The 121,896-nt window shown below is 41.2% G+C and overlaps 2 protein-coding genes across 2 annotated transcripts; one reads left to right on the forward strand and one right to left on the reverse strand.

Annotated features, from left to right (window-relative positions):
• Positions 1-38,091: 38,091 nt before the first annotated feature.
• On the reverse strand, positions 38,092-71,681 carry LOC139018928 (uncharacterized). Its single transcript, XM_070427972.1, has 8 exons — positions 71,506-71,681; positions 55,080-55,201; positions 51,843-51,981; positions 49,514-49,635; positions 47,680-47,790; positions 43,894-44,000; positions 40,375-40,465; positions 38,092-38,378 (listed from the first exon to the last, which is right to left on the reverse strand). Exons 1-8 carry the CDS (start codon positions 71,600-71,602, stop codon positions 38,262-38,264), a joined length of 906 nt encoding a protein of 301 aa, XP_070284073.1. The 5' UTR covers positions 71,603-71,681; the 3' UTR covers positions 38,092-38,261.
• Positions 71,682-71,782: 101 nt separating this feature from the next.
• SRP54 (signal recognition particle 54) lies at positions 71,783-121,691 on the forward strand. The gene is made up of 16 exons (XM_070427932.1): positions 71,783-72,268; positions 89,935-90,045; positions 94,985-95,076; positions 96,454-96,538; positions 101,540-101,644; positions 103,630-103,696; positions 103,778-103,835; positions 106,304-106,454; positions 107,507-107,655; positions 107,977-108,077; positions 108,588-108,674; positions 109,143-109,216; positions 109,432-109,540; positions 114,531-114,701; positions 120,212-120,307; positions 121,119-121,691. The coding sequence occupies exons 2-16, from the start codon at positions 89,968-89,970 to the stop codon at positions 121,208-121,210; spliced, it is 1,515 nt and encodes a 504-aa protein (XP_070284033.1). The 5' UTR covers positions 71,783-72,268; positions 89,935-89,967; the 3' UTR covers positions 121,211-121,691.
• Positions 121,692-121,896: the final 205 nt, after the last annotated feature.

The raw sequence follows: 121,896 nt of genomic DNA on the forward strand, positions 1-121,896 counted from the left end.
GATACTTTCTCCTTTTAGCTCTCTGTGCCTGCAGAAGCAAAATCAACAAATATAAAGTGAATATGGAGGATTCTTACAGGAAAATGATCAAGTTAAGAAATTCCCTACCTTCTAGTCATTTATAATTAAACTAGAAGCCCAATGCACGAAATTCGTGCACTTGGGGGGTGGGATCTCTCAGCCTGGCCTGCGCCCTCTCGCAGTCTGGGAGCCCTTGAGGGATGTCCGACTGACGGCTTAGGCCCGCTCCCCACTAAGCCATCAGTCAGACATCCTTAGCACTGCTGTGGAGGCGGGAGAGGCTCCTGCCTCTGCTGCTGCACTCACCAGCCATGAGCCTGGCTTAGGGCTTCTGGCTGAGCGGTGCTCCCACTGTGGGAGCGCACTGACCACCAGGGAGCAGCTCCTGCATTGAGCGTCTGTCCCCTGGTGGTCAGTGTGTGTCATAGCAACCAGTTGTTCCACCTTTCAGATGATTTGCATTAGCCTTTTATTATATAGGATTGAAGGAGGAAGGATGGGAGAATCATGTAGAAAAGTTATTTGGGCTCAGTATGATTTTTTGAAAAAGAAAAAAATAATAAAAATGAGGAGGGGTGGTTTATATCAAAGAAAGTTTTATATGCTTTACATCAATATATTTCACATGTTCCAGTTTTAAATATTATGTTCCATTTATTCTATAAATTATCTAAATGTTCTGATGATGCCAATATTTTTTTAACCTTCAAACTCTATCTTTTTGGTGATCTCTTTCTACTGGAAGTGATGCCAAAACCTACTCAGATCATATGTCCTGATTTATAGTTAGAAAATTTTGGTAACTATTAATCCTAGCTTTAGCTTTCCTACTAAATTGAGTGTGACCCTGGAAATCCTTTTATGTCATAATCTTGGCTTCCTAATCTGTAAAATAAACTGATCTGAAGTAGTTTGGGGGCCTAAAATGTAATGATTCTGTATTTTGGTGTAGGTTAAACCCTTTTGAACTTAGAGTTTTTTCATGGTGTCTATCCTTGATCCTTATAAATCTTTGACTTGAATTTTTTTTCTTTAAAATGTGTGTTTTTTAAAATTTAATTTTATTGTTTAAGGTATTACAAATAGTAGCACATATGTCCCCCCCCACCCCGCCCACTAACCTTCCCTCGGCATCTCCTATCCCCCAGCACTTGCCCTTGTCCCCTCACCCCCAGTGTCTAGGAAATTAATGTTAGTCTTAGAAAAATAAGCAAATACAAATGAGTGAAAAAGGCACAACTGCCATATTAACTAAATAATCTATATATTGTACTTCCCTTCCCACTTGGTCCCTGTCTCCATTCAGCCCAGTTAAGAGTCCTGGTCATTGTAGTGTGAGAGCTCCCAGGGGTTTATCGCCACACACTTGCCACCCTGGGGCCTGAACAGCGAGGGATCCTATTCTAAAGTCATATCCTGAAGGGCCTACTTTTAGGATCATTCCTCTGATTTCATTAATTTTCTCCAGTGTTTGTCTGTTTTCTAACTCATTGATTTCTGCCGATAGGGGAGTTGGGGCACCGCCCCCTGTCACACACAGAGCAGGGCGGATCAGGGGGTTGGGGCGCTGCACCCTGTCACACTCAGGGCAGGGCCGATGGGGAGGTTATGGCTCTACCCCGTCACACACAGAGCAGGGCCCGTGTGTGTGGGGGGGGTGTTGGGGCGCCACCCTCTATCACCCACAGAGCAGGGCCGATCAAGGGGTTGGGGCGCCACCACTGTCACACTCAGGGCAGGGCCGATGGGGAGGTTATGGCTCTACGCCCTCATACACAGAGCAGGGTCTGTGGGGGGGGGGGGGGGGGACGCCGCACCCTGTCAAACACAGAGCCGCAGGGCGATCAGGGGGTTGGGGAGCTCCCCCTTATCAGGCACAGAGCAGGGCTGATCAGGGGGTTGGGGCGCCTTTCCCTGTCACGAACAGAGCAGGGTGGATAGGGAGGTTGTGGCCCCGCCCCCTGTCACACACAGAGCTGCAGGGCGATAAGGGGGTTTGGGCGCTGCCCCCTGTCATGCTGCTCCAGGGGCCAGGAGGCCTCACGGCTGCACTGATCCCAGTGCTGGGAGGCATATTACCCTTTTACTATATAGGATAGAGGCCTGGTGCATGGGTGGGGGCCGGCTGGTTTGCCCTGAAGGGTGTCCGGATCAGGGTGGGTGTCCCGCTTGGGTGCCTGGCCAGCCTGGGTGAGGGGATGATGGCTGCAGCTGGTCACACCCCCTTCAGGGTGGGGGTCCCCACTGGGGTGCCTGGCCAGCCTGGGTGAGGGGCTGGGGCTGTTTTCAGGCTGGCGGGTGACTGAAGCTCCAAACCTCTCCTTTTTTTTTTAAATTCTGGGATTTATTTACCTTCTATGGCTGTCACTGGAGCTGAGAGCCGGCTCTAGTTCTGAGGCTCAGCTCCAGCTCTGAGACTTCTGCTGCTGAAAGCAGGTTTCTGGGCTTTGTTTACCTTCTGTATTTGAAACTTTTTTACGACTCCAGTTCTGAGATCCCGGCTGGCTGAAAGCAGGTTTCTGGGTTTTGTTTAGCTTCTATATATTTGCAACATAGTTGCTTAGAGAGCAGCTGAGAGGCCAGCAGCCGCAGGTGGGGAACCTTGGCTTCCTCCATCACTGGAGCAAGCAAGCCTCCTGTTCGCTTCAGCTGCCTGGCTGCCGGCCGCCATCTTGGTTGGCAGTTAATTTGCATATCTCACTGATTAGCCAATGGGAAGGGTAGCGAAGTTACGGTTAATTACCATGTTTCTCTATTATTAGATAGGATACACACACACACACACACACACACACACACACACACACACACACACACACACTAGAGGCCCAATGCATGAAATTCATGCAAGAGTAGGCCTTCCTTCCCCTGGCTGCTGGCACCAGCTTCTCTCTGGCCCCCTGGGACCCAGGCTTCCCTCGCAGCCCTGGCTTCATCTGGGAGGTCATCCAGAAGGACGTCTGGTCTAATTAGCATGTTATGCTTTTATTATTATAGATATACTAGAGGCCCGGTACACAAAATTTTCGTGCACAGGGGGGTGTCCCTCAGCCCAGCCTGCACCCTCTCTAATCTGGGACCCCCCGGGGGATGTCTGACTGCCGGCAGTCAGACAACCCTCTCACAATCCTGGACTGCTGGCTCCTAACTGCTCTCCTGCCTGCCTGCCTGATTGCCCCTAGCCACTTCTGCCTGCCAGCCTGATGGCTCCCTAACCGCTCCCCTGCTGGCCTGATCGATGCCTAACTGTTCCCCTGCTGGCCTGATTGCCCTCAACTGCCCTCTCTGCTGGCCTGATTGCCCACAACTGCCCTCCCCTGCCGCGACCTGCCTCCTCTGCTGGGACCCGCTTCCTCTGCGCAAGGCAGCAGAGATGCCAGGACCAGCCTCCTCTGTGCCGTGCAGAGACACGGGACCCCCAGGCCTCACTGCGCTGAGCGGCCGCCGGGCCCCACCTCCACTGTGCATGCGGCCATTTTGTGACGGCCATCTTGTGATGACGTGAGGGCGTGACACCACCTAGGCTATTATTAGTAAAGATTTGTGTATTTGTTTGTTAGTTCCACTAGAGTATGCACTTTATGAGGGCAGGAACTCTATAAGTCATCTTTTGCTGTGTAACACATTACTCCAAAACTCAGTCTTTAAACAACAGACACTTATTATCTCACATTTCCTGTGGGTCAGGGATTCAGAAGCCGTTTAGCTGAGAGATTTTAGCGTATGCTCTCTCAGGAGGTTATAGTCCAGATGTGTGACGGCTTGACTGGGGCTGAGATATCTGCTTCAAAGACCATTCAGATGCCTGTTAGCAGGAGGCCTCGCTTCCTCTCTGGCTGTTGGCGAGAGGCCATCATTTCTCACCATGTGGGCCTATCTTCATGACATGGCAGCTGGCTTCCTCCAGAGTGCATGATCCAAGAGAGAACAGGGCAGGAGCCTTATACATAAAATGTCTTTTATAACAAAGCATTGGAGGTGACATGCGTTCACACTGCTTTATTCTATTGGAGAAAGGGGCCAATCCTGACATGTGTGGAAGGGCCTACACCAGGGTGCAAATAGCTGGAGGCGACTTCCTTTGGGACCATCTTGGAAACTGTCTACCTCAGAGCTTTGTTTTTCTTTTTACTAGTGTTACTGTTGTCTCAGCATCAAGAATACCTTGTGTATGATAGGTGCTTGATAAATACTTGTTGAATGAATAGGTGGCTTTATTTAGACTACATATGAATTCAAATGTGTGTCTTTAGGAGAAAAAGGCTATTCATGGCGTCATGAGTTATTGGGGAGGGGCTTGGAAGATGAGTAGTAAAATACGAGTGTCAGATGTAAAAAGTGAGGGGACTCACTCTATTTTTTATTATAGCTTTCTCTCAGATGTGGAAATGCGAGGGCTTTTTTGCACTCTATAAAGGATTTTTGGTAAACTGGCTTTGACTTAGACCCTGGAACATCATTGTACCCTTTTAGAACATGAGAATGAAAGCAAATGCTTCCAGCTCCCATGAAATTCTAGGCTATGGGAAGGAAAACTTGATTCTTGAAGCCTTTAGGCAAGAGAGAAACTCAAGCATTCTAATGGTGACCATTGAGGATGGAATTAAGAAATGGCTTTCAGTCGGAGTCTAATACAAACTGAAAAGATGAGGAAAGACATGGCAAATGTTTATTCTTTATTTATTTTTATTGACTGATTGATTGATTTCAGAGAGAGAGAGAGGAAGCAGAAAAGAGAGAGACAGAGAGACAGAGAGAGAAGTGAGAGAGAGAGAGAAAGAGAGAGAGGAAGTGGGAGAGAGAGAGAGAAAGAGAGAGGGGGGAGGGAGGGAGAGAGAGGTGAGAGAGAGAGATTGATTTGTTGTTTCACTTAGTTATGCATTCTTTGGTTGATTCTTGTATGTGTCCTGACCAGGAACCAAACCTGAAACCTTGGCATATCAGGACAATGCGCTAACCAACTGAGCTACCCAGCCAGGGCCAAAGTTTCCTGTTAAAACACACACACACACACACACACACACACACACACACACACCACTAACAATACAGCCAGATCTGGAGGGGCTATGAAGTTTTTGGAAATCCTGCTGGGAGGTGCCCACAGAAAGTCCCTCTGAGGAGGTCCATATTTTCTACCCTCTAACTATAGGACCAAGACAACTGGGGAAATAAGACAGAAAACATTGATCTGGTGAAGGAATCCAGGGCCAAGTAGGGCTATTTCCTCAGGGGTGAATCTCCTTTCTTTAGCTGTGTTTCCATGCTTTCTACGCGCAGAGCCATGAATTGGATCCTGTGTGTGGTGTTGTATGTTTGATAAAATGCTAAAAGAGGCTTAAAATAGAACCCTGTGTCTAGACTCCTACTTGTCTTACAAGCAAAATGATCTGCCTACTTTCTTGCACTAGAAGAGTGCCTAAATGTGTCTCATGTCCTCGATGCTGGGGTATAAAAATAAGTTAAGACAATCTGTGTTTGCAAGCTCACATTATAGTAGGAGAAACAATGTACATGGGTCATTACAGTAGGTGCTAAGTACTGAGAGAAAGAGGAACAAAGTGCTGCAGAAGCAGAGAGGAGGGAACAGCCAATTACCTAGGGGATTGGCCAAAGACTTCATAGTGGAGGTGACATTTGTGCTAAAAAGCAGACGTTGCCATGTGGATGAGGCAGGAAAGGACATTCCAGACAGGGGAGTGGGGAAAAGTTCAGTGTGGCTAAGATGTAGGGCAGTGGTTTTCAAATACCACATAAGGCAGAATCACCTGGCAATCTTGTGAAAATGTAGGTGCTTGCATCCCATCATCTGAGAACCTAACCTTACTTGGGACCAAGGCATTTTGCATTTGTCACAGGCACTCGAACTGGTCCTTAGATTATATGTTTAGAAACACTGGTACAGAAATTCGAGCTAGAATGAGAGGAAATAAGAACAGTGCGGCCACAGGGTCAAATTGTGAAGGGTCTCTACATGCCCAAAGAAAGAGTTTGACTTTTATCCTGGAGGGATAGGACAGACAATGGAAGTTTAAAAAAGGGAAATAATATACCCAGATTTTGTTTTTTAGGAAGATAACCCTAGTATGGAGGGTAGCCTGAAGGAGAACAACCCTAAAAAGGTTAAGACACACTGAAATCTACTTCTCTTTATGTACATAGGGTCCAGATAAACTAAGAAAATTTGTCCTAAGTCACATAGCCAGATTGTGGCAGGTCTGAGACTAGCACACAGGTATTGGATTCCTTTGCTCATTCTACCACCCACAGTGTCTTCTTAACTGTCAGTCTAAAGTCCTACCTTTTGAAATTCAAATTTAATAGACTTTTTTTTAGAGAGATATTGTGTGGAAGGTACAGAGATTTACCATATACCCCCTATACCCACATGTGCTCAGCTCTCTCCCCTCCCCCATCAAAATTCTTCACCAAACTGATTCATTTGTTGCAATCAATGAATCTACATTGGCATCTCATTTTCACCCCAAGTCCATCATTTACATTAGGGTTCCCTCTTGGTGCTATGCATTCTATGGATCTTGGCAAATGTGTAATGACATGTATGTACCATTAAAATATCATACAGAATAGGTGCACTGTCCTGAAAACCCTCTGTGTTCCCCTATTCATTCTTCCCTCTCCCCTAATCACTGGAAGCCATTGATCCTTTTATTGTCTCTAAGGTTTTGCCTTTTCCAGAGTGTCATATAGTTGGAGTCACACATTATGAAGTCTTTTCAGATTGGCTTCTTTCCCTTAGTATATGTAGTTAAGGTTCCTCCATGGGTTTTCATGACTATAGCTCATTTTCTTTTTTTTTCTTTTGGATGTATCCCAGTATATTCATTCACATACTGAAGGGTGTCTTGGTTGCTTCCAAGTTTTGGCAATTATGAATAAAGCTGCTGTAAACACTCACGTGCAGGGGTTTTTTTTGTGAACACACACTCTCAGCTCATTTGGGTAAATACCAAGGAGAGCAATTGCTGGGTTGGTATGGTGAGAGTATGTTTAGGGCCTGGCCAGTGTTCTCAGTAGTTAAAGTGCCAGCCCATGCACCGAAGGGTGGAGGGTTCTCTGTCTTCCAGGTCAAGGGCAGGTACCTGGGTTGCAGCTTCCATCCCCGGCCCCAGTTTTGGCATGTGGGGGAGGTAACCAATTCATGTGTCTCTCTCACATCAATGTTTCTCTCTCTCCCCCTCCCTTCTTTCTACTCTCTCTAAAAATCAATGGAAAAAAAATATCCTTAGGTGAGGATTAACAAAACAAAACAAAATAGAGTATGTTTAATTTTATAAGAAACTTCCAAAATGTCTTTCAACGTGGCTGCACCATTTGGCACTCCCACCAACAATGAATGAGGGTTCTGTGCCTCCACATCCTGGCTACTTTTGGGTATTGTCAGTATTTTGGATTTTGGCCATTCTTTTTTTTTTTTTTTTTTTAATTGATCTTTTACAGAGAGGAAGGGAGAGAGATAGAGAGTTAGAAACATCGATGAGAGAGAAACATCGATCAGCTGCCTCCCGCACATCTCCTACTGGGGATGTGCCCGCAACCCTGGTACATGCCCTTGACCGGAATCGAACCTGGGACCTTTCAGTCCGCAGGCCGACGCTCTATCCACTGAGCCAAACCGGTTTTGGCGATTTTGGCCATTCTTATAGATGCACAGTGGTATCTCACTATTTATATTTACTTGAAGACTACTACACCAGTGAAATAATATTGACTGTAATTTTAAAATAAAATAAAATAAAATAAACACTAATGTACCAGTCAGATACCAGACTCATTCCCAAATAGATGAGCAAAGGGGAAACCATGTTCTTGCAATGGTATAGGGCCTATACCATAGGCTGAAAGATAGTTTCTTAAAGGGTTTATGTATATTGGAAAATGGCTTTCATTCACCAGGTTAAATGCTATTTCTCCAGCCCCAATTGCTCCGCACCTTCAGTGGGTGCGGGCCAGCCAGTGCCATCAGCGTGTGGGAGTGGCAGCGGCTAGCAGGTCTGCTGGCAGACAGGGGACCGGGGGCGCAGCAGGAGGGTCGTGGAGGATGGGCCAAGACCCGCCCCTGTGCCCACCGCAGCCTCGCAGCCCACAGTTCCTTTCAAGGTGCACGAATTCCTGCACTGGGCCCCTAGTGGATTAGTAAAGTATCCTCCTCACCTGTCCCTCCCATAACTGATTGATGGGTAGGATGTGTTGATTGGACACTAAGGGTTAACCCATTTCTATAGTGAAACAGGTAACAGTAAGAGCGCCTCAGGGCGTAAATAAGGCTCTGCCTCTTGCCACAGAACATTTGCTACAGCCAATGAGGTGAGACTCCAACCACAGCCCCGCAATGCAGGCTCCCGCCATGAGCCCATTCATGATCTGGAAATAGCAGGAGGGCTGCTGATGGCAAGGTACCTGCCAAAGGCATCAGCATAACTGTGAGGACAGAGGCAGCTGTGGAGGAAGTGACAAATGCCACCTGAAAACTGCACAGTCTTCTGTGTGGGCCAAGCTGGGCTGAAGAGCTGGGCTGTGACTGAAAAGGCCACACCAAGCAAGGTGTCAGCCATAGCCAGATTCAAGGTGAAGCGGAGACTGACGCCATCATTCAACAACAGCTCAGCCACGGCCACTAGTGCATTAGTAGCAATGACAAGGGAGGCCATCATTCCAAATGGGAGAGATGACTCCATGTCCGGAAGTGGCAGGATTTCCACTTACCAGGGCATGCAGGCTCTCCAGCTCAAATGCTCATGGGCTGGGGAGGAGCCATGGATTCAGAACTGCAGCGCAGTCTGGCCATCACTGGCAGTCCAGGCTGGCAGCTTGCCATCTTTGGGATCCTGCTGGTTATTAAGAATCACTCACCCTCCTCTTTTCAGTCCTCAGCCTCTTGCCTCTCCAGCTCTCTGAAGGCAGCAACCCCTGTGCAGACCTCCCCTGGGCCCTAAGCTAGTCCTTCCCCCTCCAACAATCAAGTTACTAGACACTTGCAAGTACCTGATGCACACTTCCTCGCCAGGCTCCCTCTCCTTGTCACTGATGCTTCACAGACGACAGTGGGACTGGAGCATTCAGCAGGTCTCCTGTCTGGCAGAAGATACAATGGACTCTAACCACATTTTTCCTTCCTCTATATCTTGATGTTAAATTTCCACTTCTTTTCTTCCTCACCCTCAAGCTTAACAACTAATCTCAGCTTAATTAAGCATTTGCTTAATAACTAATTCTCAGTTGCTTTTATGACTGATTTTAATCAAGCAAGATGGTCATAATCAGTTGAAGTGACGAGTGAGGGCAGGCAAGCTATTTCAGGCCCAGCATACTTCCAGGGATTTACCACACATTTAAGCTATTTCTTATCTTTTGCTTCCTAACACCTCAGATTCTAATTTTCTCAAATAGGGTGTGCTGTTCCCCTTTTTCTCATCCCTCAGATCTCAGGCCATTCCAGATTTAGAAGGGAGGGAAAAACCAAGCTGAGAACTGTCAGTAGCCTTCATTCGTTTAGAATAGAGCCCACTCCTATCTAAGGCTGTCTGTTGGGTGTACTCACTGAGAATTTTTCTGCACCATCAGGCCATTTTTCTGGTCATGAGTAGCGGCTCCCAGCCTCGCCTTCCTTTATCCTATAACCTTGGCTTTCTTGATCCTTGTCTTTCTTGATCCTACAGACCTGAGGTATCTCTGGGACAGAAGAAGAGGAGGTAGACTGCATGCTAGAAAGTGTCTGCCCTAATGTTTGGTTGTGGAATTTTCCATTTCCCGGGGGGTAAAGTTAGGCTAAAGGAGGCAGTGTTGTTGAGGCAGGTCAGATGGGCCCTGGAAGGTCACTCCTATTTTAGGTCGCATATCCATTTGCTCAGGTACCTTAGAACTAACCTTTTGCCTGCTACTCTCTTGGGCAGCAAGAAGAGGGGTGGGGAGAAGAGTGGTGAGAAGCTTATTTACACAGTTCAGGTGAGAGCACAGATGGGAAAGACTGTTTTAAGTGAGGGAGTGGAGCAAGGTGCAGAGTTGGAGGCAAATATATTCGTAGGTGTTGACCGGCTGAGCAGGCCTTTGGCAGATGTCTCTCCTACAAAGGATGGGAAAGGCTGTGGCAGGGGCCTCGTGCTCCAGTTGCCAGCCTGAGAGCTGTCCATTCGTTGTCAATCCTTATCCGAGGATTTGTTGTTGTTGTTGTTGTTGTTGGCCCTCCCCCGAGGACATTGTTCCATTGATTTTTAGAGAGAATGGAAGAGGGGGAGAGACCTGGAGAGAGAAACATCAATGTGACAGACACATGGATTGGTTGCCTCCCGCACCCACCTGACCGGGGCTGGGGATGGGACCTGCAACCCAGGTGCGTGTCCTTGACCAGGAATCAAACCTGCCACCGTCTAGTGCAGCGGTTCTCAACCTGTGGGTCGCGACCCCTTTGGCGGTCGAACGACCCTTTCACAGGGGTCGCCTAAGACCATCCTGCATATCAGATATTTACATTACGATTCGAAACAGTAGCAACATTACAGTTATGAAGTAGCAACGAAAATAATTTTATGGTCGGGTCACAACATGAGGAACTGTATTTAAAGGGCCAGAAGGTTGAGAACCACTGCTCTAATGACACGGTTCTTAACCTTAGCTGTGTGGGGGAATCACTCGGTGATTCCAAAACTACTGCCATTTGGGTCATACACCAAGAGATGCTACTGTCATTAGTCTGGGTTGTGACCTATGCATCCGGAGTTTTAAAAGTTTCTCAGGTGATTAAAATATCCGCCCAGAGCTGAGAACCACTGTCCAACGGCAAACGCACCGGCGCTGGAATCAGGACACCCGGGGGCGGCCTGATACTACCTCTGTGATTTTGCTCGGACCAATGACTTCACCTCTCTGCCTTGGTTTTGGCTTCCTCATATGTATCGTGGGGACAATAATAGCTACATCACAGGGTTGTGGGATGATAAAATGAGGCAGGTAGATGTGAAAGGGCTTAATAAACTGTAAAATGTCACACAGGTATTTCTCTAGCGTGTCTTTTCGTCTCTTGTTAATCAAAATGTTTATCAGATCAGTTATTGGCATGACATGATAGCTTGGTCGAAATACAGAATTTCAGGCCCTGCCCAAGACCTACTGAAGCAGAGTTTCCATTTAGACAAGATTTCCAGGTGATCTATATGCACATTAAAGTTGTCCTTTCCTCTTTCTCACTCTCTGGTGCCTGCTTGTATTCGTCTCTTTCCTGCTATAACAAACTTACCACAAACTTAGTAGCTTCAACAACACACATTTATTCAGGTTCTCAAGGTCAAAAGTCCAAAATGGGTCTTAAGGGGCTCAAATCAAGGTGTAGGCAGGGCTGCATTCCTTCGAGAGGCTCTAGGGGAGGGTAACTTTCTTGCCTTCTTCAGCTTTTAGATGCCGTCTCCACTCCTTGGCACATGAAATGTCACTTTGAGCTCTGCTTCTTTAGTCACATTTTCTCTGAGTCTGACCCTCCTGCCACCCTCTTTAAGGGCCCTTGTCATTACATTGAATCTTCCTGGATAATCCATGAAGACCCTTAATTTAATCACATCTGCAAAGCACCTTTTGCCATGTAAAGTAAATATTCACGGGTCCTGGCTATTAGGACTTGCACATCTTTTTAGGCGGGGGGAGGGCGCATTATTCTGCCTATCATCCCGGTATTGTCTGCTGCCCAGGTCTCCTCTTCCTCCATCCACAACAGATGCTCTTCTCAGTCTGCTCTTCCTTTGCCCATGCCCTAAACATTTATTTCTTTGCTTTTAGCCATAAACACTTTCCTGTTTCTGTCTTGTCCTCTCAGGACCCCCTAAGCTGATTCAAACTAATATGGGCAGGCTTGAAAAATAGTGAGCGCCCTGTCATTGGCAGTACGCAAGCAGAGGCTGAATGCTCACCTGTCTGGAGGGCCTTAAATGGAATCCCTACAGTGGTGCAAAGCATCAGTATTCCCATGGGGTTGTCTTCCAGTCCCTACACAATCTGTTTTTTCTTTCAGTTTTTTTTTTTCTTTTTTAAAATTATACTTCCTCTTTTTGTTATTGTCTTTTTTTTTTTTTTAACCCTTATGTTGAGGGTTGACTTACAATCTATTTTTTATTATCTCCTGGAGTCTTTTTCCTCCCACAGCCCCCTCCCTTCTTTCTTAGCTACCTCCACTTCTATATCCACCTCGGTCTTTTAAACCCCCTTTCTGACACCACCACATGATCTCAGCTGTGCATCCTAGGTGTGTGCCCATGCTATGAGGTCAAGGCTATAGAGCAGTGGTTCTCAACCTTCCTAATGCCGTGACCCTTTAATACAGTTCCTCATGTTGTGGTGACCCCCAACCATAAAATTATTTTCGTTGCTACTTCATAACTGTAATTTTGCTACTGTTATGAATTGTAATGTAAATATCTGATATGCAGGATGTATTTTCATTGTTACAAATTGAACATAATTAAAGCATAGTGATTAATCACAGGAACAATATGTAATTATATATGTGTTTTCCGATGGTCTTAGGCAACCCCTGTGAAAGGGTCGTTCGACCCCCAAAGGGGTCACAACCCACAGGTTGGCGACCCACAGGTTGAGAACTGCTGGTTTAGTGCACCTTGCCCAAAGACAAAGGCAGGAGTGACATTTAATATCTTTTCCTGAATGACTGGACTGTTATATCCATTACTATGAAATATTATGCAACTGTGTGAAAAAATGGGATAAGGTTTATATGTGCTGACACAGAGAGACCTTCAAGCTATATTGTTGACTGATAAATCAAGTCACACATCAATATGTAGAGTCTGGGCTCACTTATGAAAATAAAACCCCAAACCCCATCTATATGTGCATATAAATGCATGGAAAGGAGATTGTTAACAGACAGAGAATAACTTTGAGGAGGGACGGGAGGGTAAAGAGTCACTGTCACAATTCACTTTGAATACCTTCTGACTTATATATTTTCATGGTGAGAATGTAGTCAAGTAATTTTAAAAAAGGAAAAACCTCCTCAAAACTCCCCCTCCCTATTCCAGCTCAGCCATCTATTTGGAAAGGCCTTTTTCAGACCACACAAAAATGTGGTGTAATTTATATGTTTTTGTATATATACTTATACTAGAGGCCTGATGCATGAAATTCGTGCAAAGGGCTCAGCCCTCGCAGTCCTGGCTTTGTCCAGAAGGTCATCTGGATGGTCGTTCTGCTGTTTGGTCTAATTAGCATATTAGCTCTTTATTATATAGTATCTTTATATACATATGTGTATGTCTATATGTATATATTTATGTCTGTATATATAGTTACTTCTATATATGTGTGTGTGTATTTATATGTGTATATGTTTATATATAGCTATATATATAATATATATAGTTATATATTTGCTTTTACTCAAACTAGAGGCCTGATGCACAAAATTCATGCACAGGTAGGGTCCCTAGGCCTGGCTGGCAATTGGGGCTGATCAGGTTCCCCACCTCCCTGCCTCCCCGCTTCCTCCTTCCCTCGCTCCCTCAGTGCCCTGCCGCCACTGGTCGCCCACCATGTTCTGTGCCGCCCCCCAGTGGTCAGCACATGTCATAGCAAGCAATAGAACTCCTGGTCTTCCGGTTGAACTCCTGAGGGGACAATTTGCGTATTAGCCTTTTATTATTTAGGATTGTTTTTACCTGTGTGTGTGGACTGGGAGAAAGGGCAGGGCAAGATAAGGTGGGAGAATCCCATCTCCTTGAAGTGGGAGGAGACAGACCTAGCCTTCTTGGGCAGCTTGCAGCGATGATGATACCAGCTAACATTTATGGGGCTCTTAAGGGCTGAATACTGTGCCAAATGTATCACACGGATTCTTGTTTCATCCTCACATTTCTATAAGGAAGGCACTATTAACACCTCCATGTTACAGTTAAGGAAACCAAGGCACACAGAGTGGGTGACCTATTTGCCCAAGGTCTGACAACTTATTGGCACACAGGCCAGCAGCTTGTGTGGGACAGCCTGCAAGAGTTTGTCCTATCTCGTATCAACCACGGAGACCACATGTTGTCCCCTTTTCTTGCCAGTTATCTGCTTCTGTGCCTTTGTACATCCTATTACCTGTGACCTGTAAGTTGATATTTCTATGCGTCGGGGTTTTTTTTAAAGGTGTTTGAGCTGAGAATAAATAGAAGCCCCCCCCCCCCTTTTTTTATTATTGTTGTTGCTAAAGCCCAGTGATTGTGGAAAATTCATATCATTTTTACCCTAAGCTCAAGAAAATATGTAAATCTGGATTCATAGACACTTTCCCATTTATTTCCCTGCTCCTGCTTTCCATTCTTGCTATTGCTCCCTTACTTAGCACTTCTTTATCTTCCGTCTGCACTGCTCATGGTCTTCTAACTGCTCGTCCTGTCTCTCCTCAGGCTGACACCCCTCTTCCAGCGTGTTCACTGCGTGCTTACTCTGTGCTAGTTACTATGCTTGGAAAGAGCTTTTCATACATTCATACATTCAAGTAACACCTTGTGAGCTAGATGCTGTTCTCCCCAGTTTACAAATGAAGAATTTCAGGCTTGGAGAGGCAAAGGGACCTGCCTGAGATTACCCAGTTGGGAAGGAGTGGCGGAGCTGGTAATGAAATCTGGTTGTCCTCACTCCTGGACCAGTGGTCTTTTTGCTACTCACGTGGCAGAAGCCTGGGTGTGGCAGGGTGAATAATGGCCCCCAAGATGTCCATGCTCTAACCTCCGGAACCTGTGAATATGTTACCTTTCCTGGTAGAAAGGGCCGTTGCAGTTGTGAGTAATGCTCTTGAGATGGGGAGACTATCCTGGATTTTCTGGGTGGCCCAATGATGCAATCACAAGGGCCCTACGAGAGGAAGGCGGGAGACCGGACTGAGCAGTATTCGGGGATATGACACAGAAGCAAGGGTTTGGGTGATCAAGGAAGGGTTATAAGCCAAGGACTGCAGGTGGCTCTGGAAGCTGGAAAAGCCAAGGAACAGACCCTCCCCAGAGCCTCCCGTGGGAGCCAGGCCTGCTGCTACTCGGATGTTAGCCAGCTGAACCTGAGCACAGATTCCTGACCTTGAGGACTGTAAGCTAACAAATGTGTGTTATATTAAGTGTTAAGTTGGGTGGTAATTTGTTACAGCAGTAATCGGAAACTAATAAACCGAACTAAAGGGTTTATATAAGGAGACAGTTCAAAAACTGGGTCCTGTTTATACTGCTGCTTGGCAGTGCGTACTGCCTAAGAGACACTTGGTTGCAATACTAAAAAGATTCCTTAACCAGGAAAGAGCAGCTTGAAGGCCCAAGATGCCAAAATGCCAATGACCAGGAAGCCCAGCAGAGGGCAGGCGCTCTGCAGGGAGAATGCGACCCTTGGAAGGGCTTGGCTCCCGTCCAGCATGTGAACAGGCCTCTCAGGAACGCCTCCTGGACCTTCTGAGTCGCTGTGACTGTGCTGCCTCTTGGCCAAGCCTTCATGCAGCCAGAGGAGCCAGGTGAGTACGAAGACCTTTTCATTTGCCACTCAGGGCTCAGACCCTTTGTGCTCCTTTTACTTATTTATACTGCTGCACCAGTGCTGTGAAACCCTCCCTCCCCGGCAGAATAGGCGCTGGGTAATGAGGCACACACATTTCTGGTTCATTCCCATGGCTTATGGAAAGGGATGAGGTGAGCGTAGCAAATACATATTCAATTAATACTTCTTGCTTTTTGTATTGAAAGTCTTTATTGAAGGCTATTCTTTTAGAAAGTCTGCACAGAAGGGGTCATGCTAGCGCTAGCCTGAACTGTACATTGCTGCCCCCCCCCCCCCGCCTCTCTCTGACAGCCATTTCCAACTCCCCCCCCACCCCCCGAGAAGAGCTGGGGGTAAGATTTGGGGGTTGTAACAATGGCTGGGGTATCTGGAACCTGAGAGGTTGTTATTAACATTAGTAATGCCTGCCTCTTATCAGACAAACGTTACATGCATGATATCATTTCATTCTCACAACATCCCTGTGAAGTGATGGCAATGCATAAAGAAATTAGTTGAAACCAACCAAATTGACCAAGGTTTTACAGCTAGCAAATGGTGGAACTGGGATTTGAACTCAAGTCTTTCAAGCCACAGAGTCTAGATTCTTCTAACTTGTTACCTGTTCTCTCCAGAAGGCAAGTTGCTGAACAGAGAAACAGAATGAAAAGTATGTGGCATCTCCTACAGCTTTGAAAATCTGTGTTCAACCCCTTGAGGGATGCCAACCCCCAGCACACACAAGAACGCTGCCAGCCAACATGCGACATGTGACTCGAGCTAAGACAGGCCTCCTCTGTGCTTCATCTCTGAGGGCTTTGCTTGCCCCAGTGCCTGTCTCTCTGACCGCCCATCTGTCTTGTCTTCACAGTGGTATGTCTCAGGGACCTGGCTTCTCTGTTCCATGGCCCACCCACTCCTTTCCCTGACCTGCAGACCGTCTCCTATTCCCCGGGTCCATGTTTTACCTGGCACTCCTGGTAACTGGCTTCTTTACCTCGGCCTCAATGGCATCCTATGACCTGTCTCAGCAACAGAACACCCCAGAAAGTCTGACTCAGAGCAGGGAAAATGACTGAGTGGAGGGTAAAAGCTGACTGTGTGAAGAATTGTTTGGAGAATAGGGGCGGGGCACTAGTCATTGGTCTATCGAGTGTCTACTCTGTATTTATCTGCTTAGATGTCATTGTGATGACCATTTTGGAACACCTGCTCTAGGCAGGCCCCCGTCACCCTTCAAAAATTATTTTCCATTCCGCTCTGGATTGGCCTGGCTTTGCTCCTCATCACATCTGGTCTGTTTGCTCTACTCGGTTCAGTCAGCACGCGTGCTCCTTAGTCCTGCCTGCCAACGGGACTTCACATAATGAATTTAGAGTAAATGTGATCTGTGGTGACAGGTAGGCTCCACTGGACTAGCTAGAGCCATGTACTCCCTCAGCAGTTTCTTCTCTACTCTGTCCCTTTCTTCCTTGGAACTAGATTCTGCCTTTTAAGTCAGCTCATCAAAAACGTTGGCAGCTTCTGAAGTGTGTGCTACTGCTTTGGCCTGGGAGGTGGAGGAAGGGTGGAAAATGACCGCCAGGTGGTCTGAGGACATCTGTTGTATGTCTTCTGAAAGGCATGCTCCCCCCGGAAGCAACTTGACCTCCTCCTCCTCAAGAGTTGGGATTCTCTACCCAGCTCCTCGAGTTTCTACCTAAATGTCAGATCGCTGAGAGCAAGCAGCTGTGCCGAGCCGGGAGGGGAGCCCGTGGGGGTGCAGTTGTGCTTCCAGTCAATCAGTCTCTCACTTATATAACTCACGCAGGTTTTCCTGCAACGGCTTCCTGCTAGGCTTTGCAAACTGCTCTCAATTATCTGTGGAGAACGGTATTCTCAGATAATCCATAGCTGTTGTTTCTGAACCATGGAACCTTTTTAGAATCTGATGTAAGCCATGGACCTTCTAAAAAAAACTGCACCTGTTCATATACATTCACATCATGAATTTAGCTTAATATTCCTAGAAGAGATCCTCTGTTAACACAATGCATCACTTCTTATTCCTACAATTAAGGAACAGATCTTTAAACAAAACATTTAATCCGTTTTCTTTAACTAAAGGAAAGTGTGGCCCGCACCCACCCTTTTAGGCTTCTGTTTTGCTTCCATCAGATAGCATTACCACAGCATTCCTAGCCTTGTTGCAAATTTGGACCAATTAACAGTGTAGGCATTTTCAGCTTCTTGTAGTAAGTTTTCATTTGGATGACTTTTAATCATTGACTCAGAGAGATTAGTACACTGGTCCATCAGTGTGCTGATAATCTAACTTGCTACAGTGGTTTTTCTTCAGATACTGTAATCGAAGATGGTTCCACTTGACATTTTTCTTTGTCTAGGTTGTTCTTAATCATACCATACATGTCATTGACAGTATTAGTAGTATATGTAAGCAATTCTGAATGGAATAAGTGAAGTTGCCTAAGGGTATTTGTACATTTTCCTAGGAAAGCATACTGCTTGATTTAGATTCATCAGAAAACTTAGTGGTTGTAACTTGGGCAATATCATTTTCATTAATGGTTTCTGTTGAACAGCAAAAAAGTTTTCAATAGTTATTTTTCAATTTCAAAAAAAGTGTATAGAGAGACATCTTTAAACTGTAGGTCTACAAATGACTTAAGGTGTTAAGAACCCCTTGCATAATCTCTTGAGTGATTTGGTGGCTAGAGCCCCAGCTTTTCTGTCTTTCAACTTTGTGTTATAAGCTGGTAGTTAGTTGAGGTTGTTTGTTCTTAAGGAACCACATTTACTTCTGTCAGTAGTTTCTTTTTTGCTTACTAGTGTTTCTTTTTTAAAAGAACAACACTTTTTTTAAATCCTCACCCGAGGATATTTCTTCCATTGCTTTTCAGAGAGAGTGGGAAGAGGTGGCGGGGAGGGAGAGGAGAGAGAAACATTGATGCTAGAGAGACACATCAATTGGTTGTCTCCACGACATCGACCGAGGCCTGGTGTCTAACTTGCAACCCAGGTAGATGCCCTTGAGGGGGATTGAACCCACAACCTTTCACTTTGCGGGCCGGCACTCTAACCACTGAGCAACACTGGGCAGAGTACTAGTGTTTCTTTATTACCTGTTATTAACATGTGAGTCAAGATGAGTAATTTTTCAAACAGCTTTTCAATAATGTCCTGGCCAACTTTATTAATTTGTGCTTGGGAACTTTCAGTTCTAGAAGCAGCTCTTTTAAAATTATGGTATCTACTTTCATGAGTCTCCAGGAGTAACACATTTAAAAGTGAAACAGAATGTCCTACTACTTTTGCTTTGACTGAAATATTCAAAACAGTCTTAGCTATTATCAATAGTTTCCATTTTCCATTTTCTATGTGATTTGAATCTGTTTCCATTTATCATCATTCGTTTAAAAATACTTCCTTTAGGAGTGGCAAGAAATATTCGAAGTGATGAATACCAAGAACCTACAACCAAGACTACTTTATCCAGCAAAGCTATCATTCAGAAGCGAAGGTCAGATAAAGAGCTTCACAGATAAGAAAAAGCTAAAGGAGTTCATCACCACCAAACCAATATTATATGAAATGCTGAAAGGTATCCTTTAAGAAGAGGAAGAAGAAAAAGGTAAAGATACAAATTGTGAACAACAAACAAGCATCTATCAACAAGTGAATCTAAGAATCAAGTGAATAAATAATCTGATGTACAGAATGAACTGGTGATTATAATGAATCAGGGACATAGAAAGGGAGTGGACTGACTATTCTTGGGGGGGAAAGGGGTGTGGGAGATGCGGGAAGAGACTGGACAAAAATCGTGCAGCTATGGATGAGGACAGTGGGTGGGGAGTGAGGGCGGAGGGTGGGGTGGGAACTGGGAGGAGGGGAGTTATGGGGTGAAAAAAGAGGAACAAATGTAATAATCTGAACAATAAAGATTTAATAAATTTTTAAAAATCTCAAAAAAATAAAAATACTTCCTTTAGGAAGATTTCCTCTGCTGTGAAGAAACATTCTCCACAGAGAAACAGGCCTCTGGCTTTAAGAGAAAGACTGTACTAAAATTCCTCTGTGAACGTCTGCAGTCACATGTATGAGTCTTTCATGTTGGCCAACTTGTTCTTTGTAGCATGTAATCCTTGCAAAACTGCATTAACTATTTCACGTGCTGTCACAATTTGCTCAGAAAGTAAAGGATTAACATTTACCGTTGCTCTACTTTGCCTCACCTTTTGAAATGCATTCACAATTGTTTCCAGAATGTTACTTATTATACCGTGGCATACATGTTTAGTTCTGTAGTGGGGATTTTGTGCTCAGTAAGGGTTTTGGCTGGATCACAGTGGACACCACGCTGGAGATTATGTCGCAGCATATGCTCATTTTCTGAATGAGCAAAGCAAATGATAGGCTGTCAGTATCAATATATTCTGAGGTAACTTTAAATTCTGAATTTGTGAAAATGCAATTCATCTCAACACTACATAATTTTGTAATGATACTTCTAGAATTGTATGAGAAATGAGCTGAATGTTAGACTGCAATGCAGTGGTTGTTCTTAAATTCTCATTCATCCACTCTATGTTTTGCTCATCATATAGGGGAGAATGTGGTTGGTAGCCTGTGAGCTTACATAACATGTGAAAGAAGGTCCCTCCACTTCTATCTAACACTTGCTATCTGGGACATTTGGGAACTTCCTCTTGCATATGAAGACAATAAAAAGGCAATTATATAAGTACTAGAGGCCCGGCGCATAAAATTCATGCGGGGGGGGGGGGGGCGGTCCCTCAGCCCAGCCTGCACCCTGTCCAATCTGGGACCCCTTGGGGGATGTTCGACTGCCGGTTTAGGCCCAATCCCACAAGGATCGGGCCTAAACCGGCAGTCGAACATCCCTCTCACAATCCAGGACTGCTGGCTCCTAACTACTCAACTGCCTGCCTGCCTGATTGCCCCTAACCGCTTCTGCCTGCCAGCCTGATCACCCAGTAACTGCTCCCCTGCCAGCCTGATTGATGCCTAACTGCTCCCCTGCTGGCCCAATCGCCCCCAACTGCCCTCCCCTGCTGGCCTGATCGCCCCCAACTAACTGTCCTCCCCTGCTGGCCTGGTCGCCCCTAACTGCCCTCCCCTGCTGGCCTGATCGCCCCCAACTAACTGTCCTCCCCTGCTGGCCTGGTCGCCCCTAACTGCCCTCCCCTGCAGGCCTGGTCACCCCACAAAGCCTGCTGTTCAGTCATTTAGTTGTCCCTCATTAACCTCCCTGTTGGCCTGGTCATCCCACGCAGACTGCTGTTCAGTTGTTTGGTCGTCCCTCACTAACCCCCCTGCCGGCCTTGTCGCCCCAAGCAGCCTGCTGTTTGGTTGTTACTGTTATTGTGATGGCGTCCTGGACAATTTGTATATTCCTCTATTATTAGTATAGATTAGCAGTTTCATATGATATTTTAGATTTTAATTTATCTGAAGGGAGTAGAACATTGCTTTTATTGGTATTTTCACTTAATATTTCACACATACAAGCTGCTAATGAACTTGTCATAATGTCACTATTTAGTGTTGTGACAACAGAGTCTAATTTTTTTCAATGTCAGAAAAAAATCCTGTATCTATAAAGTTCTTGGGAGGGCCACTCTTCCTAAGATTTAGATATTTTTAAAATATTTTTTTATTGATTTTAGAGAGGAGGAGAGAGGGAGAGAGAGACAGAAACATTGATGGTGAGAGAGAACCATTGAATGGCTACCTCCTGCATGCCCCCACTGGCTACCGCCTGCACACCACCCACTGGGGATCGAGCCCACAACCCAGGCATGTGCCCTTGACTGGAATCAAACCCAGGAGCCTTAAGTCTGCAGTCTGATGCTCTATCCACTGAGCCAAACCAGCTAAGGCAAGATTTCGATTTTTCTTATTGCACTTCAGTTCTTTCTGGATAGCATCCAAAACAATTTTTACTATTTTAGTTGTGTAAGCACTAAGGTGAGATTTAAACAATTTCTTGTCAAGTGCAGGATTCAAATGGCCAGCATGGCTTTCTGGTTTAAAGCAATTTTGGACAAATAAATGAGTTCAGCTTCTTAAAAATTGTATAAATGGTCCTAACTGGTTTGGCTCAGTGAATAGAGCATCGGCCTACAGACTGAAAGGTTCCAGATTCGATTCCGGTTAAGGGCATCTACCTTGGTTGTAGGCACATCCCCAGTAGGAGGTGTGCAGGAGGCAGCTGATCGATGTTTCTCTCTCATCAATGTTTCTAACTCTATCCCTCTCTCTTCCTCTCTGTAAAAAATCAATAAAATATATATATTTTAAAATTGTATAAATAATCTTATCATTAATGTGACAGGTTCAGGTGTTGATTCACTTTCTCGAGGTTCTAACCAGGGATGTTTGGCAGGGTCTATGTCAAATGCAGATAAGAGTTTTATCTTCCTTTTACTCTCAAATCATATTTGTAATGGCTCTTTATTTGGTACTAGAGGCCTGATGCACGAAATCTGTGCAAGAGTAGGCCTTCCTTCCCCTGGCTGCTGGCACTGGCTTCCCTCCAACACTCGGGACCCGGGCTTCCCTCGTAGCCCCAGCTTCATCCGGAAGGTCATCCGGAAAGACGTCCAGTCTACTTAGCATATTAAGCTTTTATTATTATAAATGTCAGCATTATCTAGAGAAGTTCATTGTGCTAATGAAGAATGTTTGATAATGTCAGTAGAAGCTATGTGAAGTCTTCTTAATACAGCATCTACAATTTCTTGAGCTACTCTATGGATTTCTGATACAGAGAACATCTCGTCCATCCATTCTTGACATGACAGATCTTGTGGTTTTCCTGAGGTAAGCATGGAAGCTTCTTTACCATTTTTTATGATCTGTGACCAGAGGGCCCAAAAGATATGTCTTTGAGCATCTGTGCTAAAATACTTGTAATCATATTATCTGAGGCCTTTTGTATTTGATGCTTTTCCTTTTGGCTGCTTGTCCCTTAAGAGGTCTTAAAAGTTGGAAGGTCAGTCTTTAATCCCCAGTTCCGAAATGCTACTTCATCTCTGTAAGCAGGTTTTATAGGTAAGTTCATATTTATTTGGTACATAAAACCAGCATTTTCCCTTTGTTAACCAGTGATCAGGAACCTGTTTTGTAATTTTGTTTTTCCTTTTTTGATAGCTGAAAACAGGACATTGTCCACATTTTTGTCTATTTCTTCATTTTCATCTTCAGAATAAAGGACCATGCCAGGAACATTAATAGGTGGAAATAGGCATTCATGTCTAGGACCATTAGCTACTCGAGTGCCGGCGAGTCTCTCCTCTTCCTCAGGCCAGAACAACTGCTCAGTCTGGGTGTCTACTCTTCCGGACATCTGTTTTCACTGGTTTCTGATGTAGCTGAGCCAAGACGTCATCAAGTAGCTGAAGGATGATTGCTGTTTCTTCATTTGCAATAAGCCTGTCTTTATTAAGTCCAATTTGTTTTCAGCCTGGTATAGTGCTTATTGCTTCCTTTATGAAACCAACCAGAGAGGACTGGGGGAAAATATTTGGCACAAAATTTTGTATTTCTTCTTTGCCTATCAAATTTGCTACATTAGGTTCAGCACTGGGTTTCCTTTTGCTGGCTCTTTGAAGAGACATGTATGTTGGATCTTTCCTATGTTGCTGATAACCAAGTCCAGTTGTGATTTCAAGATGAACAAGTTCGTTTTGCTTAGAAGATACAGGAGCCACCAGCTTTTCTGAAATCAAGTGAACCATAATCTCTGCAATATCATTCATGTTCTCCAAAGTATTCAACAGTGAAGCTTCTGAAGTTTTATCTTTTGGGGAAAGGGAATGTTCTCCACTAGCTGTAAAGTTGATTTAAGGTGAACTGACACATTTTCTTGTGAAAATACTACAATACACTTTTTTTTCAACTGCAGACTGTGGTTTCTAAAGCACATTTTCCACAATTTCAGCAGCTGCTGAGGAGATATTGACATTGGAGAGCAAGTCTCCTTTGTCATTGGCAGTTTGGGCCACAAAAGAGGAAAGGGTGGGGATGGTATGGGTTATTTCAGACACCATTTCATGAAAAACGTTTTTTACAATCAACTCAGTTTCCTGTTTTAGGTGACATTTAATGTCAAGAAAAATATTCTTTAACTGCTGCATCTCCTTTATGGCTTTGGCCATTTCATTGGAAGACAGTGGGCATTCAAAGCCATCATCTTTAAATTTCTTTGTGTGTTTTAATTGGTGGGAAAGGGTCACTATTGGATTTATAGGTTTTAACTTTGGGGGATTCGGAAGTTTTATTATATTTAGGTTCAGAAGTTTTAGGTTTTTCTTTCCTATGATATGTTTCCCCACAAATGTTATTTTTTTTATGGGCAGAAGATGGTTTTTTTTTGTTTTGTTTTGCTTTTTTTTAAAAATATATATTTTATTGATTTTCACAGAGAGGAAGGGAGAGGGATAGAGAGTTAGAAACACCAATGAGAGAGAAACATCGATCAGCTGCCTCCTGCACACCCCCTACTGGGGATGTGCCCGCAACCCAGGTACATGCCCTTGACCGGAATCGAACCCGGGATCTTTCAGTCCGCAGGCCGACGCTCTATCCACTGAGCCAAACCGGTCTCGGCAGAAGATGGTTTTAAAGGTGCCATCGGTTGCTCTATTGACCTGTCAGCTCCCTTTGCACAGGGCTCTGCCTGACACATCTTACTTTTTTCAAATGTTTCACCACATGTGATACAGCAACTTGAACTCTCTGAAGAGAGGGAGGAGTCATCAGTCATTGGGTATGTAACATTTTTCAACTTTTCTTGATATCTTGTGATGGATGGGTATGCTGGTCACTTGTGAATACTGGTCACTGCTGCTACAACCCAGGTAACTGTGTTATGAATTTTATTGTTCAGTTCTTTAGAAGTAACCTGAAAAGGAAGCAAACAGGGATATAAGGGAAATCACATATAAATTTACTCTATTTTAGGGACAGGGACTAATCTTGATATACAAAACAATGCATAGCTAGAATACAATCGTGGTGTAAAGAGAGAACATAAGAAAGGATCTCTTTACAGTGGTTCTCAGCCTTCTGGCCCTTTAAATACAGTTCCTCATGTTGTGACCCAACCATAAAATTATTTTCGTTGCTACTTCATAACTGTAATGTTGCTACTGTTATGAATCGTAATGTCAATATCTGATATGCAGGATGGTCTTAGGCGACCCCTGTGAAAGGGTCATTCGACCGCCAAAGGGGTCGCGACCCACAGGTTGAGAACCGCTGCTTTAGAACATCAGATTAATAAATATCAAGTTAGTTTATTCTCTATGGTTGTGGTCTATTCTTTGACTATGATTTTTTTTATTTAAAAATCCTTGGAACTTTTATTTTCAGCATTTATTATTGATGATAAATAAATAATTTATCTGGTTTAAAAAGATAACCAAAAAATAAAATATAGCCCAAATATCTAGCTTCATAGAAAACAAATGCTCTGACAAGAAGTAGGACTATGTTTATGATACAGCATTATTTCTTAAAAATATAAAACATTACTTCCAACAAACTATTTCATGAAACAAATTTTCAGTCAAGACATTTGTATTTTGGCAAATAGCCTCCTTTTACTTGAGAGATGAGGGTAAAAAATAAAGCCCCAGAGTTGAGGGGTCAGCCTGTGGGATCTGTGGCCCAACTGTTGCTGCCTTCCTCTGTCAATTGAATGTGTTCATACATGCGGATAACTACAGCTACTTGTTCAAGTTTCATTGGTGGACAACAATTAGCACTGATGATCTAATTCAGTAGAAATTAATAGGTTTTGGGTCCAACAAAAGATTACCAGTGCAAACAGTCTTGGATAGGAATGCAGAGAACAGCTCATCAAGTAGAGAAACACATTAATTTAGGTAGGAAAAAAAAGGGCTGAGATAGGACTGGGACTTAAAAAGCCAGAAGGCTTTGCAGTAGAGAAAAATTAGGGTCTCCCTTCAGTATAAGCCAAAGTAGAACCCCATTTCTGCTGTGCTTAATTGCGCTGTCACAGCTCAGAATGGCCGAGGGGCAGATACAAAGTGCACCTGCCAAACCCTGTACCTGTGTGTGTGCTTCTATTTACCGCAGATACATTTTGAGAACATAAAAATCCTCTTGCCCATAATAAAACAGTATTTGTTTTAAAGTTGTTACCTTCAAGACAGCCAGACCAAGAGTGTTTGCCTTCCATAGGAACTCTACTTCTCAAAACTATAGATACAGTACAAGTCAGTGGCAGCAAAGGCCAGATGCCTGACATTCTAGCTAGGCATTGTTCAATATCCTGGCATTTTGACACTAGATTCCCTATAATGTGGTTGTTGACTCACAATTATCTCCAAAGATTGCTCCTAGATTATTCAGGTTTAGGCCAACATTCAAAGAAAAGTTAACACCTTGTCGTATGAGACATATTCTCTCCTGACTCATTAGAGAAGGTTTGAGGACCACTTCAGGGAAAAGCCATATTATTCCACTCCAGTTCCCAAATCTCTTAATGTATTTTTATTGTGGTAAAATACATATAATTTAAGATTTACCATTTTGCCATTTTTAAGTATACTGTAGAATGGCATTAAGTACATTCGCAATGTCATGCAAACATCAGAACTATCTAGTTTTCTTAATGCTTTTTTTTTTTTTTTTACCTTCTGCTCAGACCAAAATTGGCTATTGAGTTTGAAAAAAGTTGGAGGTGACAGCATATGATTGAAAAACATTTGTTTTACACAAACATGTTCTAAATCAAATACTTCTAAACCTAACATCTAAACATTAATGGGCAAGTTACTCACCTTCCTAGTCAAATTCCATTCCAATATATATGAGCTAAGAATTTCAATATATATTATTTTCTCATTACTAGAGATAACATATAGCAGATCTACATTACTCTTAGGGTAGCTGAGAAGAAGCATTTCCAACCTTGATATATAAAATATATAATTTAAGAAAAATAAATAAATAAATAAATAAATAAATAAATAAATAAGAATGGAGAAAAAAAACACACAAAAAAGATACAATATATCATTTAGGCATCCCTAAGTTTTTTAAAACCATTTTTTATTTTTCAGTTATAGTTGAAATATAATAGTATATTAGTTTCAGGTGTACTCCCCAATGATTAGACTTTACATAACTTACTAAGTGATTTTTACTGTATTTTTACAGACCCCTAGTTTTACACTTTCTTTTCTTTCTCTTCTTAACTGTATTTCCTATTGTCTTTTTTACTGACTTTAAAAAAATTTCTGATCTACCTGACTATCTATAATCTTACATTTTATTATCTTCTTTAATGACCTCTAAGATCTTTAAATATTTCACCTCCACAATTATATTTGAATTTCTTACTGGTTCCATCTTTTCCAAAATTCTCTCAAATTCGCCTTTACTTTTTCCTATTGACTCCTCCTTTTTAAAATTTCTTGACTGCCTGTCTTCCTTTCCTCCCTTTCTCTCACCCTCCTTCCCAGCTTCTTTTACCCCCACTCCTTTTTTTTCCCTGGCTCCTGATTTTAATCCTTGCTCTTTTTTCCTTTGACTTTTTTATAAAAAACTTTTTACTGATACTTCCTTTTAGTATTTCTTTTTTCTCATTCACTCTTTTTTATCTACCTTCCTTCATTTATTCCCTGTCCATTATTTCCTTTCTTTCACTATGTCTTTTTTTCTTTGCCTAACTAACATCCATCCTTATTCTTCTCTCTCCTTTCTTTCTTTCCTTTCTTCCTTTATCTCTCATTCACCCAACCTTCCTTCTACCCTCCTTTCTTCCTCTTTCCTTCTTTCTTCCCTCCCTTTTCTTTCTATCATCCATCCATCCATCACCTCTACATATCTCTATTTTCTATTTATCATCTAGCTAGCAAGCAACCATCTATCACCCTTATTTTACTGTATTTTGCTTTTTAAACATCTCTCTGTCCCAGCATTATATTCATAATTTTACTTGATTTGCTACTGTCTCTTTTTCAAACATTTTGCTCTGTTTCTACCTTTCTTTCTTGCCCTCTCCCTTCTTCCTTCCTTGATTCCTTTCTCCCTGCCTCTCCTTTCCTCTTCCTCTCCCTCCTTTTCTGCATGCCTCTTGATGACTTTTCTCTCTCTCTTTTTTCTCTCTTCTTTGCTTTCTGGCCTTCTCCTCCTCCCTCTTTCCCTCCTCCCTCTTCCTACTTCCCACCATTCCTCCCTCCTTCCCTCCACCCTCTTTTCCCCTCCTTTGCTTTGTCCTGGATTACTTTTTGCCTTTTCACCTTTCCCCTTCTGACTGCCCTCTTTAACTCCCTCCCAGCCTTCTTCCTTTCCTTCTCTCTTCCTTCTTCTACTCCCATCTTACTGACTCGTTTTTTAAACTCTTTTCTTTCCTTTTCTCTTTACTTTTTCCTTTTTAAATTTTTTTGAATTATCTTTTTTACTGGCCTCTTTTTACAGTCCTACCTATATCTATCTGAAAATCAAGTTATCAACATACCTATCTTCATTTTACCTCAACAACACAACAAAATTTTATTTCGTTTTCTTCCTGGCTCCATTTAAAAAAACTTGGTTCCTCTTTTTTTCTAACATTTTTACTGGCTTCTTCTTTGTAAAGTCCATTTCTATCTATCCATTATGTATGTTTTACTGTATTTCTTAAAAAGTATATTTTTATTGATTTCAGATAGGAAAGGAGAGGGAGAGATTGAAACATCAATGATAAGAGATAATCATTGACTGGCTGCGTCCTGCCCGCCCACACTGGGGATCAAGCCTCAGGCATGTGCCCTAATCAGGAATCGAACTGTGACCTCCTGGTTCACAGGTCAATGCTCAACCACTGAGCTACACCAGCCAAGCTGTTCTACTGTATTTTTAAACTGACTTACAAATCCTACTTGATTCCTTACTTGCTCCTGATTTTCAATTCTCTCTCTCTGCTTTTACTTTTTTCATACTCTCTCATCCCTTTTAAACATTTTTTCTTCTCCACTTCGTTTATTCCTTTTCTCCATGTTTTTAAAACTTTTTTCTTCTATTTATTTGTCATCTGTAATCTTTATTTTACAGTCTATTTTTTTCTTTTTCCTCAAATGTCTTTTTAAAACTGCCCCATCCCCTAAATTGTACCTGAATTTCTCATTGGTTTCTCCCTTTCAAACTTCTCTTACAACAATCAAATTCTCTCTTCTTTTTTATTTCACTTTTTCCAGCTGTCTTATTATCCTTTTAAAACACAACCGTAGATTCCACAGCTTATTATGCTAAAAATAAAGTAAGTAGATATAAGATAGCCCTTGCTGGTTTGGCTCAGTGGATGGAGCGTTGGCCTGCGGACTGAAGGTCCCAGGTTTGATCCTGGTCAAGGGCACATGCCCGGGATGCGGGCTCCAGTGCAGGAGGCAGCCAATCAATGATTCTCTCTCATCATTGATGTTTCTATCTCTCCCTCCCTCTCCCGTCCTCTCTGAAATCAATAAAGATATATATTTTTTAAAAAGATAAATGAAACTCTAACCCCTAACCCTGACCCAGAATACCATGCTGGTGTGTTTTAAAAGGGATGCAAGTTTATTGTGCCCATATCAATGTGCTTACAATCTTTTAATGGCTCACTCTGACTCTCAGAATAAAATGTGAACTTGTTTGGTTACCATGCCCGTCCTGACCTGGCATCCAACTACTTCACCAACCTCATGTAATCCTATCCTGGCCTCTAGTCATACAAAAGTACCCATTATGATACAGCATAGAAAATATAGTCAATAATATTGTAATAATTATGTTGCCAGGTGGGTACTGGAAATATGGAGGGGAATAGTTTGTAAAGTATAGGATTGTCTAACCACTATGCTGTATACCTGAAACCAATAAAAAAATATTGAATGTAAACTATAATTAGAAGTACTCGTTATGCTGTATACCTCTGCACAGGCTGTTCCCTCTACCAAGACCATCTTTCCTTAACTTATATCTAAACTAATGTGTCCCTTCTTGGGCCACATTTTTTTTTCTTTTTTTGAGGGCAGGGGCCACATATTTTAAACCCTCCTTACCTGTTCCCCAGTTTAAGGTGGAAAGGACTTGTCTTCAAGTTCAAGTCCAGAAACCTGTTGCTATGTACTGAATAAAATGACAATTCCCATTTGTAACAAAAATAATGAATGACTAATTAAATAAATCTTATATAATAAAACCCTAATATGCAAATCGACCAAACAGCAGAATGACAGGTCGCTATGACACACACTGACCACCAGGGGGCAGACGCTCAATGCAGGAGCTGCCCCCTGGTGGTCAGTGTGCTCCCACAGGGGGAGCACCACTCAGCCAGAAGCTGGGCTCACGGCTGGTGCTGTGGCGGGAGCAGCAAGCCCGGCTTCTGGCTGGCAAGCACAGTGCTCCCGCCTCCATGGCAGCACTAAGGACCCCTCAATGGGGGAGGACACAATATCCCCCGAGGCATCCCAGACTGCGAGAGGGCGCAGGCCGGGCTGAGGTACCGCTCCCCCCCGCTCCCCTCCCTACCCCCGTGCAGGAATGTCGTGCACCCAGGCCTCTAGTAAATAAATAAACTAATTAATGTGTGCTTCTCCTTACAGTTAAGATCCTTCAGGATGGAACCAAGTGTTCATTTTTGTGTCTGCAGTGTCAGAGTGCTAAATATACGGTGAGCTTAATACATGTTTGTGTGATTAGTTAGTGCAATTAATAGTTGCATGGCTGTAAATTCATCAATACAAAATACTTTACAATGTCTACTGATTATGAAGTTTTCATGAAATTCTGCAATGTCTAAGCTGTGGTATCCCTAAATAAGACCTCAAGGGCATCTGCATTAGTAGAGGGGTTTGGAGGTTAGATGAAAGAAAGAGGTGACAAAACTTGGTGAAGTTCAATAATTTTAAAGGAACATTGGCAGAAAAAAGTTCTAATGCCCTAATAAGCAACTTTATTTTTTGTTTTTTATCAAATTTGTCATATATTTTAAGAGGTAAAGGACATTTACTGTAACCTTAAAGTTTTTAGTTCTTTGAGCACAAGTAATGCTAAATGAAAAAATGTTTTTCTTTTTGTTTTGTGTATTTTTCATTTGGCTGCTGAAATATGAATATATCTTATGTACTACCCTTCTACCCCCTGAGCCTTCTGAGACACATGGCATGGACAGCAGGGGGTAGAGAGGGTCACTGAGACTAAGGAGCGACAAATAGCTAGAAGTGAAAAACTCCCAACACCAAAAAATCTCCTAAAATAAGAACCTATCTTTCAAAAACATATATATACTAGAGGCCCGGTGCACAAAAATTTGTGCACTCGGCGGGGGAGAGGGGGGGGGTCCCCCAGCCCGGCCTGTGCCCTCTCACAGTCTGGGACCCCTGGGAGATAATGACCTGCTGGCTTAGGCCTGCTCCCGGGTGGCAGAGGGCAGGCCCAATCCCTAAGTGCAGCCCCTGGTCAGGCTCAGAGCAGGGCCGATTGGGGAGTTGGGGCACCGCCCCGTCATGCACAGAGCAGGGCGGATCGGGAGGTTGCAATGCCACCCTCAGTCACTTTCAGAGTAGACTGATTGGGGGGTTGGGGCACTGCCCCCTGTTACACTCAAGGCAGGGTCGATGGGGAGGTTGCGGCGCCACCCCCTGTCACGCACAGAGCAGGGCCGATCAGGGGGTTGGGGCGCTGCCCCCTGTCACTCACAGAGCAGGGCCCATCAGGGGGTTGAGGAGCTCCCCCCTGTCACTCACAGAGTAGGGCCGATAGGGGAGCTGGGGCACCGCCTCCTGTCACACACAGAGCAGGGAAGATCAGGGGGTTGGGGCGCTGCACCCTGTCACACTCAGGGCAGGGCCAATGGGGAGGTTATGGCTCTACCCTGTCACACACAGAGCAGGGCCCGAGGGGGCAGGGGGTTGGGGCACCGCACTCTGTCACACACAGAGCAGGGCCCGTGGGGGCAGGGGGTTTGGGGCGCCGCACCCTGTCACACACAGAGCAGGGCCGATCAGGGGGTTGGTGCGCTGCACCCTGTCAAACACAGAGCCGCAGGGCGATCAGGGGTTTGGGGAGCTCCCCCCCTATCAGGCACAAAGCAGGGCTGATCAGGGGGTTTGGGCGCTGCCCCCTGTCACACTGATCCCGGTGCCGGGAGGCATATTACCCTTTTACTATATAGGATAGAGGCCTGGTGCACGGGTAGGGGCCGGCTGGTTTGCCCTGAAGGGTGTCCTGGATCAGGGTGGGGGTCCCCACTGGGGTGCCTGGCCAGGCTGGCTGAGGGGCTGAGGGCTGTTTTCCCGCTGGCAGTTGACTAAAAGCTCCCAACCGCTCCTTGTTTTCTTTTTTCTTTTTTTTTTATTCTGGGCCAGCTTTAGCTCTGAGGCCTCGCTGCTGAAAACATGGATACAATGTTGCGGTCCGGGGCTGACTGAAAGCCGGTTTTGTGTAGCTTCTTATTTGCAACATAGTAATAGTTGCTTAGAGTTGCAGTTGAGAGGCCGGCAAGTGAGGCGGGGAATGTTGGAGTCTGCAGTTCCTGGAGAAAGCAAGCCTCCCTGCTCGCTTCAGTGCATGGCTGCCGGCCGCCATCTTGGCTGACAGTTAATTTGCATATACTCACTGATTAGCCAATGTGTATAGATATATATACACTAATAAAAGAGAAACATGGTAATTGGCGTACGACCGCTACCCTTCCCATTGGCTAATCAGCATATCCTTATGCAAATTAACTGTCAGCCAAGATGGCGGCCGGCAGCCATGCACTGAAGCGAGCAGGGAGGCTTGCTTCCTCCAGGAACTGCAGACTCCAACGTTCCCCGCCTCACTTGCCGGACTCTCAACTGCAACTCTAAGCAACTATTACTATGTTGCAAATAAGAAGCTACACAAAACCGGCTTTCAGTCCGTCCCGGACCGCAACATTGTATCCATGTTTTCAGCAGCGAGGCCTCAGAGCTAAAGCTGGCCCAGAATAAAAAAAAAAAAAAGAAAGAAAACAAGGAGCGGTTGGGAGCTTTTAGTCAACTGCCAGCGGGAAAACAGCCCTCAGCCCCTCAGCCAGCCTGGCCAGGCACCCCAGTGGGGACCCCCACCCTGATCCAGGACACCCTTCAGGGCAAACCAGCCGGCCCCTACCCGTGCACCAGGCCTCTATCCTATATAGTAAAAGGGTAATATGCCTCCCAGCACCGGGATCAGCGGAGCAGCGAGGCTCCTGGCACCGGGATCAGCATGACAGGGGACAGTGCCCAAACCCCCTGATCAGCCCTGCTCTGTGCCTGATAGGGGGGAGCTCTCCAACCCCCTGATCGCCCTGCGGCTCTGTGTGTGACAGGGTGCAGCGCCCCAACCCCCTGATCCGCCCTGCTCTGTGTGTGACAGGGTGAGGCGCCCCAGCCCCCCGCCCCCACGGGCCCTGCTCTGTGTGTGACAGGGTAGAACCATAACCTCTCCATTGGCCCTGCCCTGAGTGTGACAGTGGCGGCGCCCCAGCCCCCTGATCGGCCCTGCTCTGTGGGTGATAGAGGGTGGCGCCCCAACCCTCCTCCACGGGCCTTGCTCTGTGTGTGACAGGGTAGAGCCATAACATCCCCTTTGGCTCTACCCTGAGTGTGACAGGGTGCAGCACTCCAACCCTTGATCCACCCTGCTCTGTGTGTAACAGGGGGTGGTGCCCCAGCTCCCCTATCGGCCCTACTCTGTGAGTGATAGGGGAGAGCTCCTCAACCCCCTGATGGACCCTAGTCTGTGAGTGACAGGGGGCAGTGCCCCAACCCCTTGATTGGCCCTGCTCTGTGAGTGACAGGGGGCAGTGCCCCAACCCCCTGATGGGCCCTGCTCTGTGTGTGACAGGGGGCAGTGCCCCAACACCCCTGATGGACCCTGCTCTGTGAGTGACAGGGGGCAGCGCCCCAACCCCCTGATCGGCCCTGTTCTGTGCGTGACAGGGGGTGGTGCCGAAATCTCCCCATTGACCCTGCCTTGAGTATAACAGGGGGAGGTGCCCCAACCCCCCAATCAGTCTACCCTGAAAGTGACTGAGGGTGGCATTGCAACCTCCCGATCCGCCCTGCTCTGTGCATGACGGGGCGGTGCCCCAACTCCCCAATCGGCCCTGCTCTGAGCCTGACCAGGGGCTGCACTTAGGGATTGGGCCTGCCCTCTGCCACCGGGGAGCAGGCCTAAGCCAGCAGGTCGTTATCTCCCAGGGGTCCCAGACTGTGAGAGGGCACAGGCCGGGCTGGGGGACCCCCCCCCCCCCCCCCCCCCCCGCCGAGTGCACAAATTTTTGTGCACCGGGCCTCTAGTATATATCTACACTAATAAAAGAGAAACATGGTAATTAGCATACGACCGCTACCCTTCCCATTGGCTAATCAGCATATCCTTATGCAAATTAACTGTCAGTGAAGATGGCGGCTGGCAGCCAGGCAGCTGGAAGCGAACATGAGGCTTGCTTGCTTCAGTGACGGAGGACTCCAACATTCCGCGCCTGCGCTGCCGGCCTCTGAGCTGGCAGTTTGAAACATTCTAACAAATATAGAAGGCCGGGATCTCAGAGCTGAAGTTATACATTGTTTAGATTACAGAACGGAAACAAACCAGATACCTGCTCTCAGAGCTAGAGCCAGAGCTAAAGCTGGCCCAGAATAAAATAAAAAAAAGGAGCAGTTGGGAGCTTCAATCAACAACCGCCAGCCTGAAAGCAGCCCTCAGCCCCTCACCCAGACTGGCCAGGCACCCCAGTGGGGACCCCCACCCTGAAGGGTGTGTGACCAGCTGCAAACAGCTATCATCCCCTCATCCAGGCTGGCCAGGCACCCCAGTGGGGACGCCCACCCTGACCCAGGACACCCTTCAGGGCAAACCAGCCAGCCCCCAGGCTTCTATCCTATATAGTAAAAGGGTAATATGCCTCCCAGCACCGGGATTAGCGGAGCACAAGGCCTCCTGGCACCAGATCAGCGTGACAGGGGGCAGCGCCCAAACCCCCTGATCGCCCTGCGGCTCTGTGTGTGACAGGGGAAGGCGCCCCAACCCCCCCCCCCCCCCCCCACCACCACCACAGGCCCTGCTCTGTGTGTGACAGGGTAGAGCCATAACCTCCCCATCGGCCCTGCCCTGAGTGTAACAGTGGCTGCGCCCCAACCCCCTGATCAGCCCTGCTCTGTGTGTGACAGGGGGGAGCTCCCCAACCCCCTGATGGGCCCTGTTCTGTTCGTGACAGGGGGGAGCTCCTCAACCCCCTGATCGGCCCTGCTCTGTGCATGACATGGGGGAGCTCCCCAACCCCCTGATGGGCCCTGCTCTGTGTGTGACAGGGTATGGAGCTCCTCAACCCCCTGATCGGCCCTGCTCTGTGAGTGACAGGGGGCAGCGCCCCAACCCCCTGATGGACCCTGCTCTGTGCATGACAGGGGGCAGCACCCCAACCCCCTGATTGTCCCTGCTCTGTGCATGATAGGGGGTGGCACCGCAACATCCCCATCGACCCTGCCTTGAGTGTGACAGGGGGCAGTGCCCCAACCCCCCAATCAGCCATACCCTGAGCGTGACTGAGGGTGACATCGCAACTTCCCGATCCGCCCTGCTCTGTGCATGACAGGGGGCGGCACCCCAACTCCCCAATGAGCCCTGCTCTGAGCCTGACCAGGAGCTGCACCTAGGGATTGGGCCTGCCCTCTGCCACCAGGGAGCAGGCCTAAGCCAGCAGGTCATTATCTCCCGAGGGGTCCCAGACTTCGAGAGGGCATAGCCCAGGCTGAGGCCCCCCCCCCCACCCCCCGAGTGCACAAATTTTTGTGCACTGGGCCTCTAGTATATATATATTTCAGAGAGAGGGAGAGTTAGAAACATCAATGGTGAGGGAGAATCATCGATTGGCTGCCTCCTGCACGCCCCCTACTGGGGACTGAGCCCAAAACCTGGGCATGTGTCTTGACCAGGAATTGAACCGTGACCTGGTTCATAGGTCGACACTCAATCACTGAGCCACACTGGCCTGGCAGAATCTAGCTTTTATAACTACAGTAATTGTCTCTACACAAATATATAGATATTGAAAAATAAAGTTAAATAACTTTAACTTGCAGAACATTAATATTGGTATAAGGATATCTCCTAAATATACTATTGTTCTAATACTTGCCTCAGGCATCTATTTAAAAACTAGAGGCCCGGTGCACAAAAATTTGTGCACTCAGGGGGGTCCCTCAGCCCAGCCTGTGCCCTCTTGTAGTCTGGGACCCCTCGGAGGATGTCCACCTGTTGGCTTGGGCCCACTCCCTGGGGGATTGGGCCCAAGCTGGCAGTCAGACATCCCTCTGGCAGCCCGGCAGCCCTCGGGGGATGTCCACTTGCCAGCAGGGAGCAGGCCTAAGCTGCAGTCGGACATCCTTAGCGCTGCTGAGGAGGCGGGAGAGGCTCCCACCACCAGCCTGGCTTGTGGCTGAGCAGAGCTGCCCCTGTGGGAGCGCACTGACCGCCAGGGAGCAGCTCCTGCATTGAGTGTCTGCCCCCTGGTGGTCAGTGTGTGTCATAGTGACCAGTCATTCCCATTCATTCTGCTGTTAGGGTCAATTTGCATATTACCCTTTTATTATATAGAATAGAGGCCTGGTGCATGGGTGGGCCGGCTGGTTTGCCCTGAAGGGTGTCCCGGATCAGGGTGGGGTCCCGCTGGGGTGCCTGGCCAGCCTGGGTGAGGGGCTGAGGGCCGTTTTCAGGCTGGCCAAGCCCCCCCGCAACGGAAGCTCCCAGCCTCTCCTTTTTTTTTTTTTTTAAATTCTGGGATTTATTTACCTTCTATAATTGAAATTTTGTAGCCTGGGTGGGCGAGAGGAAAGCTTGGCTTCCTCCATCGCCAGGGGCAACCTACTCCTGCTCGCTCCAGCTCCGTGGCCATGGCCAGCTGAAAGCAGGTATCTGGGGTTTATTTATCTTCTATAATTTGAACTTTGTTGCTTTGAGTGGAGCTCAGAGCCAGTTGGAAAGCTTGGCTTCCTCCATCATTGGGGCAACCAAGCCTCCTGCTTGCTCCAGCTCTGTGGCTGCCGGCCGTCATCTTGGTTGGGTTAATTTGCATATAGTCACTCTGATTGGCTGGTGGGTGTGGCTTAAAGTGTAACGAAGGTATGGTCAATTTGCATGTTTGTCTTTTATTAGTGTAGATATGTTAGTATATACATGTCACACAAAATACTTTCCAATATTTTAGACCTTTTTTCCACTCATCAACTAAAGATCCATGGCTCATTTTGACATGTCTAAAATCACAGCAGTGACAGTATTTAAACAATTGCCCATTATTTCTGTAATTTTAGTCACATATCTATGGTAACCACCTATAATCTGTATTTTTGACTATATTCCACTGATTGCTGAATTCTTATTTTTGTTTTACAGATGAGAGGCTGAATGATTTGAAACTAGGTTTACAAATAGATTTCTTCCCTCAGGGCCCTGAGTATTGCTAGTGTTCTCTACTCTTCTGGCCTGTCCAGGGCATTCTATCTAGAATGGGAGTTCTGGCATTCACCAAGAGCCATAGCAGCATACTTTGCTTTAGAGGTTCATGCTTCTGAGAAACATTTAAATATACACTAGGGCGATTGAGATTTAGAGTTTAGGACATACCTTATTAAGAATAAGTACAGTATAAAGTGAAGTTCAGTAACTGTTACATGCTTGTGATTATGTGCCATATTGCTAATAAACTCATTTTTTCATGGATGAATACTATGTGTATTTTATGTAATGCCCTAGAACTAGTTAAGCGTTCAAGTTTTTGTTGTTGTTAATGTTTTTATTGATTTCAGAGAAAGAGAAAGTGACAGAGAGATGGAAACATCAGTAATGAGAGAGAATCATCAATCAGCTGCCTCCTGCACACCCACTACTGCGGATCGAGCCCGAAACCTGGGCATTTGCCCTGACCAGGAATTGAGCCGTGACCTCCTGGTTCATGGTTGACACTCAACCACTGAGCAACACCAGTGGAGCTTAAGTGTTCAAGTTTTGATGTTCCATTGTATTCGTTAAAAAGTTTTGCTTTTCCTGACTTCAAAAGAAATATAGTCATTATAGAAAAAAATACAGAAAAGGAAAAAAAAATCACCAGTAATTGATCCACCTAGATATACTAGTAATCTCTACTTACTATATTTTGGAGGCTATCTTTCTAGTTTTGCTTTTCCCTAGCAACTGTAATTATTTTTTACTTTAGTCCTTGTGCTAGACTCTTCAGATAAAACTGTATATAAAAAATCTGACACAAAGAAAAAAAAAGGAATCTGACAGAACAGAGATCTAATAATTGGAATACAATGTAACTTAACCTTCTTCTCCACCCTTCTCTTAATAGAAGGTACTTCTAGTCTTTTTTTGTTGTTGTTGTTATATCTGGGCTTGGTATACAGAGTTAATGACTAAAGAAAGACATATTTATATTTGTAACAGAATAAAAGAAACTAGAGGAAAACAAAAAATTTTCAGGTAAGTATTTTAATTAAATTATCACACAAATCAAAGTTACAAATATACAAATGCAACTATTTATAAATATGTAAACATATGTACAAAGACTAGAAAGGAATACACACAAAAAATAGGTGTTTGGGTGTTGGGGTTATGTTTCTTTTTCATTATTTTGTAATACTCAAAAAACATTATATTGCAGTAGGACTATTTTAGTGCTAGAGAATCTTATATAAATGTATTTGTTCAAGAGCTTCCCTGTTAATATCCTTTTCTGGGTATACATCATAGTTCAGTGGTACCTCTTCAACCCAGGAAGATAACTGTATACTAACCTGGAAAAAAAACAACATTATAAACAAACAGGAAAATTACAGAATAATCCTATTTTCTGGAAGAAATCATGACTAAGTAAGTTACTAAACACAACAGATTTTTTAAAAATATATTTTTACTGATTTCAAAGAGGAAGAGAGAGATAGAAACATCAATGATGAGAATCATTGATCGGCTGCCACCTGCACACCCCCCACTGGGGATTGAGCCTGCAACCCAGGCATGTGCCCTGACCAGGAATCGAACCATGACCTCCTGGTTCATAGGTTGACGCTCAACCCCTGAGCCACACCGGCCAGACAATACAACAGATTTTTATTACAATGAGCAGGACTAAGTTCTACATGGTGCTACATGAACAATTCTTTTCTTTTTATTATTCACATGAACAATTCCTTGTTGTACTAAATGGTCTATGGATTCAGGAATTTAATTAATTTACTCTGAGATTTTGAAATTTTAAAGAATAAAGAAAATAAAGAATTGTTTTAATGTACATAATTTAATCATCATTAGGTTTAAACAAAATTCTAAAACAACAATGGCAACACACAGAAAACTGCTCATATATACACAGTGTTGGTGCTAAGGGGTTGTATAAGCAGGGCTAACTACCTCCATAACCTTCATCAGGCCCTTCCCTTCACATTGAAAACTTGAGTCTCCATGACAAAGAAATTCTGGAGCCAACAATGGATATATATCTGTTTAAAGAAGTTTCATTAAATATGAGAGCAATACAATTATTCAAGAATTTATAATAAGGACTCTTGTAAATATTAATTTCCAGTGGTTGTCAAGACAGATTTATGTATTTAGTGTGAAAGTTATTTTGGTAAAATAACTGAATTATTTCAATATATATAGAAATTATAAATTGGAGACCACATATTTTAAAAGGTTTGTTTTGACCTGGCCGGTATGGCTCAGTTGCTAGAGCATTGTCCCACACACCAAAAGTTACAGGTTGGATTCCTGGTCAAGGTACATACCTAGGTTGCGGGTTCAATCCCTGGTCAGGGTGTGTATGGGAGGCAGCCGATCGATGTTTCTCTCTTACTCCAATGTTTCTCTCTCCCTCCCTTCCTCTCTCTAAAACTCAATAAAAACATATCCCCTGTTGAGGATGAAAACATAATAAAATTAAAGGCATGTTTTTATGAGTATGGTAAGATCACACACTCAGGAGGCAGGGATCTCATGGGGAAGAATGAAGTGGGGGAAACTGGGAGACTAACATCTTCTCTTTATGTATCTATGGATTACTTCCCTTGTTATGGCAAACATGAATTCTGTAATTTAGATGATTGATGAAAAAATTTTTAAAGGTGTTATTGATGATTGTTTAGATTTTTTAAAGGAAAAAAACCCAGATACCTAAATTTGGCAGTGCTTACATATAAGGAAAGCATGACTAAAGAAAATAATAATACTGTATTAAGAAATACAACACTATTTTTCATCTGGATCTCAAAGAGCTTTACAAACACTAATTAACCTTTGTATAAGGATCAATATACTGGGTTGAATCATATTATTAAATATCAGCCTTATTTTATACGAAAAGTCTGAGCAAGAGAGGTTTGTGTAAGATTTCAAACTGACTTAGAGGCTAAACTGCACTGCCTCCAGTTTATTTGATTCTACAACCTTGAATAACTCTGTTTCTTTTGTTCTAAGGGAAAAGTTATGATGTGGGTGTTTAAAGCCTCTTAACAAACATTTAATAGCATTTGTTCTCCAGAACTGTAATCCCACAGCTGGAAAAATTGGGTGGAGAAGCAAAGGAGTTCATATGGAGATAAGAATGGCAACTTGAGAGCTCTTGAGGCTAGTTAATTAACCACAAACCAGTCCTTAAGCCATAAATTCTTGCTATTCTTTTTATCATCTGTCACTATATTCAGACAGAACATTTCTAGAATATTATAACAGCTATCAGAAAAAAGTAGAAGGAAAGTTTTGACAATAAAAATGCGAGGAAGGCTTACATACCTGAAGACCTGAGAGAGACTCTTCAAGACTTGGTACTGTCACCAATAACGATCCTTGTTTCCTTACGTGATGGCTGATACATTCCCAGGCTCTATAACACATTAGAAGCATCATGTCAGGTTTTACCAGACACTGGAAATTCTTTTAAAATGCCGATGACAAAAGAAAATGCAGCACAAGTGGTATCTCAAATGAGCAAAATTGTTTGCTTGCAGAAAACAGGACTGCAGTAACATACTAGAAATTGGTCAATTCTTCAGTTCCAGAAGAGGTGCTGGGAAAATTGTGAAGTTACAGTTGACAAGATTTAACGAGATCGTGATTTGAGTTACTACAAGGCATTGTGAGGCCAAAACTCAGTTTCAGGACCAACTCAGAAGTCAAAGCTGCATCAGTTAGCGGCTCTTAAATTTCTTACAAAGTATGTAAAAAATAATGGTTCTGCAGAAGGGAACTGGGCTGAGGGGTAGAGGTGGGGCAGAGTACTGGAGAAAGGCTATAGAAACCAGACACCAAGCAAAAACTAACAGTAAATCAAAAGTGAAATCATACTTTATTTGGCTGCCATAAATATTCAATGGAAAGACTTCTGGACGATATGGCACCCGAGTTTAGTGGGACCAGCCAGGTTTAAAGCGTGATGAAATGCCATGTGCATGTGTGTGTCAGAGGGCAGTGTCTGACCAGTTCTGATTAATCTTTAGTGCAGACATGAACTGGATTTCTACGCTGAGTCTTGAAAGTACACCCCACTGCCGGGGACCGATGGTCAGAAAAAGCAGAGATGTGCATCCCTTGCAGTGGGGCAGGTGAGCAGCTGTGTCATTTGCACTTATTTTAGTTATAGCAATGGATATTAAGTTTAGTACGTTCTGGAGTTAACTAGATAAAATGATACAAATGTTTTTTTCTCAGGCTAGATCTAAATTCATGTAGCAGTGTTTGATAATAAATATCACCATGGTTGGGCTAGAGCTGTTTGCATGTGTTTTTTCCAGTGGTTCCTTAAAAATGACATTTTATAAGTTTATTTAAAAAGAATGAAGAAGCTAAGTATACTGGGCATGACTCTCAAAATAGAACTTAATATTTCTGATAAGCTGTCATGGTAGTAGTTGTATCTGTTTCACCTACTAAGAAAATACATAGAGGCACCTTTTATTTTATTTTATTTTTAAAACAGTTTTATTGATTTTAGAAAGGGAGAGACAAAGAAACATTGATGTGAGAGAGAATCATCGACCAACTTCTCAGAAGTGCACACTCTCACCAGGATAGGACAACAATCAACCGAGCCGGCCAGGGCTAGAAGTACCTTTTAAACTAATGCTTACTTTACAATCTGGGTGTTATGCTATAATGAGATCTAACTTATTCTGAAGCCTGAGCCTTTCCTGAGTACACATTTCTATTATTATGACATATTTCTGTTTTCTTTTATGCACTAACTCTTATAGCAGCGGTACCATTCCACTTGTCCCCAGATTCTGATTAAGATTAAAAATCTCTGGAGGGTATATGCTGTGCCATCTATTCTCATTTACTTACTACAATATAGAATTAATGAGTAAATGACCAGTTTTGTCAGAACAATTCCAATATCAGAATGATTTACCATATCTTCTAACCTTTCTTCTGTGAACTGTCATTCAAGATGAAGATAAAATAATTAACTATGAGAGTCACATAACCTAGCTAGATTTAGAATTCATTTGCTAGACTAATTGAGGGAAAATGACTGAACTAACACAAGTGGCCAATATCTACTTAGTGAATCATGTAGAGCTTGTGAATAAATGCACCAAGAGAGTTTTGAAAATAATGCAAATATGCAGTATTTCCAGTATCAAGTTCGGCAGTAGCTTTCATCATTCCTCAGCATTCAAACTCTTTATATAATAAATCTCCAAAGAGTTTAGGGTGTTTTAAAACTTCTTATACAACATAAACCTGGTAATATTTCACTTTCCAACAATTATGTAATGTTTTGACTACCGATCATTAATTTAAAAAGATAAAAAGCTAATCATACTTTGTCCACTGGAAATTAAGTCTAAAAAGGGCATTATAATTAAAATAACTTTGCACATTGTAGGGAGTAGCTATAGGGTTAAGCCTCGGATTGACCTGTGGCAGAGCCACAAACAAGTCCCAGCTTAGAGGGCACAGCCCTCTTACCATAATTAAGCTTGACCTTATGACGCTCCCTAGATTGTTCCTAGGTAGCTAATGGGCTGTGGAGGGTGCAAAAAGTGCTGCCTAAACAAGTGAAACTCACAAGAACATTGTAACTATGGTGACCGCTACCTTGTGTATCTCTGACTATAAAATAAAGCCTCAGCTTGCTGGCTGGATCTCTTTCTGTGTCCTCATCCAGGCACGGGAGTTCCACCGAGCCCCAGCTATATTCTCTGTCTGTCTTTTCTTTAATCCTTCACCACCCCTCCTCAGGCTCACGGAACCCTTGGCTGTGCTGGCACGGTACAGCACATGTTGTGTTTCTGGTCTTTAGTCTGTGACCAAAAAATCACCCCTCATTCTGGCTGAAATTTGATTATATGATTAGCTTTCTGTTGAAGCAGTTTCTTTTTAAACTATTTAAACTATTAATTTTGTAGTGACCTTAACCTAATGGCTATGGGTGTATATGTGTGTATGGGAGAGAGAGAAAGTGGTGGTCAGGGGCAGAATACAGAAGGTGAACAGGTGGCAGAATAGAGGTTTAGTCATTCAGGATTCCACTCAGTATTGACTGTTTATGGTCTATATTACATGCACTTTTTCATTTCTCTGAGGTAATCCAAACATTCGTGTAATTCCCTTTCATGCCAATAGAAAGGAGCTTTCCTGTATCTAACGTCTGCATATGCCCTTATGGTAAGTAAGACGTCAGCAAGCCTAAGTAGCCATAAAATTGGTGTCTCAGACTACAGACTAGAGGAATTTTCTAATCAAAGGAACCTATAGGTCCTTATGGGTCACAAAGCATTAAAATGTGGCAGAGAAGTCAGAAAAATGATCACAGACTTGCTAATTTTTTCATTACTTCAATAGTGGAATAAACTTCTACTATTTATTATCCCTTAAAAACATTTTTCAAGTTTGATAATCACAATTTTGGTTAATACTCTTGTATCCTGTTTTATATTCAATTATAGGCATTAGTTAATTCCCATCATTGTATGATAGGATAGCATCATGACGTATTTTTTTTAAGGGAAAAAAAACCTTAGGCAGAAAAAAGTATAAAGACCCATTAGGAAGTGATATCTTATTTCATCCCTGATGGCTAAGCAAATGCTTGGGTCATAAAATATCATATCTGCCTAAAATGAGATGCAATACTTTACAAAGTCAGATAGTTTATTTTTATTTTATATAGAACATATTTCCTTTTGAATATAATCTCACAGTTGAGGTCATTTTTAAAAGTTTAATATGAAAACATTTCTACTCTACCAATCCCTTTTTTTACTTTGCTGGATAACAACAGACTTCTTGCCTGAATAAATAACATACCTGGCCTGTTCTGCCTCATCAAGAAAATATTCGAAGACGTTATTCATTATAATAACATCAGCATTTTGCAGAAGTGAATCCTGGGTACAGATGTCTGCATGAAGCACCTAAATAAGAATGAGTTCATTTAAGAGAACAAACATACCACATCATACGACCACAGAACTACATACTGGGTCAATAATGTTGTGAGGTAATATGTAAAGTTCACCCTAATACTTAAAATGGGAGAAAGTATTTAATAAAAATGATAAACTTGTGAAAATTTGTTTGTTTATATGTAATTATTTATAAATTCATAAGTATGCTCTTTTGACTCCCACAGTTCCATTTAAGGTGCACGAATTTGTGCACTGGGCCCCTAGAAAGTGTGTGTGTGTGTGTGTGTGTGTGTGTGTGTATATACACACACAAAGGATCATTACTGAAATGATAAGTATTACTTCATTAACCAAAAAACTTCCTATTATTTTTCTGTTATTTTTCCCTTTATATATAGCAGCGATTTTCAACCAGTGTGCCACAAGAATTTTTAAAACATGCAATAAATACCTGATTATTTAGTGAGGGACACTGACTTCTTTTCTCTTAGATTATCAAATTAAAAAATGACAACAGCCAACATGCCAACAGTTGTTGGTGTGAATGCCCTGTCTTGAACTATAAATATCTATATATATAAAAGCCTAAGCAACCGTAACAACAGGCCCGTAGCTATGACATGCACTGACCACCAGGGAGCAGATGCTCAATGCATTGCACTCCCACAGCCAACCTCCTGCGGTCCCTCCCCCCAACTGGCCAGCCCGAGGGACCCCACCCATGTACGATTTCGTGCACCGGGCCTCTAGTATAGGTCGTAAAATAGAGTTGCATCTTTTTAGTCACATCACATAATAAGGATATATCTGATTGGTTAATTCTTGGTACCAGAAATCCTTATATACAAGTATAGGCACCTGATTTTTTTTAAAAGTCACTTTGGAGCAAAAAATGTAGGTAATTGTTATTATTACTTTTTTTGTAGTTCAATAAAAATTATACCTTTTTTTTTTAGGTCAGATTGGCAAAAAGAAAATATATTTCTTAGTGTGCTACAGAATTTTAGTAATTAGTTTATGCATGCCATGAGATGAAAAAGGTTAAAAACTGCTAACATATAAGAAAGAGAGAAAACTTCCGTGGAAGCACAACCTAGGACATCATTTCCCTATAAATTGCTATTCTGTGGCAGCCACAATTCCTCCTGAAAGCTTACAAAACAGAAGATAAAGAGCTGTGAGCATGACTAACCTGTTTGCTTACTTTCTACATTCAGAAATTAATTAAATATACTTCTGACCAACATCTTGAGATTCAAAAATGCTGCTAGCATTATTAAAGCTGATATGAAGCAAACTAAGAAAAAAACCTACTTCCTAATAAAATCGGGGAGGAGAGAAATATGTGAGTGGGATATAATGATAATAATTAATCTTGAGGGAAAAACCAAGATGGCGGCATAGGTAAACACTGGAGTTTGCTGCCGTGAACAACCATTTCAAAAATACAACTAAAAGACGGAATGGACATCATCCAGAACCACAGGAAGGCTGGCTGAGTGGAAATTCTACAACTAGAAGGAAAGAGAAAAGCATACCAAGACCCAGAGGAGGCGCAGTATATAAGTAAAATACTAAGGTGCGGAGGTGCATGCGGAGTGGGCTGGCGGCTGAGGGCGCAGTTGTCGTTTTCAATCGGGAGGGAGTCTCAGGCTCTGAGCTCCAGTTCCGGGCGAGTCTCTAGGGACCCAGACTCATACGGGAGAAGCGGGGCTGTCTGGCATCGCTCAGAACCCTAGGGCACCTTTCTCTCCGAGGGACTTGCAGCGATTAACGGGACATTGAGAAGCAGAGCCTCTGAAGGCAGGACTGAGAGCAGCCATAACTGCTAGCCCCGCCCTGTTGATCCCGTGAGACCTGCCCTGCCCCAGCCCTGCAGGGAGGCTTTTGCTGGATAGCCTCAGGCAAAGGCTAGATTAACACCTCCTTAGAGATCCAGGAGCCAGGAAACCCAGAGGTCAGAGTGGGACCATCCAGTTTGCAGCTCCTTGATCCATAAAGGACACACTCAGGGGGCAGATTCAGTGACCACCAAAGCCCCATTGAAGCAAGTCTTGCCCCAGAGGGGTGTCTCCAGCACAGAAGTTCTCCCACTGCAGACACAGCTGATTCTCACAGCCAATTGGCCTGGAGGTCAATTCCTCCCAGTGATACCTACAACAATCAAGGCTTAACTACAACAAGACTGTGCACAAAGACCACAAGGGGGTGCACCAAGAGTGTCCTCCTAAGGTAATTGGGGAGGCTGAACCACTGGGCCCTAGAGAACACTTAGCACAGAAAACCACTTTATCAAAACAGGGAAGCATAAAAAATGCGGAGACAAATGACAGAAATGGAGGAAAGCAAACTACTGGATATAGAGTTCAAAACCACACTTTTAAGGTTTTTAAAGAATTTTCTAGAAACTGCCGATAAATTTCATGAGATCTACAAGAAATCTAGTGAGACCCTCGATGTTGTGATAAAGGACCAACTAGAAATTAAGCATACACTGACTGAAATAAAGAATATTATACAGACTCCCAACAGCAGACTAGAGGATTGCAAGAATCAAGTCAACGATTTGAAATACAAAGAAGCAAAAAACACCCAACCAGAAAAGCAAAATGAAAAAAGAATCCAAAAATACAAAGATAGTGTAAGGAGCCTCTGGGACAGCTTCAAGCGTACCAACATCCGAATTATGGGGGTGCCAGGAGAAGAGAGAGAGCAAGATGTTGAAAACCTATTTGAAGAAATAATGACAGAAAACTTCCCCTACCTGGTAAAAGAAATAGACTTACAAGTCCAGGAAGCGCAGAGAACCCCAAACAAAAGGAATCCAAAGAGGACCACACCAAGACACATCATAATTAAAATGCCAAGAGCAAAAGACAAAGAGAGAATCTTCAAAGCAGCAAGAGAAAGAAAGTCAGTTACTTACAAGGGAGTACCCATACGACTGTCAGCTGATTTCTCAACAGAAACGTTGCAGGCCAGAAGGGAGTGGCAAGAAATATTCAAAGTGATGAATAGCAAGGACCTACAACCAAGATTACTTTATCCAGCAAAGCTATCATTCAGAATTGAAGGTCAGATAAAGTGCTTCACAGATAAGAAAAAGCTAAAGGAGTTCATCACCACCAAACCAGTATTATATGAAATGCTGAAAGGTATCCTTTAAGAAGAGGAAGAAGAAGAAAAAGGTAAAGATACAAATTATGAACAACAAATACACATCTATCAACAAGTGAATCTGAAAATCAAGTGAATAATCTGATGAACAGAATGAACTGGTGATTATAATAGAATCAGGGGCATAGAAAGGGAGTGGACTGGCTATTCTTGGGGGGAAGGGGTGAGGGGGATGCGGGAAGAGACTGGACAAAAATCATGCACCTATGGATGAGGACAGTGGGTGGGGAGTGAGGGAGGAGGGTGGGGTGGGAACTGGGTGGAGGGGGGGTTATGGGGGGAAAAAAGAGGAACTAATGTAATAATCTGAACAATAAAGATTTAATTAATAATAAAAAAGTGAAAAAAAATTAATCTTTATTAATGTTTTAAAATATTAAGTCAACTCAAATCTGTTTCTACACAATAGCAAATAAGAATAGATTAAAAAAGATTTTCCAACTACAATGCAGAAGTTGCCTAAATTATGCTATACAATGAACAACAATATATATATTTGAAAGAGTACCTTTATTCTGTCAGTGAACTGGTACTTTTTTATGATCATTTCCTGCAACTGGCAAAAGTCTCCATTCAATTCTACTCCATACAGTTGCAATGCTGAACTGTAAAGATAACCCTAAAATATGAGAATATATTAGGATACAAATGAATTAACTTTTTATTGTGGTTTACTTTTACTTGAAATTTAAAAAGTCAAACTTTAAAAAATAGAATTCAATAAAGTAAGGATAAATAACATCTTGTAGTTTATGTAAAACTTACAACTTTAAGAACTTAAAGACTTACTGATCAAGAACTTGATTGTAGTTCTTTTCCATTATTTAATAATTTCCATTATATAAAAGTAATTATATTTTAAAAGGTTGATTTCTTACTTTTTCTGATAAAACTGTGCACTCAACAAAAATGAAAATGAGAAAAGTGATCATATATATATTCTCCATTTACCACCCTATTTCTGTAATTTCTTTGGAAGTTGCTTCAGGGAAAAGCAAGAAAGGAATAAACCTGTGGGGACCATAATTGGAAAATCATGCAGCCTGGCAACAGAGGGAGGTTGCTGGAGGTATGTTCTGTTTGGTTTATGGAAGTCAGCCTGGCAATCTGCCAAAATAATGACCAATTAGTTTTCAAGGATAATCAGGAATTGACTGTATATTGTTATGTATCTATTTTGGTTTCAATAGCAAAACAATATCTGGAAGAAATGGTCAAATCATATTCTGAATACCATTTTACATCAACTAACACCTAAGTGTAAACCAAATTTATATTTACAGCTCATCATGGATTTTAGAATATGTCCAACAGAGCATATGTAGGCATTCAAAAATCTTAGTTGACTGAATCAGTGACCTAATAAGAAGAACAATGACAATATGTTTAAATTATTTAATACTGCCACACACCTGCATAGCCAATTATTTCAGCTATATACTTTTTTTAACAAATAAAAAAACAAACAAATGGACAACAGTGGACAAAATGTGGTAAACAATCATAATCTCTAATGTTCTCCAAAGAAAACTACCTGACAATTGTGTACTTTTCCATTATGGCTATCTTTTCTAATCACAGAATAAAAGTTTTAGTACTGAACAATAAATGAAGCATCAAAGAGTTAACTGTTCCTGTTTAGGGCCGTCAACAATGCTGGGAACTGATACTGCCTGTTTCTGGCATGAGCCTCTCCTGCTGTTGGCCACATGTTTTAACAAGTCTGCTAATGACAACCAGAAACCACATTTCAGTTTTTTGATTAAACCATTTAAGAACATTAAGAGTACTCGTGATTTAAATTTTTTAAAAAGTCATATTGATGTGATATTTCAGAAACAAATGTCTACATTCAAACTTTGGATGACAGAAAATTGGAGCAAGGTGCGTCCTTGGATATCATTTTGTTTGCTCACTTAGAGGGGAGGAACTTGAAGCCCAGAGGTGTTAGGTAACTTGCTTATGGCCATGGGCAATTTCCTAGGTCAAGTAAACTTGTCAGTTCTATAAGAGCGCTTACCAATGCTAGTATACAATTTTAGCACAGTACAAGGAAAACAGGGTTAAAGGGCAGTGGTGACTATAAAGCAGCAAAGTGTTTGAGGGTTACCTGCTTCTGTTTTGTTGATATTTCTTCCTCTGAGTCACAGAGACAAACTAATAAAGGAAATCAGAGAGCTGGCTTTTGAAATTCCAAACTCAATATACTACTTTAATTTTATTATTGTTACTTTAATAAATAAAACCAAGCTGTCACCTTGGATGGTGGCAGGCAAAACTGCTGTTAGCAGGAGAAGAAAGTATTTTCCAAATGTTGAGTATGTCCATAAGCTGGACTTTACCCCGTAAAGGACTGTGCCAAGCCTGGAGCCGACGTCAACCAAGAGCTTTCCCGACAGATCAGGGAGTACGTGATGGTAAATGAACTTCAATTCCATGAGAGAGAAGGAATGAGAAATAAATCCTGCAGAATTAGAACAAAATGAACAAATTCTGCATGGGTACTAACAATTCAATTCTGTATTTCTAAATCTTCACCTATATTTATAAAGAACTAGAGGCCCAGTGCACGCCAGCCGGGGCCTACCTTCCCATAGTTGGCCAGCCGGCCCTGCCCCATGGTCGAACCCCTGGTCGAACTCCCGGTCAAGGGGATAATTTGCATATTGGGCTTTTATTATATAGGATATTTCATGATTTTATTTTCTTATTTAATGAAAGGCAGTCAGAGGTTATTTAGAAAAAATTAATATGATAATTTTTCACTCATTCACTTTGAGTTGTATTGGAAAAGAATAAACATAAAGTCTGACATTTTATTTTATTTTACTTATTTATTTTTTTAAAATATATTTTATTGATTTTTTACAGAGAGGAAGGGAGAGGGGTAGAGAGTTAGAAACATCGATGAGAGAGAAACATCGATCAGCTGCCTCCTGCACACCCCCTACTGGGGATGTGCCCTCAACCAAGGTACATGCCCTTGACCAGAATCAAACCTGGGACCCTTGAGTCCGCAGGCTGACGCTCTATCCACTGAGCCAAACTGGCCAGGGCAGTCTCTGACATTTTAAAAGGCCTCTAAGGGAACAGCTACTCAGCTGCCTGTCCCTATCCTATGCCCCTCATTTCCTTTCCCCCGCTATGACCTGCTGTTTGTTGGGACTGCTTCCTAACTCCCATTCCATCTGGCTTTCTCACCTTACCCCAGAGCCAATCACAGAACTGCCACACACTGCTGCACAGACTGTGGACGACCAAATGAATGGCCACTCAGGAGATGCGCAATGTGGCAGCCCTGGAGTGCAGAAGAGGGGCAATGTGGAAGGTTAAGATACTCCCAACACTGCTCTGACTTCCCTTCGTTTAATTGCTATAACTTCTAGCCTCCTACCCCATTTTCTCACTCCTTTATTTCTATAATGAAATATCTGAGAGAGCCTGAGTATGTTTTTCCTTCCTTCCTTCCTTCATATATATATATATATATAAAATTTAAATAAATAAATAAATAAGCCTTAAATCAGTAAATCAGGGACGTCTAACCCCAATTATAATACAGGTACAATATATTTTTATTAGCAACATATTACCAATTTGGTAACAGTAAACTTTTGAGAATGATATTATCTGGGGTCAGTAATATGAGAACAAGGAAACACACCTGGAGAATAGCACACTCTAAGCAATAAGCCTAAGGTAGTGGGGAGACTGAAATAGCATGTCTAAAGTAACAGCCTAAACAATCATATCCAGTTTGAACAAAGGTTATATTAACAGAAGAGTTACACTGTAGCAGCATGGAGTCAACCTAGTTTGCTATTTGGGACACAGGTACTGCATCTGAGGGGCAGAGATGCAGGAAAATTTCTGTCACTGGAGTTGGTTTCCTGTTATGGACTAGAGATGCTCTACCAGGTCAAATCATGGCCTGAATAAACTCTTTCTCAAGATTATCCATCATTGTCCTCTGAGTCCATGTTCATCCAACAATATTGTTCGTCCAACAATACTTCTCAAGTAGATGTTTTCATAGGGAGAACATTCGTTCCCCTTGACTATATTAAACTAATATAACTATATTTCTCTTGTAAATAAATCAGCATATGCTTTATATATGAATATGGAAAGGATGAGTCAGTTTCCTTGTACTTAGTCACTTCTGATTAGTTTCTGGACCTGCAAAGTCACTGGTGATTAAACAGTTTCTGTGAGCCCTAACTGGTTTGGCTCAGTGGATAGAGCATCGGCCTGCGGACTCAAGGGTCCCAGGTTCGATTCCGGTCAAGGGCATGTACCTTGGTTGTGGGCACATCCCCAGTGGGGAGTGTGCAGGAGGCAGCTGATCGATGTTTCTCTCTCGACGATGTTTCTAACTCTATCCCTCTCCCGTCCTCTCTGTAGAAAAATCAATAAAATATATTTTTTTAAAAACCAAAAACAACCAGTTACTGTGAAAAGTAGAGATATCCTTCTGGGAGACATTAAATGCCCTGACTTCCTAGACAATATTTCCATTTAGTCTCCCTAACTGCAATAATTGGTAATGGCTATGCTGTAGTTGGCCTTTGCTTTCAGAAAACATTGAAAGACCGTCAGTAATTTGCATACTCAAGACATCTAAGGAAAAGTACACACAAAGTCATCAGGTCTGCATACTTGAGTGCTGACCTAAAGGTGCTGTCTGGTATGAGCCACACACCACACAATAGTTTCTGCTCATTTTTCCTTCCTCACATAATGAGTCAATAGAATCTTCATCATAAAGGAATGCATCTACATGAACTGTGGGTTCTGGCCGCTGCTGGATCTGGTGGAGAGAAGAAACACATTAAAAGAAACAAAGTACAAAGAAGCCTCTTTTTTATTGCTAAACTAGAGGCCCAGTGCATGAAATTCATGCACGGGTAGGGTCCCTAGGCCTGGCCAGTGATCAGGGCTGATTGGGGCCTTCTTTCCCCGGCTGCCGGCCAGGGCCTTCCTTCGTTTCACGCTACCCCCTGGTGGTCAGCACATGTCATAGCCAGTGATCGAACTCCAAGTCTCCCAGTTGAACTCCCAAGGGGACACTTTGCATATTAGCCATTTATATATATAGACTAGGGGCCCAGTGCACGAATTTGTGCAACTTGAAAGGAACTGTGGGCTGTGAGGCTGCGGTGGGCACAGGGCTGGGTCTCGGTCCATCCTCCATGCCCCTGCCTGGCCCCTCCCACTGTGGCCCCCTGGTCCCCTGTCTGCCTGCAGCTCTGCTCCTGCCACCGCCACTCCCACGCGCTGACTCGCTGGCCCTGCTTGCACCCACTGAAGGAGCCATGCGACTGGAGGTGGTGCCAGCAGTGGGTGCAAGCAGGGCCAGCACCGTCAGCAGGTGCAAGTGGTAGCTGCTGCCCCCACTGCCCCTCAGGAGCAGGGGGAGGTGGAGAAGCCTGGAGGGGCAATCCGGGCTGGCAGCCGCCGCTCACACCCACTGATGGTGCCGAGCGATTGGGGCAGTGGGTGCGCGCAGCAGCTCTGGGACCAGTAGCAGGTGCGAGCAGGGCTGGTGCCAGCAGCCGGTGCGAGTGCCGGGTGGGACCCCAGTGCACAGGAGCAAAGAATTTTCAGTAATCACCAGAGACTTGCCCCCGATGACAGTGACTGGCGCCCCACCTTTGTCTGGCATCCCCGCTCAACTGCTCCACCATCCCACCATGGCCGGCACCTGCCATATTCTGCACGTGCCTCCTGGTGATCAGTGCACGTCATAGCGACTGGTTGTTCGGATGTTCCGCTGTTCGGTCTATTTGCATATTGGCCTTTTATTATATAGGATAAGGCAAACATCAGTGGTTCATATGCTAAAATTCTGCCAGCAACAAGGCACAGAAAGACTAGTTTCACTTACATCAGCAACTCTGCCCTTCTTTCATTTTATTTCTGAGACTTTTGGGGGGCGTGAGGGTACCAATTTACTTTATTTGAAGGAAGGATACAAATGGAAGAACAGAAGAAAAAGATAAAGGTAACACTAACATGCATGTATTGCTTTGGTGACCAGGGAAGTGACCCCTGTGGCTATGGGAAGCCAGTCTAAGGCTGAGCCCTCATCACTGTCTCCCAGAGTGTGCTTGTCAAAGAGACACTCTGCCATCCAGATTAGAAGTGCCCATCTCGCATGGTCACCCAATTCTTTAATGGATTTCACCTGCTCCTTCAGGTAATGCGTCTCAATGAAGTTACACAAATGGGAGTCACTTTGTTAGTGGACAACTTTTTATTTGGCCTGTAATTATGCAAAACACGGCAATGAGAAATATATACAATTTTAGTTGAAAGGAGTATTTTGAGACCATCTTGTCCATCCAAAGCAGTATATTTTACAAGTACAGAAACTGATACCCAGAGAGATTTCTCCAAAGAAATGACAGTAGCTAGTAAGAGGGGTCAAAATGGAAACTAATACCAGCTCTTCTGAGTCCTCCATGTCAGTGACTTACTCATCAAAATACTTAGCAAGAAATCTTTGCTTAGAGGAAAAGTTTTCAAATAATAATGTTAGTAAACCTTCATGCTTACAAATTATGGCCCTTTATTAATACTAGTGGTAACATCAAGTGGCTACAAAGAAAAAATTTTTGTCTGACTCCTTCTACCTCAATTATGGTAAAGTATCAACCTATCTGCTTGGGAACTTACAAAATTATATCTATATCTACACACACACACACACACACACACACACACACACACAATCTATATTACAAGTACGTAAAATGTATGAACAAACACAAGGACCAGAAGGAAAGAAAATAAAATAAAAAGTGTGTGGAAGTGTGTGGAATTTAGCATATGGAATTGTGGGTTGATCATTAACATGCAATGAATACGTTTTCCTCATTTTATGTATTGTGGTATACCATGATACCAATAAAATTGTTTTGTCAATAACATCCAAACTATATTAGGTATTTCTCTCAGTTTTAATACTACTCATTATTTTCCTCCTTTGAGAATCCACTTGAATGAGCAGATGTGTACTAAGATTTGCTAACTGTTCACAACGTGCACAATACTGTTAAAAATGTACAGGATTTAGTTCCTTTGCTTAGAAAAACCATATGGAGGATTGCTATTTTCAAATCAGTGGGAGAAGAGATTATTATTAGCTTTGCTTTAGGAAACAATATGTATAGCATTTGTAATCCCATAGGAGTTGGGATTTGAAGGGACTTGAATGAGGGGTTGTTTGGAGAAGATGAATGAGAACTAATTCTAGGAATAAACAAATAGAAGAATAAGCAAAAATTGTACAATGCAAATGTAGGAGAAGGAAACAAAGAGGTAAACTTCACCATTGATAAAAGTGAAGGAAATGAAACAGGGAAGAGAAAATCAGGACAGTGACATAGGCAGGACCAGATTACTGTTGGATTGTGATTTTGGAAGGAGGTTGAGTGCTTGGCAAACAGATATCCTCAAAAAAAATGTCTGTTGAGTGAATAATACTGGGGAGCCAGAGGGCTTAGAAACTCAAAAGAATCGGGAACGTGGTTGAAGCACTATATGAAAAATTATGTAAAGCAGAATTCAGGACTATCAGTCTGGAGAGACTACGGGGTTAGGGAAGAACTGGAGAATCCTCAAGTAGCAATAAGAGTAAATTAATAATAATGTACTCGCCGAAACCAGTTTGGCTCAGTGGATGGAGTGTCAGCCTGTGGATTCAAGGGTCCCGGGTTTGATTCCGGTCAAGGGCATGTACCTGGGTTGCGGGCACATCCCCAGTAGGAGATGTGCAGGAGGCGGCTGATCGATGTTTCTCTCTCATCGATGTTTCTAACTCTCTATCCCTTGCCCTTCCTCTCTGTAAAAAAAAAATCAACAAAATACATAAAATAAAATAAAAAATAATAATAATGTACTTACTTTTTGGAGGGCTAGATGTTCTGAGGAAAGCATGGTTTCTAGAGGTAAGCAATTCCGAAGATCTTCTGCTATGCTTTTCAACATACTGTCATTATTATCGTGAGTGAACTCATCAAAATCTCCTGGAACAAAAAAGGAAAAAAATAGCTTTAATGGTTGTAGTCAGGTAGCTGGAGAAATCAGTGAAAAGTTACAAAGCAGGCCAATAGCAGCACAAGGAAATAACCTAGGTTTTGTGCCTCTAAATCAGCAGTTCTCAACCTGTGGGTCGCGACCCCTTTGGGGGTCGAATGACCCTTTCACAGGGGTCGCCTAAATATATCCTGGATATCAGATATTTACATTATGATTCATAATAGTAACAAAATTACAGTTATGAAGTAGCAACGAAAATAATTTTATGGTTGTGGGTCACCACAACATGAGGAACTGTATTAAAAGGTGGCAGCATTAGGAAGGTTGAGAACCACTGCTCTAAATAAAGGTACTGCTCTTTTCCACTATACTACTCTGTGTCCCTATATACAAAGGTTTTTTCTCTGCATAATTTCCCTTTGAGCAACACTGGTATTTATAAAGATTTATTACTTAGTTCTCTGAAGTGATGTGGGAAGGAAAGTCTTTTAGCTCTTTTTTCTTTCCTCACATATATAGTATAATCTAAGCTGGTGCTTCAAAGTATTTCTAGGAGGAGGCTGAATATAAATTCTAGAAAAACAAAAATAGTATTGGCCTTACCGGTTTGGCTCAGCGGATAGAACGTCGCCCTGTGGACTGAAAGGTCCCAGGTTCGATTCCGGCCAAGGGCATGTACCTTGGTTGCGGGCACATCCCCAGTCGGGAGTATGCAAAAGGCAGCTGATCAATGTTTCACTCTCATCGATGTTTCTAACTCTCTATCCCTCTCCCTTCCTCTCTGTGAAAAATCAATAAAATATATATTTTTAAAAAAACAGTATTAAGATTCACTCTGACCACCCAGATTACAACTCCTCAGATCCATAAGGGACACACTCAGGGGGCAGATTCAGTGAGCACCAAAGACCCACTGAAGCAAGTCTTGCCCCATAAGGGTGTCTCCAGCACAGAAGTTCTCCCACTGTAGACATAGCTGATTCTCACAGCCAATTGGCCTGGAGGTCAATTCCTCCCAGTGATACCTATAACAATCAAGGCTTAACTACAACAAGACTGTGCACAAAGCCCTCAAAGAGGTGCACCAAGAGTGTCCACCTTGGGTAATTGGGGAGGCTGAGCCACTGGGCCCTATAGGATACCTAGCACAGAAAGCCACTCTATCAACACAGGGAAGCATAAAAAATGCAGAGACAAAGAAACAGGTCACAAATGACAGAAATGGAGGAAAGCAAACTTCAGGATATAGAGTTCAAAACCACGGTTATAAGGTTTTTCAAGAATTTTCTAGAAACCACCGATAAATTTAGTGAGACCCTCAAGAAATCTAGTGAGACCCTCGAGGATATGAAAAAGGAACAACTAGAAATTAAGCATACACTGACTGAAATAAAGAATATTACACAGAGTTCCAACAGCAGACTAGAGGATCCCAAGAATCAAGTCAAAGATTTGAAATATGAAGAAGCAAAAAATCACCCACCGGAAAAACAAAAAGAAAAAAGAATCCAAAAATATGAAGATAGTGTAAGGAGCCTCTGGGACAACTTCAAGTGTATCAACATCCGAATTATGGGGGTGCCAGAAGAAGAGAGAGAGCAAGATACTGAAAACCTATTTGAAGAAATAATGAAAGAAAACTTCCCCTACCTGGTGAAAGAAATAGACTTACAAGTCCAGGAAGTGCAGAGAACCCCAAACAAAAGGAATCCAAAGAGGACCACACCAAGACACATCATCATTAAAATGCCAAGAGCAAAAGACAAAGAGAGAATCTTCAAAGCAGCAAGAGAAAAAAAGTCAGTTACCTACAAGGGAGTACCCATACGACTGTCAGCTGATTTCTCAACAGAAACCTTGCAGGCCAGAAGGGAGTGGCAAGAAATATTCAAAGTGATGAATAGCAAGGACCTACAACCAAGATTACTTTATCCAGCAAAGCTATCATTCAGAATTGAAGGTCAGATAAAGAGCTTCACAGATAAGGAAAAGCTAAAGGAGTTCATCACCACCAAACCAGTATTATATGAAATGCTGAAAGGTATTCTTTAAGAAGAGGAAGAAGAAGAAAAAGGTAAAGATACAAATTATGAACAACCAATACACATCTATCAACAAGTGAATCTAAAAATCAAGTGAATAAATAATCTGATGAGCAGAATAAACTGGTGAATGTAATAGAATCAGGGGCATAGAAAGGGAGTGGACTGACTATTCTCAGGGTTAAAGGGGTGTGAGGGGTGTGGGTAGAGACTGGACAAAAATCGTACACCTATGGATGAGGACAGTGGGGGGGGGGTAAGGGCGGGGGGGGGGGGGAACCAGGTGGAGGGGAGCTATGGGGGGAAAAAAGATAAACAATTGTAATAATCTGAACAATAAGGATTTAATTATAAAAAAGAAAGAAAGAAAGAAATCTTTTAAAAAGAGAAAAGAAAAAGAAAAGAAAAAGAAACAAAGAGAAAGGACCCAAATAAATAAAATCAGAAACGAAAGTTGTGAAGTAACAACTAACACCACAGAAATACAAAGGTTTTTAAGAAAATACTATGAACAACTATATGCCAACAAGCAGGACAACCTGGACAAAATGGACAAAATCCTAGAAAAATACAATCTTCTAAAACTGAATCAGGAGGAATCAGAAAATCCAAATAGTCCAATAACAACAGATGAAGTTGAAGCAGTAATTTTAAAAAACTCCCAGGAAATCAACAAAAGGAAGACAAAGAACCCAATTATAAGAAGGGCAGAGGACCTAAATAGACACTTCTCCAAAGAGGACATGCAAATGGCCAAGAGACATATGAAAAAATGTTCAAAGTCACTAATTTTCAGAGAAATGCAAATTAAAATGACAATATGGTACCACCTCACACCTGCCAGAATGGATACCATTAATAAATCAACAAACAACAAGTGCTGGCGAGGATGTGGAGAAAAGGGAACCCTAGTTCATTGCTGATAGGAATGCAAGATGGTACAACCACTATGAAAAACAGTGTAGAGTTTCCTCCAAAAATTAAAAATGGAACTGCCATTTAACCCAGTAATCTCGATTCTAGGAATATACCCTAAGAAGCCAGAAATACCAATCAGAAGGAATATGCACCCGTATGTTCATAGCAGTGTTATTTACAATAGCTAAGATCTGGAAACAGCTCAAGTACCCATCAGTAGATGAAAGGATTAGAAAACTAGTGCACTTACACAATGGAATAATTATGCAGCTGTAAAAAAAAGAAGGATCTCTTACCCTTCAAGACAGCATGGAGGGACCTGGAGAGTATTATGCTAAGCAAAATAAAGTCAAAGAAAGACAAGTATCACATGATCTCACCCATATGTGGAATCTAATGAACAAAATAAAATGAACAAAAAAGATCAAGAGATATGGAAGCATGCAATAGACTGACATATTTCAGGGGGGTGGGGGGGGAGCAGAGGCCAGATTAGTCAATGAACATATCTGCATATATGCATAGCTCATAGACAATAGTGCAGGGAAGGCCAGGAAAGGGGACAGAAGTGAGGTGGAAGGTGTAAATGGGGGGAGAGGAGACATCTGTAATACTTTCAACAATAAAGGTAAATTAAAACCAAAACAACAACAACAAAAAACCTCCCAGGAAATAAAAGCTCTGGCCCAGATGGCTCCACAGTGAAGTTTTACCAAATATTGAAAGAAGAAGTAACACCTATCTTCCTCAAACTATTCCAAAAAAATCGAAGAGGAAGGAACACTTCTAAGCTCTTTTTATGAGGCCAGCATTATCCTAATTCCAAAACCAGATAAAGACACTACAAAGAAAGAGAATTACAGTCCAATACCTTGATGAACATAGATGCTAAAATCCTCAACAAAATATTAGCAAATTGGATCAAGCATTATATTAAAAAGATCAAATATCATGATTTCAGGATTGCAAGGCTGATATAATATTCACAAATCAATAAATGTGATACATCACGTAATCAAATTGAAAAATAAAAATCAAATGATCATATTAATAGATGCAAAAAGAGCATTTAGACTAAGTCCAACACCCATTTTTGAAGGAAAAAAACCTCTCAGCAAAGTGGATATAGAAGAATCATACACACCTCAACATAATAAATGCCTTACAGGACAAACCTACAGCCAACATCATACTCAATGGGTAAAAACTATAACCATTTCCCCTAAGAACAGGAACAAGACAGGGTTGTCCGCTTTCACCACTTTTATCAACACAGTAGGTCCTAGGGTTACGTCGGAGATCAGTTCCTATGGCGCGATGTAATGCAATTTTCGCCGTAAGTCAGAACCCACCTACATAAGCACCTACGTCCTCACATGGAGCACATACACAGCAGTAATGAAGTGAAACAGTAAAAAAAATTTAAAAGAAAGATAACAATTCCTGACCTTTACTTGTGGTAAATAAATAATAAAAAACATAAAGCACATATGTACATGCGTCAAAATGATGGAACTTTTTTTTTTATAACTAAATGGGAGATGGCGATGTGACCACGAAACAACGTACGACGAGTTGAACATAACCCAAGGACTGTCTGTATAGTACTGGGAGTCCTAGCCAGAGTGAACAGACAAGAAAAAATAAAAGATATCCAAATTAGAAAGGAAGATATATAACTGTCATTATTCTCAGATGACCTGATATTGTACATAGAAAACACTAAAAACTCCACCAAAAAACTATCAGATTTAATAAATGAATTCCAAGATGTGGCAGGATACAAAATTAACACCCAGAAATCAATGGCATTTATACATCTACTAGAAGCCCAGTGCATGAAATTTGTGCACAGGTAGGATCCCTAGGCAGGGCCTGCCTTCCCCAGCTGCTGGCTAGGGCCTTCCTTCGTTCCACACCGCCCTCTGGTGGTCAGTGCACCTCATACTGAGTGATCGAACTCCCAGTCTCCCGGTCAAACTTCCAAGGGGACAATTTGCATATTAGGCTTTTATAAATATATATATATATATATATATATATATATATATATAGAACTCTCAGGAAGAGAAATTTTTTTAAAAACCCATTTACCATTGTTACAAAAACTTTAAGAAACTTAAGCCTGGGTCACAGGTTTGGTACCCAGGAGGGGGCATGCAGGAGGCAGCCAATCAATGTTGATGTTTCTCTCTCTTCAGTGTTTCTATTTCTCTCTCCTTTCCTCTCTCTCTAAAATCAATAAAAACATACTTTTTAAACAAAAAAGAATATATGTGTTCATGCATTGGTCGAATTAACATCATTAAAATGTCCATACTATCCAAAGCAATCCATAGATTCCATGCAATCCCTACAAAAATACCAATGGCATATTTCACAGATCTACAACAAATACTGCAAAAATTTATATGGAACAGCCAAAACCGGTTTGGCTCAGTGGATAGAGCATCGGCCTGCGGACTGAAGGGTCCCAGGTTCGATTCCGGTCAAGGGCATGTACCTGGGTTGTGGACACATCCCCAGTAGGAGATGTGCAGGAGGCAGCTGATAGATGTTTCTCTCTCATCGATGTTTCTAACTCTCTATCTCTCTCCCTTCCTCTCTGTAAAAAATCAATAAAATATATTTTTTAAAAAAAATTTATATGGAACAAAACAAGACCCTAAATAGCCACAGAATTCTTGAGAAAGAAGAACAAAGTTGGAGGGATCACAATACCGGATATCAAGCTATATTACAAAGCCACTGTAATTACAACGACCTGGTACTGTCATAAGAACAGGCATTTGTAGATCAATGGAACAGAACAGAGACCCCAGAAATCAACCCAAGCCATTACGCTCAATAAATATTTGACAAAGGCAGCAAGAGCATACAATGGAGTAAAGACAGTCTCTTCAGTAAATGGTACTGAGAAAACTGAAAGGTACATGCCAAAAAAAAAAAAAAAATGAAAATAGACTATCAACTTACACCATACACAACAAATTCAAAATGGATAAAAGACTTAAATGTAAGTCATGAAACCATAAAAATCCTAGAGAGACCATAGGCAGCAAAATCTCAGACATCTTTAGTAGCAATATGTTTGCCAATACATCTCCTACGGCAAGGTAAACAAAGGAGAAAATAAACAAATGAGACTACATCAAAATAAATAGCTTCTGCACAGAAAAGAAACCGGCATCAAACTGAAAAGGTAGCCCACTGTATGGGAGAACATATTCACCAATGATACACCTGATAAGGGGTTAATTCCAAAATATATCAAGTACTCATACAGGTGAACCAAGGAAAGACAAACAACCCAATTAACAAATGGGCAGAGGACCTCAATAGATATGCAAAGAGGACATGCAAATGGCCAAGAGACATACGAAAAAATGCTCAAAATCACTAGTCATCAATTGAACGAGATGCAAAATATAACGACAGTGTGGTACCACCTCACACCTGCTAGAATGGCTACCATTAATAAATCAACAAACAACAAATGCTGGTGAGAATGTGAAGAAAAGGGAACCCTAGTATACTGCTGGTGAGAATGCAGACTGGTACAATCACTATGGAAAAGAGTGTGGAGTTTTCTCCAAAAATTAAAAATAGAACTGCCATGCCCAACCGGCATGGCTCAGTATTGAGCATAGACCTATGAACCAGGAGGTCGTGGTCCAATACCAGGTCAGGGCACATGCCCAGGTTGCAGGCTCGATCCCCAGGGTGGAGCATGCAGGAGGCAGCCGATCAATGATTCTCTCTCATCACTGATATTTTCTCTCTCTCTCTCCCTCTCCTTTCCTCTCTGAAATCAGTAAAAAACTGCCATTTGACCCAGTGATCCCACTTTTAGGAATATATCCTAAAAAGCCTGAAACAACAGTAAAAAAAGAAAATATACACCCCTATTTTCATAGCAAGGTTATTTATAATAGCTAAGATCTGGAAATAGCCCAAGTGACCATCAGTAGATGAGTGGGTTAAAAAGCCACAGTACCTTTACCCAATGGAATACTATGTAGCTGTAAAAAACAAGGATCTCTTACCATTTGAGACAACATGGAGGGACCTGGAGAGTATTATGCTAAGTGAAATAAGCCAGTCAGAGAAAGACAAATACTATATGATCTCACTTATATGTGGAATCTAATGAACAAAATAAAATGACAAACAAAATAGATTCAGAGGCATGGAAGCATGCAACAGAGTAACAATTCTCAGAGGGAATGGGAGGGGGAGGCAGGAAGAGAGTAACCAAAGAATTGATATGCATATATGCATAACGCATGGACGCAGACAATAGTGAGGTGAAAGCCTGGGGAGGGGGCAGGAGTAGGGAGGAGGCAATCAATGGGGGGGAAAAGGTGACATCTGTAATACATTCAACAATAAAGATAAATTTAAAAATAAAAAAAAGATGAAGCAGAAAATATCCAATCATAACAGCAAATATATATATTTTAAAGCATCATTGAAGAAGGCTCTGGGAGAACGTCAAGCATACCAACATTTGCATCACAGGGGTGCTAAGAGAAGAGATACAAGAAACTGAAAACATATTTGAAAAAAATAATGGGAAAAAAAATTTTCCTAACCCAGTGAAGGAAATAGATATACAAGTTAAGGAAGTGCAGACGGTCCCAAAGATAAATCCAAAGAGGCCCACACCAACACACATCATCATTAAAATGCAAAAGGTTAAAGACAAAGAGAAAACAAAAGTGGCAAGAGAAAAGCACTTAGCTACCTACAAGGGAGCTCCCATAAGACTGTCAGCTGATTTCTTAACAGAAACTTTGCAGGCCAGATGGGATTAACATGAAATATTCAAAGTGATGAAAAGCAAGAACCTACAACCAAAATTACTCTACCTTGCAAAGCTATCATTTAAAATCAAAGGAGAGACAAAGAGCTTCCCAGACAAGAAGTAGTTAAAGGAATTCATCACCATCAAACCAGTATTACAAGAAATGTTAAAGGAACTTCTTTAAGCCCTGGCTGGTTGGGCTTAGTGGACAGAGCGTTGACACTCCAACTGGAGGGTTGCAGGTTTGATTCTGGTCAAGGGCACATACCTTGGTTGCAGGCTCCATCTCTGGCCCTGGTCAGGCATGTGCAGGAGGCAACCAATCAATGTGTCTTTCTCACATTGATCTTTCTCTTTCACTGTTTCTCCCCTTCCCTTCCACTCTAAAAAAATCAATGGGAAAATATCCTCAGGTGAGGATTTTTTTTTTTAATCTTTATTGTTCAGATTATTACATTTGTTCCTCTTTTTTCCCCCCATAACTCCCCTCCTTCCAGCTCCTACCCCACCCTCCACCCTCACTCCCCACCCGCTGAGTTCATCCATAGGTGCATGATTTTTGTCCAGTCACTTCCCGCATCTCCCACACCCCTTTTCCCCTAAGAATAGTCAGTCCATTCCCTTTCTATGTCCCTGATTCATTATAATCACCAGTTCAGTCTGTACATCAGGTTATTTATTCACTTGATTCTTAGATTCATTTGTTGATAGATGCATATTTGTTGTTCCTAATTTGTATCTTTACCTTTTTCTTCTTCTTCCTCTTCTTAAAGGATACCTTTCAGCATTTCATATAATACTGGTTTGGCAGTGATGAACTCCTTTAGTTTTTCCTTATCTGTGAAGCTCTTTATCTGACCTTCAATTCTGAATGATAGCTTTGCTGGATAAAGTAATCTTGGTTGTAGGTTCTTGGTATTCAGCACTTTGAATATTTCTTGCCATTCCCTTCTGGCCTGCAAAGTTTCTGTTGAGAAATCAGCTGACAGTCGTATGGGTATTCCCTTGTAGGTAATTGAGCCTCTTTCTCTTGCTGCTTTTAAGATTTTCTCTTTGTCTTTTGCTCTTGGCATTTTAATGATGATGTGTCTTGGTGTGGTCCTCTTTGGATTCCTTTTGTTTGGGGTTCTCTGCGCTTCTTGGACCTGTAAGTCCATTTCTTTCTCCAGGTGGGGGAAGTTTTCTGCCATTATTTCTTGAAATAGGTTTTCAATATCTTGCTGTCTCTCATCTTCTGGCACTCCGATAATTCTGATATTAGACCGCTTAAAGCTGTCCCAGAGGCTCCTTACACTATCTTCACACTTTCGGATTCTTTTTTCATTTTGCTTTTCCAATTGGGTGTTTTTTGTCGAATCTTTGGTTTGAGTCTTGTGCTCCTCTGGTCTGCTATTGGGTATAATATTCTTTATTTCAGTCCGTGTATGCTTACTTTCTAATTTCTTTATCGTAGCATCGAGGGTCTCATTAGTTTTCGTGAGGCTCTGCACAAATTTATGGCAAGCCCTCAAAATTGCGATTCTTAGCTCCATATCTTCCATTTCTGTCATGTTTTTTTGTCTCCGCATCTTATATGCTTTCTTGGTGCCCCCTCTTGTGGTCTCTGTGCGCAGTCTTGTTCTAGCCAAGCCTTAATTGTTGTAGTTAACACTAGAGGGATTTGACCACCAGGCCGACTGGCTGTAGGGATCAGCTGTGGAAAACGTCTGTCTTCTGGGGAGGCGTTATTCCAGCCTTTGCCTGAGGCGGTCTGCAAATGGTTGTGCGCAGGGCCTGGGCGGGGCGGGCTCAACAGGGCGGGGGGAGGGAGCAGCTATGGCCGCTCTCAGTCCGTCCCCAGGGGCTCTGCCTCTCTGTCCCAACAACCGCTGCAAACCTCGGAGGGGCCGTGGCCAGACAGTCCTGCTTCTCCCGTTTGAGTCTGGGTCCCTAGAGACTCGCCCGGGTCTGTAGCCCAGAGTCTGAGACTCCCTCCTGAGTGAAAACGACAACCGCACCCTCAGCCGCCAGCCCGCTTTGCGCGCGCACCCTCACCACCGCACCGCCGTACCTTTAAATTTTCCACACTGCGCCTCCGCTGAGCGTGGGAATGCTGTTGTTTTTGCTTCTAGTTGAAGAGACTCTCCTCAGCCAGCCTTCCCGTGGTTCTGGTTGATGTCCGCTCCGACTTTTAGTTGTATTTTTGAAGTGGTTGTCCACGGCGGCAGTCTCCGGTGTTTACCTACGCCGCCATCTTCCCGGTCTCCCTCCTCAGGTGAGGATTAACAAAAAATTAAAAAAAAAAAAAGTAGCAAGATGCCATGCAAGATTTTTTTTTAAAAAAAGGAACTTCTTTAAGAAGGGGAAAAAGATAAAAATATGAATAATAAAATGGCAACAACTACATATCTATCAACAATTACTTTATTTTTTTAAATATATTTTATTGATTTTTTACAGTGAGGAAGGGAGAGGGATAGAGAGTTAGAAACATCGATGAGAGAGAAACATCGACCAGCTGCCTCCTGGACACCCCCTACTGTGGATGCACCCGCAACCAAGGTACATGCCCTTGACCGGAACTGAACCTGGGACCCTTCAGTCCACAGGCCGATGCTCTATCCACTGAGCCAAACCGGTTAAGGCTATCAACAATTACTTTAAATGTAAATGGATTAAATGCTCCAATCAAAAGAAATCATATGGCTGAAAGGAGAGCAAAACAAGACCCTTATATGCTATCTATAAGAGACTCACTTCAGTTTGAAATACATATGCAGACTGAAAGTAAACGGATGGAAAAAGATAGTTCATGAAAATGGAAATGAAAAAAAAAGGCTGGACTAGCAATACTTATACCAGACAAAATATATTTTATTTTTTTTAATCCTCACCTGAGGATATTTTTCCATTGATTTTTAGAGAGAGTAGAAGGCAGGGGGAGAGATACTGAGAGAGAAACATTGATGTAACATAGACACATCAATTGGTTGCCTCCTGCAAGCGGCCCTGGGGGCCGGAATGGAGCCTACAACCAAGGTACGTGCCCTTGAGTGAAACTGAACCCAGGACCTTTTAGTCTGCAGGCCGACCAACACTCTATCCACTGAGCCAAACTGGCAAGGGCCCAGACAAAATATATTTTAAAACAAAGGCTACAATAAGAGATAAAGGTGGACCCAGCAATTCCACTTCTGGGTATTTATCCGAAGAAACCCAAAACATTAAATTGAAAAGACAGAGTGTGGGGCCAAAAGTAGGTTTACAGTTGTGAGTAGGTGAAACAAAGTTTATTCTTTCATTACTATTTATTAACTACTAGAGGCCCAGTGCACAAAATTCTTGCACTGGGGAGGAGGGGTCCCTCAGCCCAGCCTGCGCCCTCTCGCAGTCTTGGACCCCTCACTCCTTACCACCCGCCTGCTCGCTGCTCCTTAGCGCTGCCACAGAGGGAGGAGAGGCTCCCACCACCCACACTGCACTCGCCAGCCATGAGCCTGGCTCTGGCTGCACAGCACTCCTCCTGTGGAAGTGCACTGACCACCAGGGGACAGGCTCTGCATTGAGCATCTGCCTCCTGGTGGTCAGTGCACATCATAGCCACCAGTCGTTTTGGTCGTTCCGCCATAATGGTTGCTTAGGCTTTTATTATACAGACTAGAGGCCCGGTGCACAAAAATTTGTGCACTGGGGGGAGGGGGGTCCCCCAGCCCGGCCTGTGCCCTCTCGCAGTCTGGGATCCCTCGGGAGATAATGACCTGCTGGCTTAGGCCTGCTTCCGGGTGGCAGAGGGCAGGCCCAATTCCTAAGTGCAGGCCCTGGTCAGGCTCAGAGCAGGGCCGATTGGGGAGTTGGGGCGCCGCCCTGTCATGCACAGAGCAGGGCGGATCGGGAGGTTGGGATGCCACCCTCAGTCACGCTCAGGGTAGGGCCGATTGGGGGGGTTGGGGCACCGCCCCCGTCACACTCAAGGCAGGGTCAATGGGGAGGTTGCGGCGCCACCCCCTGTCACGCACAGAGCAGGGCTGATCAGGGGGTTGGGGCGCTGCCCCCTGTCACACAGAGCAGGGCCCATCAGAGGTGTTGGGGCTCCATACCCTGTCACGCACAGAGCAGGGCCGATCAGGGGGTTGAGGAGCTCCCCGCTGTCACTCACAGAGTAGGGCCGATAGGGGAGTTGGGGCGCTGCACCCTGTCACACTCAGGGCAGGGCCAATGGGGAGGTTATGGCTCTACCCTGTCAATCACAGAGCAAGGCCCGTGGAGGGGGGTTGGGGCGCCACCCTCTATCACCCACAGAGCAGGGCCGATCAGGGGGTTGGGGCGCCGCCACTGTCACGCTCAGGGCAGGGCCGATGGAGAGGTTATGGCTCTACCCTGTCACACACAGAGCAGGGCCCATGGGGGTGGGGGGGGGGCGCCGTACCCTGTCACACACAGAGCAGGGCCCATGGTGGTGGGGGGGGCGCCGCACCCTGTCACACACAGAGCAGGGCCGATCAGGGGGTTGGTGCGCTGCACCCTGTCAAACACAGAGCCGCAGGACAATCAGGGGATTGGGGAGCTCCCCCGTATCAGGCACAGAGTAGGGCAGATAGGGAGGTTGTGGCCAGCCCCCTGTCACACACAGAGCCGCAGGGAGATCAGGGGGTTTGGGCACTGCCCCCTGTCACGCTGATCCCAGTGCTGGGAGCCTCGCTGCTCCGCTGATCCCGGTGCCGGGAGGCATATTACCCTTTTACTATATAGGATAGAGGCCTGGTGCATGGGTGGGGGCCAGCTGGTTTGCCCTGAAGGGTGTCCTGGATCAGGGTGGGGGTCCCCACTGGGGTGCCTGGCCGGTCTGGGTGAGGGGCTGAGGGCTGTTTTCCAGAAGTGAGTGACTGAAGCTTCCAACCACTCCTTGTTTTCTTTTTTTTTTTTTATTTTATTCTGGGCCAACTTTAGCTCTGAGGCCTCACCGCTGAAAACATCGATACAATGTTGCTAAAGCCCGGCTGAATGAAAGCTGGTTTCTGGGGTTTTGTTTAGCTTCTTATTTGCAACATAGTACATAGTTGCTTAGAGTTGCAGCTGAGAGGCCGGCAAGTGAGGCGGGGAACGTTGGAGTCCGCAGTCACTGGAGCAAGCAAGCTTCCCTGCTCGCTTCAGTGCATGGCTGCCGGCCACCATCTTGGCTGACAGTTAATTTGCATATACTCACTGATTAGCCAATGAAAAGGGTAGCGGTCGTACGCTAATTACCATGTTTCTCTTTTATTAGTGTAGATTGTATTATTTTCCACATGAACAACTGTAAATCTACTCCTGCCCCACCCTGTATACATCCATATGTTCACTGCAGCATTATTTATAAGATATAGAAGCAACCTAAGTGTCCATCAATATATGAATGAGGATGTGGTACATATGAACAATGGAAAATGACTCAGCTATAAAAAAAGAATGGAATCTTGCCATCTGCAACAGCATGGATGGGCCTAGAGGGCATTGTGCTGAGTGAAATAAGACAGAGAAAGACAAATGCCATATGATTTCACTTATATGTGGAATCTAAAAAACACAATAAATGAACAAGCAGGGCAGAAACAGACTCATAGATACAAAGAACATTTTTATAGTTGCCAGATGAGAGGGGGAAGGGATTATGGGTGAAAAGGTGAAGGGATTAAGAACAAACTGGTAGTCCTGGGAATGTAAATAAATTACAGATGAGGAATATCTATATATATAAAAGCCTAAGTGACCGAACGACCGGTCGCTACGATGCGCACTGACCACCAGGGGGCAGATGCTCAGTGCAGGGGCTGCCCCATGGTGGTCAGTGCACTCCCACAGTGGGAGTGCCGCCCAGCTGACCAACCCATCCCAATGGCCACCAGTCCGAGGGCAGCCACTCACTCCCTCAGTAGTCCTGCAGGTCCAATCTCTGGAGAACGGGCCAGGCACTGATGGACCGGCACTGTCGGCAACATCCTAACAGGGCCACTGGCCTCCTGTAAGTCAGCCTCGGACATCACAGCCGCTCCCCCTCCCTAGACGATCCGCAAGGGCAAAAAAATATAAAAGCAGCCACCAGGTGGCTCCCGACAACTGGCTGAACGTCAGCAGGACAGATCCACATCCTGGGCAGCAAGGGTGTCCCACTGCCAGCCCAGAGGGCTAATCATATCCCGGCCTCCTGCCACCCCTTTGGGATGGGCGCCAGATGCAGGGCTCATGGTTGGCAAGTGCTGCTGCAGCGGCGCAAGCATCTCCCGATCAGGACTGACTGGGTGTGAGCCCCTGGCAGGCATGAGGAGCTGGGATGAGTGGGAGTGGCAGGTAGCACTGGACTGCCAGTTTCAGCCCAATCCCCACAGGCCACGTCAAGGGACCTCACCCGTGAACAAATTCGTGCACAAGGCCTCTAATAGTCAATAATATAAGTTATGTATGGTATTCAGATTAGCACTAGATTTAATGGGGTGATCACTTCTTATGTAAATGTCTAATCACTGGTAGTACATCTGAAACTAATATAATATTGAATGTCCACTCTAATTGAAAAGTAAAGAAATATTTTAAAATAGTCATGTTAATAAACATTCTTCAGAAACTCAGGGAGTTTTCTAAATTTTTTAACAAACTGATTGAGCTTCTTTGACTACAGGGTCTGCTGGAGAAAGGCAATGAAAGTGCCTTTAAAAAAAGTAAAAATGGCCCTGACTGGTTTGGCTCAATGGATAGAGCGTCAACCTGCGGACTGAAGGGTCCCCGGGTTCAATTCCAGTCAAGGGCACATGCCCAGTTGCAGGCTTGATTCCCAGTAAGGGGGCCTGCAGGAGCAGCCGATTGGTGATTCTCTCTGATCATTGATGTTTCTATCTCTCTCCCTTATCTCTGAAATCAATAAAAATGTATTTTTTTTAAAAAAAGTAAAAATGTATTCTTTAGCCAGTGTAATTGGGTCTTCTTGTTTACAAAATTATCTTCTAAAACATGCTTTGAAATTTTTCTGATTTTGAAAAATGGAGTCTCATTTGATGCCTCTAAAACGAGACTTAGACTTCAAATGGCTCTAAAGAACTGAAATCTTGATGGCAAGCAGTTTTTAGCATATGTGCAATGGCCAGAACCAGGCATGGATTACCTTTTTGGAGGCACTAAAGGGCTTTTGGAATGGAAGATCTTGTGTTTAGGAATGTAGGGGGAAGAAACACACAAACAAGTGGAAATTGGCAGTGTTTTGTAAACAAGGGGATATGATGAATAAAACTGGCAATACAGGGTTTAAATAAAGCGACAGGAGTCTCAGCACATTTTGGAAATTCCTATCTTGAATCGTGTATGTGGGTATAAATATGAAGCTAAGTCTCTGGTTTTCACTCCTTCCCAGTCTAAAATCTTACTATCAGATGTCCAAGTTCATTGTAATTTGGCATCTTACCTAAAATGACCTCCCCAAATGTGTAATAATAATAATATCCAAACCCACTGATTAACTCTAACATCACACAGAGAATTTCAGGAAGAAGTACGGGTTGAAAGTCTAAAATTGGGAGTCATTAACAAACAGGTATTTCAAGTTGTGAGTCTGGATGAAAATAAACATGGGAATCAGTGTTTAGGCATAGTATGATTTGGCTTACTTCCCAAACAAGCAATATTCTATTTTTTTGTGCCTTCACCAGGCTTTACTTTGCGTAAAATGATCATCCCATTGTTCAATAACTAGACCTAATTATAACATTTCCTCGATTCTGACTTGTGTTTTTTTATTTTTGTAAGAGAACATTTATTGGGTAAATTAGAGGTAGAAAAAGTAATTCCTCGAAGAAATGGGCTTAGGAAACAAGTTATGGAAGTAAAGGAAGAGTCCCTGGAGCTTGGGAGTAAGGAAGCTAAAGGTAAGCGGGGAAGGGAGGAGGGTGCGGAGGAAAGGAAGGGAAAGGCACCACGTGCTCCGGGGACGGAGTGCGCTAACTTGTGCTTTATAATATTAGTTACTAGTTTTATTAACAGTTTAAAATCAAAGTCTTTTTCCCTTTTCTCTCCCCTCCACCACCATAAAAAATTTTCTTAAACCAACGGTCCATATTACAATTGAAAAAATAAATTCACTAACTACACGTGATTTTGCTTGCAGGGTGATAACTTTCAGTTCTGCAGCCTAAAACTTCCCTTATAAAGTGCTTTTTCGGGTAGCACGCTATTGGTTGTCACAAGTTTGTGGGTGTAATGGGGGAGTGGGGAGTGAAGGCTACCTGCCTCCTCTTTCTCCTTCAGAAAAAGGGTTAGGCACAGGGAGCCTCTAGCGGCGTGTCTGAAGTCTGCAGCGCAATCACAAACAACCCAGAGCCTGCACTTAATCTTCGTGCACCTGATCCCAAACCGGGCTCTCAACCTGCGACGATTTGAGATGTGCCCTCTTCCACCTGACCCGTAGCAGAGTTAGAGACCCCCCTCCCCCCCATGAGTGGCTCTGGCCTCACCCCAAGTCCCCAAAGTCAGTCCCCAGAGCATATCCTTGCCCAACCGCCTGCCTCTGGCTCTGATCGCTTACGGGAAGTTCGCATCCACTCGAGCAGCGCTGGGCGGTCGGCCGGAGCCACGGTACGAAGTAGTTGCAGGATTGTTTGCCGCGCGGAGCTTAATTCCATGTTGCAGCAGAAAACAGCGCTGGGAAGGTGCGCATCGCGCACGCGCAAGCGGAGACCCGTAGCGACAACTGACCCGCCTCCCCAGGCTGCGAACGCCCTAAGCCCCGCCCCCTCCTCGGAGTTCTCCGGAGCGCGAGGAATTCCTACACTTCAGCGCACCCTCAGCTCTCACCATTCCCCTTCAATAGCACTGCTCAGCTTAGTCACTTTTTCTTAAGGCGGCTCCCCGAGGCCGGACTTCTTTCCTGAGGTCGCTTCCTATTTTAACAACTTTGCTGCCGCCGCTGTTGAGCGATAGAAAACGAAAGTCTAAAGTCAGTGGGAGTAAAGGAACATCTCAATATACCCCTTCCACTCAGTGAAGGAACGCGGCGGGTGCCCCGGAAGCGGAAGTGCATCCTCGTCTTGAAAGGCTGGACTACAGCGAGTGGTGACGTTTCCTCATTGGGCGGAAGGTTCGGTGGCTGTCGTCGGACTTCCAGCTGGTGGGAGTTGGCGTCGCAGTGCTGGGCTCTGGGGCTCGCGTTTGTGTAGTTTGGAAAGTCGGTCCGTGGCGTCGTCCCTACCTGTCTGATCCCGGCTTTCTTCTGATCAATCCCACGGCGGGGGGCCTCGCGAAGGAATCCCCGGCCCCTTTGGGCCACGGCCGTAGAGGTGCCTTCAGAGGTAAGTGTCTGCTTTTTCCCGCCCCAGACTGGCAGCTGGCGGCAGCCCCGACGCTGCTTGGGGGCGAGAGACTCCGCAGAGAGTCCACTTGCCTGGCCACCTGCTGTCATCACCGGTGCCGGGGTGCTTTGGCCCCTTTTCACCTCGTTCCGCCCATCAGAAGTTTTATTAAGAGATAAGCTGTGACCCTTTTCAGTTGACTTCGGATCTACTCGAGCCAAATTACCTGTGTAGGCAATTGCAGGCCTGACTCTTTGATTTGCTCTCCTGATCAAGAATTTAGTTATGACTGCTTCCCCGACAGTCTTTTGACGTGTCCCAAATTTTATATTTCCATGTTCGCTGTGCTTAACACATTGTCCTGCATGTAGCAGGCGTTCAGTAAGTGAGTAAGGAATATCAGTTCAATGTCAGCGATGACTTCCGATGTGCTGATGGCTCTCCGTAGCATTTAACACTATTACCCATCCATTTCTTGAAACTGTGTCTCCTGTTGGCTTTCTTGATGCTATTCTCACCCACTTTTTTTCATATGCTTAATGCAACAAAACAGTTACCCGTTGTTAGCTATAGGGATACAGAAATGAATGACACAAACCCTATCATTGAAGAGCTAGCAGTGCAATAAAAGAGAAGCATGTAAATGTATCCTATATCCAGATGAGCAATGAGAAAGTCTGGAAAGATAAGAGCCAGGAGAGCAGTGGGAATACAGATGAGAGGTGCAGTGATTTGCGATCCTGACTGAGCAGATCCCATCTAGCCTCAGTTTCCTCATTACCTAATAAGTTGATTAAGAGGATGTTGATAGTGGAGGAGGTTATACATATGTGGGGACAAGGGGTTATATGGAAGCTCTATGTACTTTCTGCTCAGTTTTGCTGCGAACCTAAAACTGCTCTAAAAGCAAAGTCTGTTGATTAAAATTTAAAAAAGAAAGAAAGGAGGATTGAAAGATTAGGTAACAGGTTTGGTGCAAAGCCTACAACAGTCTAGCAGTGGTGGTCCTGAAGGGGAGGGGAAATATTTCCCTGAAACCTCTTTCCCTTGATTTTTTGATGCGGACAGTTAGTATTTTCTGACTTAATATAGTACTGTGCAGAAGCATCTTCAAGCCCTCCTTCCGACAGATTACTTCTCTAACTCCAGCTCTCTGGAAATTCTGGACCTGCCACTATGTAAGATAACCATAAATAGTAACTTTTTTATTTTTTTAAATTGATACTTTTCTGTGTGCTTTTGGGAAATGGAATTAATAAAAGCTTCTATCCCTTTGATTATTCTCAGTCCCAATTGACTCTCTCCTTTTAGTTGGCCCTTGACTATGGCTACAAACCAAACAGTCTTCCACAAATTCTCCTGGAGAGTTCTCATCTATATCCATGGTGTCCGTGGCATTATTCTTGTATGCCAACCATTTCCAAATATTTTCTCTAGTTTCTATCTCTGAGTGATATAGTTCTTTAGTTCTGCAAATAGTCTAGGTCCAAACCCAAATTCCTTACCTCCACCTTCCTTTCCCCCACCCCCACTTTTTAAAAAATTATTACCTATATCTTAGATACAAAGGTGTATAAAAGCAGTGATCCCTAGTGAGTTTTTGACCCTTTGTTTCTACTTGAATTTTGTATGTTATTTGTATGTTCAGTTAAAAAAGGATAATAAAGTCAACATCTATGTATTTAATATCCAACTTAAGTAGTAAGACATTGCAAATAACCTTTAATCTCCTTGAACCTTTTTTCTAGTAACTCTTTCAAAATAGCTTCTTTTTTTTCTTTTTCCTTCCATATATTGGTTAATGGCATTTACCAAACACTGATTCCCAGTGTTTTTGAGTTATTACCCTTTTTTGCTAATTGAAGTTTTATATACCTTTTCTGCTATTAAAGTGTTGCAGTGATTTTATTTTTAATATTAAAATGAGTTTTAAAATTTGAAAATTTTAATGGCATCACTAGCCATCTGGTTTTTTAAACTGGAGACCTTACAGTCATTTTTGCCTTTTGTTTCTTCTTCATTCTCCACAACTACTTGGTTAGTAGGTCCTATAGATTCTGCTTTATGAGTTGGGTCTTGACTCCAGCCCCTTCACTCCATTTTACTTTCTGCTTCCTTAGTTCAAGTATGTACTCTCCTTGCTCTCAAGTTTTTCTCACTCTAATGTGTTTGCTACATTGTTTATAATTTTTAAAACAGAACAGATTTTTCATTCTCTTGTTTCCTTTGATTAGTATTGATTCATACAGTGATCATTAACCTTGGCTGCACATCAGTATAGACAGTGAAGTTTTTCAAAATATAGATGCCTTGTTTTGCTCTTCTAATAAAAAATTTAGATGAGACTACTTTCTAGAAACCTTCTGAAGTTACTATTCTTGGAGATTATGATAGAGTGTTTAATTTTTAGCTGGTATTACCTAAATGTTATTGAAATAACCCATTGCCTATCCCTCCTCCTTCATATGTTCTTTTCAGCTTCAAGGCAAACTATTTCCAAGGAACTCCTTTAACTTTCCTTGCTTTAATTTTTTTTTCTTGCTAACAGTTTACATAAAGATTGTTTTAATGATTGACCTGACAGCCAGAAGTAACTTAAAGAAATGATTCCCAGTGTTTTTGAGTTATTACCCTTTTTTGCTAATTGAAGTTTTATATACCTTTTCTGCTATTAAAGTGTTGCAGTGATTTTATTTTTAATATTAAAATGAGTTTTAAAATTTGAAAATTTTAATGAAGAAAGAGTTTTCTGAGACTTTTTGACATAAAGGAATATAACTTTTGCTGCAAAATTAAGACCATTCCTCATTTCTATTTCCCTCTTCACTTTCCCCAAGTCATCACACCAGTGAAGTCATTGGTGGTGTGATAGATACTAGTAATTTATCTTTTGAAGTTAACAGAAGAGTCTTATCTGTTAAGTTGATGTAATTTGTTGACTTAGAACTTTTCTCCTGCTGAAACAATTCCTCAAGGTGTTTAATGAATGAATAACTAAATGAATACAAGTGGCAACTCCATCAGAACCCCTAATATAATATAATATTCTGTTCTCACAAGAAGCACTTTGAAAAATAATTAATTTGCCCTGGCTGGTTTGGCTTAGTGGATAGAGCGTCAGCCTGTGGACTGGAGGATCCCAGGTTCGATTCTGGTCAAGGGCACATGCCCAGGTTGCGGGCTCGATCCCTAGTAGAGGTCATGCAGGAGGCAGCTGATCAATGATTCTCTCTCATCATTGATGTTTCTATCTCTCTCTCCTCCTGTCCTCTCTAAAATTAATAAAAAATATATTTTTTTAAAAAGAAAAATAATTATTTTTTTTCCTTGACGTAAAAATAATACCTAGTCATTGCCAAAAATTTGGAAATTACAAAAAGATATAAATAAAAAAATAAAATTACTAGTATGTACCATTCAGAGATGACACATTCCATTTTCTAACAGTTTTACTGAAATAAAATTTATTTATAAAATTTATAAAACTTTAGTTTACCTAAAGTGTACAATTCAGTGATTTTTATTTATTTACAGAATTGTGCAATCATCACCACAATCAATTTTAGAACATTTTTATCACTCCGTGCAGAAACCCCATCACCATTAATAGTCACTCCTCATTTCCCCCATACTCCCAAGCCTAAGCAACTATTAATCCATTTTCTGTCTCTTTAGATTTGCTTCTTCTGGACATTTCATATAAATGGAATCATATAAAATGTGCTTTTATTTGTCACTGTTGTTTTTTCATTTAGTGTAATGTTTTCAAGATTCATCTATGTTGTAGCATGTATCAGTACTTCATTTCTTTTATTATCAAACTAGAGACCCGGTGCACGAAATTCATGCATGGGGGAGGGAAGGGGGTCCTTAGCCCAGCCTGCATCCTCTCTCAATCCAGGACGCTGCATGCACCAGTGACCATACTTTTTATACCAGTGAAAGGCATCATGCTGTTGTATGGGCAGGTACATTTTTTTGCCCTGATTATAAAAAAAAGTATATAACATGATCCTTCTCAGGCAGTAATACCATTTTCCCCATCTTATGGGTGGAAAAACTGAAGCAGAGAGAAGTTAAGTAATTGGCTTTGTCACATAGTTACAAGTGTCAGAATCAGGGCTGACCACAAAATGTGCAAGCCAGAGTCTATGCATGTCATCACTGCATCATCCTATTTTTTCAGTGTTAGAGTATCCTTGCCAGGTTTTAATTTTTGAATCTAAGAGATTTTTCCCAATATATAGTGTAGGGTCCCTAGGCCTGGCTCAGGGGGCACCCGTTTTGGCTGGCAGTCTGGTGCCGCCTGCTGGCTAGCCCCACCCCCTGATCGCTGCTGCCTGTTGCCTCCCTCTCTGGGGGCAGATGCTTCATAGTGACCAGTCATTTCGCTGGTCATTCCGCTGGTTGGTCGATTTGCATAGTAGGGTTTTATTGTATAGGACTAGAGGCCTGGGGTGTTGAGGGTGGATCGGGGGTGAGGCCAGCTGGAGGGAGGGGCCGTGGGTGGCTGGCCAGGGGGTGGGGCCAGAGGGGCCAATCAGGCCTAGATCAGGCTGGTCGACTGTCACAGTACGTGTCTTAGCCACCAGTCGTTCTGGTCATTCTGCCGTTCTGGTCGCTGGACTTTTATATTTATAGAATAATACTCCATTTTATGGATAATACCAGATTTTATTTATCCACTCATTGGTTGAGGGATATTTGGGTTGTTTCAACTTTTTGGCTAGCATAAATAATGCTGCTAATGACCATTCATATACAAATTTTTGTGTGGATATGTGTCTTAATTTCTCTTGAATGTACCTAGGAGTAGAATTACCAGGTCATATAGTAACTCTATGTTTAACATTTTGAGGAACTGCCACACTGTTTTTTAAAGGGCTCTACCATTTTGCATTCTCACCATCTATGTATGAGGGTTCTGATTTCTCCACATTCTCACCAACACTTGTTATTATCTGTCTTTTTTGTTATAGCCATCCTAATGCATGTGAAGTGGTATCTGATTGTGCCTTTGTTTTTATTTCCTTGGTGGCTATTGTCATTTTTCAGATATTTGTTTATAAACAAAATATGGGTTATATAATATATGCAGTTTTATATTCTGCCTTTGGCATTTAAACATATTTTTATCACTAGCAAGCATATTTACAAAAGAATTTTCCTCATTTCTGTTTCCCTCTTCATTCCCTCAAAACCATACTAGTTGAGAAAACTTGCTTATTTATATGCACAGAAAATAATTCTATAGGAATGTATACCAAATTATTATTGGTGGTTATCAGAGGACAAGAGAGATTAGGATTAGGGAAATTTAATTTCCTACTGTTAATATTTCTGTAATGTTTGAATTTTTACAATGAACATGTATCCTCTTGTAATCACAAAACATAAAGGTGAATTATTTCCTTGTAGGATTAAGTAGACTCAGAATGAAAAAAAAATCTCTAAATTTAAGAGTCATAATTAACATTATAATGTTGTTCAAATATAATTTTATCCAGTAAAATACCTATAGGCTGCTTTGTTAAATAAATTTACTTTTCTGTGGTCCTAGACTATGAATACATGTACTGTACAGAATTAAAAAAATATATACATATATTTTTTTTTCCTGACCATAATATATACATATATAATACATATTATATATTATATAATTATTATATATAATATAATACAATATAATAATTATTATATTATATAATAACTAGAGGCCCAGTGCACAAAAATTTGTGCACTCGGGGGGGAGAGGGGGGTCCCTCAGTCCATCCTGTGCCCTCTCCCAGTCTGGGACCCCTCGGGAGATAACGACCTGCTGGCTTAGGCCTGCTCCCGGGTGGCAGAGGGCAGGCCCAATCCCTAGGTGCAGCCCCTGGTCAGGCTCAGAGCAGGGCCGATTGGGGAGTTGGGGCGCCGCCCCCTGTCATGCACAGAGCAGGGCGGATCGGGAGGTTGCAATGCCACCCCTAGTCATGTTCAGGGTACAGCCGATTGGGGGGTTGGGGCACCGCCCCCTGTCACACTCAAGGCAGGGTCGATAGGGAAGTTGCGGCGCCACCCCCTGTCACTCACAGAGCAGGGCCGATCAGGGGGTTGAGGAGCTCCCCCGTGTCACGCACAGAGCAGGGCCCATCAGGGATTGAGGAGCTCCCCCCTGTCACTCACAGAGTAGGGCCAATAGGGGAGTTGGGGCACCGCCCCCTGTCACACACAGAGCAGGGCGGATCAGGGGGTTGGGGCGCTGCCCCCTGTCATGCACAGAGCAGGGCCGATCAGGGGGTTGAGGAGCTCCCCCGTGTCACGCACAGAGCAAGGCCCATCAGGGATTGAGGAGCTCCCCCCTGTCACGCACAGAGTAGGGCCAATAGGGGAGTTGGGGCACCGCCCCCTGTCACACACAGAGCAGGGCGGATCGGGGGTTGGGGCACTGCCCCCTGTCATGCACAGAGCACGGCGGATCAGGGGGTTGGGGCACCGCCCCCTGTCACACACAGAGCAGGGCGGATCAGGGGCTTGGGGCACCGCCCTCTATCACCCACAGAGCAGGCCGATCAGGGGGTTAGGGCGCCGCCACTGTCACACTCAGGGCAGGGCCGATGGGGAGGTTATGGCTCTACCCCGTCACACACAGAGCAGGGCCGATCAGGGGGTTGGGGCGCTGCACCCTGTCACACACAGAGCCGCAGGGTGATTAGGGGGTTGGGGAGCTCCCCCCTATCAGGTACAGAGCAGGGCTGATCAGGGGGTTGGGGCGCCTTCCCCTGTCACGAACAGAGCAGGGCGGATAGGGAGGTTGTGGCCCTGCCCCCTGACACACACAGAGCCTCAGGGCCATCAGGGGGTTTGGGTGCTGCCCCCTGTCACACTGATCCCGGTGCCGGGAGGCATATTACCCTTTTACTATATAGGATAGAAGCCTGGTGCACGGGTGGGGGCCGGCTGGTTTGCCCTGAAGGGTGTCCCGGATCAGGGTGGGGGTCCCCACTGGGGTGCCTGGCCAGCCTGGATGAGGGGATGATGGCTGTTTGCAGCTGGTCACACACCCTTCAGGGTGGGGGTCCCCACTGGGGTGCCTGGCCAGCCTGGATGAGGGGCTGAGGGCCGTTTTCAGGCTGGCGGGTGACTGAAGCTCCCAACAGCTCCTTTTTTTTTTTTTTTTTTTTTTTATTCTGGGCCAGCTTTACCTCTGAGGCCTTGGCTGCTGGAAAGCAGGTTTCTGGCCTTTGTTTACCTTCTGTATTTGATACAATGTTGCAGTCCAGCTGACTGAAGCCCAGCTGACTAAAGCAGGTTTCTGGGGTTTTGTTTAGCTTCTATATTTGCAACATAGTTGCTTAGAGTTGCAGCTGAGAGGCTGGCAAGTCAGGCGGGGAACGTTTGAGTCCGCCGTCACTGGAGCAAGCAAGCCTCCCTGTTCGCTTCAAGCTGCCTGGCTGCCGGCCACCATTTTGGCTGGCAGTTAATTTGCATATCTCACTGATTAGCCAATGGGAAGGGTAGCGGCCATACGGCTAATTACCATGTTTCTCTTTTATTAGATAGGATTATCTGTCTTTAATAATTATTATATAATAATTATATATAATACATATTATATATGTATATATTATTAGAGTCAGGAAAGCAGGTGTTGGTTTGGGCTATTGGCTAGGTTGTAAAAGTTAATTGTAGAAGTGATTTTTCTGAAGATATTACTAATCATAATATATTTGTATATTTAGTTCTTTAGTTTAATATGATCCAATAAGTTAGTCACTAGGGCTTAGAAGAACTTTTGTTTTTTTTAATCTTCACCTAAGAATATGTTTTTATTAATTTTAGAGAGAGAGGAAGGGAGAGAAGGAGAAACATTGATGTGAAAGAGAAACATCATGATCCAGATTCAGACCTGCAACCTAGGTATGTGCCCTGACCGGGAATTAAACCTACAACCTTCTGGTGTAAGGTATAATGCTCCAACCAACTGAGCCACCTGGCCAGGGCTAAAAGAAGTTTCTTATAAGGATTCTTGTTGTACAGTCATGTGCCACTTAACAATTTGGATACATTCTCAGAAATGCATTGTTAGGCAATTTTGTCATTGTGTGAACATCATAAAGTGCACTTATACAAACCAGATGGTATAGCCTACTACTCACTTAGACTGTATGGTATAGCCTATTGTTCCTAGGCTATAAAGTTGTATAGCATGTTACTGTACTGAACACTGTAACCAATTATAACACAATGATAAGTATGTGTGTATTAAATATTAAAAAGCTACAGTAAAAATATGGTATAAAAGATTAAAAAATGGTACACTTGTGTAGGGCACTTGCCATGAATGGAGTTTGTAGGACTGGGTGAGTCAGCAAGTGAGTGGTAAGTGAACATCCACTACTGTAGACTTTATAAATACTGTACACCAGCATTACCACAGACATGTGAGTAATACTTTGCACTGCAATGTTATAACTGCTGTGATGTCACTAGGCAATAGGAATTTTTCAGCTCCATTATAATCTTATGGGATCAACATAGTATATGTGGTCTATTGTTGATTGAAACATTATAGGTGCATGACTGTAATAGGATTTGAAATCTTTATCATTAGGATTGGTTTATATCATCTCAGATCAGGCAAGTTTCTAGCAAGAGTATTTATAACTGTTTATGTAGAAAAAATTGGCTGTTTGGACACTCCACCTTCTATTGAATAATAATCAGGTACAGATAACATAGTGCTAAATGTTAAAGATTCTGGGGGTGGTTTCTGGGTAATGGGACAGGCACTTTAGTAGTATTATCCATAAAGTTCCCAGTTTAGTCACACTTCAGATAATATAGGGAGAGCCAATTGGTATCATTTATGAAAGGAAGTTAATAGTTAATATACTAGCCTGGCTAGCATGGTTCAGTGGTTGAGCATCAACCTATGAACCAGGGGGTCACAGTTCAATTGTCGGTCAGGGCACATGCCCAGGTTGCAGGATCGAACCCCAATGTGGGGTGTGCAGGAGGCAGCCGATCAATGATGCTCTCTCATCATTGATGTTTCTATCTCTCCCTCTCCCTTCCTCTCTGAAATCAATAAAATGTGTGTGTGTGTGTGTGTGTGTGTGTGTGTATACATACATATATATTTAAAAACATCCTATATAATAAAAGGCTAATATGCAAATTGTCCCTTCTACTGGGAGTTCAACCAGGGGGCAGGGCCAGCCGGCCAACCTCCCGTGTCCCCTCCCCCTGGCCAGCCCAGCCCAATCAGCCCCAATTGGGGTGGGCCAGCTGGACCCCATCCGTGCACAAATTCTTGCACCAGGCCTCTAGTAGCCACTTGCAAACAGTTTTATACATGTTGTCTCATTTAATCCTCTCAACAGCCCTTCAAGGTAACTACCTTGATAATGGTATAATCTCCATTTTGCAGGTGAGGAAAGTGAGGCTCAGAGAGATTAAGTAACTTTCCCAAAGTAACACAGCCAATATGTAGCAGAGCTGGGATTTGAATCCAAGTCTGTAAGACTCCAAAGCCCATGCTCTTTCCAGTACTTCACACTGCAGCAGGTAAGTACAGTGGGGCCTTGACTTACGAGTTTAATTCGTTCTGTGACGGAGCTCATAACTCAAATTACTCGTATGTCAAATCATAAAGTGAACGAGTGAGACACGTGATGCTGGGCTGATGTTGTGGCGTTCACTGTGACGTTCGCTGCGCCAACTAGCGGTGGGGTATCTGAATCTGGCTCGTAACCCGAATTTTAGCTCGCAACTCAAAGCAAAAAATCGGCCGAGAGACGGCTCGTATCTCGAAAAACTCGTTAGTCGGGACACTCGTAAGTCAAGGCCCCACTGTATGATACTTGGCTCTGTGCTTGCCTTTCTTAGGGCACCCCGTACTTGAGCCTGTTTCCATCACCTCACTATCCAACTCCTAGTCAGACTTGTGTTAGAAGAACATGTAACTTGGGCCAGGATCAATCCATGTACATCCTGATTGCAGTAATACTTATCATTTCTTTCTGAACATTGAAGTTACTCTTCCATGAGGAGGAATGTGCATCCTTGCTTTCAAACTATGATTTCCCTCCTTGTGTATAGCAGCAAAAGTTGTCCCTGGAGTTTGGCCACAGGGATATTCAATCCTATTGTTTAAAGCATCATTCATATTGTAGGACCTAGGGCTGTGTAGCCAAGGGACTGTGGGAAGTTATTTTGCTTTTTTTGGTAGGGAATGGCCGTTTCATTCCCTAACTTGCTATGTCATAAAATTTTTGTGAGGCTGGAATGAGATAATAGATGTCATATAAAGTACTGTTCAGTAATCCCTTACCTTTCCAACAGCCCCATCAAAGTACAGATTCCTCTTTTGTGAAATTCTAGTGTGCACAGACTTATTTCTATAAATCACTTTAGTTAGCCTAGAGAATTTTGAGTGTGTGTGCTTGAATTATCTGTTATTTCAATTTGAGATATAGGATTAGCTGTTAAAATTTAAAAAGATGTTTTGCATTTTATAGTGCATACTAGCAGCCCGATGCACGAAATTCTTGCCAGAGTAGGCCTTCACAGCCCCTGCGGCTGCCTGGATCCCTCCCTCGCAGTGGTGGTGGCTGCCTCCATCCCTCAACTGCAGCCCCGGTTTCATCCGGAAGGACATCCCCGGATGGACGTCCAGAAGAACGTCTGGTCTAATTGTATATTATGCTTTTATTATTATAGATTATAGATTAGAATAAGGTGAAGTTAATTTTTTAAATCTTTATTGTTGAAAATTTTATAGATGTCCACTTTTTCCCCTCCATTTACCATCTCCACTCAGCTCCCGCCCCCTCCCTAGGCCATCACTGTACTATTGTCTGTGTCTATGGATTATGCATATAAGTTCTTTGGTTAATCTCTTTCCACCTCTCCTGCACTCCCCACCCCCTGTTCCCTCTGAGATTCCTCAGTCTATTGCATGTTTCCATGTTTCTCTGGATCTATTTTGTTTGTCAGTTTATTGTGTTCATTAAATTCCACATGTAAGTGAGATCATGTGATACTTGTGTTTCTCTGACTGGCTTATTTTGCTTAGCATAATACTCTCAGGTCCTTTCATGTTGTCTTGAAGCAGTGGTTCTCAACCTTGGCTGCACATTAGAATCACCTGGGAATCTTTTTAAAATCCTGATTTCTGGGCCTCATTCTCCGGAAATTCTGTTTCTTTGTTATGGGGTGGGGCCACAACATTAGTAACAAAGAAACAGAATTTCTGGTGGATGAGGCCCAGAAATCAGGATTTTAAAAAGATTCCCAGGTGATTCTAATGTGCAGCCAAGGTTGAGAACCACTGTCTTAAAGGATAAGAGATCCTTCTTTTTACAGCTGCATAGTATTCCATTGTATAAATGTACCACAGCTTTTTTTATCTACTCATCTACTGATGGGCACTTGGGCTGTTTCCAGATCTTAGCTATTGTAAATAGCATTGCAATGAACATAGGAGTGCATATATTCTTTCTGATTGGTGTTTTGGGATTCTGAGGATGTATTCCTAGAAGTGGGATCACTGGGTCAAATGGCAGTTCCATTTTTAATTTTTTAAGGAAACTCCATACTATTTTCCACAGTGGCTGCATCAGTCTGCATTCCAACCAGCAGTGCACTAGGGTTCCTTTTTCTCCGCATCCTCACCAGCACTTGTTGATTTGTTGATGGTAGCCATTCTGGCAGGTGTGAAGTGATACCACATTGTCATTTTAATTTACATCTCTCTGATGATCAGTGACTTTGAGCATTTTTTCACATGTCTCTTGGCCATCTGGTATGTCCACTTTGGAGAAGTATATATTTAGATCCTTTGCCCATTTTTTAAAAATATATTTTTATTGATTTCAAAGAGGAAGGGAGAGGGAGAGACAGATAGAAACATCAGTGATGAGAATCATTGATCGGCTGCCTCCTGCATACCCCCTACTGGGGATTGAGCCCGCAACCCGGGTACCTGCCCTTGACCAAAATTGAACCTGGGACCCTTCCGTCTGCAGGCCAATGCTCTATTCATTGAGCCAAATCGGCTAGGGTGTTTTACCCTTTTTTAATTGGATTGTTGGTCTTCCTTTTGTTAAGTTGTATGAGTTCTTTATATATTTTGGAAATTAACCCCTTGTCAGATGTATCATTGGCAAATATGTTCTCCTATATAGTGGGATCCCTTTTCATTTTGTTGATGGTTTCTTTTGCTGTGCTTTTTAATTGGATGTAGTCCCATTTTGTTTTCCTTTGTTTCTAGGAGATACATTGGCAAACATATCGCTACTAGAGATGTCTGAGATTTTGCTGCTTATGGTTATTTCTAGGATTTTTATGGATTCATGACTTACATTTAAGTCTTTTATCCATTTCGAATTTATTCTTGTGTATGATGTAAGTTGATGGTCTAGTTTCATTTTTTTGCATGTAGCTGTCTAATTTTCTCAGCACCATTTATTGAAGATACTGTCTAGTCCAGTGTATGCTCTTGCCTCCTTTGTCAAATATTGAGAGCAGTGGCATGAGTGGATTTCTGAGGTCTCTTTTCTGTTCCATTGATCTATACATGCTGTTCTTGTGCCAGTACCAGGCCATTTTGATTACAGTGGCTTTGTAATATAATTTGATATCTGGTATTGTCATCCCTCCTATTTTGTCTTCTTTCTCAAGAAGAAGCTGCGGCTATTCAGGGTCTTTTTTTTTTTGTTCCATTAACTTTTTGGAGTGTTTGTTCTAGACCTGTGAAATATGCCATAGATATTTTAATAGTGATTGTGTTGAATCTATAGATTGCTTTGGGAAGTATGGACATTTTAATGATGTTAATTCTACCAATGCATGAACACAGTATATTCTTCCATTTGTTTGTATTTTCTATTTCTTTTTTCAGTGTCCTATAGTTTTCTGAGTACACGTCTTTTACCTCCTTGGTTAAGTTTATTCCAAGGTATATTATTTTTTTTGTTGCAGTTGTAAATGGGATTCTTTTTTTAGTTTCTCTTTCTGAGAGTTCATTATTGGTATATAAAAATGCCATCGATTTCTGGATGTTTTGTGTCCTGCTACTTTGCCAAATTTATTTATTAGATATAGTAGTTTTTTTGGTGGAGTCTTTAGGGTTTTCTGTTTATAATATCATGTCTCTGCAAATGAAGACATTTTCACTTCCTTCTTTCCAATTTGGATGCCTTTTATTTTTTCTTCTTGTCTGATTGCTGTGGTTGACTTCCAGTGCTATGTTGAATGAATGGTGAAAGCAGACATCCCTGCCTTGTTCCTGATCTTACGGGAAATGGTTTTAGTTTTTGCCCATTGAATATGATGTTGGCTGTAGGTTTGTCATATTTAGCCTTTATTATATATTTTAATAAGGTATGATCCCTCTATTCCCACTTTGCTGAGAGTTTTTATCAAAAACGGGTGTTGGATTTTGTCAAAGGTGGTTAACTTTTCAGAATCTTGTTGGAAATTCCGAAAAGTTATAAGTAATGGCAAATAAATATTACTTGTACAATATCAGTTACCTACGATATTGATTTTCTTTGGTTGTCTTTTCTTTTTTAAATATATTTTTATTGATTTCAGAGAGGAAGGGAAAGGGAGAGAGAGATAGAAACATCAATTATGAGAGAGAATCATTGATCAGCTGCCTCCTGCACTCCCCCTACTGGGGGTCGAGCCCATAACCCACCATATGCCCTTGACTGGAATTGAACCCAGGACCCTTCAGTTTGCAGGCTGATGCTCTATCCCCTCAGCCAAACCAGCTAGGGCTGGTTGTTTTTTCAGTTATAGTTGACATACAATATTAGTGTTAGGAGTACCACATAGTATGATTTTCAAATTATGGAAAATGAATGTTCACTGTACAGTATCAGTTACATAGGTCATTGATTATCTTTTTTGAATTGTCATGTTTCTTCATTGGTTTGTTTTAATGGTCTTTAAGAGAGCTTTGTAAAGCCTTCCTCATGACTTTGGTTCCCTAGTCTTCCTTTTTCCCTAAGATCTTAAATACATCATTCATTCATAAAATTAATTTTTACTAAAGGCTTACTATATAAGATTGGGGATAGATAAAGCAGTGAGGTCACAGGAGAGAGCAAAAGAGGCAAAAATACCTGGCCTCATGCAGCTTACATTTCAGTTGGGACACATAGGCCATAAACAATATAAGTAAATTATGTGTTAGTTGGTACTAGAATAATGAGAAAAAATAAAGGGTCAGAGGTTTTGCAATTTTAAACAAATGATTAGGGAAGGTCTTATTGAGAAATTGCATCTGGACAGCGATCTGAAGGAGATGAGGGAGGGAGCTATATTGTCAGCCAGGGGAAGAGTATGCCAACTAGTACTACAGCCCTGAGGTTGAAATTAGTACTACAGCCCTGAGGTTGAAATGTGCAGCATCCACAGCAAAGTCGGTGTGATTACGAGAGAGAGAGAGAGAGAGAGAGAGAGAGAGAGAGAGAGAGAGAGAGAGAGAGAGAGAGAAAGAAAATGAATGAATATTTGGGAGTGCCTTACATTCCATTCATTGTAAGGACTTTCCCTCTGCATGAAATGGGAAGTTGTTGAGGTTTTGAGCAGAATTCTAAGACCAGAGTTTTCAGAAACACATCCTTGAAAATTGCAGAGGAAACACTGTATAAATAAATTATATTAAATATTATTCTCTACTGGAGTGCATGTTTTTATAATCAGTCAAATATATTTTAAAATATGCTGCCAATAAGTACTTACATAAGGAAAAATGTGTTGGGAAACTTCAGAGAAGTATTTTTTATTTTAAATGAGCCAGTCAATATGGGAAGATAGGTTTATTTTTGAGAGTTAACTTATATAGCTTTTTAAAATGGGGGATGATCTGTTGTGACATGATCTTTAAAAAAGTTAATTGTGTTGTCATAATTAGAATTATGTCACTCCTGGTAATGTAGTGGTATAGGAGATGAACTGAAACATCTGGATCTTATTTCTTAACCTGTAGAGTACATGTTTACTTGAGCAATAATAATTTAGTTTTATGAGTATGGGATAAGAAAGAAAAAGTTCTGCGTCTTTTCTATGAAGCAGTTGCTCTTTCAAGTTAAGTAACCATGTAACTGCAAATAATTTATGGTAAGTGCATTTTTTTAAGTTCCATCAAGTGTTGGTAGTAATTTTTTAGGTTCCAAATTATGAAATTTTTCTTCGGTGAAAGGGTAGTGTATAATTTAGAGTTCAACTTGGAATGTCTTTGCCAGTGATTGGGCCTTGAGTGCATTTTCCCTTTCTTTTTCTTTTGACTCCCCTCGTCTCTCCACTTTCCCTGTGTTGAAGGAGTCAGCTCTTTTTTCCTCCTGTTTATCTTATTTTTAATCTCCTGTATAGTGTATAGATAGGATTTAGTTAAGATCATCTTTGTTGACTACATTAGACTAGATTAGTTTGGAAGAGTTACTAAAATAGTTGTTTTTGAGCAATGAACTTTTCTGCCAAAATTGCTATATTGGACAATTGATATTTCTTAACCTGGTTCTTTAGAGCTTTTTGCAATCTATATTTTCTTTGAACTGTATAGCCCTCTGTCCAGACCAGAATGTTTTATTTACTGTCCCCCCAAATAATACTCAATAATCTTTACGTACAGTGCATATATAAGGTTTAAGTATGTCCCCGGCTTTTTCCATGTCTCCCTTTCTGGTTGTGCCATTTTACTTTCTTCAAATTCCCTTTGTCCTCTTCTCCACCTATACAAATTCTACCCATATTTCAGAATCAAATTTATATTCAGCCTTTTCAATAAAGCCTACTCTGTGTACTTGAGCCTGTTTTTTTCTTCCTTTGAATTTTTACAGAAGTAATCAATCATTGGCAGTTGACCATAAACTTTTATTGCTAGCTTTGAACTAGTACTTTACTGGTATTAGTCAAGGCTCTCCCCATGGATGTGTGTATTATCTATACACACATGTAAAAAGAGACTTATTATGAGAATTGGCTCATGTGATAATGGAGGCTGACAGTCACAAGATCAACAGGGTGAGTCAACAAGATGGAGACTCAGGCCCTAGCAGGTTTGGCTTTGTGGATAGAGTGTGTCAGCCTGCGGACTGAAGAGTCCCAGGTTTGATTCCAGTCAAGGTCACAGGCCCTAGCAGGTTTGGCTTAGTGGATAGAGTGTCAGCCTGCGGACTGAAGAGTCCCAGGTTTGATTCCAGTCAAGGTCACATGCCCAGGTTGCAGGCTCGATCCCTAGTAGGGGGCGTGCAGGAGGCAGCCAGTCAATGATTCTCTCTCATCATTGATGTTTCTATCTCTCCCTTCCTCTCTGAAAGCAATAAAAAATATATTTGAAAAAGGGGGGCAGGGGACACAAGATAGAGACAGGAGAGCGAAGCTGAAGGTATAGTTCAGCCTAGAGGCTGGCAGGCTAGGGACCTAAGAAAAGCTGTTTCAGTTTGAGTCTGAAGGCAGGAAAAAGCCAATATCCAGTCCAAAGACAAGCCAAAGAGATTCTCTTTTAATATTTAATTTCTTTTGCTCTTTATTCATGTGTCTTATCTTGCCAGCTAGGAGAAAACTTGAGGGCAGGGGCGGCTGTAAATCATATTTGCTTGTTTACCATCCATGAGTCTTTGCATCCTGACTTAATGTGTAGTAGGTACATCTACACACTTTATAAAACCATTAACATTTTAGAGCTGGGAAGAGCCTTGAGATTATTTTGCTTAGGAGTTGGGGAATTAAGAACAGCTTTAAAATAGGGAGATTAATAATATACCACTTTTCCTGATTGTTACAAGAATAAAATTAGATCATGTAATGTGTGTGAAAAGTTTGATTCATTAAATAAAACTTTTGTTTTTTGTGTGTTTTTGTTGTTGTTTTGCTTAGATCGTGAATCAAAATAGTTTGTAGTGTGTGTGTGTGTGTGTGTGTGTGTGTGTGTGTGTGTTAATCCTCACTCAAGGATATTTCTCCCATTGATTTTTTAGAGAGAGTGGACAGGAGAAGGAGAGGGAGAGAGAAAAAAACACCAATGTAAGAGAGACACATTGATTGGTTGCCTTGCCCATCTCTCCCATGCACTCCTGGCCCCTGTCCAGGGCCAGGGATGAAGCCTGCAACTGAAGTACGTGCCCGTGACTGGAATTAAACATGAGACCCTTCAGTCTATGGGCAGAAGCTCTATCCACTGAGCCAAAACAGCCAGGATAAAATAGCTTTTAAAAGTCCTTCAGTTTGGTAAATTAAACAATATTTCCTGGGTGGGCAATTGGCTTTTTAAAAACTTTTTCTTTCTTTTATTTTCTTTCTCTCTTCATTTAAAAATGTACGTGATACATCAGTTACTCATACTCACAAGTATGTCCAAAGTGAGAATAGGTTTAATTTGCGATCATGTCATTGTTTCCTCAAAACATTATCTGACATGTTGAATTTACTGATTCCTATAGGATATTCCAATTATAAGGCATCATAACCAAGTGACAGCTTTAGGTTTGGACCTGACTGTATTGAAGCTGCAGTTTGAGGCTATAGAAATTGAAGTTATAATATCTAAACCCTAGAGTACTTTAATTTTAATTTAAATACTCTTCTTTAGAAGTCTACAGTTGTGGGAACCTGGTATTGATTGTTTTCAAGTGTTTTTATTTAACTTATTTTTTTCTTCCTAGATTTTCTTGTAGTCACATCTTAAAGCCTCCAAGATGGTACTAGCAGATCTTGGAAGAAAAATAACATCAGCATTACGCTCATTGAGCAATGCCACCATTATCAATGAAGAGGTATGTGAAATATATTTTATTGCACATCATCTCTACCATTGGGGAGATGGATTATTAATAATCTCTATGTTTATATTTGTCTTGATGTTGATTTAATATGTGTAGGTAAAAACCTAAAATGGGTATAATAGTGTTATTTTTTATTGAGTCAACTATCTTCCTATTAAAATTTCAACTTTCTTTGAAGAATTACAACAGAACAAAAACCTTAACTTATATGTAAAATGACATTTAATATTCTGAAAATATCTGAGATTTGGAAATATACTTTTCAAAAATATATTTTTTTTAATTTATTTTAGAGAGGAAGGGAGAGGGAGAGAGCGGTGGAAACATCAATGATGAGAGAGTATCACTGATCGGCTGCCTCCTGCATGTCCCCTACTGGGGATTGAACCTACAACCCACATATATTCCCAGAAATAGAATTGCTGGATCATAAAGCTTGTGCCCTGACTGGGAATCGAACCGTGACCTCCTGGTTCATAGGTCAGTGCTCAACCACTGGGCAGCACTGACCGGGCTGAAAAATAGACTTTTGCTTTGTCTCTTGACATAGGCCTAAAATTTCAGTATTCTGCTTCTTTCTTCCTGGCTAGGCATGTGTGTACCCGACCTTTTCTCCTCAACTTTTATTTAGCATTTTTACATAAGGCTAATATTTTCATCTTGGCTACTTTGATTTATTTTCTCTGAAGTCCTAATGCATTTTTGTGGGGATTAAACACCCCCCCCCCCCCCCGCCCCCGCCAACCTTTTGAGGTATGGGATGACCCTCCAACCAACTAGCCACCTAGCCAGGGCAATTTTTTGGAGATTTTGAAAGCTGACTCCTTATATGATATCTGAAATACTCTTCTGCCTAGCTTTATTGTGTGAAGATTTTTCTTTTTCCCATTTTTTTCCACACAATGTATGTTTATGGCTTGTCGGTTGAAAAAAGATGATTATAATTCACAGGAATACTTTATATTTTGTGGTACCAGTGGAAAAGTACTGACTTTGGTTTTGAAAGACCTTATTTAGTATCCTACTTAGTAGCTGTGTGATAGAAATTTGGGCAAGTCAACTTCAGCTTCCTTAATGTGTAAAATCAAAAAATAGTATTTACCTATGGTTGTAAGAATCAAATTAAATAATAGATAAAAAGTATTTTCTAACTTGGAGGTTTGAAAAAAATTCTAATTTAGAATTTGATATCAGCATAATAAGCTAATGGTATTAAATAATTTTAGGACTATCTTTGAGCTGAGCTAGTCTAGCCTCTCGTTTAATAACAACAGAAAGTCAGTTTCACATGTTTATTGGAAGAACCAGGATTAAAATCTTTTCTCTAATTCCTCATCTAGGACTTTTTTTTTTTAATTGAATTTACTGGGGTGACATTGGTTAATAAAATTATATAGGTTTCAAATATACAGTTCTACAGTACATCAGCTGTATATTGCATTGTGTCGTCATCACCTTAAGTCAAGTCTTCCATTACCATTTATTGCCCTTTTACCCTCATCTACCTCTCCCCAATCCCTTTTCCCACTGGTAATTACTGTTGTCTCTGTCTATGAGGTGTGTTTTTTTTTTCTTTGCTTGATCCCTTCACCTGTTCCCCCAAGCCCTCAACCCCCTTCCCCTCTGACAGCTGTCAGTCTGTTCTCCGTGTCTATGAGTCTGTTTCTATTTTGTTTGTTAGTTTTGTTATTTAGATTCCACATGTAAGTAAAATTATATGGTACTTGTCTTTCTCTGGCTGGCTTATTTCACTTAGCATAATGCTCTCCAAGTCCATCCATGATATCACAAAAGGTAAGATTTCCTGCTTTTTTAATAGTATGGCCGAGTAGAATTCTATTCTGTAGATGTGCCACAGCTTTTTTATCCACTCATCTATTAATGGGCACTTGGACTACTTCCAAATCTTGGCTATTGTAAATAGCCAAGAATCAGTTTTTCAGGTTTCTTCAGATATATTCCCAGAAGTGGAATTGCTGGGTCATAAGGCAGTTTCATTTGGGGGGGGGCTTTTTAAATTTAATTTTTATTGTTAAAATTATCAATGCACGTAGTTTAAGTAGCCAAGTACTTCTACAAAGCTTATTACAAAAAATACCAGTCACCTCCCTGCCTCCCAACCTCCAGTATTTGTTCCCCAGAGGTTGCAGGCTCAGTGTTTGATGTGCGTTGTGCATTTAGTCCACACAACAGTACCATGCTGCAGGTACGGTTATTAGCCCTACTTCACAGCTCTGAGACTTGGGGTACACAGATCCCATGAATTGCCCAAGGTCATGTAGCTAGAGAGTGTTGAAATCAGAATATGAACAAAAGCAGTTGTCTTTTACTCTCAAGGCTGCTCTCCTAACAGTGCACTCCATTGCTTTCCAATATAAATAGTGTTCACACACACATTTTTATCAGCTGAGCTAACAGTTGTGGGCTCGGGAGGACATGCTTTCTGCAGTATACTGCTACATTTCAAATGATGCTGGGGTCCAACCCCAGCAGGTCCAGGGGTCCCCAAAGGTGTGGACGGAGTCAGCGATGAAGGAATGACACGACGACAGCGTTCAGTTGATCAGCAGCCTAGCCAGGATCTCTAGCCACGATCTCCAGCCCAAGTTCTGTCCAGGTTCTCTTGCCAAGTTCTGGCCAAGTTCTGGTTCCAACCCCAGCAGGTCCAGGGGTCCCCAAAGGTGTGGACGGAGTCGGCGAAGAAGGAATGACACGGAGACAGCCTTCAGTTGATCAGCAGCCTAGCCAGGATCTCCAGCGAAGTTCTGGTTAGGATCTCCAGCCAGGTTCTGATTAGGATCTCCAGCCAAGTTCTGTCTCTAGGTTCTCCAGCCAGGTTCTTTCCAGGTTCTCTTGCCATGTTCTCTAGCTAGGTTCTCCAGCCAGGTTCTCCAGATTCTCCCGCCACGTTCTGTTTAGGTTCTCCAGCCAAGTTCTGTAGCCAGGTTCTGTCCAGGATCTTTTGCCATGTTCTCTCGCTAGGTTCTGTCTCCAGGTTCTGTCTCTAGGTTCTGTCGGCAGTTTCATTTTTAAATTTGTTTTTATTGTTGACACTATTACAGATGTCCTCCATTTCCCCCCCCCCCTTTGCCACCTCTACCTAGCCCCTGCCCCCCCCCCTCTGACCTTTAGCACACTGTTGTCTATGTCCATGGACTATATATATATATATTCTTTGGCTAATCTCTTCACATTCTTTTATCCAGACCCCCCCGATCCCCTCCTCTCTGATATTTGTCAGTCTGTTCCATGTATCCATGCCTCTGGTTGTATTTTGTTTGTCGGTTTATTTTGTTCATTAGAGTCCACATATTAATGAGATCATATGGTATTTATCTTTCTCTGACTGGCATATTTGACTTAGCATAATAATCTGCAGATCTATCCATGCTGTCACAAAGGGTAAAAGGTCCTTTTTTACAGCTGCATAGTATTCCGTCATGTAAATATACCACAGCTTTTTAATCCATTCATCTACTGATGGTCACTTGAGCTGTTTTCAGATCTTAGCTATTATAAATAACGCTGCTATGAACATAGGGGTGCATATATTCTTTCTTTTTTTAAGAAAAACAAGACTCATTTTTTAAAAAAATATAATTTATTGATTTCAGAGAGGAAGGGAGAGGGAGAGAGATAGAAACATCAGTGATGAGAGAAAATCATTGATCGGCTGCCTCCTACACACCCCCCACACCCCAGGGATTGAGCCCACAACCTGGGCATGTGCCCTTGACCGGAATCGAACCCAGGACCCTTCAGTGTGCAGGCCAATGCTCGCTCTATCCACTGAGCCAAACCAGCCAGGGCTGCATATAATTTTTTGAGACTTGATTTATGTACTAACATGTGGTCTGTCCTAGAAAATGTACTTGAAAAGAATATATCCTGCTGCTTTGGGGTGAAATGCCCTGAATTTATAATTAAATCCATCTGATCTACTGTGTTATTTAAGGCCACTATTTTTTATTTATTTTCTGTCTGGAAGACAGAAATGTCAATAGGGTATTAAAATCCCCTACTATGACTGTTGCTGTCAATCTCCCCCTTTATGTCCATTGAGATTTGCTGTACATACTTAGGTGCTCCAGTGTTGGGCACACAAATGTTTACAAGGGTTATATCCCTGCCCTCGTGGAGTTTACCTTCTAGTGTGTAAACACTTATTTACATGAGCAGCAAAAGCCTCATCTTTTCTTTTAGTGTGTGTGTTAATCCTCACCTGAGGACATTTTTTTCATTGATTTTTTTAGGAGGGCGAGAGGAGGGTAGGTAGGGAGGGAGGAAGGAAAAGAGAGAGAAAAAAACATCAATGTGAGAGAGACATATCTATTGGTTGCCTGACATACGTGCTCTTGACTGGGCATTAAAACCTGGACCCTTCAGTGTGCGGGCCAGCACTCTAACCATTGAGCACACCGTCAGTTCTTAAGACTTTTTAGTTTGTGATCTTTTAATCGCGATGCCTTGCCACTCAACTAATATGTGATGATAGTAAGCTGTTAGTGGAGGATCATTTTCTTTTGTTACATTTTCCTCCATGGTAGTCCAGTTAAGTAGATATTATGAATATAAAGTCTTGTGTATCAGCAAATGGGAGGTGTTCAGTGACATAGAAAACTTACTGGCAACACTATTGTGTAGTAACTTTCTTTGGCTTATATGTTGTCTTTATTATTACTTTAATATCAGAGTAAAATTTTAATTAATACTTAATTGAATAAAACTAAATAGAATGTATTTTTTGACAAAATGACTAGACATTTTATAAGATGATATCTCTAAGGCTAACAAAACTTTTTGTTTCCCCAATAGTGTAATATTGTTTTTATTTAGCTATGGTAATATATGATGACTTATCAACCATTGTTTTTATATGATTGAAATGGAAATAATACACTGAGCATTTTAAATTTGTATTTATTTGCAGGTATTAAATGCTATGCTAAAAGAAGTATGCACAGCATTATTGGAAGCAGATGTTAATATTAAACTAGTGAAGCAACTGAGAGAAAATGTAAAGTAAGTTCAATTAATTAGGTAATAAAACAGGCAAAACTAAATTTAGTTTTCTGGGATGAAGAGCTAACTAGAAAAGTTCTGTATCATGAAAAGTTTCTGCTGTACAGCACTGGAAAAGAATAGAACTCATATGTTAGAAGATTACGTGTATAGTGTGTTTTCATAATGATTGTTCAAAGAATAAATTACATGTGGCTTTCATTTAATTATGGATTTCTTTCCATTTTACTACTGTCTTTGGATGGATTCAATAATATACTGTATAGTATTTTAATATAAAAACCTTTTAACAATTCAGATTCTTTATAGAAAATTGGTGCCATTTTATCCTCTTCAGGCTTAAGATAGCATTAATCAGTCTCCTTCATTATTGGAGAACTAGAGGCCTGGTGCATGAAATTTGTGCACAGGGCCGGGGGTGGGAAGTCCCTCAGCCTGGCCTGCACCCTCTCGAAATCTGGGACCCCTCTCACAATCCAGGACCACTGCTCGCCTGCCTGCCCGCCTGATCCACCCCTAACCATTCTGCCTGCCTGCTTGATTGCCCCTAACTGCTCGCCTGCCTGCCAGATTGCCCCTAACCACTCTGCCTGCCTGCCTCATTGCCCCTAACCGCTTGCCTGCCTGATCACCCCTAACCATTCTGCCTGCCTGCCTGGTCGCCCCTAATTGCCTCTGCCTCGGCCCCTGCTGCTGAGGCTTCATCCAGGAGGACATCCAGAATGACGTCCAGAAGGTCGTTCGGCTGTCCGATCTAATTAGCATATTACACTTTTATTATTATAGATTGTCTTTTATTTCCCTTTTGGTTCCTTTGTCTAAATTTGAATGAAGTAGAAATGTATCTGGTCTCAGTTATCGTGTTCACAGGGAGGGTTACTGGCTGGAGTAGGGCACATAGAATAATGTAAGGAACTCAGTTAACTGCTTGCATCCTAGCCCTTGTTATGCACAGGTCATCCTCTTTTTCATGTTACCAGTCTGAGTAATAAATGTAGTACTACTATCATTTAAGTATGTAGAACTAGAGAAGTAGTCTTATTTTCTGCTAGGTTTAAATATATCTGAAGTATATATGCTGCAAGAAGAATAAATAAAATTAATACTCTGCAGTGATATGAAGACAAACTAATATTTAAATTTTTTTAAAAAGCCTTCCAAAACTAACCAATGTCTTACATCTAATATTTCATGGTACATTCTGGTACATTCTTTATAGTGTAGGCTTTTGAATCTGTAGTAACTATATGCGTGTTAATTTGAAGGTTATTAATATGAATAATTAAATATTTTTACATTCTTTGGGAGAGGAACTTCTTTTTTTAGTGTGTTAACTGGCTCTTCTTCCTCCTACCCCCAAATACCATCATCATGAAGGTCTGCTATTGATCTTGAAGAGATGGCATCTGGTCTAAACAAAAGAAAAATGATTCAGCATGCTGTATTTAAAGAACTTGTGAAGGTAAAAAGTATATCAAGCTTCTGCTATGATTCTCTATAGACTCAAAGGGTAAAAATACCTTAGCACTACAAACAGGAATACTATTTTAGAATACTTTTTTATATTTTTATAGACTGTTAATCTACATTAGAAGTATTGAGGATTATTAACTTTTCTAAAGTGGCCTAATTTTATTATAGACTTTTCTAAATACAAAATTCTGATTACAGATATGAAGTCCAGTACTATTCCTGCAAAAAAATGCCAAAGTCATGTTTTGCCTATTTGCAGGTCCTACTTTTGTACAGAAAATCACTCTGGGCAAGTGTTCTTTTCTACACTCTTCATTGTGTACAGTATTCCCTTTGAAAAGGCCAAATATCCCAACTCTTGCCTAGATATGAGCAATTTTGGTTTAACAAAGTTTTATTTTGCATGAGTAAATATAACCTTACCCTGCCTCACCTTAGAACTGATATTGTTGCTGCTGTCATGAAAATTACGGTGAAATCTTTAGAGTTTTAATAAATATGTATGCGATCTAATGGTGGGGAGAGGGGAAGGAGAAGGAACTAAAGCCTTTTTTTTCTTTCTTTCTTTTTCTTTTTAAAGAGCAACAGATGTCTGCTAGTGGTCTCCTGGTATTTTTCTCTATGTTGTGTGATTTGTTTTATTTACTCCTTTGGTTCCTGCAGAGCTGATTAGTACTTGGAGCAAGTCTAATTATCTCAGATGGCTATGTCATTTCAGTTTAGTTCTGTAGACTAATTAATAAAAAAAGGAAATTCAGAGGAAAGGAATCAGATTTATCCAGTCATACTTTTCAGTTGCAGTTGAGAAAAGTAAGACAACTAGTTGGTGGCAGACCTAGGTCTGATCTCCAAATTCCTTGTGCAGTGCTGCTCCCATTATTTCCGGATTGCTTTCATCTAACACCTGAGATGAGCACAGGATGAGTGGAAATTGTTAATTTTAGGGGTTGGCTTCTATAGGCGATTCCAGAGCATCAAGTGCTTTGTTAAAAAGCATTTATTGAGTATCTGCCTTATTCTAGACAGTATGCTAAATGCCGCTGATAACAGAAATGAGCAAGACTGGTGCTTATATTCAGAAGCTTATGGTCCAGAGCAGTGGTGTTCAAAGTAAGGTCAAACTGTTTTCACAGTAACATGAAGACATTATTTGCCTTTTTTGTCTCTTCTACTGTGTTGGTATTTGCACTGATGGTGCAAAAGCACTTGTGAGTAAAACTCCCCAGCACAAATCAAAGCACTGGTACCAAACTATACTGGTAGACATTGTACTCTTTACTACCACACACTTGCAATAAATAAATAAATTGCCAGTTTCACTTAAGAATGTCCTTGATTGCCGAGACTGGTTTGGCTCAGTGGATAGAGCGTCGGCCTGCGGACTGAAAGGTCCCAGGTTCGATTCCGGTCAAGGGCATGTACCTGGTTTGCGGGCACATCCCCAGTGGGAGATGTACAGGACGCAGCTGATCGATGTCTCTCTCTTCGATGTTTCTAACTCTCTATCTCTCTCCCTTCCTCTCTGTAAAAAATCAATAAAATATATTTTAAAAAAAAAGAATGTCCTTGATTGCCCTGACTGGTTTGGCTCAGTGGATAGAGCGTCGGCCTGCAGACTCAAGGGTCCCAGGTTCGATTCCGGTCAAGGGCATATCCCCAGTAAGGGGTGTGCAGGAGGCAGCTGATTGATGTTTCTCTCTCATCGATGTTTCTAACTCTCTATCCCTCTTCCCTCCTCTCTGTAAAAAATCAATAAAATATATTTAAAAAAAAAAAGAATGTCCTTGATGGAGCAATAGAAATTATTAGTTGTACTAAATCTTGATCCTTGAGTATACACATGTCTTTATAAGATTTTGTGTGATGAAATGGGAAATAGGGAGAAAGCCCTTTTGCTGCATATTGAAATTTGATGGTTGACTTGAGGAAAGCACATGTGTGATTGTTTGATTGTAAGCCACTTTTTTTCTACATCACCATTTTTTAAGATTATTTTTATTTTTTTAAATATATTTTAATGATTTTTTTACAAAGAGAAAGGGAGAGGGATAGGGAGTTAGAAACATCAATGAGAGAGAAACATCGATCAGCTGCCTCCTGCACACCCCCTACTGGGGATGTGCCTGCAACCACGGTACATGCCCTTGACCGGAATCGAACCTGGGACCCTTCAGTCCGCAGGCCGACGCTCTATCCACTGAGCCAAACTGGTTAGGGCTACATCACCATTTTTATGTGAATGTACAACAAATAGGTAGTCTAGTTATTCAGACTTGGGTATTTGGCAAATATTTTCTCCAAAGTAAATAAAGTAAGCCTGGCACTTTAAGGTAAATAACTAATAATATTGTGACCAGCGATAAAATTCAAGTTTTCAAGTGAAAACTAAAAACTTGTATCTCTACCTTAAGTTTGACGTGTTCCAATATTTACTTTTCTGATGAGATCAGTATTGATATTAATAAATAAAATTATTTGATGTTGTATAGTGAATGTGAATCCCAATATTTTCAAAATGACTAATGTACGATATTAGAAAATCATGTCACATGTAAGATCCATGCAAAGTGCAAGATACAATAACAGATTTTAATGTAATAGAGCAGCGATTTTCAACTGCAGTGGTACACTGGTGTGCTGCAAGAATTTTTAAAACATTCAATATCTGACTATTTAGTCAGGGGCACTGACCTCTTTTCCCTTAGGTTATAATATTAAAAAAATGACAAAAGCCAGCACAACAACAGCTGTCTGGTGTGAATGAATCAAAATTATACCTATTTTTTTTTTGTCAGATCAGCAAAAAGTACAGTATGTATTTTGGTATGCCACAGAATTTTAGTAATTAGTTTATGTGTCATGAGATGAAAAAGGTTGAAAGTCGCTGTAATAGAGTATGAAAGTTAAGAGGGTTTCATATTCTACATTGCACTAACCTTTATAAACTATGATTATAAAGGAGTCCTGAGACTAAAAATTTCCATACTATTATTGTAGAGTGCAGCTGGAAGAATAGATTTATAAAATAATAATTCAGTAAAATGCATATGTTCCAAATAGTAGGTTCATAGAGAGCTCATTCGGCCATGAGCTATAGAGAATGGAGGTAAATGTAAGATAGCATCAGTTTTCTAAAAGGAGTGGATTTATATTTAAGATAGATTTTGCCTATTTCATAAGTTCGCTTAATAACGCTAGGCAAATGTGTATTCTTTTCCTCCTTTCTCTACAATGTGGCTTTCCTCCAAATTCAAGTATAATATGGATTATGTGACTTTTATGGTATCCTTTAGCATGAGTTCAGCAAACTTACTCTTAAGGACTAAATAGTTTAGGCTTCGTGGGCCATATGGTTTCTGTTGCAACTACTCAGCTCTGCTGTTGTAGCACAAAAGCAGTAAGTGAATGGGTGTGGTAATGTTTCATTAAACTTTTTATACACATACAGTAGTTTGCCAATTTCTGATCTAGGACATTAATTACTATTACGTTTTTATTATTATACTAGAGGCCTGGTGCACGAAATTCGTGCACTCGGGGATGGGGTTCCTCAGCCCAGATTGCGAGAGGGCGCAGGCCAGGCCCAGGGACCCCACCAGTGCACTATCGGGGCCGGAGAGGGACTCGAGAGGTTGGCCAGCCCGGGAGGGGCCGAGGGAGGGCTCTAGGGCGTCTCTGGCCCCTCTCACTCAGTCCTGATTGGTGGGACCCCAGCAGCAAGCTAACCTACCAGTTGGAGCATCTGCCCCCCTGGTGGTCAGTGCACGTCATAGTGAGCAGTTGAGCGGCCTTAGCATATTACACTTTGATTGGTTGAACAGACGACCAGACACTTAGCATATTAGGCTTTTTTTAAAAATATATATTTTATTGATTTTTTACAGAGAGGAATGGAGAGGGATAGAGAGTTAGAAACATTGATAAGAGAGAAACATCGATCAGCTGCCTCCTGCACACTCCCCACTGGGGATGTGCCTACAGCCAAGGTACATGCCCTTGACTGGAATCAAACCTGGGACCCTTCAGTCCGCAGGCCAACGCTTCATCCACTGAGCCAAACCGGTTAGGCTCATATTAGGCTTTTATTATATAGGACAGAGATCCATGTTTTAAGCTCCAAACAACTGACTTGCAAATGAATTTTTTTTTTCAATGAACTTTAAAAATACCTCATGCTTGTTAGTTTGGGGACTATTCATGTATGAACCTTAATTTTCCACATTATTTTTTACTAACCCTCTAAATATAATTAATTTATAGAACAGTAGATCTTTGGTGTTGGAAAATTTGACATTTGAATGTCTTGGAACGTCTTTCACATGTAATTTATAATTTTGCTCATATATCAACGTTTGTCAAATTGAATGTAAAGATAGGTGCTGTCTCAATATTGTAGCCATTTGCCACCTGTGGTTATTGAGCACTTTTGTAATATGGCTAGTCCAAATTGAGATGTACTGTAAGTATGAAACACTTGCCAAATTTGAAGACCTACCATAGAAAAAGGGAATATAAAATATCTTAGTTTTTCAGTATAGACCACATGTTGAAATGTTAATATTTTGGGTGTATTGGGTTAAATAAAATATTAAAATTAATATTGTTTTTGCTTTTTTAAATGTCACTATTAGAAATTTAAAAATTCATATGTGGCCTATATATATATTTTCTTATTTCTGCAGTGCTGGTGTGGATTGCTCCTTTGGCTCAAACTCAGTCTCACATTCTACTTTGTCCTAAAAAATGTTTTGAGATCCTTACTCTGAATTGGTTTGGCAGTATAGGCTTGCTTATGACTTCACAATGCATTATTTTAAGTTCTTAAATTTCACTGTGTGTGTACAAAGGGAAATAGAGTTGTATTAGAATGGTAGAATAATGGTTTCCTTTTATACAAATGTCCTTAAATTATTTTTACAATTTAAAAGTTTTGGGGAGAGATGCTTTGAATGTAAGCATATGTTAACCTGATTTTATTTTTGGAATGTAGCTTGTAGACCCTGGAGTTAAAGCATGGACACCTACTAAAGGAAAACAGAATGTGATAATGTTTGTTGGATTGCAAGGGAGTGGTAAAACTACCACATGTTCAAAGGTAAATTATAATTAATTTTAAAATAAAGTTAGAGAAAAGATAGGTTTATAAAAATCAAATTTTATGTTAAATCAGGCTTTATAGTATTGTTGCTTTTCAGATTTGTGTTACTTGATGTATCTATTATATATTTGTAATAGCTTTTTGTAGGATAAGAAAAAGTAAACCCATAGTTTCTCTTGTGATTGCTTTTTTAATATATATATATATATATATATATATATATATATATATATTATTGATTTCAGAGAGGAAGAGAGAGAGAGGTAGAAACATAAATGATGAGAGAGATCATTGATCGACCACCTCCTTCATGCCCCCCAGTGGGGATCAAGCCCGTAACCCAGGCATGTACCCTTGACCAGAATCGAACCCTGGACCCTTCAGGCCACAGGCTGATGCTCTATCCAGCCAGGGCACTCGTGATTGCTTTTTGTAAAAATTACAGATCCTATATAATAAAAGCCTAATATGCGCCCTGACTGGTTTGGCTCAGTGGGTAGAGCGTTGGCCTGCGGACTTAAGGGTCCCGGGTTCGATTCCAGTCTAGGGCATGTACCTTGGTTGCAGGCACATCCCGGTAGAGGGTGTGCAGGAGGCAGCTGATCGATGCTTCTCTCTCATCGATGTTTCTAACTCTCTTTCCTTCTCCCTTTCTTTCTGTAAAAAATCAATAAAATATATATATATTTTTTAAAAGCCTAATATGCAAATCAACCGAATAGAGGAACGACTGGTCACTATGATGCACACTGACCACCAGTGGGAAGATACTCAATGCAGGAGCTTCCCCCTGGTGGTCAGTGTGCTCCCACAGGGGGCGTGCCACTCAGCCAGAAGTCCGGCTCATGGCTGGCGAGCGCAGCAGTGGTGGCTGGAGCCTCTCCCAACTCTGTGGCAGTGCTAAGGAGCAGCAAGCCGAGTGGTAAGGAGCAGCAAGCAGGCTGACGGTGAGGAGCTAGGGGTCCAAGACTGTGAGGGCACAGGCCAGGCTGAGGGACCCCCTCAGTGCATGAATTTCATGTACTGGGCCTCTACTTTCTATATATGTTATTTCTTTTACCAATAAGACTTCCCGTCCTTTAAGGAGGTGAGTATATGACTTTTTAGAGGAAAAGAAAGTTTACCTTATCTCCTATGGCTCAAGACTCTCCTATTCACAGTGTCACATCAGCATAATATAGATCTTTATTTTAAACTAGAGGCCTGGTACACGGATTCATGCACAGTGGGGTCCCTTGGCCTGGCCTGTGCCCTCCCTTAATCTGGGACCCCTCAGGAGATGTCGGATAGCCAGTTTCAGCCTGATCCCCACAGGCCCTATCCGGACAAGAGTGTCTGTCCCCTGGTGGTCAGTGCGTGTCATAGCGACCAGTCGTTCGATTGCTTCGATATATATATATAGATAGATATTCTTATGCTAATTTTTAATTTATTATACCACACTTTCCTCCAGAATTGGGTGCCTCAACTTTGTTACCACCTTTAGTTTCACAAGCTTCAACTATGTTAAAGCCTAGAAAAAAAACAAAAGATTATTTCTTAGAAGATTATGTTACTATTTTTACTTTATGGATCATCAAACTTTTTAAAATGATGTACTAAAGCAACAGACAGTATGGAATTCACCACTGTGTGTTTAAACGAGGAGTGCTTTAGACAGATCTTAAAAGAAATAACAGGAATAGAGAGAAGCAGAAGGAGTTCAGAAAGTATGCAAAGGCAGGATGATAAGCATGCAATTAAAAATTTTTACTACAGTCATTGGTTGCTTGATCATCTTATATCCTTTGAATGTGACTATATGGCAGAATTTAAACTCTTTAGGAAAGTTACTGTGTTCAAAAATTCAATAATATTACTCAGGAGAATATGGGTAGTTTTACTTAATTCCTTAAGTAAATAACAAGGATAAACAGTAAAAATTCTGTATATAATAATGTATTTTTATTGATATTACATATTTTTTAATCTTCCTTTCCCAGTTAGCTTATTATTACCAGAGGAAAGGTTGGAAGACCTGTTTGATATGTGCAGACACATTCAGAGCAGGTAATGTGTTGAAATTTAAAATTTTGTTTCCTGTAATTTTTATTTTTAAGTTTGAGAATTCATTAACTCTTTATCTCGTAGGGGCTTTTGACCAACTAAAACAGAATGCTACCAAAGCAAGAATTCCATTCTATGGAAGGTGGGTTTTTGTTTTTTATTTTGATACTCAAGTGCCTCATCTTGTCTCTTTATTTTATGTTATCTAGTTACCTTTTAATATATACTAATATATACTCATAAGTTTAAATTCTTTCAGGAACAAAGTGGGAATATAATTAATAAGTTGGTAACTTTTATTACTATAACATAACTCTTCTGGTTCAACCTGATAGATTAAAGTAGAAATTGTTTAGTTTTTAATTCTGCTTTGCATGCTTATCATCCTGCCTTTGCATACTTTCTGAACTCCTTCTGCTTCTCTCTATTCCTGTTATTTCTTTTAAGATCTGTCTAAAGCACTCCTCGTTTAAACACACAGTGGTGAATTCCATACTGTCTGTTGCTTTAGTACATCATTTTAAAAAGTTTGATGATCTGCCTGGTTGGGTAGCTCAGTTGAACTATATCTGCAATGTTAAATTTATATATAGTATTTGGTGGGGGAGGTGGTAGATACAGAACTGTTATGTTATTTGTTCTATCTTTTTAAACAAACACATTATTTTAATTAAAAGTTTTAAATTAAAGAAGTGAAATCACTAATAGTTTCACTTCCCACTTAACAGTTTTTAGCATGTCCATCTATGCTTGATTTCAATATCTTTACAAATCAAATGAACACACAGATATAGATAGATAAGTAGGTAGATAGATGGATGGGTGGATGGATGGATAGATGGATAGATAGATAGATCATTTTAAATTAAAATAGACTCTTACAGTGCTTTGTACCTCAATTGCTGTGGTAGTGGTTATATGAGTTACGTAAATTTGTCAAATTAATAAAAATGAACATTTAAAATAGTGCATTTTATTGTATGTAAATATGCCACTATAGAGTTGATTAAAAATGGGATCTTCTGACAAGATAGTGATTCTTACTGGGAGGGAGTGAGGTGCTAGTTATGTTGTTTCTTGATCTTGGTGTGTTTGCTTTGCGAAAATTCATTGAGTTGATCATTTGTGTGACTTTTCTATGTAATACTTCATTAAAACAAATTCTAAGAAAATGGGATCTTAATAATTCTGTAACAGACAATATACTGTTTAAGATAATTCTTTTTTATGACATCATTGTATTCCTTTGTATGTATGTATGTATATTATTAAGCACTTTCCTTATGAACATATCTGATCATATATCTGGTAGTAACTAATCTGTATTTTCTTTATCAACATTTTCTTGCCTGTTCTAACCAACTAATTTCCCTGGATAAATTTTAGAATTCTTTATTAAATTTCAAAATGAAAAATCACCCCAAGATTTTTATTGGAACTACATTGAAATCAGTTAATTTAGGGGAGAACTGACATCTTTACTATATTTGTATAGTTCCATTTAGGAATCTGCTATATCTTTTTTGTTAAAAAAGATTTTTATATCCATAACTAGTAATTTTCTTCATTTAAATCTCACACATACTCTTTTTTTTTTTAATATATTTTATTGATTTTTTACAGAGGGGAAAGGAGGGGGATAGAGAGTTAGAAACATCGATGAGAGAGAAACATCAATCAGCTGCCTCCTGCACTCCCCCTACTGGGAATGTGCCCTCAACCAAGGTACATGCCCTTGACCGGAATCGAACCTGGGACCCTTCAGTCTGCAGGCTGATGCTCTATCCACTGAGCCAAACCGGTTAGGGTTCACACATACTCTTATTAAGTGTATTTCCTACCTAATTTGTGTTGTTATCTTAGGGAAAAACATTTTTTTTAGATTATGTCTTTTCATTTGACAGTATTGATCTGTATAAAAAGTTGCCACTAATCAAGAGAATACAAATTAAAATTTGATCTCATTATTTTATTTTCAAAGTGAAACATTTTTGAAGATTGTAAAAATGTAGTGCAATAGGAATGAAATTAAATGTTGTGGAGGACACTTTTGTTTTAAAAATCAAAAGTCTAAACGGTCAGACCAATTTATTTAAGGTCAACCTATAGAGGTGGATCATAACAATTTCAAAGAAGCAACATTAATGTGTTTCTCATTGACTATATTTTTAATACCAAGAAATTAGAAAAACCTTAAATGACCAACAATGAGACATTTATTAATAAACGATGACATAGCTATCTGATAGAATGCTTATAGCCTAAAAGTCATACTTTACAGGAACATTTAATGGTTTTTGTAATGCTTACAAAAGGGTATTAAATAGAAAAGCATGTGTGAAATACTAGGTAACATAAATTCAATTACTGTATTTTTAAAAGTTGAAGGAAACACAATTTATTCAAGAAAGACATACAGCAGAATCATACAGAATTTTGTAATTGGGAAATTGGATACCGCTTTATGCTGATCATATATCAAATTGCTATATATAATACTTATTAGATTTTATTCTTCTAAATTGAAATTGAGATCATTATGACCTTTCTATAATAGATTAAAGGAAGTTTTGGTGTTGTGGTTGTTAAATCATTGTACATGTTAAATAGCTATACAGAAATGGATCCTGTTATCATTGCCTCTGAAGGAGTGGAGAAATTCAAAAATGAAAATTTTGAAATTATTATTGTTGATACAAGTGGCCGTCATAAACAAGAAGACTCTTTGTTTGAAGAAATGCTTCAAGTTGCTAATGCTATAGTAAGTAGCTTCAGTTTAATATTATGAAGTCTTTGGTTAAGTTAATTGTAAACCCTGATTGAGTTTATGATCTGTATAAATTATTTTTTGACTATAAGACAGGTTCCAAGTACTTTATTTTTGTTTTGGGTACCTCTATCTGTATGAAAATAATTTTTTATCTTCTCTATTAAGTACGAAATTTTCATGAGCAAGTATCAGAAAAATAATTTCCTATCTCATTCATCTTATATAAGTGTGTATGAGAAGACAAACAAAAAAATTCAGGAATGAACCTTTAATAACTGTTGCATTTCCTTTCTGTAAATACTTACATTAAGTTAGAAACATTTACTTTAGAATGTTCAAAGTGAAGCACTTAAAAATAGTAATCATCACTTAGTTTCTCTTTAGAATTTTGATGGAAGTAATTTGGAAAGAAGAAGCAGTTTATAGGTAACCTGTAGCACATACTATAAACCCATGTTTTGCCACTGGGTGGAGGCTATAATTCTTTGCTTACTGGTACATTATAATAAGTTTCTTTTTAGCTATGCAAATATTTTGACCTAGTTAAGCACAGCGAAGAGAAATAGCCTCACCTATATTTTATTCAATTTGGTTTCCATGTACACTCTTCTACTTTTTCTTTTTCTCTGATTTACTTTTGCTCTTCTTTGCCTACAGTGTTATTCTTCCAGATCTTTGTATAACTTTTTTCTGTTTATTCAGGGCTTGGCCCAAATGTTACCTCTAGAGAAGCCTTCCCTGATTACCCTACCTAAAGAAGTTTCCCTCACCTCAAAACTGATATTTTCTATCCCATTTTACTTGTTGTATACCTATTTAATTATCAGTCTCCTCTGACTAGAATGTAAGTTGCACTAGGACAAGGATTTTCTTATTCATCTCTTTGTCTTAGGACCTAATAGTGCCTAATATATAGTACTCCCTCAATAAATATTTATTGATTGGATGAATAATTACTTATAATAAATATTTTATATAGCTTCTAATGATGAAATTGCTAAAGATCAGGAAAAATATGTATCTTTTCTATTTAAATTTTCTAGCAACCTGATAACATTGTTTATGTGATGGATGCCTCCATTGGGCAGGCCTGTGAAGCCCAGGCAAAGGCTTTTAAAGATAAAGTAGATGTAGCCTCAGTTATAGTGACAAAACTTGATGGCCACGCAAAAGGAGGTGGTGCACTCAGTGCGTAAGTATCACTGATGCTCTTGTGCTATGTCTTAGGCTTATATGGTGTGTGTGTGTCTATGTGTGTGTGTGTGTGTCTGTGTGTATGCGTGCATGAGCACGTGTGCGTATTTACAGATTTCTTATTGATTATTTAAAATATATTCCAATAGTGGACCTAATATGGTCTATGAAAGAAGTTTAAATAGAAACAAAATTTTGGAGTCCCTCTAATACATAGTTTTGTTTTAACTAGTTAAAAGAAATTTTAGCTATGTTCTCTGTCTAATTAGCTTTGAAATATGCAAGAAATTTGTTTTCCTTTTATGTTTTCTTTTTGCAGAGTTGCTGCGACAAAAAGTCCGATTATTTTCATTGGTACAGGGGAACATATAGATGACTTTGAACCTTTTAAAACACAGCCTTTCATCAGCAAACTTCTTGGTATGTATGATGGTAGAATACACAGAAATCTCCAAGAAATAGCATGGATCTTTAGGACAGATTAGGGTTTTAATTCTGCCCACTCACTTACTAGTTCAGGAAAATCATATCCTTCTATGATTTATCTTCCTTACCTGTCAAATAGGGATGGTGGTTATTTGCTTCCTGTGGTTAGAGTGTTAACATGAGCTATTAGATGGCAAGTTTTTTGGAAAAGTTATAGAGCACAATACAAAAATACGTGGTTGTACTAATAGCAGTGAAAATGGCAATAAAACTTTTATAATGTCTCCAGCTGTTATAGAGAGCATGGAATTTGGAATTAAACCCTGGGTTGGCATCCCTGCTTTGTCACTTAACCTCTCTAGCTTCAGTTTTCGCACCTATAAAGTGAAATAGAAATAACAGACCTGCCTGTCTCACAGGGTTATTATGTATGTGCATGTATTTTGTGTAATGTAAAGTAAGGTATGCTATTAGTTGTTAATTTTACTTTTTTACATATTATAGGTATGGGTGACATTGAAGGACTGATAGATAAAGTCAACGAGTTGAAGTTGGATGACAATGAAGCACTTATAGAGAAGTTGAAACATGGTATATAAGGAGCCAAAAGCATTTTATCTCAGAATATCTTCTATTGCTTGCTTTTTAATAAAACTAGTATTTATTTGTTTGAAATGATAAGTCTATTACTAAAGCCAGTGCCTGAAATGTTTATTTTTTAGATGATTTATATGCAAATCATTTTAAATTTCAGACATCTGAGCAATTTAATTTTAGTCATCCTAGTGGGTATAGTTTATCTGCCTTGTTTTCAAGTGTCTTGTGTATTTTTTTATTCCATTTTCTCTGATAGAATGTAAGCTTCTCTAGGATAGGATCTGTGTATCTGTATATTCTCTCTTGAATTCATTCTATGATCTTGCACATAACTGCTCAGTGACTATTTATTGATTGGATATTTTGTAAGTGTGCTTCAAGATGAACCCATAATGAAAGAAAATATTAGTTTTATGAAATGAAATGTACATTCTCTAATATATCTGACTCATTGTATTTCAGGTCAATTTACGTTGCGAGACATGTATGAACAATTTCAAAATATTATGAAAATGGGCCCCTTCAGTCAAATCTTGGTTAGTTATCCTAAAAAGTTTTTTTCTAACTTGTTTTGTTTTTCATTGAAATTTCTAAGAACAGATGTACTTGCTTTAATAATTTTTAATATTTGGGTAAAAATATATACTTTAAAAACTTAGTATCAATGTTAAAGCCAATAATTAAATGTCAACATTCGGAATAATTCATCTCAAGCTGTTACTGATTTTATGTTTAAATATATCTGTTTTAGGGGATGATCCCTGGTTTTGGAACAGATTTTATGAGCAAAGGAAATGAACAGGAGTCAATGGCAAGGCTAAAGAAATTAATGACGATAATGGATAGTATGAATGATCAAGGTAAGTTGGTAGATTACTTGTTCTGCATACCAGCAAGTTGAGAGTTTCACTGTGGTCTTGTGGACAAGATGGAGAAAAATTGAGACTGCAGGCTTTTGTTAGGTAGATTTGTATTTGTTTGAAAGCTCTTACTCAGAGGTTAATGATTAGTAGATAGACTTCATCATTGAGAAAAAGGTCTAGTTCCATGGAAACAACACTAGTTCTTCATGATGTTGGTAGAAAGAACTTAAAAGGGGAGCTCTGTAGTCAAATAAATTTGGTGGAAGGCCAGGTTTAAAAGAAACTAATAAGTGTATTTATAAGTCTCTTCAGATCTCTAGTATGCTAACGTGAAATGATATTTATGAGGGAGGGATAGTTTAAGCAATGTTTACAAACTTATTTTGCTCTGAAACTGATTGTTCATTTTTCAGTCTTCTTAGATGAAGTACATTGCTCTATCTCTCTAATCCTTTAATATCACTGCCTTCTATATTTCAGGTCTTTTATCCAGTTCTCATTCCATTAGCATTTCTAGTCCCAAGACCCCTTTATCTTTATACTAGTTTTTAAGCACCCTTTCTGATTCAATCCAGCATGTGTATCATACATACCCTTTTTTAAGGCTCTTTACCACTTGACCTCTGACCTCATTTACAAAGAAATACATGCTTTTTTTTTTTTGTCTCTACCTCTTTCCTAAGCTCTAGGGCTTTCATAGTAATTTAAATAAGATTCTGTCTTTCTTATCTCTTATCTTCAACACTGCAAGAAGTTTTGCATATAGAATTAATAATTGCAGCCATATCTAGAGTACTTTACTCTGTCCTAGGCATTGTCCTTAGACACTGTCCTGAGGACTTAACATATATTATTAAACCACTTAATTTTCACGACAAATCTTAAGGGACAATTCTGGAGTCAAAATCCATTGTTATCTAGCTTTTACAGATTAGGAAACTGAGATGCAGGGAGGTTGAATAATTTCCTCAAAATCACTAGCTGGAGTGGAGAAGGTGGGCTTCAAACTCAATCATTCTTGGCTCAAGAGTCTACACTCTGGATCACCTTCTCTTTAGGTGCTCACTAAATGATGGACATCTTTGTTTTCATGTTTGAAAGTTTTCTGAGGCAAATCAGATCCAAAATGTAGTGCTTCTCCCTTGGTGAGTGGCACTTCTATCTATCTCCTCAGTCACCCAAACTAGAAATGGGTCAACTTAGATTTATATCCTTGCTGATTTTTGGTTTAATGGTTGTATTGATTGTGAAGATAGAAGTATTAAAATGCCTAACTTTTCTCTTTTCAATTATGTCAGTTTTGCTTTATATATTTTGAAGCTTTTTTGTTGGGTGTATACACATTTAGAATTTTTATGTGAATGACCCTTTTACCATTATGTATGTAATGTCCTCCTTTGTTCTGAATCTACTTTGATATTAATGCAACCTCTTCAACTTTTTTTTAATATGTTTTTATTGATTTCAGAGAGAGAAAGGAAGGGAGATAGAAACATTGATGAGAGAGAACCATCAATTGGCTGCCCCCTACTGGGGATTGGGCCACAACCTGGGCTTATGCCTTGTCCAGGAATCGAACCAGCTGCCTCTGGGTGCATGGGACAAGGTTCAACCAACTGAGCCACACCAGCCAGGCTTCAGTTTTTTTTTTTAATTAGTTGTTTGCATTGTGTATCTTTTTTCATCCTTTTACTTTTTAAAAAAATATTTTTTTATTGATTTCAGAGAAGAAGGGAGAGAGAGAGATAGAAACATCAATGATGAGAGAGAATCATTGATCGGCTGCCTCCTGCATGCCCTCTACTGGGGATCAAGCCTGCAACCCAGATATGTGCCCTGATGGGAAATCAAACCATGACCTCCTGGTTCATAGATCAACCCTCAACCACTGAGCCATGCTGGCTGGATCCATCTTTTTATTTTTAACTTACCTATATCAAATTTTTTAAAATATATCTTTATTGTTGGGAGTATTACAGATGTCCTCTTTTTTTCCCCATTGACTCTTTCTAGCCCACTCCCACCACCCCCCGCTCTGCCCCAGGCTTTCACCATACTTGTCTGTGTCCTTGGGTTATGTATATCCTATCTAATAAAAGAGGAATATGCAAATTAACCATCACTCTGTCACAAAGATGGTGGCGCCCAGTACCCTCAGCCCCGCCGCTGGAATGTTTGGGCCTGTCGGCCCGGCCAGAGGTCACAGGGACCAAGCAGAGAAGCAGGATCCACCCACTCCAGTAGAGGATCAAGCCTCGCTGCTCTGCCGCCTCTGGAGTGTCTGAGGCCAGCAGGGCCTACTTGGCCATCGCTGCAGTGACCCGCGAGCAGGCAAGCGCGGCCCATGAGCAGGCAAGCGCAGCCCACAGGCAGCACCCAGCAGGTCCTTTTTGGCCATCGCTGTGGCAACCCGGGAGCAGGCAAGCGCGCCCGCAGACAGCACCCAGCAGGGCCTGCTTGCCCATCGCCACGGCAACCCGGGAGCAGGCAAGTACGCCCGCAGACAACACCCAGCAGGGCCTGCTTGCCCATCGCTGTGGTGAGGAGCAGGCAGGCCCCGCAGAGAGCAGAGAACCAAGGGTAGCGGGCCCAAGCCATCAGTAGGACAACCCCTAAGGGCTCTCGGATTGGAGAGGGTGCAGGTCAGGCTGAGGGACCCCCCACCCCCAGCACGAATTTCGTGCACCGGGCCTCTAGTATACATATAAGTTCTTTGGTTAATCTCTTCCTACCATCCATTCACCTCCGCCTTCCCTCTGAGCTTCATCAGTCTTTTCCATGTTTCTATGTCTCTAGATCTGTTTAGTTCATCAGTTTATTTTGTTCTTTATATTCTACATATGAGTGAGATCATGTGATACTTGTCTTTCTCTGACTGGCTTATTTCACTTAGCATAGTACTCCAGGTCCCTCCAGGGTGTCATATTTAAAGTGAGTTTTATATCAACAGCATGTAATTGGGTGGTTTATCTTTTAATACATTCTGATGATCTCTTTTAACTGATATATTGTTTATATATTAAGATTTATTTCTAATTCTGTTTGTTCCCTCTGGTTTTGTTCTTCTGCTTTCTTTTTTCTATGTGCCTATGGGTTATTTGAACATTATTTAAATTACCTACGGTGTTATTGAGTATATCTCTGAATATTTTCTTAGTGACTGCTCTAAGTATTACAATGTACATACGTATTTAACTTACCACGGCTACTTGTATCAATGTTTTACCACTTCAAGTGGAATAGAGAAACCTTAACATCACCTTAGATTTTAGTGAGTTCTACTTCCTAAATATTTCTCATATATTCCCTGTTTTCTTTGCCTCTATATCCCCTTCATAGCTACATTAGCCTTCCCAACATTTCCCTTTCTATTTTTTCACTCCTCTTTTCAATCTTTCTTCCTCACTGCCACAGAATGGTCTTTCTAAACATAGTAGTTCTGGGCTCAAATCTTTCCATTGTTCTTTATTGTCTTCATGATGAATTTCGAACTCCTAAGCTTGGCATACAAGTTCTGTTATAACTTGCCCTCACCTTACTCTTACAACTTATTAAATCTTTCCCCTCTTACCCATGCTTGATTTCTAATACACATAGTTATTACTGTAGGAATCTATGTTCAACTTCCTAGAATGTCCCCTTCTCCTTTCTCTTCTGTACTTACCTCATACTTGTCCTTCAGGACTACTCAGTTAAAGAGAAACCACCACATAGACTCTTCCTGACTTCCTTTCTTGTTTAAATTATGTCTCCTTCTGCTATTTGCTTAACTCTATTATATTGCTTGCCATGATGTGCTGTTATTAGCTTATCTTCTTTCTCTCACTCTGAGCTCTTGAAAGAAATATGATACACATTTCCTAAATATTTAATAGTGAAGATGTGGCTTAAAATCTGCATTTATGAAGTTGATTTAGAAGTTTTAAGGTACTATAAGCTTATTATGTGACAATTTAATATTGTATTGTATTGGTAATCAGACTTCATCTGGATTTCAGTTTACTTCTGGACAGAATGCTTAGAGGGCATAGACAAATTAGAAGTTGTATTTAGAAAATCAGGATGATAAATGGAGGTCTAAAGAGTTGGATATTTGTTACCTAGAGGAAATTCATAGGTCACACGTGGCTCTCAAATATTTAAAAGACTTATTCTTTGTGCCTGCTGAGGAGACATTTATGCAAATGGGAAGAAATACCAGGAAAACATATTTCATTTTAATATGTAAAAAGATTTTCTATAATTACAGAAATAATAGAGTGGGTTATCTCTCCTGGGGATATCAAGGCCGAGGCTAGATGACCACTTATTGGGGGATGTTGTAGAGAGAATGCAGGCATAATAGAAATTTTGATTAAAGGCCATTTCATTTCTGAGATTTTATGCAACTAATACCAGAAGAAATGTGCCTCATATTCTAAGAGTTATCAAAACACTGAAGCAAATTAACTCATTCTTTATGTTACAGAAAGGATTAAAATACTAGTAGTAATTACTTGATAATAGAAAATAAAACAATTATTCTGTTAATATAGGTAGATCTACCTAGTTTTGCTTGCTTATATGCCTAAATTTATGACTTAAAGGTTAATGGCATTTAGAGCTAAGGTGAGCACTTTTGTTCTTTTTTGAAATATACCTTTTAGCTCTGATACATGCTCTGAGGAGCAGTTAGATATGAGATATGGAAAGGATGGACATGCATTTCAAAGGTTTTCAGAATGTTCTATTTTACTTAAACTGTAGGGTAAGTACATATTAGTTTTTTTGTTTTTTTGTATAGCTTATGAATATAAATTTCTTTGTAATATATTCCATGTTTAACTTTTAATAATCAGGTAAACAGGGCTGATAACATTTGTTACATCTGGTTGTGGTTTGTCCATTATAATTACTTTTATGTGTGTAAGATATTTGCATATAACTGCTTTGATAATGAAAGTTAATGGTATGTAAGTGAAAGTGATTGACCCTTCCTTGCCTGCAGAACTTGACAGTACAGATGGTGCCAAGGTATTTAGTAAGCAACCAGGAAGAATCCAGAGAGTAGCAAGAGGATCAGGTGTGTCAACGAGAGACGTTCAAGAACTTTTGACACAATATACCAAATTTGCACAAATGGTAAAAAAGATGGGAGGTATCAAAGGACTTTTCAAAGGTAAGGAAAATAAGCTCGTCATTTTAGTTAACACACTGAAAGGAAAGAAAGTAAAAATTAAAGCCAGGAATACTGCCAGTATTAGAAAATATATTGGTTCATAATGTGATTTCTCATTTATCTGTTTTCATATTTAAGGTAATAAGCACTCAGATTTTTTTTAAACTTAATGAACTTATTTTTTGAAATGTAATATATATTAAAGAAAATGTAGAGAATATAAGATAAAAATTTAAAATACCCATTACCTTTACTCCCCAGAGAATTTCATGGGTCCTATTCCAAATAATATTTGATATAACTTGTGTTTTCTGTCGATACATTGTGACTGTTTTCCATATTGTCAAATTTTCTTCAAAATATAACTTTTTAACCACTGCATACTATTGCAATTGAGCATATATCTTTGTTTAATGAAATGCTTCTTCGTTGGATATTTAGGCTGATTCATCTGCTTCTCTATCAATATCAGCTTTTGTATCAGTTTCTGTGCCATCTTCCATGAGCCAAGGGATTTTTGTTTGTTTGATTAGAAACAGTAGATGCTGAATAAATTTTGTAATAATTTCATATTTCCAATTTAGTGGTCAAATATTTTTCAATATATGTTTTTTAGATTACTAATAAAGCTTAACTTATCTGTGCATTTACTGGTTTGAATTTCCTTTGTGAGTCACCTCTTAGGTTAGCTGTTATTTCTTTGTTGTTGATGTTATTGCTTTGTAATAACTCTTTAAAATCCTTGGTTTATATCTGCAAATATTTTCCCAGTTTTTTATTTGTCTTTAATATATATTTACATACATATATATATTTTGTTGTTGTTGTTGTTAATCCTCGCCCGAGGATATTTTTTCCATTGATTTTTTAAAAATATATTTTGTTGATTTTTTACAGAGAGGTAGGGAGAGGGATAGAGAGCTAGAAATATCGATGAGAGAGAAGCATTGATCACCTGCCTCCTGCACACCCCCTACTGGGGATGTGCCTGCAACCAAGGTACATGCCCTTGACCAGAACCGAACCTGGGACCCTTCAGTCCCCAGGCCGACGCTCTATCCAGTGACCAAACCGGCTAGGGCTCCATTGATTTTTAGAGAGAGTGGAAGGGAAGGGGAGAGAGAGAGAGAAACATCGATCACATCGATTGGTTGCCTCCAGCAGGGTTCTCTGACCATGCCGGAGGTCAAGCCTGCAATTGAGGCATGTGCCCTTTACTTGAATCCAACCCATTACCCTTCAATGCAGGCCCAGCTCTCTCAATTTTTTTCTATATTATAAACACTATTAAAGTAAGTTTATTCTTTCAAAAAATATTTTTAAATATAGTTTTATTGATTTCAGAGAGGCAGGGAGAGGGAAAGAGAGACAGAAACATCAATTATGAGAGAGAATCATTGATTGTCTGCCTCCTGCACACCCCCTACTGGGGATCAAGCCCACTACCTGGGCATGTGCCCTTGATCAGAATCGAACCTGGGACCCTTCAGTGTGTAGGCCGACGCTCTGTCCACTGAGCAAAACCAGCTAGGGCTCAAAAAATATTAATTAGGCACACTCCAAAGATGAATCAGACCATTGAATGGCTTTCTTAAAAAAGGAGTATTTATGGAAGTACTTATCACCTTTTTCTTTGACACTTTTCTTATTTTCCTTGCTTGCTATATCCTAGATTCTCTCTTTTTTTAAAAAATATTTTTTTATTGATTTCAGAGAGGAAGGGAGAGGGAGAAAGAGATAAAAACATTAGTGATGAGAGAGAATCATTGATAGGCTGCCTCCTGCACACCCCCTATTGGGGATCAACCCACAACCCCAGGCATGTACCCTTGCCTGGAATCAAACCCAGGACCCTCAGTCTGTAGGCTGACACTCTGTCCATGGAGCCAAACTGGCTAGAGCCCTAGATTCTCTTTTGTGCCAAGGGAAAAAAGTTAGACAAACATGTTTAAAATTGGTTATAATTCCTAACATCACATGCTATTTCAGATAGTGATTAATAAACGTGTCAATTTAACATCTTTCCTAAACCCTGGCTGTTGTTGATAGAACTACTGCAGATCCATCAACCAGCTCTTATCTAAGCATTGATTACTCAGTAAAGGCAAAGCCAAGATGAAATGGGCATTGGATATGGGGCACATCCTTGTCACACCATAAGTTTTAAACCCTGAAGAACAGACTCTTCTGACAAATCACAAAATGAACGTAGAATTTACATCTTGCATAGATTTAATTATTTTTCACAGATTTCATTATGTTTTATAAAAACATCTCTTTTATTCATAGATCTTAGTTCATATAATTTACTCAGATTAGCCAGCTTTGACTAGAGAATCAGGGGCAGCTTTGGTTTTCGTTTTCCTAAATGCTCCTATGAAGTAAATTTGCTGAAGCAGTTTTATTTATTCATTGCTGTTGCATTGATCTTTTGCTTTCTGTCTCTTAAACACAGCAGCTATTCTCTAAAGCAAGCATGTCAAACTCAAAGGCTAACACAGGCCAAATAAACAAGGTTTAAGTTTATGTGGGCCGCAAAAAAATAAAAGCTTCAATTTTCATAAACATAGGTTTATTTCAATAGAGACATGCTAAATACAAAGGACTGAAATAAATGAGTAATCATTAACATAAAATAATAGAACATTTTTTTATTAAATTTTTATTGTTCAGATTACATTTGTTCCTCTTCCCCCCGCCCCATAACTCCCCTCCTTCCAGTTCCCGCCCCACCCTCCGCCCTCACTCCCCACCCACTGTCCTCATCCATAGGTGCACGATTTTTGTCCAGTCTCTTCCCGAATCTCCCATTCCCCTTTCCCCCCCAAGAATAGTCAGTCCATTCCCTTTCTATGTCCCTGATTCATTATAATCACCAGTTCATTCTGTACATCAGATTATTTATTCACTTGATTCTTAGATTCACTTGTTGATAGATGCATGTTTGTTGTTCACAATTTGTATCTTTACCTTTTTCTTCTTCCTCTTCTTAAAGGATACCTTTCAGCATTTCGTATAATACTGGTTTAGTGGTGATGAACTCCTTTAGCTTTTCCTTATCTGTGAAGCTCTTTATCTGACCTTCAATTCTGAATGATAGCTTTGCTGGATAAAGTAATCTTGGTTGTAGGTTCTTGGTATTCAGCACTTTGAATATTTCTTGCCATTCCCTTCTGGCCTGCAAAGTTTCTGTTGAGAAATCAGCTGACAGTCGTATGGGTATTCCCTTGTAGGTAATTGAGTCTCTTTCTCTTGCTGCTTTTAAGATTCTCTCTTTGTCTTTTGCTCTTGGCATTTTAATGATGATGTGTCTTGGTGTGGTCCTCTTTGGATTCCTTTTGTTTGGGGTTCTCTTCGCTTCTTGGACCTGTAAGTCCATTTCTTTCACCAGGTGGGGGAAGTTTTCTGCCATTATTTCTTGAAATAGGTTTTCAATATCTTGCTGTCTCTCATCTTCTGGCACCCCAATAATTCTGATATTAGTCCGCTTGAAACTGTCCCAGAGGCTCCTTACACTATCTTCACACTTTCGGATTCTTTTTTCATTTTGCTTTTCCAGTTGGGTGTTTTTTGTCAAATCTTTGGTTTGATTCTTGTGCTCCTCTGGTCTGCTATTGGGTATAATATTCTTTATTTCAGTCCGTGTATGCTTACTTCCTAATTTCTTTATCGTAGCATCGAGGGTCTCATTACTTTTCGTGAGGCTCTGCTCAAGTTTATAGCAAGCCCTCAAAATTGCGATTTTTAGCTCCATATCCTCCATTTCTGTCTTTTATGCTTTCTTGGTGCACCCCCTTGTGGTCTTTGTGCGCAGTCTTGTTCTAGCCAAGCCTTAATTGTTGTAGTTAACACTAGAGGGATTTGACCACCAGGCCGACTGGCTGTAGTAATCAGCTGTGTGGAAAACTTCAGTCCTCTGGGGAGGCGCTAATCCAGCCTTTGCCTGAGGCGATCGGCAAATGGCTCTGCGCAGGGCTTGGGCGGGGCGGGCTCAACAGGGCGGGGGGAGGGAGCAGCTATGGCTGCTCTCAGTCCGTCCCCAGGGGCTCTGCCTCTCTGTCCCAGAAACCGCTGCAAACCTCGGAGGGGCCGTAGCCAGACAGTCCCGCTTCTCCCGTTTGAGTCTGGGTCCCTAGAGACTCGCCCGGATCTGTAGCCCAGAGTCTGAGACTCCCTCCTGATTGAAAACAACAACCGCGCCCTCAGCCACCAGCCCGCTTTGTGCGCGCACCGCCGCACCACCGTACCTTTAAATTTTCCACACTGCGCCTCCTCTGAGCCTCGGAATGCTGTTGTTTTTCCTTCTAGTTGAAGAGTCTCTCCTCAGCCAGCCTTCCTGTGGTTCTGGTTGATGTCCGTTCCGACTTTTAGTTGTATTTTTGAAGTGGTTGTTCGAGGCAGCAAACTCCGGTGTTTACCTATGCCGCCATCTTGGTTTCTCCAATAATAGAACATTTTAATAAAAATTAATATTTTTTCTTGAACGTTAACCTACCAGACACTGAATAACTGCACCAATTAATAAGTGTAACGCAAATAAATCTATTTTTCTTATTCTCTGAAAGCGAAATATTTTCTGTTGCGCACACCAATCGGCTGCTAAAATATTTGCTGCTAGTATTAGTGGAGAGAAATTGTGCGCCTGCGAGTAAGGCGCGTAAGGGAAATGAATACAACACGATTATAGTAATCAGTCATTAGCAAGCATTGTAGTTTGTTATTAATAATTATGTATAACAGGATATTGTAAAAATTAAGTTACAAAATTTTTATTAAAACGTTTCTTACCATTATATTGGCTGGGCCACAAAAATATTCATTGTCGGCCATGAGTTTGACATGCTTGCTCTAAAGGAAACCTCTTATCCTGCCTCAGAGTGCTTCTCTTTCATTGGCTGCTGCTTTTCCTGTGGAGTTTTGACTGTGTGTGTGGCAATTCATTGATAAATGGAGTTGGGTTATTTGTCTTACTAGTCTCTGAAGCATCTTGTTATTTTTAATAGTTTCTTAGATATATAAAAAATTTCAGGTTCTCTCAGACTCAGTCTTTCATATTCATTTATCAGCATCCAGACTCTTTCCCGATTAATCCCTATCTAAAAACACAGTTTTTTGTTCAGCATTCTCCCATATCACTCTAAAAATAGCTTATAATTAATAGCCACTGGATAGTTTTTTGCTTATAGTGGCTCACAGGTATAACTAAAAGTATTAAGAAAAATCTTAGCTCTGAAGAAAGTTTCTTAAATATTTAATATAGAATTTCACTTATACTTTCTCAAAGGTATATATGTAATTGAGATTAAAAATTAGAAGAAATATATATATATATGTATATATATATAAAGAGAGAGAGAAAGAGAGAGAGAGAGAGAGAGAGAGATGATTGTGTTAGAGTGATAAGATTATAGGTGATTTTTTTTCTTTTTATTTACTCAATTTATTAAACTCTCTATGATATCCTGATTATATTACATTCTATATTGACTCAAAACCTTTTTTATTTTCAGGTGGTGACATGTCTAAGAATGTAAGCCAGTCACAGATGGCAAAGTTGAATCAACAAATGGCCAAAATGATGGATCCAAGAGTTCTTCATCACATGGGTAAATACAAAGTTATTGTCAGTTGTTAAGGGTTGAGTTTTAATAAGCCTTCTGTTGGTGATATTGTGAAAATCTGTTCAACAGATATGTGATTTTAGGAAAATAACCATCTGAATTCTAAGTTGAATAGTTGTAATAGTGCCTATGTAAGCTGAAGTTTTATTCACTTCTCAGCTGCCATCTGTGTGATATTTGAGCAAGCTACTTAATCATCTTTTTTTATGTTTTTATAGATTTCAGAGAGAGGAAGGGAGAGGGGGAGAGGGATAGAAACATCAATAATGAGAGAGAATCATTGATTGGCTGCCTCCTGCGCGACCCCCACTGGGGATCGAGCCCACAACTCATGTGTGCCCTGACCAGGAATTGAACCATGACCTCCTGGTTCATAGGTCAGCGCACAACCTCTGAGCCACACTGGTCAGGCAATAAAAGGTTAATTCTTTCTGTAAATCCTATGACATAACTTTCTGCCCTCCCAAATTGATTACAGTTTACAGTAAGACTCTTTTGGACTTCCCAGAAATTAAAATTTTTTATTTAGATTTTTTGACTTCTTACTGTATAACAGACACTCATTTCTAAGGTACTATTTATTTCTCACCATTTTATGAGATAGATTCTTCATTCTCTTTTATAGATAAGGATACTGGTGAATATACAAAGTTTGAATTGATATGTTCTTTAAGGCTGATGACCAAATTGCAGTCAGAACCCAGTATATTTTGGGGGAATTAAAGGACTTATTAGGCAAAAGTAACAAATGTTTCAAGTTCTACTTAATAATTATCTGATTTTACTTTCTCTCTAGGTGGTATGGCAGGACTTCAGTCAATGATGAGGCAATTTCAACAGGGTGCTGCTGGCAATATGAAAGGCATGATGGGATTCAACAATATGTAAAGAAGATGCCTTAATATAAACTGACTCAGCTGATTACATTATTTGCTGAAACCTCAGAGTTTCCTCTTTTTGCAAATGGGGAAAAAAGTATTTTTCTTGCCTGTCTTGCCCTTTTTCTTTTCTCTTCTCATTTTTCCCCCTCCCCCCTCCTTTTCTTCTTCCTTCCTTCCTTCTTTCCTCCTTCCCTTTGATATCAGGGAGGAATATGTGATTTTTGTGGAAATCATATTTTGCTTTAGATTTTCTTCTGTCAGTTTTTACCATCATAACACTTAAGTTAAACAAATCATGATGTAAAATTTTAGTACTTGAGTTTTTAATTGTTTCAAAGGCCAAGCATTACATTTGTAAACAGTCCTGGTCAGTAGTTACATAATTTCTCAATAAAAGTGCTATAAAATAAACTTCAAAGTTGTTATAAGGGTTTGTTAACTTTCTTTATGCTTTAAAATTATCAGTGCATCACATTAGACAGACAGAAAAATCAATATCTCTATGTCATTTAAAGCTATTCTTGGAAGTATATCTTTAATGGGAAATATGGTAGAGTGTCATAACCATTAGTACTAGAAATTTTTGTTTAACTTAGAAAAATTAAGACAATTTTGCCATAGAAAATCTTACTGCTGCCATTTAAATTTAAATTGTGAATGTGGTTACAATTTATAATATAATGTTTTGTATAT

Source organism: Myotis yumanensis, unplaced genomic scaffold (assembly GCF_028538775.1).
Source record: "Myotis yumanensis isolate MYYU_CA2020_CCGP unplaced genomic scaffold, mMyoYum1.0.hap1 SCAF_1, whole genome shotgun sequence".
NCBI lineage: Eukaryota > Metazoa > Chordata > Mammalia > Chiroptera > Vespertilionidae > Myotis > Myotis yumanensis.

Excerpts from the sequence above, each read along its gene's own strand:
- LOC139018928 (XM_070427972.1), bottom strand. The coding sequence starts at position 71,602 with ATGGAATTAAGCTCCGCGCGGCAAACAATCCTGCAACTACTTCGTACC. Across the intron at positions 55,202-71,505 it reads CGAGTGGATGCGAACTTCCC|GAGATTTTGATGAGTTCACT; the intron begins GTAAGCGATCAG and ends TTTTTGTTCCAG. Across the intron at positions 51,982-55,079 it reads AACATCTAGCCCTCCAAAAA|ATCCAGCAGCGGCCAGAACC; the intron begins GTAAGTACATTA and ends TCTCTCCACCAG.
- SRP54 (XM_070427932.1), top strand. The coding sequence starts at position 89,968 with ATGGTACTAGCAGATCTTGGAAGAAAAATAACATCAGCATTACGCTCA. Across the intron at positions 90,046-94,984 it reads CCACCATTATCAATGAAGAG|GTATTAAATGCTATGCTAAA; the intron begins GTATGTGAAATA and ends ATTTATTTGCAG. Across the intron at positions 109,217-109,431 it reads GCCCCTTCAGTCAAATCTTG|GGGATGATCCCTGGTTTTGG; the intron begins GTTAGTTATCCT and ends TATCTGTTTTAG.